The 144,179-nt window shown below is 47.5% G+C and overlaps 1 protein-coding gene across 1 annotated transcript; it reads left to right on the forward strand.

Annotated features, from left to right (window-relative positions):
* Window positions 1-17,854: 17,854 nt before the first annotated feature.
* Window positions 17,855-106,227, forward strand: LOC139275557 (uncharacterized). Its single transcript, XM_070892726.1, has 15 exons — window positions 17,855-17,925; window positions 25,402-25,525; window positions 26,795-26,976; window positions 27,078-27,241; window positions 28,497-28,641; window positions 36,381-36,538; window positions 38,847-39,113; window positions 67,977-68,163; window positions 73,961-74,084; window positions 75,712-75,759; window positions 76,879-77,054; window positions 79,655-79,818; window positions 83,364-83,499; window positions 85,553-85,710; window positions 104,129-106,227. Exons 1-15 carry the CDS (start codon window positions 17,868-17,870, stop codon window positions 104,402-104,404), a joined length of 2,367 nt encoding a protein of 788 aa, XP_070748827.1. The 5' UTR covers window positions 17,855-17,867; the 3' UTR covers window positions 104,405-106,227.
* The last annotated feature ends 37,952 nt before the right edge of the window (window positions 106,228-144,179 follow it).

Raw genomic sequence — 144,179 nt, forward strand, 5'->3', positions numbered from 1 at the left:
AGTTGCCAGTGAAAAGGATGGAGTCGATGGCTAGGGAACAGACTTTGCGGCGGGGAACTGAAGACAATGGTTTTGTTCTTCCCAATATTTAGTTGGAGGAAATTTCTGCTCATCCAGTATTGGATGTTGGACAAGCAGTCTGTCAATTTAGAGACAGTGCAGGTGTCAAGAGAAGTGGTGGTGAGGTACAGCTGGGTGTCGTCAGCGTACATGTGGAAACTGACACTGCGTTGTTGAGGGGCGGCATGTAGCAGCGCTTTAAAGGGAGACAGCAACAAGTGAGATTGCAGCAGCTAGAAAAATGAATTCTCTGATGCAGTGGTGCACATGCTGATTGCACCCAATCTGCACAGAACATTGATCCTGCTGATAAATACGTGGGGTTTGTTGTTTTTAAGCATGCCGGGAGCGTTAGGCCCCTTGAATATGTCAGTGAGATGCCTAATGGCTGTTGAGGATCCCTTTTAAAATATGTCTCCAATGAGCAAGGCTGGAGTTGGACCTTGAAGGAATCTTCATCGACTGCCAACCAAAGGTCCCCTGACTCCAGAGGAGTTGCGATCATGCACCCCACCCCCCATCTCCCCAAAGCCTGCTCCAACCGCCACCCCCCCCCCCCCCCACCCCCATCTCACGATTTGCCTGAGGGCTGCCGCCGGCAAGGCTATCCACCCAAGATTGATGTCTTCGCTCGGGCGAGCTCCCTGTGGAGGCACGACCCGTGCCGGCAGCTCGCGGCGAATATGCTGATGAACCCCGAGTACCAATTTCTATCGATCCTTAGACCTCTGGTTTCGGGTATGCACTAGTCACATCTCCCCATAATGTCTACAGGGTTAGCGTCATCCATCAACCAAGCAAATTCTAAGATTTATTAAATCTGTCAGATTTATTATATCTGTCAGACGAGCCTTATGTCCGTGACCACGACAAACCATGCTGGTCTTCAGGTATTTTGTAAATAAGCACAACAGATTATATTAAGTTGTTTGTTTCCAGTACAAAGAAATAATAATTAAGGCGATAGTCAACAGTCTGTTCCTTGAAACCTCAATGGTAGCCCACTGAGTGACCACAGCGCTTGTCTCTTGCTGTGTTCTGTTGACTGTAGTCCTCCTCCAGTCTTCTTCTGTGTTCGCACTGCCCCCAAAGTCCAGTAGCTATTACTTTATACCCTTTTCCTCCCATACAAATGCTGTGAGAATCTACAGCTGTCTCAGGCTTACAATAGATCATTCTAAGTCTGTGCCTCTGACCTTCTATGTTATCTCTAGTCCTTCTCTGAGAACTTTTACAAAGACTGTCACATAATTCATTACTGAGCTTGGCTTTACAAAATGGTACATGCTGCATATTTTTATCTTCTTGATTATTATTTGGCCTTGGCCATTCTACTTCGAAGTGAAGCTGTTTCAGCAAATTACAAAAAAAATTAACATAATAATGGCTTAATCTACCATGATGCTTTGTTTAAAATGGTTAACATAAGCTTATACACATTTTAGTTAATGTTATCATAAAGCAGTTAAACAAAAGCATTATAAAAAAACTATCCCAATATGCGGGTAAGTTTTATCTTACACAACCTCCATAAAACATTCAATCAGGTTGGTAAGACATGACTTTCTTTTCCAGAATTGCCCTTTCTCTGTCGTACAGTGTATCTCTAAATGATCTCTTCTGGCAACTTGCCTACATTGATGTCAAGCTAATGGGCTTATAATTTTCTGGAATATAAACAGATAATGCTGGAAATACTCAGCCCGTCAGGCAGCATCTGTGGAAAGAGAAGCAGAGTTACCGTTTCAGGTCGGTGAACCTTGATCAGAATTGGAAAATGTTACAGCTGCAACAGGTTTTAAGCAAGTCCAGGTGCAGGGAAAGGGGGAGGGGAGGAGGCAAGAACAAAAGGAAGGGTTACTGGGAAAGGGTAGGGAGGCGAGGAGGAAAGAACATGAGCCTATGTATCCCATGTATACATAACTTACTCATAGTTTGCTCAAAGGCACATATGTTGCCAATTAATATTATTGAAGCAAATAGTGCAAATAGGTTAAACAGACAGGGTACTGCCCACACTAAAGGGTGTGCATATTAGGCTATAGGCTTTTTACAGTTTCTAATATTACCTGAATGAGTTCTGGGACACCCTTTGTGATGTTGACTATTACATTTTATTTCACCCCTCGCTCTTTGCCTCAGAGTCTTCCAAAATCATCTTCCGCTCCAGAGTCCGCTCCATCAAGCAGGAAGAGACGTGTTCGCATTTCTTCTTCCAAAAGGTACACAGGGGGAGCTCTGTGATCACCAGCCTAAAGGAAGAAGATGGTTCTGTGACGTCTTCGCAGCCCGACATGCTGAGAATCAGCAAATCCTTCTATACCGGGCTGTATGACGTCAAGCCCATAGACCGCGCGGCCTTTACCAGTCTTTTCTGTCGTCTATCTCAGAGGTCTTAGACGACAGCGAATGGGAGAGTCTGGACCACCCGCTAACTCTGGACGAGCTGACAAAGGCCGTCTGGTCCCTCGCAACAAGTAAAACTCCCGGAAGCGACGGCTTACCAGTCGAGTTGTATTCAGCTCTGTGGGACTGGATGGGCCCAGACCTGCTGGAAGTGTACGGGGGTATGCTTCTGGCCAGCAGCATGTCAGAATCAATGAGGAAAGGCATCATCACCTTCATCTACAAGCAGAAGGGGGAGAGGGAGGAAATCAAAAACTGGCGGGCCATTTCTTTGCTCAATGTGGACTACAAGATCCTGTCAAAAGTCATCGCAAACAGGGTCAAGTCTGCTCTGGAGCTGGTGATCCACCCGAACCAGACCTGCGCTGTCCCCGGCAGGAATATCTCTGATAGCCTCGCGCTACTCAGGGATACGATCGCCTACGTGCAGATCAGGAGGGTGGACATCTGTTTAATCAGCTTGGACTAGGAGAAGGCCCTTGACAGGATATCGCACACGTACCTGATAGACGTGCTCTCCAAGATGGGGTTTGGGGAGGGTATCTGCAATTGGATCCAACTGCTCTAAACAGACATCAGTAGCGCAGTTCTAATCAACGGGTGGGAAACTGAAAGCTTTTCGATCAGGTCTGGAGTCAGGCAAGGCTGTCCCTCTCCTCTGTCTTGTTTGTGTGCTGTATCGAGCCCTTTGCCGAGTCCATCAGGAAGGATGCGAGCATTAGGTGGGTGACGATCCCAGGCAGCAGAGGCACTCAGGTTAAGACCTCCCTGTACATGGACGACGTCACCGTCTTTTGCTCGGATCCGCAGTCGATCCGCGGATTGCTCACAATCTACAACCAGTTTGAACTGGCCTCGGGGAAGAAGGTAAATCGCAGCAAAAGCGAGGCCATGTTCTTTGGAAGCTGGTCCAACCGATCCCTTATTCCCTTCACCGTGAAGTCAGATTACCTGAAGGTGTTGGGAATATGGTTCAGAGCGGATGGGACGTGTGTCAAAAACTGGAAGGAGCATATCGCTAAAGCCAAACAAAAACTGGGATGGTGGAAGCTGCACTCACTCTCCATTGCAGGAAGGAACCTGCTCATCAGAAGTGAGGTGCTCTCGGTGTTGTACATGGCGCAGGTCTGGCCCATACCCCGCTCCTGTGCCGTGGCAGTCACCCGAGCCATCTTCCATTTCGTCTGGAGATCGAAAATGGACGGTATCCGCAGAAACACGATGTACAAATCTCTGGACAAGGGGGAAAAGGACATTCCGAATGTGGCCCTCATCCTGATGGCCACCTTTGTGTGCGGCTGCATCAAGCTGTGCATAGTCCCTTCGTACGCAAGTACCAAGTGTCAGTACGTGCTGAGATTCTATCTGTCCCCGGTATTGCAAAGGATGGGTCTGGCCAGGCTGCCGCGGAACGCTCCAACCATTTGGAGCACCTGTCCTTCGTGGAAAAGTTTTTAAGAAAAACACCTTTGACCACAAGGTCATAAAGCTGTGGTCGGCACGCAAGATCCTGGACGCCCTACAAAAGGAGATGATGGATCCTGTCGGATGGTTCCCCGAGCAGAATGTCGAACTCGTCTGGCAGAATGTCTCATCGCCAGAGCTTTCACAAAAGCACCAAGACATAGCTTGGTTGGCGGTGAGGAGGGCCCTACCCGTCAGATCCTTCATGCACAGCCGGGGTTTCAGAGACACGGCACTCTGCCCCCGAGTTGGCTGTGCTGCAGACGAGACTGTCATCCATCTCTTTCGGGATTATCCCTTTGCAAGGCAGGTCTGGAAGGAGATGCAGTGGTTGCTGTCGAGGTTCATCCCAAGCAGCTCTGTAACACAGGACTCTGTGCTCTGCAGACTGTTCCCAGGGACGCACACCGAGACTGATATCATCTGCTGCTGGAGAGTCATCAACTTGGTGAAAGATGCACTTTGGTCTTCCCGAAACTTGTTGGTCTTCCAGAGCAAGGAGAAGTCCACGGCCAAGTGTTGCAGACTGGCGCAATCCAAGGTCCAGGAGTATGTGTTGAGGGACGCATTAAAGATTGGTGCAGTCGCCACAAAGGCACGATGGGGAAGAGCCACAGTTTAAGGCCCTTCCACCACGGTAAACCCAGGGGATGGAATCAGACCCCCCTCGGGCTGTACATGTTAATCTGCTTGTATACATAGAGCACCATGTACTGAAAAACACCTGTGTTATGCCATGTATAATGAAAGTCTCTGCACTGTTTAGTAACTGGTAAAGAAATATAAATGTATCCCCATCCGTTCCGTGTACTGCTTTCATCGGCATAGTGCTACATGTAATGTGATTCGTGATTGGTAATGAAATGTATCCTGGGATGTAATGTAAACCTGTTCTCATCTGCTCCATGTAATACCCTTATTTGCACAGTACTACATGTTACATGATTTACGGATTGTACTAAACTGTACCTTGAAATGAAATGTACGCTAGTGCATTGTATGGAATGGCTGTCAGCATCCAAACGAATTGTATATAATTGCTGACCGCAAGGTACTGAGCTATTTTCCAGTGTATTGTGAAAATTTTATATGAATAAAGTATATTTTTGAAAAAGAAATTACATTTTATTTCACGCATTTAACAGCAGCTTTTTCCACTATCTATGATTATTCTATGTCTAACAATGAAAATATCATTACAACCGCCGCCTGTCATTTCAGCTTCACTTCTCCAACAGGTACTTGACTACAATGTTGAAAATCCCCTAGATTTAGCTAAAAGAATAATATAGTGTGTAACAAATTCCAAGTTGATTGTGGGCTTAGTGAAAACTGTTTGTGGCTGAAAGCTATTTAAGAAATGTTTTCAAATCTCAATTTCAGTTCTCCATTTCAGAATCAAATGCTTTCAATATAACAATTTACAGAACCACATTGTCCTCCTCAAATGGGCATGATAATTAGTGACATTGCATTCATTAGTGCCGTTTACAGGGCTGGTTCCTATGCTTTGCTTTGAATAAATATTTCTAAAGTTTTGAAATAGCTTTCAGCCATGGAGTTCTGTGCAACCAATATCAATTCATTCTTGTGTTAGCAAGTCCACACATCTTAAGATAAATCTCTGGAATGATTTTCAATTTAGAAAACAAACAGCTCTGAAGATAATTGAAAGGAGCCTCACAGCAATAACAACTTACAATTCCATCATGATCCTCAGGTAAGAAAACCATCTCCAACTACTTTACAGGATGTAGACTTTTTTTAAGTGAGCAAGAAAGAAGACAAACAGAAATTCATTTGGGGGCCAAAAGCATTGTGAAAGAACAGTGTTTTTAGGAAGATTTTGAAAGCAGCGATTGAAGTAGCAAGATGGAAGGATTTACATAAGAACATAAGAATTAGGAGCAAGAGTAGGCCAATCAGCTCCTCGCGCCTGCTCCACCATTCAATAAGATCATGGCTATCTTCTATCGCAACTCCACTTCCCTCACTATCCCCATATCCTTTGATTCCCTTAATATTAAAAAAATCTATCGATCTCTGTCTATACTCAAAGACTGAGCCTCCACAGCCCTCTGGGGTAGAGAAATCTTTGGCCAAATCGAAGACAGGGAGGCCTACGATAAAACGGTAAGCGCACTAGAGAAATATTTTGGGCCAAAGAAAAGTATCATGATGGAAAGATACAAATTTTGTCAAAGGGGGCAAGGGGATGGTGAACCAATCAAACAGTATATCATTTCATTAACTGAACTGGTCACTACGTGTAACTTTGGAGCACTTACAGAGGAAATGATCAGGGATCAAATGTTTGAGTAAACAACGATCCTCCACATTTGGAAACGCTTGCTAATGGAGGGTTACAAATTGACATTGGACAAAGCAACTAATTTGGCCATCCAAATCGAATCAGCGCTTTCCAATTCAAAAGCGATCAGATCCCCTTCTCCCCCTGTGCAGTAGACTTCAGCTACAGCCTATGTGCAAGGCGTTCATCCAAAGCGGAAATCACAGCAGAGACCCAGGGCTAGTAATAAGTCACCCACTATGCATCGTGGGCCTAACTTTCACTGCTTTAACTGTGGGGACAAATCACATTCAGCAAAGAGTCCTAACTGCCCTCCATGTGGGAGGAAATGCTCTGCATGTGGTAAAATGAACCATTTTGCTACTGCCTGTTGCTCATCGCAGCATATTCGACATGTGGACAACCCCGATAGTGATGAACCCAGTATGGTTTACACCATTCGTGACATTTTGCACATTGGTTCAGACAAATTCAAGGACTGTGATGTAAATATTGACGGCATGCCCTGCTGCCTCCTCATTGATCTCGGAGCCAAAGTCTCCATATTGAGCGAGGCTGTATACAAAACGCACTTCACGCACTGTCAACTGCAGCCCGAAACTTCCACTCTATATGCGTACTCCGACCCCAAAATTGAGGTACTTGGGATCATACCTGTCCCAATATACACCAACGACATAAAATTGGAGAACTTTTCCTTTCATAGAAACATAGAAAATAGGTGCAGGAGTAGGCCATTCGGCCCTTCTAGCCTGCATCGCCATTCAATGAGTTCATGGCTGAACATGCAACTTCAGTACCCCATTCCTGCTTTCTCGCCATATCCCTTGATCCCCCTAGTAGTAAGGACTTCATCTAACTCCCTTTTGAATATATTTAGTGAATTGGCCTCAACAACTTTCTGTGGTAGAGAATTCCACAGGTTCACCACTCTCTGGGTGAAGAAGTTTCTCCTCATCTGGGTCCTAAATGGCATACCCCTTATCCTTACACTGTGACCCCTGGTTCTGGACTTCCCCAACATTGGGAACATTCTTCCTGCATCTAACCTGTCTAAACCTGTCAGAATTTTAAACGTTTCTATGAGGTCCCCTCTCATTCTTCTGAACTCCAGTGAAGACAAGCCCAGTTGATCCAGTCTTTCTTGATAGGTCAGTCCCACCATCCCGGGAATCAGTCTGGTGAACCTGCACTGCACTTCCTCAATAGCAAGAATGTCCTTCCTCAAGTTAGGAGACCAAAACTGTAGACAATACTCCAGGTGTGGCCTCACCAAGGCCCTGCACAACTGTAGCAACACCTCCCTGCCCCTGTACTCAAATCCCCTCGCTATGAAGGCCAACATACCATTTGCTTTCTTAACCGCCTGCTGTACCTGCATGCCAACCTTCAATGACTGATGTACCATGACACTCAGGTCTCGTTGCACCTCCCCTTTTCCTAATCTGTCACCATTCAGATAATAGTCTGTCTCTCTGTTTTTACCACCAAAGTGGATAACCTCACATTTATCCACATTATACTTCATCTGCCATGCATTTGCCCACTCACCTAACCTATCCAAGTCACTCTGCAGCCTCATAGCATCCTCCTCGCAGCTCACACTGCCACCCAACTTAGTGTCATCCGCAAATTTGGAGATACTACATTTAATCCCCTCGTCTAAATCATTAATGTACAATGTAAACAGCTGGAGCCCCAGCACAGAACCTTGCGGTACCCCACTAGTCACTGCCTGCCATTCTGAAAAGTACCCATTTACTCCTACTCTTTGCTTCCTGTCTGACAACCAGTTCTCAATCCACATCAGCACACTACCCCCAATCCCATGTGCTTTAACTTTGCACATTAATCTCTTGTGTGGGACCTTGTCGAAAGCCTTCTGAAAGTCCAAATATACCACATCAACTGGTTCTCCCTTGTCCACTCTACTGGAAACATCCTCAAAAAATTCCAGAAGATTTGTCAAGCATGATTTCCCTTTCACAAATCCATGCTGACTTGGACCTATCATGTCACCTCTTTCCAAATGCGCTGCTATGACATCTTTAATAATTGATTCCATCATTTTACCCACTACTGATGTCAGGCTGACCGGTCTATAACTCCCTGTTTTCATTCTCCCTCCTTTTTTAAAAAGTGGGGTTACATTGGCTACCCTCCACTCGATAGGAACTGATCCAGAGTCAATGGAATGTTGGAAAATGACTGTCAATGCATCCGCTATTTCCAAGGCCACCTCCTTAAGTACTCTGGGATGCAGTCCATCAGGCTCTGGGGATTTATCGGCCTTCAATCCCATCAATTTTCCCAACACAATTTCCCAATTAATAAAGATTTCCCTCAGTTCCTCCTCCTTACTAGACCCTCCGACCCCTTTTATATCCGGAAGGTTGTTTGTGTCCTCCTTAGTGAATACCGAACCAAAGCACTTGTTCAATTGGTCTGCCATTTCTTTGTTCTCCGTTATGACTTCCCCTGATTCTGACTGCAGGGGACCTACGTTTGTCTTTACTAACCCTTTTCTCTTTACATATCTATAGAAACTTTTGCAATCCGTCTTAATGTTCCCTGCAAGCTTCTTCTCGTACTCCATTTTCCCTGCCCTAATCAAACCCTTTGTCCTCCTCTGCTGAGTTCTAAATTTCTACCAGTCCCCGGGTTCGCTGCTATTTCTGACCAATTTGTATGCCACTTCCTTGGCTTTAATCCTATCCCTGATTTCCCTTGATAGCCACGGTTGAGCCACCTTCCCTTTTTTATTTTTACACCAGACAGCGAAGGGACAAAGCCTCTTGGGTGTTGACCTTTTTGACAAGCTTGGGTTCAAAGTTTATGACCCAACTGTACACCTGTGTACGCGGTGTGAACACTGGCACATCTACCTCTATGGCAGGATATTTACCCTCTGTGCGGATCACCAACTACGTTACTTGCTACAACTGGATCTGAGCACAGATCACTACGAATCAACCAATGGTTAGATTGCCTTCAGTATAACTTTGATGTACAGCTGACATGCTCAGCTGCTCGACACCTGCTTTGGACTCTGGTGTTGACTTGTTCATGGATGACGACACATTATATCATGTCGATCATCACTCAGTCCATCAGAAATCTTGTCTCCTGCGACGAACTCAAAACCGAATCACAGTGTGATGCTACACTTCAGCACGTGTGCCAGTTCCTCCAGACTGAATGGCCTAAGCAAATTCCGGAAGAGCTGAAAATCTTCCACAGACTTCACGATGAATTTTCTGTTTGAAATTATGGCTGCCTAGCTCGGGGTGATAGAGCAGTAATTCCCAAGTTGCTTCAACAGCACATTCTCTCATTGGCACATGATGGACACCCTGGCATTGTCCACATGAAGCAAAGATGTCACGATTCAGTATGGTGGCCTGGGATTGACACTCTCATCGAGGAGTTTGTCTCACACTGCGAAGCATGCACTCTGAGCGAAAAGGCCACAAACATCTAACCAGCGCCAATGAAGCCCATTCCATGGCCACAAAGACCATGGCAACAACTTCAGTTGGATATCTTGGGTCCAGTTGAAGCAGCTCCACAACACCTGCATTTCCTTGTTGTAGTACATAACCTGCATTCCAAATGGCCAGAAATCTCTACAAGTTCAGTGACCTCATCAACGATCGGCATTATTCTGCAACATATGTTCACAAAGTGGGGCCTCCCAGAGGTCATAATCACTGACAATGGACCACCGTTTTTGTCCGACCAGTTCGCGGATTTTCACATTCGTCATACTATCGAGCATCGCCTTACTGCTCGCTACAATCCTCAAAGCAACGGAGGTGTTGAGCAATTTAACCGCGTCATCAACGAGGGTTTGAAAGCCAACCTCACAGCAGGGCAAACATTTGACAAAGCGGTTCAAACCATTCTCTGCACATATCGTTCAACAAAGCACTCACTAACGGGGAAGGCACCCACTGAGCTCATGATTGGGCAGAATCTTCTCTTGCTACTGGACATTCTCAAACTCCTGGCCAAACCTAGCGCGAAGATAACCACCATCCCAGATTTCAGAATGCCAACGAAAAGCGAAGTTGTACACTGACACAAAACGATGTGCTCAAAAGCCCCAACTGAAGAATGAAGATTAGGTCAGAGTTAAGTGCCCAAACCGTAGTCATAAGCTCACATCTTCACTTTCGCCTCCAAAACAGATCAGCCGAAAGTTCAGCCCTCACACCTACGAGCTCAATGACGGAACTCGATGGAACGCTCGTAGACTGATCCCAACCCACAGGAAAACAGACCAGCTGGATGGAACAGAGGCATTGTTCTGTTTCCAAACCGAAAACCTCGATCAAACACCGCAAGCTCCACTCTGGTCTCACTGTATCAGAACACGGCCTGGCTATCTCATGGACTTTGACTGTTCATAGACTGTGTTTTTCAGAAGGGGGTAAATATGTAGTGTTCATACTCTATTTGTTGGTTACACGAACCCTCACTAGACAGGCATTAGGACTCTGCGGGGGCTATTCATGCCTGCTGTAAACATGCTGGTTTTGGACGCCATTTTGAGAGTTGCTATAAAGGACACAGTTAGTTACACTACTCCAGTTTCAGTTAGTCTGTTTACTTACGTACACAACAACGACCACTCGCAGGAAGCCCAGAACAGGGATTTAAGGGCCATTATTTTCTAAGTGCCTTGTTACCATGTCCTTAATAATAGATTCTAGCATTTTCCCTATGACTGATGTCAGGCTAACTGGTCTGTAGTTTCCCATTTTCTCTCTTCCTCCTTTCTTAAATAGAGGGGTTACATTAGCTATCTTACAATCTACGGGAACCATTCTAGAGTCTATGGAATTTTGGAAGATGACAACTAATGCATCCACTATCTCTATAGCCACCTCTGTCAAAACCCTAGGATGTAGGCCATCAGGTCCAGGGGATTTATCGGCATTCAGTCCCATTAATTTCTCCAATACTTTTTTTTACTAACACTCATTTCTTTCAGTTCCTCATTCTCGCTAGACCCTTGGTTCTCTACTATTTCTGGGTGTTTTTTTGTGTCTTCTTCCGTGAAGACAGACACAAAGTATTTGTTTAATTTCTCTGCCATTTCCTTATTCCCCATTAGAATTTCTCCTGTCTCAGTCTGTAAGGGACTCACATTTACCTTTGCTAATCTTTTCCTTTTTATATACCTATAGAAGCTTTTACTGTCTTTTTTATGTCTCTCGCTAGTTTACTCTCATATTCTGTTTTCCCTTTCTTTATCAATTTCTTGGTCCTCCTTTGCTGAATTCTAAAATCCTCCCAATCCTCAGGTTTACTAGTCTGTTTGGCAACATTATAAGCCTCTTCGTTTGATCTAATACTATCTTTAACTTCTCTTGTTCGCCACGGTTGGACCAATTTTCCTGTGGGGTTTTTGTGCCTTAAAGGAATGTATGTTTGTTGTAAATTATGTATTAATTCTTTAAATGCTAGCCATTGCTTGTCTACCATCATACCTTTTAATGTAGCTTCCCAATCTACCTTAACCAACTCACCCCTTATACCTACGTAGTTTGCTTTGTTTAGACTTAAGACCCGAGTTTCGGATTTAACAAAATCACTTTCAAACTCAATATAACATTCTATCATATTATGGTCACACTTCCCTAAAGGCCCCTTTACTGCAAGGTCATTAATTAATATTTTCTCATTGCACAATACTAGATCGAAAATAGCCTGTTCCCTAATTGGTTCCTCAACATACTGATCTAGAAAACCATCTTCCAAGAATTTGTCCTCTACACTATTACTGCATATTTGGTTTGTCCAGTCTATATGTAGATTAAAGTCACCCATGATTACTGTATTACCTTTGTCACATGCACCTCTAATTTCCTGAGTTATACTGTGCCCTACATTACCACTACTGTTTGGGGGCCTATAAACAACTCTCACCAATGTTTCTCTGCCTCTTGCTATTTGTTAGCTCCACCCAAGCTGATTCTACTTCTTGATTTTCCGAGCTAAGATCCTTTCTCTCTACTGTCTTTATCCCATCCTTTATTATCAGGTTACCCCTCCTCCATTTCCATTTTGCCTATCTCTTCTAAAAGTTAATTAATTTCTATCTGCGCTATTAATTCATCTATTTAGTTGCGAATGCTTCACACATTCAGATATAGTGCCTTTAGCTTTGACTTTTTTCTATTTTTCCCTGCTGTCACATTAGTCAGTGATGCGCTATTACCTTTGTTACTCCTTTCATGACCCAATCTGCTTATTTTTACCCAAAACTCTGCTCTGCTCTCGAGCTTTGACATTTCTCTTGCGATTTTAAATTTACTTATTCCTGAAACCTGCCACCACCCTCCACCCCACCCCCTTCATTAGTTTAAAGCCCTGTCAAACGCCCTAGTTATTCGATTCACCAGGATACTAGTTCCAGCCCGGTTCAAGTGAAGCGTGTCCCAATGGAACATCTCTCTTTTTTCCCAGTACTGGTGTCAGTGCCCCATGAAGCAACACCCCTGTCTCCCACACCACTCTTTGAGCCACACATTTAACTTTCTTATCTGCTTGTTCCTATACCAACTGGCGCATGGCTCAGGTAACAATCCTGAGATTATTACCTTTGAGGTTCTGATTTTTAATTTGGAGCCTAACTGCTCAAACACTTTCAGCAGAACCGCATTCCTAATTCTACCTATGTTGTTGGTTCCTACATGAACCAATACAATTGGATCCTGCTCCTCCTACTCCAAGTTCTTCTCCAGCCACGAGGAGATGCCTTTAATCCTGGTGCCGGACAGGCAACACAACCTTCGGAACTCCCAGTCACAGCTGCAGAGAACTGTATCTATCTCTCTGACTATACTGTCCCCTTCCACAACTACATTCCCTTTCACTCCCTTCACTTGAATGGCCTCCTGCACCATGGTGCCATGGTCAGCCTGCTCATCCATCCTGCAGGCGTTTCCCTCATCCACACAGGCAAAAAAAAAACCTCATACATGTTGGATAAGGGCAAAGGCTGAGGCTCCTCCAGCGCTGCACCTGGAGTTCCCTTACCTGCCTGAGTTGCAGTCACACCCACCTATCCCTAAGCATTAATCAGACCTGTACCACTACCTAACCTAAGGGGTGTGACTGCCTCCTGGATGTAAGTGTCCAGGTAACTCTCCCCCTCCCTGATGCATCACAATGTCTGCAGCTCATACTCCAGCTCAACAACTCTGAGCTGAAGTTCCTCCGGTTGCAGACACTTACTGCAGATGTGGTTGCTCAGGATTGCGATGCTCTCCGCCAACTCCCACATGCTGCAGTTACGACACACCACCTGCCCTGCCATCTCTAACCTTGTTTTATTTATTAATTAATTAAAGTTTTTGTTCAACCGATACTTTAGTTTTATTGTTTAATTATTTTAACTGTTCTAAGTTATTAATTTAATAAGCACTAGCAAGTTACAGTTTCTCGGCTCTTAATTTAAAACCTTCCCTAACTTAGAAAGCAAATAAAAGCTGTAACACTCACCAACCAATCACCTACCTGCTCTCCTGTGACATCACTCTATGAATTTTTTTTCACTGTGCTCTTTTTAAACTGCCTCTGATCTGTTCTGAGGGAGAGGATTCCAGAGGGCTGGGGTGTAGTGGCTGAAGCAACTACACTGATGGTGCACCGGGGACCAATGAATAATCCGGAGTCAAAGGAGCAAAGGGTACCGTTGGGGATACACAGCTGGAAGAGGTCACTGAGGTAAAGAGGAGGCCATGGAGGTTTTAAAACTGAAATGAGGACCTTAAAGTAAATTCAGTGGGCTACTCATGTGATCCTGGGAGTATTAAATCAGTGTTGCTGAATACTTTAGCCACTTGTTACATGTGGTGAATTGGGAATTCGAAATGTAGCTAATTGCACTTTTGACTAGTAAATAAAAAAATGAATAATAAATGCCATCATTGAGCAAATGATCTCAATACTCATAGTCGCATGGCATATGCATGTGCACTTAAACCTTTTAGTGCATTTGGTGGAAAAATGAAAATGAGGAAAACTGCCCAGGTATGTCCTGTCCACAAAAAGCAGGACAAATCCAATCTGGCCAATCAGTCTATTCTCAACCATCAGCAAAGTGATGGAAGGTGTCGTCGACAGTGCTATCAAGTGGCACTTACTCACCAATAACCTGCTCACCGATGCTCAGTTTGGGTTCCGCCAGGACCACTCGGCTCCAGACCTCATTAAAGCCTTGGTCCAAATATGGACAAATGAGCTGAGTTCCAGAGGTGAGGTGAGAGTGACCACCCTTAATATTAAGGCAGCATTTGACCGAGTGTGGCATCAAGGAGCCCTAGTACAATTGGAGTCAATGGGAATTAAGGGGAAAACTCTCCACTGGCTGGAGTCATACCGAGCACAAAGGAAGATGGTTGTTGTTGTTGGAGGTCAATCATCTCAGCCCCAGGACATCGCTGCAGGAGTTCATCAGTGCAGCGTCCTCGGCCCAAACATCTTCAGCTGCTTCATGAATGACCTTTCCTCCATCATAAGGTCAGAAGTGGGGATGTTCACTGATGGTGTTCAGTTCCATTTGCAACTCCTCAGATAATGAAGCAGTTCATGTCCACGCAGCAAGACCTGGACAACATTCAGGGTTGGGCTGATAAGTGGCAATCAACATTCGTGCCACACAAGAATCAGGCAATAATCATTTCCAACAAGGTAGAACATAATCACTTTGAAATTCAACAGTATTATCATCACCAAATCCCCCACCATTAAGAACCTGGGGGTTGCCATTGACAAGGAACTTAACAGAACCAGCCACATTAAAAACTGTGGATACAAGAGCAGGTCAGAGGCTGTGTATGCTGAGGTGACTGACTCACCTCCTGACTCCCCAAAGCCTTACCACCATCTACCAGACACAAATCAGGAGTATGATGAAATACTCTCCACTTGCCTGGATGAGTGCAGCTCCAACAGCACTCAAGAAGCTCGACACCATCCAGGACAAGGCAGCCCACTGGATTGGCAACCCATCCACCACATTAAACATTCACTCCCTCCATGCACTGCAGTAACTCACCAAGGCTTCTCCAGCAGCACCTCCCAAACCCGCGACCTCTACCGCCCAGAAGGACAAGGGCAGCAGGCGCATGGGAACACCATCACCTCCAAGTTCCCTTTCAAGTCACACACCATCTTGATTTGGAAATATATCGCCGTTCCTTGATCATCACTGGGTCAAAATTCGGGAACTCCCTCCATAACAGCACTGTGTACCTTCACCACATGGATTGCAGCAGTTCAAGAAGACGACTCACCACCACCTACCATAGGGCAATTAGAGATGGGCAATAAATGCTGGCCTTGCTAGTGATGCCCACATCCCCGTAAATGAATTAACAAAAAGAGTGTGCAAGTGTTTTTTGATCCTTGTTTGTACTTTACTTCCTTGATTACTGCTTATTGGTTATCTGCTCAAATGTTGTGTAACACAAGTGAAACACCATGGAAACACCAGCTAGATTGTACGGCGAGAGGAACTGTCATCTTTGTCAGAATAACCGCTCGAGCCAGCAAAAAAAAGCAAGCCCAGCCAATCATAAGCAGATCTCACAGGGCATGTCACTGCAAAGGGCGAGCAGTATCCAGTCACATTCTGGATGGAGAGCAGGTGTGGATGGGTCTGGCCTATCTCATTGTGCAAGTCAACATTCTCAGCAACCACTCTGATGAAGTCAAAGTACCGCTCACAACTGCTGGACAAAAATCAAGAAGATGCACTAAGATGTGTTGTGTCTAGTAAATTCCAAACTTTGGTGAAAGGAATGACTCCAAAGTTTTGCATCGAGTGGTGGTTGATGTTTGTTAAGTAAATATGCATGTGAAATACTTTTATCTGTATTGTATGTATGGTGTTTTCTACTAAAATTCATGTATGTGGCTAAAACGGTATTACTATAGCCACACCTTTGACTCATCAGCGAGTTCCACTATGTTAAAACATCATATTCACTTTACCATGGTGTCCACTAAAATCAAATCAAAAGCAGCTTGTTTTTATTTACATCAATAGCATAAATAGAACAAACAGGCAGCTGCAGAACGGGGAGAATCACCATGGGCCAGTCTCACATACCCCCGACTGACATCAAGAATGACATTGGCAAAGGTTTCAGAACAGGCCAGTTGCATGCCTTCATAGCTGAAAGATTATATATCTGTCTTGGGAGGCTTAAAGAAGGAGAAAACTTACAATAAAAGCAGGTTAAAAATGTGGAAAGTATTAAGTAGAACTTTAACCTGGATTTGTTTCTCTTTTCGGAGAAGCTCAAGGTTCTTTCTGAGGTTGGAGCCTAGACCTATGGCATTGCTCTTTAGGGCAGGGTCTGTTCCAGGAATAACAACAACAGCAATTTGTATTTATATAGCACCTTTAATGTAGTGAAACGTCCCAAGGCGCTTCATAGGAGTATTATGACAAAAAATTTGACACCGAGCCACATAAGGAGAAATTAGGGCAGGTGACCAAAAGCTTGGTCAAAGAGGTAGGTTTTAAGGAGCATCTTAATACAGTCAAACACATCCTGCTCTGAAAGCAAAATTTTGCATGCACCTTCGTGTTGATTGCATGGTAGGTTTGCACTGCATCAAATGCAATTTAAAGATGTTTTTTTTTTTAATTTAAGGCACAGATGGGAACCTGAGAGTAGATTCAGAAGGGAGAGAAGCAAAGCTGGAAACGGAAGGCAGAAAATTAGTAAGCAAGTTTGGAAGGCAGAGGAAACAAAGGAAAAAATAGACAACAGGGGAGTTTGGCAGTGCTAAATACTTCAGTATATACTTCAATGCAAGGAGACTGGGGAATAAGGCAGATGAGCTGAGAGTACAGATAGACACTTTGGAGTACGATATTATAGCTATTACTGAGATATGGCTGAAAGAAGGGCAGGAATGGCAGCTCAACATTCCTGGTTACAGGGTTTTCAGACGAGGATTTTTTTAACATGTGGTGGCAGTTGACACCAGCCACCAGACGGGCTTGACAGAGATAGGTCTTGGTCCAGTGGCAAGGATTATCCAAGACAACTGAAGACTAGCTCTGCTGCACAGACCTAGCGCGCACACATATCGCAGTGTGGGCTGGCCCGTGCACATCAAATGCACTGCCCTCATCACCCCTCCTTATTACCTTCTCAAAAAATTTAATCAAGTTAGTCAGAACGACCTTCCCTTAACAAATCCATGCTGACTGTCCTTGATTAATCCTGTCTTTCTAAATGATTCTATGAGTCAGCGATGTAATAATATTTCCGGTACACTTGTCCTTCTGTGCTGTTTCATTCTATGAACAATGATATCAGTTCTATTTAAAAACATCCAATAGATGATATGCATAGTGTTTCCTTAGCTATTTCTTTATTTAATATACCTGCAGCTTTCCTTGTTCCAACAATTACATAACAAATAGCCAAAGGGCAGGCTGTCATTGTGTAATTCTGGGAAATGCTATTGAAGACTGCACCAGGTAATCTCCGCCCAGTTTTGTTACCCTTGTTGCACGTTTAGTACCTGGTTTGGAAGAATGAGGAAACTCCGAAGTCAGTAATAAGCCGAGACAGAGCGATCAGAGGGAGACATGGCTGTGGGCAGAATCTTGCTTCATTCCGTGCTCACGGCCACTTTGATACTCACAGGTTAGTTACTAATGTATCATTTAAGAAAGTATGCACCGGTAAGAGTCTTAAGCAGTCTGGCGGTTTGTCAAACATCACCTTAGAACTGAGCGGAGTAACGAAATCAACAAAGTTGCGAAATTAGTTTCATTTTTTCCCCCCAGTCCTCGTTTCAAATTGGATAATTTGTTTTACTGATTTGTGGTGGAAAGGTGGAATCAACAATCAGAGTTACTAAACGCTGTTTCCGAGTAATACTTTTCAATCCGATCCACAATCCTATAAAACGGCCTGTTAGAATTTTTTTTTAAACTTATTTAAAAATCGCACAATTATATGGCAGACAATCTACCCAGGAGTGCTCTGACTTGATGATGGTTGGCGGAGAGACTGCAAATATGGGGCTGAAGTTGACTCTGAGGGCCCAAAATTCCTATTTTAACCAAAATAGTGGATACCTGCTTTTCTCCTTATGTGACCCGCCAGCTAAATCGTGGGAGAGCCAGCTTTAGAATGTCCACATTAATGTGATATTTCCTTAGCGGGTGGTTATTACACAAAAAAAGAGTCATCCTCCCGTTTCGATTTAAAATAACACTTTCTATTCTTCGATAATCATTGACGTTATTTTGATAATTCCCCGAAGCATGGCCTCTGATGACCTCTTCGGTTTTACACTCTCTTGCATGCAACAATGCCCCCAGATCCTGGGGAGATACAGCAGACCACGTTACTTGGCCTATTTCACTAATGAGGAGGAATATTTTACTCTAGGCCTGTAGCATTCAGAATTCACCTTGAGGACAGTGATCACCCCCGTGTTACACCACCACTCTTTTAATTAAAGACACAAGAAAAGTATAAGATAATACACCCAGACAATTTAAATTTGTCACTTTAGTACTAGTAATTTTCCCAAGCTAGCATCCAGCTGTATTTTGAAAGTTTGTGTCTTTACTACCCTGACTAGAAGATTATTCCACAAATTTGTCATTCTTTATGTAAAAAGTTTTTCCTAATATAAATTCTGTACCTTTTATAAACTTATGCTTAAAATGGTCTCTGCTCCAATCACTGCTCCATTAAAATTAACAATAACCATTACTGAATCCTAAATAGAGTCATCATCATAGGCAGTCCCTCGAAATCGAGGAAGACTTGCTTCCACTCTAAACGTGAGTTCTTTGGTGACTGAATTGGATTGTTCAGTAATTCTAATACTGGAATTACAGTCTCTGTCACAGGTGGGACAGACAGTTGTTGAAGGAAAGGGTGGGCGGGACAGGTTTGCTGCATGCTTCTTCCGCTGCCTGTGCTTGTTTTCAGCAAGCTCTCGGCGACGATACTCGAGGTGCTCAGCGCTCTCCCGGATGCTCTTCCTTCACTTAGGGCCAGGGATTCCCAGGTGCCGAGGGGACGTTGCACTTTATCAAGGAGGATTTGAGGGTGTCCTTGAAATGTTTCCTCTGCCCATCTGGGGCTCGCTTGCCGTGCAGGAGTTCCGAGTAGAGCGCTTGCTTTGGGAGTCTTGTGTCAGGCATGCTAACAATGTGACCTGCCCAGTGGAGCTGGTCGAGTATGGTCAGTGCTTCGATGATGGGGATGTTGGCCTGATCAAGGACGCTAACGTTGGTGCATCTGTCCTGAGTAGCTAATGTAACACCACTTTTTAAAAAGGGAGGGAGAGAGAAAGCAGGTAATTATAGACCGGTTAGCCTGACATCAATAGTGGAGGAAATGTTGGAATCAATTATTAAGGATGAAATAGCAGCGCATTTGGAAAGCAGTGACAGGATCGGTCCAAGTCAGCATGGATTTATGAAGGGGAAGTCATGCTTGACAAATCTTCTGGAATTTTTTGAGGATGTAACTAGTAGAGTGGACAAGGGAGAACCAGTGGATGTGGTGTATTTGGACTTTCAAAAGGCTTTTGACAAGGTCCCACGCAAGAGATTGGTGTGCAAAATCAAAGCACATGGTATAGGGGGTAATATACTGACATGGATAGAGAACAGGTTGGTAGACAGGATGCAGAGAGTTGGGATAAATGGATCCTTTTCAGAATGGCAGGCAGTGACTAGTGGAGTGCCGCAGGGCTCAGTGCTGGGACCCCAGCTCTTTACAATATACATCAATAATTTGGATGAAGGAATTGAGTGTAATATCTCCAAGTTTGCAGATGACACTAAACTGGGTGGCGGTGTGAGCTGTGAAGGGGACGCTAGGAGGCTGCAGGTTGACTTGGACAGGTTAGGTGATTGGGCAAATGCATGGCAGATGCAGTATAATGTGGATAAATGTGAGGTTATCCACTTTGGGGGAAAAAACGCGAAGACAGAATATTATCTGAATGGTGGCAGATTAGGAAAACGGGAGGTGCAACGAGACCTGGGTGTCATGGTTCATCAGTCATTGAAAGTTGGCATACAGGTACAACAGGTGGTGAAGAAGACAAATGGTATGTTGGCCTTCATAGCTAGGGGATTTGAGTATAGGAGCAGGGAGGTCTCACTGCAGTTGTACAGGGCCTTGGTGAGGCCACACCTGTAATATTGTGTTCAGTTTTTGTCTCTTAATCTGAGGAAGGACATTCTTGTTATTGAGGGAATGCAGCGAAGGTTCACCAGACTGATTCCCGGGATGGCTGGACTGACTCTCAGTTAAGAAGATCTTTGAAGTGCTTGTTCCAGCGGGTCCTGACTGCCTCGGTGTCCTTGATGAGTGTCTCTCCGTTCTTGGCCAGCAGAGGGGTGGAGCCTTGGGTGCTTGGGCCGTAGGTGGCCTTTACTGCGGTGAAGAATCTTCGCACATCATGGCTGTTGGCCAGCTGATGAATCTCCTGTGCTTTCTCCACTCACCATCTATTCTTTAGGTTGCGGGTTTTTTGTTGGACCTCGGCCTTAAGCCATCTGCTTTGCTGCTCCCGAGTTGGGTTGTTGTTTTAGGTTCAGAAATGCTCTGCGCTTGCGATTTATTAGCTCTTGGATCTCCTGGTCATTCTCATCAATCCAGTCCTGGTGTTTCCTGGTTGAGTGGCCGAGTGTCTCTTCCCAGGCACTGGTTATGGTGGCCTGGAGGGCAGACTTAGCACTGTGGGCATTCTGCGTCTCGGGGTCATCAAGGGTCGTCAGATTAGCAGTGAGATGCTGGTTGTATAGGGCTCTCTTAACTAGGTCTTTGAGTGCCCCGGCATTGATTTTTTTGCGGCACTGCTTCTGCTGCCATCGCCACTTTGGGGGCTATATTGATGTTGATGATGGAACGGAATAGGCGGTGGTCCATTCAGCAGTCGTCAGCTCTAGTCATAGCGTGGGTGATGCACACATCCTTGCGATCCCTGGCTCAAACGATGACGTAGTCGAGCAGGTGCCAGTGTATGGAGCGAGGATGTTGCCACGATGCCTTGTATTTGTCCCTCTGGCAGAACAAGGTTTTAGTGATGACCAGGTCATGTTCTAGACATTTTGTCAGGAGCAGGGACCCTACCCCCTCTCTGCCGATCACGCCTCCCAAGAGGGCTGTGTCCTTGCCATCCCTGGCCGACCCTAGATAGAGTATAAGGGTTGTGAATCCTAATATAAGGTAATATATTTATCACAAAATTGGATTTAAATCAGTACATGATTTAAATCTATAACCATCAGGCTCACACATGTCTTTGTGATTGCTTTATCTGCTTAATATTGCAGGCAATACTTGCTGCTTTGTGTACAGTTACTGAATAAAATTGTCTAGAAAACAAACTGCATAGTCTCGTCTAACTGATAGACACATCACATTTGAGAATGATGGGGAAGTGCACATAAAGTAAATACCTGCAGTATTCAAATGCTGTATGAAATTTGACTTCGAAATATAGAACAAATTTATTGGATTTTGCAAATTAGCTTAGCTTTGTATTCATTAACTCTGTTTTCATTGTTATCTGGCTTATTGGATGTTAAATACTTCCTCTTTATAAATATCCTTTCTATTTTCTCTTTTTTTTGAGCACATCCATAAACAGGATATTCCAGTCTGGTTGACTGTTAATTGATTTTGACTTTAAATTCAGTTATCCTTTCACTGTTACAATTCGGCCTTCCTCCCAATGCTTTGTGAAAAGGCGGATTCTATAAAGCTGAGTCTCCTATCAGCCAAAACCTGCACCCTTATGCATTATGTGAATGGGATAACATGCCATGTGACTAATCATTACCTCATTACCTTGCTTTAATACACCAGAGACCATATGGTATGCTCACCAAGTAGGCAGTAAATACAGAATGTCAGAACAATAGGCCTAGAAATTCATGTGGTTTGAAGCTCCTGTTACCGCCCCCGGGGCCACTAATAATTCCCGCTAAATTCCGCGGAAAGTTTAGTGCCGGCTGTAACCCGTGGCGCCCTGCTCCGCTGCACCGGCGATGACAATGTCATCACCGTGCACAGCGCCCCATTAGCACCCTAGACCCTAAATTGGGTATTGCCCCCTGAAGCTGCGCCAGGCGATGGCAGCGACAGCCTCAGGGGGCGCATACTGGGCAACCAGCCACTCGCGGGGCGCAAGTTAAAAGAGAGGCATGGGCCATTGCAAACATTCCACCAATTTTTCCGAGCACCCCATTGGAGCTTTGAACGCGGGGTTCCTGTCGCAATCGGTCAGCCCGGCACTCTACTTGACTGCCAGGCTGTTGGCATGACACCCCCCTCCCCAGAAATTTTTGTTCCTTCCACCAGTTTTCTTCCTTCCAATCCTCTTCTCTTAAAGGCAGTAATTCCATCTTGGGGTACAGTTCATTAGATGTCTGTCAGCTTCTGGTACCTCGCCCAAGTAGACATCCTTCATATGTGAGCCTAGATAATGAGTGACAGAAGTCCTTTTTACTATGGGCACATCACAGTCAAACCCAATCCTGTCATCATCTGAGATCCATAAGTGTCCACTATTGGCATGAATTATTGGAAAGTGCTCAGGAGTGGGAACGCTCCACAATTTTTTTTAAAATTCATTCTCAGACATTGCTGACCAGGACTGCATTTTTTGCTGATCCATAGTTGCCCTGAGATGGTGGTGGTGGACCTTCTTCCTGTAATAGTGTAGTCCATATGGTTAAAGTGCTCCCACAACGCTGTAGCAGTTTGATACAATTGCATGGCTTCTTATTCTCAAACTATCATGGTGGGATTCTCAACATTCTCAGACTGCAGGGTGGGATTTGAAACCACATTCTGTGGATTATTAATCCAGGCCTCTGGATTACTAGTCCAGTAACAGAACCCCTATGCTACCATACCCCTTAATTGTCCCCTTCCTAACTCAGAGATGCTGAGGTTAATTGTATTGCCACAGCTGTGGTCCCAGCTGAGATGGAGTATAAAAGCAGAGAAGTCTTGCTATAGGTATTGGTGAGGCCACACCTGGAATATTGCGTGCAGTTTTGGTTTCCATATTTATGAAAGGATATACTTGCTTTGGAGGCAGTTCAGAGAAGGTTCACTAGGTTGATTCCGGGGATGAGGGGGTTGACTTATGAGGATAGGTAGAGTAGGTTGGGCCTCTACTCATTGGAATTCAGATGAATGAGAGGTGATCTTATCGAAACGTATAAGATTATGAGGGGGCTTGACAAGGTGGATGCAGTGAGGATATTTCCATTGATGGGGAAGACTAGAACTAGAGGGCATGATCTAAGAATAAGGGACCGCCCATTTAAAACAGTGATGAGGAGAAATTTCTTCTCTCAGATCTGTGGAATTCGCTGCCTCAGTGAGCTGTGGAAGCTGGGGCATTGAATAAATTTAAGACAGAAATGGACAGTTTCTTAAACAATAAGGGGATAAGGGGTTATGGGGAGCGGGCAAAGAAGTGGAGCTGAGTCCATGATCAGATCAGCCATGATCCTATTGAATGGCGGAGCAGGCTCAAGGGACCATATGGCCTACTCCTGTTCCTATTTCTTATGTTTTTATGTTCTTATTAGTGAGTCAGCACAGGCCTGTGATTGAACCCGAGACTGCCCTCACCTATATGACTCAGCTACTCACTTCCTGAACCAGCTGAGTTTTCTCTCATGATGGAATGTAATACAGACATTAACAGTCAGAAACTGTTTTTACTCACTGATTGAACTTCATATTCATGAAATCTCAGAATTAAGAAATGGAGCTTTGCAATCGATTTCACCAGTATACAATGAGAAATGTTCACTGTCAATCAATTTTTTTTAGTGAAGAGCTAGAAGAATAGTTGGCTTTTTGCCATCATTAAAAATTTAAAAATTAAGTTCAAAACAGTATCTAGAACATTTTCAAACATCACTTTGCACTTAGTGCAGCTATACTGGAGCAAAGCCAAAGTAGTCTGGGCATACTTCCTTGAGGCACTCTCACACTGCCTCCCTAAGTTCAATTTGGGCAACTTTATATTAGACAAACAATACAGTATGCCTCAGCACAAAGCTGCAACCACTACACCTTGACACAAATAACAGCCCATTACAAAAACCAAAAACAAGGAGGTGGTTTGTGGGTGAATACTTATCATTGATAGCATTATATTCCATCATCTCTATCTTTAAGTGTGAGCTGCTCAGGAACTGGGGTGTCTTTTGAGTCTTTTAGCATTAAAAGACTGGGTTATTGTTGCTTTTATGCCAATTTACAGAAGATCACAAAATAAAGAGGAAAATTGGTTGGGGAGCATTGTATATCCATAACGGAGCCCATCCAATTTTCCATCCATTAATGTAAATGGGTGAAAGATCCCAGCAGGGGCCTGCTATGGGCATGTAATCCTTTCTGCCTGATTTTCCTTTCTGCGCTCCAGGAAATCCTTTTGTACCAAACACAGTAACAGAAAAACCTGCCCTGTAATGTCCATGTCACGTTCTGTGCATCACGTGCATGCAAAACTAATATACGCTTTCAGTTTTATTGCCAAGTTCACGTTGGCTATTTTCTCTCAATGAGTCCTTCCGCTGATGGTACATCAGGCTGAATCTGAGAAATACTCCTCAGGACATCATCTGGTGGAAGAATTCATAGGGAAGCAGGAGAACATCATTTTGGCCATAAAAGTTCCAATTGAGAATTTTGAATTGGTGAATGTGATGCGACGTTGAGTATTAGGAGGTCATGAATTTATACTAATTATTCCACAGGATGAGTTCTTGATTTCAGCCAGTCACCAGGGAGGCAATGAGTGGAAGCAAAGCAATTCCTCACAGGGAGGAAATAGAAACAAGAGACGCCCAGTTGCTGATTTCAGAGTTGAACGGTCAGAAATTTGGATGCGGGTCACTTATATTCCCTTTCAGCTGGACAGTAGTCCAGACTTGGAAAAAGACTGAGGAAATATAAAGCATTTCCTGTAGTGAAATTTTAAAAAGATAATGTTTGACCTCATGCCCGTTGACCGAAAACATAACTATAGAAGAGTCTTGTTTGACATGAAATCGAAAACAATATTCGCTTTAGGAAATATGCATATGAACCTTTGTTTTATCATCAATACAGTTTTTGGAAAGCTACCTGCACCACAGAATGTGAAAATGCATTCCATCAACTTTAAGAGTTTACTTCAATGGAACCCAGTCACTTACCACAAAGGCAATGTCCATTATTCAGTTGAATATCAAAGGTGAGTGATATAACATAACAACTGCATTTTCTAATTATAGTATTAATTGGCTACTCGCTCCAAATCCTAAACCTATGGCTATGAGGATCTCACAAGTGAGAAATGGGCAGATGGAACAAATACAAAAGATGTTTCAGGAATGCTTGCTGTTTATTCTGTTTATATTAAAACTACAATGAGGCCATCCAGCTGTTAATATTAAATGAAAGCATGCAAACTGGTGTTAATCAACTATTGTCTCTGTATAAGTGTCAGCCTTGGCTCAGTGGTAGCACTCTCGCCTCTGAGTTAGAAGGTTGTGTGTTCAGTGACTTAATATTAAAATTTAGGCTGACGCTTCAGTGCAGTACTGTGTGGGTGCTCCGCTGTTGGAGGTGCCGTCTTTCGGATGAGGCGTGAAACCGAGGCCCAGTCTGCCCTCTCAGGTGGACGTAAAAGCTCCCATTGCACTATAGGAAGAAGAGCAGGGGTGTTCTCCCTGGTGTCTTGGCCAATATTTGTCCCTCAACCAACATCACTAATTCAGATTATCTGGTCATTAGTTCATTGCTGTTTGTGGGAGCTTGCTGTACACAAATTGGGCCGCTGTGTTTCCCTACATTACAACAATGACTACACTTCAAATTCAACAACAACAATAACAAGTTGCATTTATGTAGCGCCATTAGTAGTAAAGCATCCAAAAGCATTTCACAGGCGTGTTATCAAACAAAATATGACACCGAGCCATATAAGGAGATATTAGGACAGGCAATCAAAGGCTTGTTCACAGAGGTAGGTTTCAAGAAGCACCTTAAAGGAGCATAGAAAGGACAAAAGGTTTAGGGAGGGAATTCCAGAGCTTAGGTCCTAGGCAGCTGAAGGCACAGCCGCCAATGGTAAAGCAGTGAAAATCGGTGTGGCGCAAGAGGCCAGAATTGGAAGAGCACAGAGATCTCGGAGCGTGTAGAACTGTTGGAGTACCTTCACTACATAGACTACAGCAGTTCAAGAAAAAGTCTCACCCCACCACCACCTTCTCAAGGGCAACTGATGATGGGAAATAAATGCTGAGCTTGCTAGCAAAGCCCACATCCTGAGAATGATTTAAAAATATATATAGCTAGAGGTATGCTTGTTTATACCCAACAAGTACTATATTATTGGCATATTGAGGATCATGATTGCTTTGTCATTCTCTCCATAATGAACAGAAAAGTGTTGCATGTATAATAGTACCTAACATTACATGTGATGAGAAAATAACTTTATTATCCATTTTCTTTTTAGTTACTATGACAATCAACAGAAGGAGCCTTTTGAGAAAGGCTGCACAAAAATCAGCGTAACAGAATGTGACTTGTCAAATGAACTGGCCAACATGGTTGGTTATTACCTCCGTGTAAGGACTGAATATGAGGACAAGACATCTGAGTGGGCCGATCTCAAGGAGTTTGAACCTTTTGCAGAAAGTAGGATTGATCATTTTTTTTCACTTAATCTGTCTTGAAATTAAGTAAATGTCAACAATTTTCTAAACACAGTACCAATGCAATGTGTCTTTGTGATACAGCTGAAATCGGACCTCCTTTAGCAGTGGTTGTGAAGCCAAGGTTGGATATGCTCGATATCACCATCTCTGAGCCTGTAAATGAGAATGATAATAAATCTATGCGTGAATATTTTATGGACTTGGCATATAAAGTGTCCTACTGGAAAGTTGCAGGGGAAATAAAGGTAAATTTTGCAGGATTGGAAAAAAAAGAGATAAATATATTTTTTCGTTAGTTTACCTTACACGGAGGTAATAACCAACCATGTTTTAAAGCTTCCTTGTAATTGTAAATTCTGGTGAGCTGGAAAGCCATTAAACTAGTCTGGTCAGTTTGTATTAGGGTCCAGCTCAGCTGAAGTGTTGATACTGGCAAGTGTGCACAATCTGTCCAATGTTCCAAATATAATTTTGCAGTCAATGACTATTGTGTAAGAGGTAATTTATAAGTAATCCATTGGCAAAAATTCTTAATATAATATTAAACCTGCAGGTTTTATATCATTTTTAGCCATTTTCACCGATATCATGCCACCCTTACTAAGGACAATTTCCCTGTAAGAAATAAAATGTCTATATTACAGTCTACAATACTTATCTAAATTTAAGGCTGTAATTAAAGCCTGGTTCTACTAATGATTGTGAACTGCTCATAGTCCATTTTCACAATTTACAATCTCATTACAATAACTTGATTGGATTACCTGTAATTTATTGCTCTTTTATGTGGCTATAGTTTCACTGTTCACAGTAATGATAATTCACATGTGCAAAATAACACTCAGTGAAGACCAATAGCACATATGTTCCAGAATGTTTAATGCACCCTTGTTTACTGCAGAAGTGGAATGTATCAGCAGTAATAAGAACATGAGAAAAAATGGGACAAGAAATTGAAATTTGATCCATCAAGGCAGCTCTTTTCAATAAATCATAAACAATTTGCACTTATTTCACCTTTTGAGGATGGTCAATATTCACAGCTACAATTTTGAATACAGGAAATTCCCAAAATTTTTTCCCCCTGGGCCTGTAAGGGTAATTGAGCAAAAACTCCAAAATTCCTATAATCTGGATATTAAAATCATCAATGCAAAATGTATAATTATCCAATGGGTCAGTTCTTATACCACCTTTGTGAAGCAGTTTCAAATGCACACCAACACAAAACTGGAGTATAACAGAAAATTGAATTCAGTTGTGGTCATCGAGGCACTGAGGTATTATTAATGAAACAGAGTTTCCCTGAATTCATCAGTTGTGTTAGGGAAGCACATTGAGAAGAATTATGTCTACTGTGTGAGTCTACAATTAGCCTCATGGAAATATTGGCAGTGCTCCCCTTCATAATACTTCCATTTAAGATGCTTGGTTTTATCTGTCTTGCTCCTGCTATTTCATTCCTGTAACTATTTAATAGACCTTTTGAATTCCACACAGATTGAAAGTGTTAACATACAGCAGACGATGACAACCCTCACTAATCTTAAACCTTGGACCACCTACTGCCTGAAAGTTGAACCTGTCGTGCCTAACAGAAAGACTCATCCTAGTTCGATTGTCTGTGAAACTACAATGGATAACGGTATTTCTATTTCCTGCTACAAATACAGTCAGCTCTTCTTAAAGTAATACTGTGGGATAAAATCGTACAACATTCGGGTACTTTTTTTTTGTTCAGAGGCTGGGTCTGCCAGACACTGATGTTATATTGCGAAGTCACATATTCCCAGCCCCTCCCACCGCTGGACAGTGTGAGGTAGAAACCCCATTTCGATGGTATTGACCGCAGCTGCGGTTCAGGTCGCCTCATAAGTGACATTCGGCCCTTTGTTGTTTTTCTCTACGATCTGGAACTCAATCATATTGGGGGCGGTGACTGCACCTGAGCGGCAGATACGCGGTGGTGACAGAAACTGAGGCAGAAGTTGGGGGCAGTGCAAAGTCACCGTGGCAATGACGTCATCAGGGCACCACATCACTACGGCTCTCGCCTTCACTTAAAGGGCAGAGCGACCGCAATTATAAAACTTCGGTCCACTGGGCCACCAGGGTGGGTTTTGGCCGGGCCAGTGGCCTGCTACCCAAGAGGGGGTGCCAGGCCGAACCCAAGGGCATAGTTATTGGGCCGAAAAAAAAAACATGGTGGCCATGGCAGTGCGCCCTCCCCTTTAAGGGAAGCCGCACCACCATTGCAGAAAGCCACAGCCTCGCGGGAACACCGTGAAAAAGCTTGTTTTGGCACCGTCTGGCGGGCCAAAAATTTTCCGAGGGGAATGTCGCTGTCGGGGGGTTAGATCGGCAGTGCATACAGTGATGACGTACTTAAGACGGATCGGCAGCAGTGGAGCGGTAGGGGAGGGATCGGGGCACCACCGGAAAAACTCAGGAGGGCAATTGGGCTTTCAGCAGCTATTCCACCAAAAGTCGGCGGCCACTCCAGTCCGCAGCGTGGCCGCCGATTTGCGGTGATAACAGGCCTCAAGGAGAGGGGCAATTTTGGCCCTTATGTGTTTTGGTAGTTTAGGTGGACTCCTGGCACTATTCAAAAAATGTAGGATACTATCGCCAAGATCTATCCCTGAACCAACACCACCATAAACAGATTAACCAGAACTTGATTCCATTTGCTGATTGTGGGACTTTGCAGAATGCAAATTGGATAAGAACATAAGAAATAGGAGCAGGAGTAGGCCATACGACCCCTTGAGCCTTCTCCACCATTCAATAAGATAGATTGTGGCTGATCTTCTACATCAACTCCACTTTCCCGCCCTGTCCCTATATCCCTTGATTCACTTGCTGCCCAATAATCTATTGATCTCAGTCTTGAATATACTCAATGACTGAGCATCCACAGCCCTATGGGGCAGAGAATTCCAAAGGTTAGCAGCCCTCTGAGTGAAAAAATGTTTCCTCATCTCAGTCCTATGACCCCTACTTCTGGACTCTCTAGCCAAGGGAAACTACGGCCAGAATTTTGCTGCCATTCAGAAGACATGTTACACGACTCCCTCCATAAGCATATGGAGAGAGTCATGGTTGAGCCTGGGTGCAGTTCTTGTCACTGTTTGCAGCACCTCAATGCTGTCGAACACTGATAGCGCAACTGTCACTTTAAGAAAACCGACAGATGACGCGTCATCAAATGATGTCATCAGACCCGTTTCCTTCAATTGGCAGGGAAACGCGCTGGGCGGGCTTAACAAGCCCGATCTTTGTAAAATCATTTCCATACATCGGCGAGAGCCATCAGCGGGTTCGGGGCCTGCCACCGACCCCGGCTACACCAAACCTGCCAAGTTAGGTGAAATCGTGGCCAGCATCTCAACATCTACCCTGTCAAGCCCTCTAAGAATTTTAAAGGCTTCAATGAGATCACCTCTCATTCTTCTATACTCCAGAGAATATAGGCCCATTCCACTCAATCTCTCTTCATAGGACAGCGCTCTTATCCCAGGAATCAATCATCATTGCACTAAGGCAAATATATCCTTCCTTAGGTAAGGAGACAACAACTGTGCACTGTAGTCCAGTTGTGGTCGCACCAAAGCCCTATATAATTGTTGCAAGACTTCCTTCCTCTCATACTCCAACCCACTTGCAATAAAGGACAACATACCATTTGCCTTCCTCATTGCTTGCTGGAGCTGCATGTTAACTTTGTGTGATTTGTGTACAAGGACCCCAAATCCCTCCTAGCTTTGTTTTGTCAGCAAACTTGGTTATATTACACAATCTCCTCAGCCAAGTCATTGATATAGATTATAAATAGTTGAGGCCCAAGAACCCCACTAGTTGCAACCTGTCAACCCAAAAATGATCTGTTTATTCCTACTGTCTGTTTTCTGTCCATTAACCAATCCTCAATCCATGCTAATATCTTAATAAGAACATAAGAAATGGAAGCAGGAGTAGGCCATATGGCCCCTCAAGCATGCTCTGTCATTTAATACGATCATGGCTGATCCAATCATGGACTTGGGTCCACTTCCCTGCCCGCTTCCCATAATCCCTTATTCCCTTATCAGTTAAGAAACTATCTATCTCTGTCTTAAATTTATTCAATATCCCAGCTTCCACAGTTCTCTGAGGCAACAAATTCCACAGATTTACAACCCTCTGAGAGAAGAAATTCCTCTTCATCTCAGTTTTAAATCGGTGGCCCCTTATTCTAAGATTATGCCCTCTAGTTCTAGTTTCCTCTATCAGTGGAAACATCCTCTCTGCATCCACCTTGTCAAGCCCCCTTATAATCTTATATATTTCAGAGAAACATAGAAACATAGAAAATAGGTGCAGGAGCAGGCCATTCAGCCCCTCGAGCCTGCACCCCCATTCAATGAGTTCATGGCTGAACATGCAACTTCAGTACCCCATTCCTGCTTTCTCGCCATACCCCTTGATCCCTCTAGTAGTAAGGACTACATCTAACTCCTTTTTGAATATATTTAGTGAACTGGCCTGAACAACTTTCTGTGGTAGAGAATTCCACAGGGTTCACCACTCTCTGGGTGAAGAAGTTTCTCCTCATCTCGGTCCTAAATGGCTTACCCCTTATCCTTAGACTTTGACCCCTGGTTCTGGACTTCCCCAACAATGGGAACATTCTTCCTGCATCTAACCTGGCTAAACCCGTCAGAATTTTAAATGTTTCTATGAGATCCCCTCTCATTCTTCTGAACTCCAATGAATACAAGCCCAGTTGATCCAGTCTTTCTGTTGATATGTCAGTCCCGTCATCCCAGGAAACAGTCTGGTGAATCTTCGCTGCACTCCCTCAATAGCAAGAATGTTCTTCCTCAAGTTAGGAGACAAAACTGTACACAATACTCCAGGTGTGCCCTCACCAAGGCCCTGTACAACTGTAGTAACACCTCCCTGCTCGATAAGATCACCTCTCATTCTCTGAATTCCAATGAATAGAAGCCCAACCTACTCAACCTTTCCTCATAGGTCAACACCCTCAACTCTGGAATCAACCTAGTGAACCTTCTCTGAAATGCCTCCAAAGCAAGTATTTATTTTCTTAAATATGGAAACCAAAACTGTACGCAGTATTCTAGGTGTGGCCTCACCAATACCCTGTATAACTGTAGAAAGACTTCCTGCTTTTATACTCCATCCCCTTTGCCATAAAGGTCATGATTCCATTGGCCTTCCTGATCACTTGCTGTATCTGCATATTAACCTTTTGTGTTTCATGCACAAGTACCCCCAGGTCCCAATGTACTGCAGCACTTTGCAATTTTTCTCCATTTAAATAATAACTTGTTCCTTGATTTTTTTCTGCTAAAGTGCATAACCTCACACTTTGCAACATTATACTCCATCTGCCAAATGTTGCCCACTTACCTAGCCTGTCTAAGTCCTTTTGCAGGTTTTTTGTGTCCTCCTCACACATTGCTTTTCCTCCCATCTTTGTATCGTCAGCAAACTTGGCTACGTTACACTAGGTCCCTTCATCCAAGTCGTTATTATAGCAATAATAATATTGCTCCCAATACCATGAGCCCTAATCTTGTGTGACAATCTATTGTGTGGCATCTTATCGAATGCCTTCTGAAAATCCAAATATACTACATCCACTGATTCCCCCTTATCTATCCTATCAGTTACACCCTCAAAAAACTCTAATAGATTTGTCAAATACCATTTCCCTTTCATAAAACCATGTTGACTCTGCCTAATCATATTATAATTTTCTAAGTGACCTGTTACCACATTTCTAGTAATAGATTCTAGCATTTTCCCTACTACTGATGTCTGCCTAACTGGCTTCGAATTCTCTGTTTTCTCTCTCCTTTCTTGAACAGTGGGGTTATATTTGCAGTTTTCCAATCCACGGGGATGATTCTAGACTCTAGGGAATTCTGGAAGATCAAAATCAATGCATCCATTTTGTCTGCAACCACTTCTTTTAAAACCCTTGTGTCCATCAGGTCCAGGGTATATGTCACCTTTTAATTCCATTAAGTTCTCCAGTACTTTTTCTTTACTAATATTAATTATTTTAAGTTCCTCACTCTCATTAGATCCTTGATTCCCCGCTATTTCCGGTATGTTTTTTGTGTCTTCTACTGTGACGACAGAGATACAAAATATTTGTTTAACATCTCTGCTATTTCTTTATGCCCCATTATAATTTCTCCTCTCTCTGCCTCTAATGGACCCATGTTTTCTTCTGCTAATTTCTTCCTTTTTACATACTTCTAGAAGCTCTTACAATCTGTTTTTTATATTTCACAATAGCTTACTCTCTTTTTATTTTCTCCCTCTTTATCAATTTCTTGGTCATCCTTTCCTGATTTTTAAAACCCTCCCAATCCTCAGGTTTACTATTCTTTTTGAGAATACTGTAAGCCCCTTCTTTTAATCTTAATATTGATGGTGCAATTGGTTATAATTCAGTGACTACATTTCAAAAGGATTTAATTGGTTGTTAAGCACACCGCTATGATCCGAGAATGTCATAAAGTGCTATACAAATGCAAATTATTTTTCTTGTTGTACACCATGAGCATGCCTTAATTATAACATCAAAAGGGCATTCTGCAGTGCAGGTGGACATAACAATAACAACTTGCATTTATATAGCGCAATTAACGTAAATAAAAAGTCTCCAGTTGCTTAACAGAGGCATAATCAAACAAAAATAGATGTCGAAGCAATGAAGCAAATATTGGAGGAGGTGGGCGGGTGGGGTGGCCAATAGCTGGGTCAAAGAGATGGGTTTTAAAGAGAGTCTTAAAGGAGGAGAAGCAGGTGGAAAGGTATCGGGAGGTAATTATAGTGTGAGGCCTAGGCGGCTGAAAAGATGGCCATCAATGGTGGGGTATAGGGAGAGGGATGTGCAAGAGGCCAGAGTTAGAGGAATGCAAGGATCTTGTGGGAGGTAGTAGGGCTGGATTAGGTTTCAGAGATAGCGAGGGGTGATGCTATGAAGGGATTTAAACACAAAATTATCATTTTAAATTGTATGCTTTGGGGGACTGCAAGTCAGTGTAAGTCAGCAGAGACAGGGGTGTTGGGTGAGCAGGGCTAGGTACAGGACAGGATATGGGCAACAATTTTTAGCAACAGGAAATGGTCATAGGCTCCAAAAAAACATTCCTTTTTGATTGATCTCAAGCTCACCTACTGGCCTTCTACTCAATTAAAAGTATGTATTTGTATCCACTCAAGCATTGCAGCATACAGGGTAGCTGTAAAGGAGCTGAGGCAGTATTATTGGGGGTGATTTTAAACCTACTTACTCAGCAGAAACCTGTTGACGGGACAGTTAAAATCATCCTGGCTCTTACTTATCAGAAATACAGCATGATTGCAACATCTGCGTTCTTGAGCAGGCAACAAGGACATGTGCAATGAGGCAAAAGGGTCCTTCTTTACATATGCTTGTTGCGGCCCGATGGCATAATTGAGACCTGACTGTAATTTTAATTCGGGCCTGAGCGGAGAATCCACTTGGAGTTAAAATCGATGTAATTTTAGTGATTTTAATAGATGCATCAATCTCTGTCCCATGTTACATAGAAACATAGAAACATAGAAAATAGGTGCAGGAGTAGGCCATTCGGCCCTTCTAGCCTGCACCGCCATTCAATGAGTTCATGGCCGAACATGTAACTTCAGTACCCCATTCCTGCTTTCTCACCATACCCCTTGATCTACCTAGTAGTAAGGACTTCATCTAACTCCTTTTTGAATATATTTAGTGAATTGGCCTCAACAACTTTCTGTGGTAGAGAATTCCACAGGTTCACCACTCTCTGGGTGAAGAAGTTTCTCCTCATCTCGGTCCTAAATGGCTTACCCCTTATCCTTAGACTGTGACCCCTGGTTCTGGACTTCCCCAACATTGGGAACATTCTTCCTGCATCTAACCTGTCTAAACCCATCAGAATTTTAAACGTTTCTATGAGGTCCCCTCTCATTCTTCTGAACTCCAGTGAATACAAGCCCAGTTGATCCAGTCTTTCTTGATAGGTCAGTCCCGCTATCCCGGGAATCAGTCTGGTGAACCTTCGCTGCACTCCCTCAATAGCAAGAATGTCCTTCCTGAGGTTAGGAGACCAAAACTGTACACAATACTCCAGGTGTGGCCTCACCAAGGCCCTGTACAACTGTAGCAATACCTCCCTGCCCCTGTACTCAAATTCCCTCGCTATGAAGGCCAACATGCCATTTGCTTTTTTAACCGCCTGCTGTACCTGCATGCCAACCTTCAATGACTGATGTACCATGACACCCAGGTCTCGTTGCACCTCCCCTTTTCCTAATCAGTCACCATTCAGATAATAGTCTGTCTCTCTGTTTTTACCACCAAAGTGGATAACCTCACATTTATCCACATTATACTTCATCTGCCAATCATTTGCCCACTCACCTAACCTATCCAAGTCGCTCTGCAGCCTCATAGCATCCTCCTCGCAGCTCACACTGCCACCCAACATAGTGTCATCCGCAAATTTGGAGATACTACATTTAATCCCCTCGTCTAAATCATTAATGTACAATGTTAACAGCTGGGGCCCCAGCACAGAACCTTGCGGTACCCCACTAGTCACTGCCTGCCATTCTGAAAAGTACCCATTTACTCCTACTCTTTGCTTCCTGTCTGACAACCAGTTCTCAATCCATGTCAGCACACTACCCCCAATCCCATGTGCTTTAACTTTGCACATTAATCTCTTGTGTGGGACCGTGTCGAAAGCCTTCTGAAAGTCCAAATATACCACATCAACTGGTTCTCCCTTGTCCACTCTATTGGAAACATCCTCAAAAAATTCCAGAAGATTTGTCAAGCATGATTTCCCTTTCACAAATCCATGCTGACTTGGACCTATCATGTCACCTCTTTCCAAATGCACTGCTATGACATCCTTAATAGTTACCCATGTCATCACAGCAGCACTATCTAGCAACTAGATAAGTTCCTTCTCTTTTTTTAAATTATCAAAAAAGTCGTTCTTTTCCACTTGCTTTCATATTGTGCAATGCATTTTCATTTAGTTTTCTGATTAGATTCACCATTTGAAGTCATCCACCTCTCCTTCCCCTGCCCTCCCCTCAGCACAGGTGGAAACCTGAAACAGAAACACTTACAAATGATGCTGTGACATTGGTTAATCAGTGCAAAGCAACACCTTGTGCCAACTAACAGAATCCATTCTTGCAACACAATTTGTACAATATGGTTTTGGCCTCATAGGTTTTATCTTTATTACTGTAGTTTCAGTTTCCATCTGAAGCGTGTTTCAAGTTGTGTGGCCAAATGATACTTTCTACTTATAAATGTTCTACCCCGGTTTGTGCTTGCAGGTAGAGTTCCAGTGTGGCAGATTATTGTGCTTCTTCTCATATCAATTCTCGGTGTCTTCATTGTGACGATGGGAATTTTCTATGCATCACTTCATGGTTACAGAACTGTCAGATATACTTTATTTCCTTCCTACAACCTCCCCGACCACATAAAAGAGGTATGTGTTACTCCAATCATCTATCTCCATTCCTGATTTACAGGCCATGCAACTTGGCAAATGTAAGCAAATGCCAGCTATCTGTTTCAAGGCATGACATATTGAGGTTCACACAGAGAGGTAAACATGGGAGTACAAGAATGTGACTTGGTGACACAGTGATATAGGCTGGGAATTTTCTCCGAGGTACTCCCACTTCACCGAAGCCCCATTTATACATTGCACAAAGTTATGGCAGCAGCTCCATGGAAATTCCCATCCAAAATTCTTTTGGTAATACACTATAGTAATTTTGATAGTAATTTTTGACTCTATTTTAATAATTTTAGTATTTTATTAAAATTCAAGTCAATGGGAATGAGGGGGAAAATTCTCCACCTAGCACAAAGGAAGATAGTTTCGGTTGTCGGAGATAAATCATCTAAGCCCCAGGACATCGCTGCAGGAGTTCCGCAGGACAGTGTCCTAGTCCCAGCAATCTTCAGCTGCCTCATCAATGACCTTCTCTCCATCATAAGGTCAGAAGTGGGGATGTTCGCGGATGATTGTACAATGTTCAGTTCCATTTGCAACTCCTCAGAAAATGAAGCAGTCCATGCCCACATGCAGCAAAACCTGGACGACATTCAGGCTTCAGCTGATAAAGGGCAAGTAACATTCACGCCACACAAGTGGCAGGCAATTTAACTTAATGCAACTTGGCAAATGTAAGCAAATTCCTTGTTGGACTATCTCCAACAAGCGAGAGTCTAACCACCAGCCCTTGACACTCAATGGTATTACCATCGCCGAATCCCCCACCATTAATATCCTGGGAGTCACCTTTGACCAGAAACTTAACTGGACCAGCCACATAAGTACTGTGACCAGAAGAGTAGGTCAAAGGCTGGGTATTCTGTGACAAGTGTATCACCTCCTGACTCCCCAAACCCTTTCCACCATCTACAAGGCACAAGTCAGGAGTGTGATGAAATACTTGCCACATGTTTGGATGAGTGCAGCTTCAACAATACTCAAGAAGTTTGACACCACCAGAAAAGAGCAACCCACTTGATTGGCATCCCATCCACTATCTTAAACAATCACTCCCTTCACCACCGGCACACCATGGCTGCAGTGTGTACCATCTACACAATGCACTGCAGCAACTCGCTAAGGCTTCTTCGGCAGCACCTCCCAAACCCGCGATCTCTACCACCTAGAAGGACAAGGGCAGCAGGTGCATGAGAACACCATCACCTGCAAATTCCCCTCAAGTTACACACCATCCGGATTTGGAAATATATCACTGTTCCTTCATCATCGCCGGGTCAAAATCCTGGAACTCCCCCAGAACTGTGGGAGTGCCTTCACCACACGGACTGCAGCGGTTCAAGAAGGCGGCTCACCACCACCTTCTCATGGGAATTAGGGATGGGCAATAAATACTGTCCTTGGCAGCGACGCCCACATCCTAGGAACTAATAAAAAAAAGATTGAAAGTTTAAAAATAATATGGCTGCAATGTAAAAGTTGATAAACAGCGCTGTGGTGCAACAGTAGAGAATTTCAGACTGTGGGTGGTGGAGGGGCAGGGACCTGACTGTCACGGGACTATTCCCCCTGAAATTTCCAGATAATACTATCTCTTCCTCACCAGACTGCTCTGGCAACAACTCATAGTTGTTAACTGGTGCTTTCTAAGCAAGCCGTCCACTTTTCAGCCCTCAGTTTGTGGTACTTGGACGGTAGCCTCTATATTTGTTATTCAGGGGAGTTTAAATTCCTCCCATGACTTTGTGCGTTATCTCTTCTGTGAATGCTTGATGTTTCAGCGCTTACACAGCAGAGATAGTGAACAATACATTGTGGGGCATTAATTGGTACTTGGAGTTCCTTCATGAAGGTAGATAAGAAGGTAAGTGTATCAGCCATTCTGTACCAGCAATATTCTGCAAACAGCAATGGATCCCTGACTCCGACTTCAATTAACTCATCCACTTCAAATGGAGCTCTGTCAAAGTGATTAAGATAAATGAGTAGAGAAAAATTAAATAACTGCCCTGGAAATATGTCTCTTAAGTATTTACCATCCTATAATATTTGAATACTAGTCTTCACTTATGTGGCCATATGATTGCTTTCTAGACTCCCACCTCCCAATTTATTGGCATGGCTTCACTTTTTTTTTTAATCGCAGCAAAAAAACTCTGCACCCCAGTAAATCATTGCAAAAAACAGGTGACCCACTGGGTATATTTTATGGGAGATTCGCATTTACACTGAATTGATAATGATTCATCTTAAATATTTGATTTGTTTTGTACAGTATCTGAAACAACCTTCGTTGAATTCTCAATTCCCGCTGCTCCAGACTAAGAACCTGTATGAAGAATCATTTGACAAGCTAAGTATTATTTCAGACATCCAAGAAAGTTTTGACACGACAAATATGGAGGTGAATCCAAATATGGAAATGCTTGAGAAGCAGCCCACGGAGGAGGAAAATAAGGCAATACAGAAGGAAGAGGAAGGGCTGCAAAATAATAATAACAACAATCTTTATGGAAGAATGCAGACACTACCAGATACTGCTGCTTGAGTGAGTCGAAGCTGGAGAGACGCTTGAAGGAAATGCCATCCACACATCTTCCTCTCTATTTCCTGGAATTTTTATGGCACTTGCAGAATTTAGGTCTGTGCGTCTCTTTTGGCTGTACATGGAGATAGCATCTGATGTGATCTGCACTATTTTCTCCCATTTTCTCTTCAGCACACCATTAAGGATTATCTCCGATCTGAATAAAACTAGAAAATTTTGTAATTTATTATATTTTAGCAGTAAACTGTTGATGTGAATGATTGTGAAAAGATTTTAGCTGAGTTTTTTTGTTGCAACTTTTACATTTTCACTATATGTTTTGTCACGAATATTCATTTGGATTTAACCTCCTTAAAAAAAATGGAATAATTCCCAATAGTTAAAATAAATAATAAGCAAAGCACCTCAATGTATCTACTAATATATTATAATTCTTATATTTGTGCACACTTCCTTTTAACTTTTTCATTATAAATTCCTTTGTCCACATTTATAACGCACTCTGCCTATGTAAACTTGTATCACTCTAAATATACCCATCCCTCACAAGTGGAGGCGCTGGAGTGTCACAACGAGCTGGAGTGTGCAATTACAGTGTGACAATGTATATGATGCACTGCAGCAACTCGCCATGGCTTCTTCGGCAGCACCTCCCAAACCCACGATCTCTACCACCTAGAAGGACAAGGGCAGCAAGCGCATGGGAACACTATCATCTGCAAGTGCCCTTCCAAGTTACACACCATCCTGACTTGGAAATATATCGCCGTTCCTTCATTGTCGCTGGGTCAAGTTCCTGGAATGCCCTTCCTAACAGCACTGTGGGAGTACCTTCACCACAAGGACTGCAGCGGTTCAAGAAGGCGGCTCACCACCACCTTCTCAAGGGCAATTAGGGATGGGCAATAAATGCTGGCCTTGCCAGTGATGCCCACATCCCAGGAACGAATTAAAAAAAACAAGCTTACATAGCCTGTTTCTAATATAGATGTAGACACAGGAATTTATAATGGAAATAAAAATAAGAACAGTACGTATGGTTTTAAAATGTGGACTGAATTATATAGAAGTAACAACACAGAATCAGGCAATTCAGCCCAACCAGTCCATGTTGGTGTTTACCCTCCATGCAAGCAAATAGTCCTGATGACATTTACCCACCCTGTTCCTATGTCCCTTCATCTCCCTTTTCCTTCATCCAACTTTCCAATCTAATCTAGAGCACTGACATAGTTTCTGCCTCAATAAGCAATCCTGGAAGTGAATGCCACAACTGTGTAACTCTTGCACTCTGTTCTAAATTCCTTATGTTATGTATGCATGCTTACAATGTTATGATGTACTGTAACACTGAATGTACCTTTATCGTGTACACACCTTATGTGCTGCTGCTGGAGACCTAAGAGTCACCTGCACACTGCAGGTAACCCAGTATAAAAGGGAGCTCTCCTCTTGGTGTACTCACTCTAGGAGCTGCAATAACGGACTACAGTCTTCACAGTTTAAGTATCATACCTTTGCCTCGTGGAGTCATTAACTGAGTGCCAACATACACAATACCTTACATTTAATCTTGTATTATATGTTGTTTGCTCTAGACCCCTCAACTGCTGGAAGCTATCTGCTTTTATCAGCCCTGTCCCAACTTTTTGTAAATATAAACAGTGCGTTGTTCTAATAAAAAATAAACGTATATATATATCTGGTCCAATTATCCTTCGGCCTCTAAAGCCACTTCACCTGAAGGCTGCACTTGCTCTTGACTTGCTCTAGTATTAAATCCAAGGAAGAGGCATATAAATTGGCCAGAAAAAGCAGCAAACCTGAGGACTGAGAGAAATTTAGAATTCAGAGGAGGACAAAGGGTTTAATTAGGAGGGGGAAATAAAGTATGAGAGGAAGCTTGCTGGGAACATAAAAACTGACTGCAAAAGCTTCTATAGATATGTGAAGAGAAAAAGATTAGTGAAGACCAATGTTGGTCCCTTGCACTCAGAATCAGGTGAATTTATAATGGGGAACAAAGAAATGGCAGACCAATTGAACAAATACTTTGGATCTGTCTTCACTAAGGAAGACACAAATAACCTTCTGGAAATACTAGGGGTTCGAGGGTCTAGTGAAAAGGAGGAACTGAAGGAAATCCTTATTTTTCAGGAAATTGTGTTAGGGAAATTGATGGGTTTGAAGGCCGATAAATCCCCAGGGCCTGAGAGCCTGCATCCCAGAGTACTGAAGGAAGTGGCCCGAGAAATAGTGGATGCATTGGTAATCATTTTCCAACTTTCTATTGACTCTGGATCAGTTCCTATGGACTGGAGGGTAGCTAATGTAACACCACTTTTTAAAAAACGAGGGAGAGAGAAAACATGGAATTATAGGGGCCAAGTTTTGGCCTGAGTTGCTCTTGTTTTTTTGGAGCAACTGGTTTAGAATGGAGTATCTTAGAAATTTGAATTCTCGGCCTTTAGTTTGCTCCAGTTCTAGTCAGTTAGAACAGTTTCACTTTAGAACAGAATTTTTTTTTCAAAAGGGGGCGTGTCCGGCCACTTACACCTGTTTTCAAAGTTTAGGCAGTGAAAACTTACTCCAAACTAACTTAGAATGGAGTAAGTGAAGATTTTTGTACGTTCGAAAAACCTTGTCTACATTTTAGAAAATCAGGCGTAGGTTACAAATCAGGCGTAGGGAATGGGGTGGGGGGTTTAAAGGGAAGTTTACAAACATTAAACACTTCAGTTTTACAAATAAAGAGCCATCATCAATAATAAATGATAAATACATCAATAAATCAACCAATAAATCAATCAAAAAAAATTAATACAAAATTTTAAAAAATTAAAAAATCAATAAATAAAACATTTTCTACTTACCGACTGCAGCACCGGGAGTCCTCCAACAGTGTGCTGGGATGGCCTCCCCAGTGTGTCTCTGTCAGTGTTTCTATCTCTCTGTCTGACTCTGTGTGTGTCTCTCACTCTCTGTCTGTCACTGTCTGTGTTTCTGACAGCGAGGGGAGGGGAGAAGGGGGGTGGGAGGGGGAGGGGGGTGGGGGGAGGGGGAGAAGTGGGGGGGAGGGAGAGAAGGGGGTGGGGGGAGGGGGAGAAGGGGTGCGGGGGGAGGGGAGAAGGGGGTGGGGGGAGGGGAGAAAGGGGGTGCGGGGGAGGGGGAGAAGGGAGTGGGGGGAGGGGGAGAAGGGGGTGGGGGGAGGGGTAGAAGTGGGGTAGGGGGAGAAGGGGTGTGGGAGGGGGGTGGGGGGGAGGAGGAGGGTGGAGGGAGGGAAGGAGAGAGGAGGGAGGGAAGGAGAGAGGAGGGAAGAAGAGGGGAGGGAGGGAGGGGAGGGAGAGAGGAGGGAGGGGAGAGAGAAGAGAGGGGAGGGAGGGAGGGGAGGGGAGGGGAGGGAGAGAAGGAGGCTGAACGGCCGGGCCCAAGACTTCGGGCTGGATTTACAGGTAGGTGGCGTCGGGTCTCGAGGGTCGGGGGTCGTGGGGGGTGGGGGAGGAGAGCGCCGCAGAAGTCCAGGGCCGGGGGGGGAAGAGTCGCGGAGGTCGGGGGCGGGGGGGGGAAGAGTCGCGGAGGTCGCGGGCGGAGGGGGGGGAAAGAGTCGCGGAGGTCCCGGGGGGGGGATAGAGTCGCGGAGGTCCAGTGGGGGGAGTCGTGGAGCGGGGGGGCGCGGAGGTCGGGTCGGGTCGGGGGGGGGGGAGCGGAGGTTGGGTCGCCGGGGGGGGGGGATGGTGGGGGGCGGGCGGAAGCGGAGGTCGTGTCGCCGGGGGGCGGTGGGGGGAGTTCGGGGATCGGTTTGGGTCCAGTCGGGTGGGAGGTGAGCCTTATCCACGCAGCCCCAGTGAGGCCATTCGGCCAGGACTAGGGGCTGCGTGCTTCGGGTCCCTCCCACAGTTTTGGGCGCCTGGAGCTACTGCACATGCGTGCCCACTGTAGCGCGCATGTGCAGAGGTCCCCGCACTGTTTTCAGCACAGGGACCTGGCTCCGCCCCCCACAGCTCATGCTGCGCCGCGCCCAGCTCCAGAGGACCTGCAGGGAGCCGGAGAATAGGTGAGTTTTTTTTAGGCGCACTTTGCGGCGTGAAAAACGGGCATCCAGGTCCGGGCTGCGCCGTTTTAGTCGCGGCCCGAAACTTGGGCCCATAGACCGGTTAGCCTGACATCGGTGGTGGGGAAAATGTTGGAATCAATTATTAAAGATGAAATAGCAGCACATTTGAAAAGCAGTGACGGGATCGGCCCAAGTCAGCATGGATTTATGAAAGGGAAATCATGCTTGACAAATCTTCTACAATTTTTTGAGGTTGTGACTGGTAGAGTGGACAAGGGAAAACCAGTGGATGTGGTGTATTTGGAAAGTTTTTGACAAGGTCCCACACAAGAGATTGGTGTGCAAAATTAAAGCACATAGTATTGGGGGTAATGTATTGATGTGGATAGAGAACTGGTTGGCAGACAGGAAGCAGAGAGTTGGAATAAACGGGTCCTTTTCAGAATGGCAGGCAGTGACCAGTGGGGTGCCGCAGGGTTCACTGCTGGGATCCCGGCTATTTACAATATACATCAATTATTTAGATGAAGGAAGTGAATGTATTATCTCCAAGTTTGCAGATGACACTAAGCTGGGTGGCGGTGTGAGCTGTGAGGAGAATGCTAAGAGGCTGCAGGGAGACTTGGACAGGTTAGGTGAGTGGACAAATGCATGGCAGGTGCATTGTAATGTGGATAAATGTGAGGTTATCCATTTTGGTGGCAAAAACCGGAAGACAGAATATTATCTGAATGGTGATAGATTAGGAAAAGGGGAGGTGCAACGAGACCTGGGTGTCATGGTACATCAGTCTTTAAAGTTTGGCATGCAGGTACAGCAGGCGGTGAAGAAGGCAAATGGCATGTTGGCCTTCATAGCTAGAGGATTTGAGTATAGGAGCAGGGAGGTCTTACTGCAGTTGTACAGAGCCTTGATGAGGCCTCACCTGGAATATTGTGTTCAGTTTTAGTCTCCTAATCTGAGGAAGGATGTTCTTGCTATTGAGGGAGTAGAGCGAAGGTTCACCAGACTGATTCCCGGGATGGTAGGACTGACATATGAGGAGAGACTGGATCAACTGGGCTTGTATCCACTGGAGTTTAGAAGAATGAGAGGGGATCTCATAGAAACATATAAAATTCTGACGGGATTGGACAGGTTAGAGGCAGGAAGAATGTTCCCGTTGCTGGAGAGTTCCAGAACCAGGGGTCACAGTCTAAAAATAAGGGATAAGCCATTTAGGACCAAGATAAGGAGAAACTTCTTCACTCAGCGAGTGGTTAACCTCTGGAATTCTCTACCGCAGAAAGTTGTTGAGGCCAGTTCGTTAGATATATTTAAAAGGGAGTTAGATATGGCCCTTACGGCCAAAGGGATCAAGGGGTATGGAGAGAAAGCAGGAAAGGGCTACTGAGATTGATTGATTAGTCATAATCATATTGAATGGCAGTGCAGGCTTGAAGGGCTGAATGGCCTGCTCCTGCACCTAATTTCTATGTTTCTATGGGCCCAAGTTTCGGGCCGCACCTAAAACGGCGCAGCCGGGACCTGGACGCCCTTTTTTCGCGCCACAAAGTGCGCCTAAAAAAAACTCACCTATTCTCCGGCTCCCTGCAGGCCCTCTGGAGCTGGGCGCGGCACAGCATGAGCTGTGGGGGGTGGAGCCAGGTCCCTGTGCTGAAAACAGTGCCGGGACCTCTGCACATGCGCGCTACAGTGGGCGCGCATGTGCAGTAGCTCCAGGCGCCCAAAACTGTGGGAGGGGCCCGAAGCACGCAGCCCCTAGCTCTCGCCGAATGGCCTCACTGGGGCTGTGTGGATAAGGCTCACCTCCCACCAGACCGGACCCGACCCGACCTCCACTCCCCCTCCCCTCCCGCCCCCCTGGCGACCCGACCTCCGCTCTCCCCGCCCCGGCAAACCGACCTCCGCTTCCCCCACCCCGGCGACACGACTTCCGCTCCCCTTCCCCCCCGCCCGCCGGCGACCCGACCTCCACTCCGCCCCCCCGACCCGACCCGACCTCCGATCCCCACCCGCCCCCAGTGACCCGACCGCCGCTCCCCCCCCCAGTCGGACCCGACCTCCACTCCCCCACGCCCCGGCAACCCGACTACCGCTCCCCCCCGCCAGCAACCAGACCTCCGCGAACCCCCGACCTCCGCGACTCTCCCCCCCGACCTCCACGACTCTCCCTTCCACCCCGACCTCTGCGACTCTCCCCCACAACCTCCGCGATCCCCCCTACCTCCGCGACCCCCCGACCTCCGCGACACCCCCCGTCCTCCGCGAACCCCGACCTCCGCGACCCCCCGACCTCCGCGACCCCCGACCTCCGTGACTCTGCCCCCTGACCTCTGCTACCCCCCGACCTCCGCATCCCCCCCCCCGCGACCCACCCCCCCGACCTCCCCCCCTGACCTCCGCGACCCCCCACGACCTCTGCGACCCCCCCCGGGACCCGAGACCCGAGACCTGACGCCACCTACCTGTAAATCCAGCCCGAAGTCTTGGGCCCGGCCGTTCAGTCTCCTTCTCTCCCTCCCTCACCTCTCCTCTCCTTCCCTCTCTCCCTCCCTTGCCTCTCCTCTCCTTCCCTCCCTCCCTCCCCTCCCCTCTCCTTCCCTCCCTCCCTCCCCTCTCCTTCCCTCCCTCCCTCCTCTCTCCTTCCCTCCTTCCCTCCTCTCTCATTCCCTCCCTCCCTCCCCTCCCTCCCCTCCCCTCTCCTTCCCTCCCTCCCTCCCCTCTCCTTCCCTCCCTCCCTCCCCTCTTCTTCCCTCCCTCCCCTCTCCCTCCTCACTCCTTCCCTCCCTCCCTCCTCTCCTTCCCTCCCTCCCTCCTCTCTCCTTCCCTCCCTCCCTCTCTCCCTCCTCTCTCCTTCCCTCCTTCCCTCTCTCCTCTCTCCTTCCCTCCCTCCCTCCCTCCCACCTCTCTCCTTCCCTCCCTCCCCCCTCCTCCGCCTCTCCCCTCCCATCTCCTCCCCCCTCCTCCTCCTCCTCCTCCTCCTCCTCCCTCGACCTTCCTCCTCCTTCCTCCCCCTCTCTCCCCCCCGCCCCCCTTCTCCCCCTCCCCCACCCCTTCCCCTCGCTGTCAGAAACACAGACACTGACAGACAGAGAGTGAGAGACACACACACAGACAGACAGAGAAATAGAGACACTGACAGAGACACACTGCGGGCGGGGCGTCCCAGCACGCTGTTGGAGGACTCCTGGTGCTGCAGTCGGTAAGTGGAAAATGTTTTATTTATTGATTTTTAATTTTTTTTATTTTTTATTAATTTTTTTTGATTGATTTATTGTTTGATTTATTGATGTATTTATCATTTATTATTGATGATGGCTCTTTATTTATAAAACTGAAGTGTTTAATGTTTGTAAACTTCCCTTTAAACAGCCCCCCCCCCCCCATTCCCTACGCCTGATTTGTAACCTACGCCTGATTTTCTAAGTGTAGACAAGGTTTTTCTGAGCATACAAAAATCTTCACTTACTCCATTCTAAGTTAGCTTGGAGTATGTTTTCACGGCCTAAACTTTCAAAATGGGAGTAAGTGGCCGGACACGCCCCCTTTTGAAAAAAAAAATCTGTTCCAAACTGTCGAGGAAATTTTAGCTTAAATTAACTCAGGCGGAGGCTTTCAGAGCCGTGCTTCGAGAGAATTTTATTTCCTAACAAGATATCTCGGAGAGTCCGCTCAGCCCGCACTGAGGCAAAACTCTGACTTTTACAGGAAAACTCGCTCTATCTTTATACAGTTGAAACAGTTAAAACACATCACACAAGTACATTAATCATACATTCTTGTAAATGCAATCAAAGGAAGAACTTTATCTAAAACATCTCATATGAGCATTAATCATACATCCTGTAAATAAATACAAAGGTCATTTCAGGAGGCAGATTTTTATCTTGTCCTTCCATAGTTTCTCCCGGTCCGTTTTCTGATAAGCAGGGTATCTGGAAACTCATGTAAACACTAGACAGTCATGTATTTACAACATTCTTTGTTCCAAGATCTGAGAGGTTTGGGTGTTTTCTTTTCTAGTTCCACTAATTTAATTAACTCAGCAAGAAGTGAACTTAACCCTTTCCTTAAAAATAGGGCTTAGATCATTTTCTTCCACAATTCCCTCCTTGTTGATCTTTTACTAGATCAACACAGTTTCTTATATATTCTTTTCTTGTTCAAAAGGGGGTTCATACCCCTCAGGGTAGGGTTGCATTTTAAGACATTCCTCTTCATTGTAATCATCTACTTTTCCCTCTATGCGATTTAACCTTCCTTTTATGGACACACTTTTCCTTTCTACTTGGGATACCAGGCTCATTACTTGACTAATTAATTTTTTCAACTTTATCCATATTCCACAAATGATTATTAATAATGTAAGCATCACTACACCCATGATTATTATGGGATGTACAGCTAGCTTCAGTACTGCGGAAGCTTTTGGGGACCATCCGAAAAACACATCCCACCAGTGGTGTACCGTCAAAAAGGTAACTTCATCTGCAATTCTTACTAGCTGCCCCTTCTTGTAACTCATTTCGACTCTAAATTGGTGGATGTTTCTGCCTCTTTTTGACAGAGCTTCCTCAATTTGCTTGACATTACGTATCAAATTGTGCAGTCTGGTCAAATTAATTACAGGGGGTAAGGGTTCAATCTTGTGCTCAGACAGATATTTTTCTACATTTTGCCATTGCCCAAAGGTATAAGTTCTTTTTTCTTCAGGGTCATACAATGTTCCATTGGTCTCCCGACTCTCACCCTGGTCCGTGCTGGTCAGGCAAGTCATATCCCCCTTCCAGTTCAGGGATATATTAAATCCTTCCTCACTGGTCACTTTCACTTCTCCTGATCGCTGATCTATTCCTACTCCGCAAGCTTTACACATCACTGTGAAATTCCCTATCTTACAATTTTTTCCCTCTGGGCATGTAAAGTTACCTTGCTGCGTTGCCTTATCAATTTTCTCCCACTTTACATCTCCCTTCATACTTTTCCTTCTTCAAGTAATTCTTCCTCCTGTCTGACTCTCCTTACTGCTAAAATGATCAGAACGCCCAATGTCCATTTATAGTTTTTCCAAAAGTCCCACCTCATCTTCTCTTTTCTGCTTATTTCTATAACACTCTTGAACTAATTCGTTACAATACCAACACGCAAGCGCGATAGTAACCGTAACCAAAATAATAAATGCCCAGGCTGGCGCACAAATGAGTTCTGACATTCGTCCCTGGATTTTTGAGTAACTATAGATACTTTTAAGTCCACAATACACAATTGGGAGTGAACACAAAATAAGGGCAGGTACAGTTCTTTAGTGAGAAGATGGCTGTTTTCTTAGTCGGGCGACCGTAGCTCGTCCTAGTTCAATGCCTTTTCTTTCGGCTGTGATTCGTCGGGGAAATAATATTTACAACGGGTTGCATGCACCCAATTCGGGTGTTTTTCCAACTTCAAAGCGGTTCGTGTTGTGAGAATTATCTGATGCGGTCCTTTCCACCTAGGAGAAAAGGATTCTTTATTTAATGTTTTTACTAACACTTGATCTCCAGGCCTGAAAGGGTGCATATTTCCTTCTGACGGGGGCACCTGTGTCTGCTTTATTTGTTCGTGCAGACTCCTCGCTATTTCACACATGGCTTGAGCATACTTTAGTGATTTTTCGTCATTCCAAATTAATGCTATTTCTTCAGCCACCAATGGTGGTTTTACGCCGGTAGGCATTGGTCTTCCCAACAAGGCTTCATGTGGTGTCAAACCAGTGTTTCGGTTTTTTTTTTTGGTTTCTCATTGTATACAGTACCAATGGTAAGGCATCTGGCCATTTTAGTCCTGTCTCCTGACATACCTTGGTGAGGGTAGATTTTATTATCCCATTTACTCTCTCTACAATTCCCGAGGACTGTGGTTGATATGGTATATGTAACTTCCACTGGAATCCTAATGCTTCTGCAAGATTTTTCACTATTTTTCCTGTGAAGTGTGTTCCCATGTCACTGTTGATTCCCATAGGTATCCCATATCTTGGTACTATTTCTTTAAATAGAATTTTTACTACTGTTCGGGCATCGTCTCTCCTAGTGGCGTACGCTTCTACCCACCTTGTGAACATATCTACTATGACTAATAGATACTTGAGACCTGATACTGGAAGCATGTGAACAAAATCAATTTGCAAATTTTCAAAGGGCATACTTGGCTGGGGTAGATGATCATATTCAGCAGGTGTTTTACCTCTGTTATTTTGTTGACAAATTTGGCATGTTCTAGCAACTTTTTCAATTAATACTGTTATTCCTGGTGCATACCACTGTGCATTAATAGCATGTATCATCCCTCCTTTGCCCATGTGAGCCTGACCGTGTGCTAGGCGAGACAGGGGCAAAAATAGAGACCTAGGGCAAACAGTTCGCCCATCAGGGTGACACCAAATGTCGTTTTTGAGAAAACAACCTCGGTGTTCCCAAGTCCTTCTTTCTTGTATAGTAACTTGTTGTTGGGCTGTTTTAAGTTGTTGGATGTCAAGCATCTGTGGAGGGGAGACTGAGACTGCTTGAAGGCAGTCTGCCTGTGCCGAAGCGGCCTGTTTGGCTGCTTTGTCAGCCCTCCTATTTCCTACTGATACTTCATCCTCACCGGTTGTGTGAGCTGCACATTTGATAACGGCTACCTTACTTGGCAACTGAATGGCGTCTAATAGATTAAGCACCAGTTGAGAGTGCTTAATATGCTTTCCACCAGAGGTGATAAAGCCTCTGTTTTTCCACAGTTGTCCAAAATCATGGACCACCCCGAATGCATATCTAGAATCAGTATAGATATTAGCAGTTTGATCTTTAGCTATTATACAAGCTCTAGTGAGGGCAAACAATTCAGCAGCCTGAGCCGAGGTTCCGGGAGGCAGGGCAAATGCTTCAAAAGTTTCGTGGGGGTTTACAATAGCATAGCCTGCCAAAAGCAAATCATCCGACGGCCTGTACAATGATCCATCCGTATAGAGAATAAGATCAGGATTGTCCATGGGCTCTGTGAGCAAATCTGGTCTTGGTAAGGTGGCTATTTCCACCGTTAACAGACAATCATGCTGGTCTGGATCCTCTACTTCTCTAGTAGGAAGAAAGGTGGCTGGGTTCACTACCGGTGCGCGTCGAAAGGTATAGTTAGGGTGTGACAGCAGTAATACTTCATAACCTGTTCTTCTAGACGCTGTAAAGTGTTGTGTGGTGGCTGAATTCAAAAGTAATAACACAGCATGGGCTGTAATGACAGTACATGGATAGTCCAAAACAATAGATACCAACTTCTCCACCATGACCGCAGTAGCAGCTACAGCACGTAGACATGCTAGCATTCCCCTTACTACTGGAGGCAGCAAAACCGAATAATAAGCAACTGGTCTATTTCCCCTACCATGTTCTTGGGTTAGTACTGCTGTTGCAAATCCTTCTTTCTCATTCACATACATCTGAAAAGGTTTTCCATAATTCGGAAGTCCCAACAAAGAAAGACTTGCATTTATATTGAGCCTTTCACGACCTCAGGAAGTGCCAAAGTGCTTTACAGCCAATGAAGTATTTTTAAAATGCAGTCACTGTTGTAATGTAGGAAACATGACAGCCAAGTTGTGCACAGCAAGCTCCCACAAATAGCAATGTGATAATGGCCCGATAATCTGTTCTATTCAGTGATGTTGATTGAGGGAAAAATTTTGGTCAGAATACTGATAACTCCCCTGCTTTTCTTCAAAATAGTGCCATGGGATCTTTTACGTCCACCAGAGCGAGCCTTGGTTTAACATCTCATCCAAAAGATGGCACCTCTGACAGTGCAGCACTCCCTCAGTGCTGCATTGGGAGTGTCAGTTTAGATTTTTGTGCTTAAGTCTCTTGACTTAGTGGGATTTGACCACAACCTTCTGACACAGAGGCAAAAGTGCTACCAACTGAGCCACAACTGATACTATTGTTCCGTAACTACATAGCCATTCTTCATGTGTTAGTTTCGGCATTGTGCTTGACCATAGGGACATAACAGCCAAGTCCAACCCTGCCCTTGCACAAAAGTCACACACAAGCACTTTCAGCAAAAGTTACACAAATTATGGGCTGGATTTTGCGAGGGAGGGTCAAGGTGCGTGATCGATGGTGGGTCAGATGGGAAAGTGTTTTTTTCCCCAGCGGGTCAGAACATCGCTGTGAACCCGCCACCACATGCCTTTCCCCGATGTCGGATCTGTCAGTGTTGAGCAGACCCGACATGCAGCAGCAGGGGAGTCAATTAAAATCATTAGTGGCTTGTTTACAGCCACTTATCAATGTTTTTCCCCAGCTTTTTGGATTTGACAGGTCACCCACTGGTTACCCGCTGTGCCTAGACTTCGACTGTGAAGCTGAGGTGGGAGATCAGTGGCCTTTGAATCAGCTGATGAGTTAACAGCTTTAAATGTCGTCAAAACTCCCAGCTGATTGAAATATGTTCCCTTAGTCACTAGCTTCTTTAAACTGCATTTCCACTACAGATTCAGGATGCTGCAAGTCTTTACACAAGTCTCCATCCAGTCTGACCTCATTACCTCTCCCACCATTGACAGATCGTTTCTATCATCTCAACTTCCCCTGCCATCTATTCCATCAGCATGGGTGCCCTTGCAACTCTGTCAGCTTGGTCCCCAGAATCCCACCATGATCATCCCCAACACCAGCATCACCAGGCACACCAGCAGCACCAACCACAACACTGACCTCCGCTATCAACTAATGCTGCACAGGGCACAGGACATCAGCACCCGACCACATTGCTACCCGGGAGGCCAGGGCTGGCCTCACCATGACCAGATTTACTTCACTTGATGCTGTACACTCTGGCTGCTACATGATGCGCCAGGTTAGCACCACCGCACATCAACACCATAAAGCATCCCTGCAATGCCCAAGCCATTCTTTTCACACTCATCACCATTGCGGGGGCTACTGTTATGTCTCACCATTCACTGCGACTCACCAAGCCACAAAACTGTCCAAAAATGCAAAGTGTTGAAAATAAAGGTTTCAATGTTTGAAAACGCATTAACAGAAACTTTACATGACCATTGCATAAAACACCCAAGTTCCTACCATTGTGTGTTGATGGTATGATTGCACTAGGGTGAGAGTGAGTGTGAGTAGTGGCTAGTGAGATGGGGAAGTGATAATGAAGATAGTGAGGAGGTGCAAGTTAAGTTGGTGTGAGTAAGGATGTGCAGGAATACGGTAGGGAAGGCAGAGTGATAGGGATGTGATGAGAGGCACAGCAGGATGAGATTGAGTGTGGCTTTGACCTACTGAAATCATTGAAACATTTGTGGCACTGCACCCACATCCTCCTAACCACACCCCTGCTTGTGCCCTCCACTGCAATGTGCAACCAGGCTCTGTTGATCCCCAAGGGAGTTCTCTTCTGCCCATGGGAAGGGAAGTGGATCTCCCTGTGTGCTGTGACTCCCTCAATAAGCATATGGAGGGAATCATGGGAGAGCCTGGGTGCAGCCCTGCACCTCTGTGCAGTGATTGTCAGTGTTTGCAGCAGCTCAATGCTCAAAAACACTGACAGCACAAATGCCAAAATAAATTTGGCCATGATCCCTTTAAGGAAACCGACTGGTGACGTGTCCCGTGACCCACCACTGGCATTGCCCGCCATGGACCCGCCGAGGTTCGTAAAATTGCGGCCAGTGGCGAAGCAAAGTGGTTTGCTGTTTGGCCCCGAAATAAGCTTTGCACAAAGATCTCATGAACTCTATGTCGAGAAGTTCGAGTTTTCCGACGAGTAATTTAAATCAACGGATTATAGTGGAAATCTCATACTGTGAGCTGCTGTGACATCAACAAGCTGTCTAAGCAGCCAATCAAAGCATACAATTCTCACAGACAGCGAACGTGGAATCATAGAATCATAGAAATTTACAGCATGGAAGGAGGTCATTTCGGCCCATCATGTCCACGCCAGCCACGCAAGAGCTATCCAACCTAATCCCACTTTCCAGCTCTTCATCCGTAGCCCTGTAGGTTACCAGTGTTTTATACAATTCAAGCATAAGCTCCTTGCTCTTGTATTCCATGCCTCAACTAATAAAGGCAAGTATTCAATACCTTATATACCTGGCCTGCTATCTTCAGGGGGATCTGTGGACCTGCACTCCAAGGTCCCTTTGTTCCTCTACACTTTTCAGTGTCGTACCATTTAATGTGTTTTTCCTTGCCTTGTTAGACCTCCCCAAATGCATTACCTCACACTTATCTGGATTGAATTCCATTTGCCACTGTTCTGCCCACCTGACCAGTACATTGATATCTTCCTGCAGTCCGCAGCTTTCTTTTTCATTATCAACCACACAGCCTATTTTAGTATCATCTGCAAACTTCTTAATCATACCTCCAACATTTAAGTCCAAGTCATTGATATATACCACAAAAAGCAAGGGACCCAGCACTGAGCCCTGTCACAAAAACACTCATCAACCATTAACCTTTGCTTCCTGCCTCTGAACCAATGGGCTTTTACTTTTGTGACCAGTCTGCCATGTGGGACCTTATCAAAAGCTTTGCTAAAATCCATATACACTGCATCATACACACTGCCCTCATTGACCCTCCTTGTTACCTACTCGAAAAATTCAATCAAGTTAGTCAGACACGACCTTCCCTTAACAAATCCATGTTGACTGTCGATTAATCCATGTCTTTCCAAATGAAGATTTATTCTGGCCCTCGGGACTTTTTCCAATAATTTCCCCCCCCCCCCCCCACTGAGGTTAGACTGACTGGCCTGTAATTAATCGGTCTATCCCTTTCTCCCTTTTAAATCAAAGGTACAACATTAGCAGTCCTCCAATCCTCCGGCACCACATCTGTAGTCAGAGAGGACTGGCAAATGATAGTTAGAGCCACTGCTATTTCCTCTTTTGCTTCTCTTAACAGCCTGTGATACATTTCATCCAGGCCTGGAGATTTATCCACTTTTAAAGGTGCTAAGCCCCTTAATACTTCCTCTCTCACTATGCTTATTTCATCTATTATTTCACATTCTTCCTCCCTCATTGCAAAGTCCCTCTCTTTTGTGAAAACAGATGCAAAATATTCATTAAGAATCCATCATCATCATAGGCAGTCCCTCGGAATCGAGCAGTACTTGCTTCCACTCCCTAAGTGAGTTCTTTGATGGCTGAATAGTCCAATACGGGAGCCACAGACCCTGTTACAGGTGGGACAGGCATTCGTTGGGGGAAGAGGTCAGTGGGGCTGGTTTGCCGCGAGCTCCTTCCGCTGCCTGTGCCTGACCTCTTCATGCTCCTTGCGTTGAGAATCAAAGAGCTCAACGTCCTCCCGGATGGACTTTCTCCACCTCGGGCGGTCTGCAGCCAGGGTCTCCCAGGTGTCAGTGGTGATGTTGCACTTTACCAGGGAGGCTTTGAGGATGTCCTTATAACGTTTCCACTGTCCTCCTTTGGCTCGTTTACCATGAAGGAGCTCCGCATAAAGCATTTGCTTAGTCTTGTATCTGGCATGCGTACTATGTGGCCTGCCCAGCAAAGCTGATCGAGTGTGGTCAGTGCTTCAATACTGGGGATGTTAGCCTGGTCGAGGACACTGATGATGGTGCGCCTGTCCTCCCAGGAGATTTGCAGGATCTTGCGCAGACATCGTTGGTGATATATCTCCAGTGACTTGAGGTGCCTTCTGTACATCATCCATGCCTCAGACGCATACAGGAGGGTCTCAAGGCCTCACCCCACTCCTAGCCAAGAACAGGGAAACACTCATCAAGGACACCGAGGCTGTCAGGGCCTGATGGAAGGAGCGCTTTGAAGACCTCCTCAATCAAGACTCTGCCTTTGACTCAAGTGTTCTCGATTCCATCCCGCAACATGCCACCCACCACCAACTCAGTGAAACTCCAACGTTGCACGAGGTTGGCAAAGCCATAAAGCAGTTTAAGAATAGCATGGCTACGGATGTGGATGGAATCCCTGCTGAGGCGCTAAAATATGGTGGAGAGGCACTGTTGGCGCGGATACATGACTCCATCTCTCTCATTTGGAGGGAGGAGAGCATGCCGGGAGGTCTCAGAGATGCAATTATTGTGACCATTTTTAAAAAGGGGGATAAGTCTGACTGCGGCAGCTACAGGGGCATCTCCCTGCTTTCAGGGAAAGTTGTCGCTCAAATTCTCCTCAATCGTCTTCTTCCTGTGGCCGAGGAGCTCCTCCCGGAATCACAATGCGGATTTCGTCCCCTACGGAGCACAACAGACATGATCTTTGCAGCACGCCATTTGCAGGAAAAATGCAGGGAGCCGCGCCAGCCCTTATACATGGTCTTTTTCGATCTTACAAAGGCCTTTGACACTGTCAACCGTGAGGGTCTATGGAGCGTCCTTCTCCGTTTTGGATGCCCCCAAAAGTTTGTCAACATCCTTCGCCTGCTTCACGATGACATGCAGGCCGTGATCCTTACCAACGGATCCATTACAGACCCAATCCATGTCCGGACCGGGGTCAAATAGGGCTGCGTCATCGCCCCAACCCCCTTCTCAATCTTCCTCACCGCCATACTCCACCTCACAATTAACAAGCTCCCCGCTGGAGTGGAATTAAACTACAGAACCAGTGAGAAGCTGTTTAACCTACGCCGCCTCCAGGCCAGGTCCAAGATCACCCAACCTCTGTTGTTAAGCTGCAGTATGTGGACGATGCCTTCGTCTGTGCACTTTCAGAGGCTGAACTCCAGGATATAGTCAATGTATTAAGAATCATACCACATCTTCTGCCTCCACACAGATTTCCTTTATGGTCTCTAATAGGCCCCACTCTTTCTCTAGTTATCCTCTTGCTCTTAATGTATTTATAAAACATCTTTAGGTTTTCCCTGATTTTACTTGCCAACATTCTTTCGTGTTCTCTCTTTGCTTTCCCGATATCTATTTTAATTGCACCCCTGCACTTCTTATACTTCTCGGTATCTGTCATAAGTTTCCCTTTTTTTTCTTTATGTTACACTGTATGTCCCTTGACATCCAGGGGGCTCCAGATTTGTAAGCCCCACTTTTTTTTTAAGGGAACATACTTGCTCTGTACCCTCAGGATCTCCTCCTTGAATTCTTCCCACTGCTCTGACACTGATTTACCATCAAGTAGCCATTTCCAGTCCACTTTGGCCAAGTCCCATCTCAACTCAGCAAAATTGGCTTTAACCAATTGAGAACTTTTATTTCTGGTCCACCTTTGTCCTTTTCCATAACTACCCTAAATCTAACTGAATTATGATCACTAGCACCAAAATGCTCTCCCTCTTTCGCCTGCCCCTCTTCATTCCCCAAAACCAAGTCCAGAACCCTCTCCTCCCTGGTTGAGCTTGTTACATACTGGCTAAAGAAGTTCTCCTGAATGCATTTTAGGAATTTTACACCCTCTGTACTTTTATCGCAGTTAATATTAGGGTAGTTGAAATCCCCCACTATTGCAGCTGTATAGTTTTTGCACTTCGCAACAATTTGCCCACATATTTGTTCTTCTATCTCCCTCTGACTATTTGGGGGTCTATAGTACATACCCAGTATTCAACCCATATGGCCTCGTTTGATGACCCCTTTAACATATAATTTCTTCTCAGAGCTGTAATTGTTTCTTTAATCAATACTGCGACCACCTTCCTCCTTTTTTATCCCCCTCTCTATCCCAGCTGAAAACCCTGTAATCAGAAATGTTGAGCTGCCGTACCTGGAAGTGCGTAATCGCTTAAAATCCTAACATTAGAAAATGTTAGAGTAAAACAAAGATTGGGGCTCACACATGGGGTAAAGATGAACAAAGATGAACAAACTTCAAAAAATAAAACATTAAAAAAAAATTGTTAAATATTTTATTTGTTATTGAAGTTGATAAATTTGACACTTCACAAAATTAGAATTCATTTTTCAGGGCCATAAACTTTTTGTAGCAGTGAATACACTCTTAAAACCCTAGTTACACCTAATCCCTTTGGATCTAAGTTATAGCGGGGAATCTAACAGCTGCAGTACGGCAGAAGAGCCAAAGTTTTTGTCAGTTTCTCTGATTTGACAGATTTCACAGATTGCTGTCTCTGGGGGGAGGGAACCGGGGATGGTGGGGGAGCTGTCCATAGTGCAGCCTGTGGAGCAGCAGTGAATGACTGACTGCAGCTTCAGGATTTCCGCGTTAGGCTGCGCATGCACTAAATCCTGAAGTTGCGGTCAGTTTCAAAGTCAAAATGATGGCTATCATTGCCAGTTTGCCGTCATCAGGACCGCAAATTCTGGGCCATTGTGGCTGTGTGTGTAAGTGGCGCAATGTCTCCTCCGCACACTAGGAGCAGTGTGGCTGTGAGTGTAGGTGGTGCAATGTCGCCTCCATGTCACTAGAGGCAGTGTTGCTGTGAGTATTGATGGCACAGTGTCTCCTCCACGTCACGAGGGGACGTGTGGCTGTGAGCATTGCTTGTAGTTTTCCCATTGTGTCGTTACCCACAGTGTGGCTCTAAGCATTGGTGGTGCAGTGTCTCCTCCGCATCGCTAGGCGCAGTGTGGCTGCGTGTGTTGGCGGTGTAGTTGCCCCATTGCCTCACCTGGGGCAATCCAAGGGTGAATGTTGTTGTCGCAGTGTCTCCATTGTGTCACTAGGGGCAGTGTGGCGGTGAGTGTTGGTGTCACAGTTTTTCATCCCCGTCACTAGGGGCAGTGTGGGGGTGAGTGTTGGTGGAGCAGTTTTCCCATTGATTCACTAGGGGTAGTGTGGGGTGGTGGTATAGTTTCCCCATCACTCGGGGCAGTGTGGGGTCATGGTGTAGTTTCTCCATTGTGTCACTTGGGGCAGTGTGGGAGTGAATGTTGATGGCGCAGTTTCTCCTCTCTACTAGGGCAGTGTGGGGGTGAATGATGGTACCGCAGTGTCTCCTCTGTGTCACTAGGGCCGCCCTCTTCTCCCAGTCATCATGATCCACGGTGTGGTCCTGGACAACGTGGACCACTTTCCATACCTCATGAGCCTATTATCAGCAAGGGCAGACATCGAAAACGAGATTCAACATCGCCTCCAGCGCGCCAGCGCAGCCTTCGGCTGCCTGAGGAAGAGAATGTTTGAAGATCAGGCCCTCAAATCTGGCAGCAAGCTTATGGTCTACAGGGCTGTAGTGATACCCGCCCTCCTGTATGGCTCAGAGATGTGGACCATATACAGTAGACACCTCAAATCGCTGGAGAAATACCATCAACGATGCCTCTGCAAGATCCTGCAAATCCCCTGGGAGAACAGACACACCAACGTCAGTGTTCTCGATCAGGCCAACATCCCCAGCATCGAAGCACTGACCACACTCGACCAGCTCCGTTGGGCGGGCCACAATGTCCGCATGCCCAACACAAGACTCCCAAAGCAAGCGCTCTACTCGGAGCGCAGGCAGCGGAAGGAACGTGCAGCAAATCAGACTCCCCACCCACCCTTTTCTCCAATGACTGTCTGTCTCACCTGTGACAGAGACTGTAATTCCCGAATTGGACTGTTCAGTCACCTGAGAATTCACTTTTGGAGTGGAAGCAAGTCTTCCTCGATTTGGAGGGACTGCCTATGAGGGGATGAGTGCTGGTGGTGCAGTTTCTCCATTACCACTCGAGGGGCAGTGTGCGTTGCTGGCGCAGTGCTCCTCCACTGCACTCGGGGCAGTGTGACTGTGAGTGTTGGCGGTACAGTATTCCCATTGTGTCGCTGGGGTAGTGTGGCTGTGAGTATTGGGGGAGCAGTTTCTCCATTGCCTCGCTAGGGGCAGTGTTGCGGGGAGTGTTGGTGCCATAGTGTCGCCTCCCTGTCACTAGGGGCAGTGTGTGGTGGTGGTGCAGTTTCTCAGTGTCGGTGGCACAGTGCCTGCTCCCTGTCATTAGGGGCAGAGTGTGGTGGTGGCGCAGTTTCTCCATTGCATCACCAGGGTCAGTGTGGGGGTGAGTGCTGGTGGTGCAGTGACTCCTCCCTGTCACTAGGAGCAGTGTGAGGTGAGTGCTGGTGGTGCAGTGTCTCCTCCCCGTCACTAGGAGCAGTGTGGGGGTGAGTGCTGGCGGTGCAGTGTCTCCTCCCCGTCACTAGGAGCAGTTTGTGGGTGAGTGCTGTTGGTGCAGTGTCTCCTCCCCATTACTAGGAGCAGTGTGGGGGTGAGTGCTGGTGGTTCAGTGTCTCACCCTGTCACCAAGGGCAGTGTGGGGGTGAGTGCTGGTGGTGCAGTGTCTCCACCCTGTCACCAAGGCAGTGTGGGGTGAGTGCTGGTGGTGCAGTGTCTCCTCCCCATCACTAGGAGCAGTGTGGGGGTGAGTGCTGGTGGTGCACTGTCTCGTCCCCATCACTAGGGGCAGTGTGGGGGTGAGTGCTGGTGGTGCAGTGTCTCCTCCCGTCACCAAGGTCAGTGTGGGGGTGAGTGCTGGTGGTGCAGTGTCTTCTCCCCATCACCAAGGTCAGTGTGGGGGTGAGTGCTGGTGGTGCAGTGCCTTCTCCCTATCACCAAGGGCAGTGTGGGGGTGAGTGCTGGTGGTGCAGTGCCTTCTCCCTATCACCAAGGGCAGTGTGGGGGTGAGTGCTGGTGGTGCAGTGTCTCCTCCCCGTCACTAGGAGCAGGGAAGGGAGGACCTTGAGACAATCACTATCACTAGGGGGGTAGTGCTGGACAGGCTAATGGGACTCAAGGTAGACAAGTCCCCTATCCTGATGAAATGCATCCCAGGGTATTAAAAGAGATGGCGGAAGTTATAGCAGATGCATTCGTTATAATCTACCAAAATTCTCTGGACTCTGGGGAGGTACCAGCGGATTGAAAAGCAGCTAATGTAACGCCTCTGTTTAAAAAAGGGGGCAGACAAAAGGCAGGTAACTATAGGCCGGTTAGTTTAACATCTGTAGTGGGGAAAATGCTTGAAACTATCATTAAGGAAGAAATAGCGGGACATCTAGATAGGAATAGTGCAATCAAGCAGACGCAGCATGGATTCATGAAGGGGAAATCATGTTTAACTAATTTACTGGAATTCTTTGAGCAGATAACAAGCATGGTGGATAGAGGTGTACCGATGGATGTGGCGTATTTAGATTTCCAAAAGGCATTCAATAAGGTGCCACACAAAAGGTTACTGCAGAAGATAAAGGTACGCGGAGTCAGAGGAAATGTATTAGCATGGATAGAGAATTGGCTGGCTAACAGAAAGCAGAGAGTCAGGATAAATGGGTCCTTTTCGGGTTGGAAATCGGTGGTTAGTGGTGTGCCACAGGGATCGGTGCTGGGACCACAACTGTTTACAATATACATAGATGACCTGGAAGAGTGGACAGAGTGTAGTGTAACAAAATTTGCAGATGACACGAAGATTAGTGGGAAAGCGGGTTGTGTAGAGGACACAGAGAGGCTGCAAAGAGATTTGGATAGGTTAAGCGAATGGGCTAAGGTTTGGCAGATGGAATACAATGTCAGAAAGTGTGAGGTCATCCACCTTGGGAAAAAAAACAGTAAAAGGGAATATTATTTGAATGGGGAGAAATTACAACATGCTGAGGTGCAGAGGGACCTGGGGGTCCTTGTGCATGAAACTCTTCCCAAAAAGCTAGTTTGCAGGTGCAGCAGGTAATCAGGAAGGCAAATGGAATGTTGGCCTTCATTGCGAGAGGGATGGAGTACAAAAGCAGGGAGGTCCTGCTGCAACTGTATAGGGTATTGGTGAGGCTGCACCTGGAGTACTGCGTGCAGTTTTGGTCACCTTACTTAAGGAAGGATATACTAGCTTTGGAGGGGGTACAGAGACGATTCACTAGGCTGATTCCGGAGATGAGGGGCTTACCTTATGAAGATAGATTGAGTAGACTGGGTCTTTACTCGTTGGAGTTCAGAAGGATGAGGGGTGATCTTATAGAAACATTTAAAATAATGAAAAGGATAGACAAGATAGAGGCAGAGAGGTTGTTTCCACTGGTAGGGGAGACTGGAACTAGGGGGCACAGCCTCAAAATGCTTGGGAGCCAATTTAAAACCGAGTTGAGAAGGAATTTCTTCTCCCAGAGGGTTGTGAATCTGTAGAATTCTCTGCCCAAGGAAGCAATTGAGGCTAGCTCATTGAATGTATTCAAGTCACAGATAGATAGATTTTTAAACAATAAGGGAATTAAGGGTTACGGGGAGCGGGCGGGTAAGTGGAGCTGAGTCCACGGCCAGATCAGCCATGATCTTGTTGAATGGCGGAGCAGGCTCGAGGGGCTAGATGGCCTACTCCTGTTCCTAATTCTTATGTTCTTATGTTCTTATGTTATGTTCTTATGTTCTTATGTTCTTATGTGATTGTGGTTGTTATTTTTGCAGTTTCTCCATTGCCTCACTAGGGGCAGTGTGGAGTGGTGAGTGTTGGTGGCACAGTGTCTGCTCCCCATCACGAGGTGCAGTTTGTGGTGCAGACACAGTTTCTCCATTGCCTCACTGGGGGCAGTGTGTGGTGGTGGCGCAGTTTCTCCTCCCCGCCATTAGGGGCAGTGTGGGGGTGAGTGTCGGTGGCGCAGTGCCTGTTCCCCGTCACATTTTTTTTTTTATTAATGCGTCGCCAATCGTTCCAATTCTTTGTCAAATCACAAACGCCAGAGGTCACCTTGCACATGCCAAGGATCACTCTGCGCCAATGCTCTTAGCCAAAAGGCCTAGAGCCACTGCACCGTTCCTGGAAGTACTGCAATACCAGGTTCTTGCCATGGAGGTGGATGGGTCAAGCCACCCCACACACCTCTGTGGAGGTGGATGGGTCAAGCCACCCCACCCACCTCCTGTTTCCAAAAAAGCAAGCATATACCTTCCTGACCAGGGAGAAACCACCCGGAGGTCATGGTGGCTGGTCAGGTCAGTTACGCATGATCTTAGCCAAAAGGCCTGTTCCCCGTCACATTTTTATTTTTATTTTTTTTTTAATTCGTAGCCAATCGTTCCAATTCTTTGTCAAATCACAAACGCCAGAGGTCACCTTGCACATGCCAAGGATCACTCTGCGCCAATGCTCTTAGCCAAAATTTTTTTTTTTTTTTTTTAAATTAAATTCATGTCCAATCGTTATCCAATCGTTACAATTCTTTGTCAAACGCCAGAGGTCACCCTGCACCAGTCAAGGATCACTCTGCGCCAATGCTCTTAGCCAAAAGGCCTAGAGCCACTGCACCGTTCCTGGAAGTACTGCAATACCAGGTTCGTGCCATGGAGGTGGATGGGTCAGGTCCCCCACACACCTCCGTGGAGGTGGATGGGTCAACCCTCCCCACCTGTTCCCCGTCACATGGGACAGTGTGGAGTGGTGGTGCAATTTCTCCATTAACTCACAAGGTGCAGTGTGGGGGTAAGTGCTGGTGGTGCAGTGTCTCCTTCCCGTCACCAGGGGCAGTGTAGGGGTGAGTGCTGGTGGCACAATTTCTCCATTGCCTCACTCGTTGCAGTGTGTGTTGCTGCCGCAGTGCCGCTCAAATCCTCCTTGATAAAGTGCTCCATCCCCACTGGCAGCTGGGAATCCCTGGCCCAGGACCGCCCTAAGTGGAGGAAGAACTTCCAGGAGAGCACTGAGCTTCTCGAGTCTTGTCGCCGAGAGCATGCAAAAACCAAGTGCAGACAGCAGAAGAAGCGTGCGGCAAACCAGGCTCCCCACACACCCTTTCCTTCAACCACTGTCTGTCTCATCTGTGACAGAGACTGTAATCCCCGTATTGGACTGTACAGTTACCTGAGAACTCACTTTTAGAGTGGAAGCAAGTCTTCCTCGATTTCGAAGGACTGCCTATCATGATGATGGTATGATGATGATGCTCCTTCCCTTCACTCAGGGCAGTGTGGCTGTGAGTGTTTGTGGCGCATTTTCTCCATTGCCTCACTAGGGCAGTGTGGGGAAGTGGCGCAGTGTTTCCTCCCCGTCACTCGGGGCTGTGTGGGGCAGTTGGTGCAGTGTCCCTCCCTGTCACTAGGGGCAGTGTGGGGCAGTGGTGCAGTGTTTCTTCCCCGTCACTAGGGGCTGTGTGGGGCAGTGTCCCTCCCTGTCACTAGGGCAGTGTGGGGCAGTGGCGACCGTTGCACACGGGGAACCAAACGAGCTTAGCAGGGCAAGGTCTTGGTCCAGCCGCAATGGGGTCCAAGACGACTGGAGACCAGGCTCTACTGTATGGGCCTAGTTGGCTACTCGGCACTGAGCAGCGCCCTTCGCTGAGATGTTGAGAGTTCCGAGGTATGGAAGGTGGGGATGCAATGCTCCATCTCACTCTCAACAAGCTCCTCGCAGCAATGGAACTAAACTATCCATCATCATAGGCAGTCCCTCGGAATCGAGGAAGACTTGCTTCCACTCCTAAAGTGAGTTCTTTGGTGGCTGAACAGTCCAATAAGGGAGCCACAGACCCTGTCACAGGTGGGACAGACATTCATCGGGGGAAGGGGGGTGGCACTGATTTACCACATGCTCCTTCCGCTGCCTGCATCTGACCTCTTCACGCTCGCAGCGTTGAGATTCGAAGAGCTCAACGCCCTCCCGGATGCACTTTCTCCACCTAGGGCGGTCTTCGGCCAGGGACTCCCAGGTGTCAGTGGTGATGTCACACTTCACCAGGGAGGCTTTGAGGGTGTCCTTGTAACTTTTCCGCTCTTTGGCTCTTTCGCCGTGGAGGAACTCCGCTTAGAGCAATTGCTTAGGGAGTCTCATATCTGGCATGCGAACTATGTGGCCTGCCCAGCGAAGCTGATCGAGTGTGGTCGGTGCTTCAATGCTGGGGATGTTAGCCTGGTCGAGGAGACTGATGTTGGTGCGCCTGTCCTCCCAAGGGATTTGCAGGATCTTGCGGCGACATCATTGGTGATATATCTCTAGCGACTTGAGGTGTCTTCTGTACATCGTCCATGACTCTGATCCATACAGGAGGGCGGGCATTACTACAACCCTGTAGACCATGAGCTTGGTGGTAGATTTGAGGGCCTGGTCTTCGAACACTCTTTTCCTTAGGCAACCGAAGGCTGCACTGGCGCACTGGAGGTGGTGTTGGACCTCGTCGTCGATGTCTGCCCCTGCTGATAGTCGGCCCCCGAGGTATGGGCCACGCCGTGAATCTTGATGACTGGGGGACAGTGCTGTGTGGCGAGGACAGGCTGGTGGAGGACCTTTGTCTTACAGATGTTAAGCGTAAGGCCCATGCTTTCATATGCCTCGGTGAATAAACTAAACTATAGAACCAATGGGAACATGTTCAACCTTTGTCGCCTCCAGGCTAGATACAAAGTTGTCCCATCCTTTGTCATCGAACTATAGTACACGGATGACATTTGCGTCTGCACACATTCAGGGACTGAACTCCAAGCCATTGTCAACACCTTCACCGAGGCGTATGAGAGCATGGGCCTTACACTAAACATCCGTAAGACAAAGGTCCTCCACCAACCTGACCCCGCCTCACAGCACAGAGCAGTAATACCCAGTAGTGGGCCGACCTGACCTGCGAGAGGACACCACCACAGGTCGGGCGTATAAGAACTGGAGCATGCCACTACAGCTTCCAGCGCGAGCCGACACAAATGTGCGATGGCTTTGAGGTGGGTGACGTCATCAGGACCCAGGCCGCCGTTTGGAGCGTGAGCAGAAGCATCGGCGGGGCCCTGGTACAGCAGAGAAGCGGGAAGGTCATGGCGAACTTGTGACGAGTGATCGGGGCGGAGGAGCGATGAGGGATCGAGGCTGAGATTTGGTGGATGATTGTGGCGGAGGTGCGGCGAATATTGGTGGCGGAGGAGCGGCGAGAGGTTGTTGCGGAAAAGCGGCGAGAGTTTGTGGCGGAGGTGCAGCGAGAGTTTGTGACGGAGGAGCGGCGAGACATCATGGCGGAGGTGCGGCGAATGAGGGTACGGGGCCCAGAAGAGCCGAGGGCCCAGGGGCAGCACGGGCCAGTCCACACTGCGATATGTGTGTGCACTAGGTCCGTGCAGCAGAGCAGATCTCCAGTCATCCTGGTTAACCCTTGCCACTGGATAAAGGCCTAGTTCTGTCAAGCCCATGTGGTAGCTAATGTGCAACGGTCACCGCATGTTAAAAAAATCCACGCACAGGCATCTTCCACCCTTCAGTTGGAGTTCAGGACTGGAACATCGGGTCCTTCATTGAAACATCTGTGAACTCATGTGGAAGAGTATGAGAGGAAGCTTGCTGGGAACATAAAAACTGACTGCAAAAGCTTCTATATATATGTGAAGAGAAAAAGATTAGTGAAAATTAGTGAAAGTAGGTCCCTTGCAGTCAGATTCAGGTGAATTTATAATGGGGAACAAAGAAATGGCGGACCAGTTAAACAAATACTTTGGTTCTGTTTTCACGAAGGAAGACACAAATAACCTTCCGTAAATACTAGAGAACCGAGGGTTTAGTGAGAAGGAGGAACTGAAGGAAATCCTTATTAGGCGGGAAATTGTGTTAGGGAAATTGATGGGTTTGAAGGCCGATAAATCCCTGGAGCCTGATAGTCTGCATCCCAGAGTACTTAAGGAAGTAGCCCTAGAAACAGAGGATGCATTGATGATCATTTTCCAACAGTCTATCAACTCTGGATCGGTACCTATGGACTGGAGGGTAGCTAATGTAACACCACTTTTTAAGAAAGGAGGGAGAGAGAAAGCGGGTAATTATAGACCAGTTAGCCTGACATCAGTGGTGGGGGAAATGTTGGAATCAATTATTAAAGATGAAATAGCAGCACATTTGGAAAGCAGTGACAGGATCAGTCCAAGTCAGCATGGATTTATGAAAGGGAAATCCTGCATGACAAATCTTCTAGAATTTTTTGAGGATGTAACTAGTAGACTGGACATGGGAGAACCAGTGGATGTGGTGTATTTGGACTTTCAAAAGGCTTTTAGATGACACGAAACTGGGTTGCGGTGTGAGCTGCGAGGAAGACGCTAAGAGGCTGCAGGGTGACTTGGACAGGTTAGATGAGTGGGCAAACGCGTGGCAGATGCAGTATAATGTGGATAAATGTGAGGTTATCCACTTTGGTGGCAAAAACACGAAGGCAAAATATTATCTGAATGGTGGTAGATTAGGAAAAGGGGAGGTGCAATGAGACCTGGATGTCATGGTACATCAGTCATTGAAAGTTGGCATGCAGGTACAGCAGGCGGTGAAGAAGGTTAGTGGTATGTTGGCCTTCATAGCTAGAGGATTTGAGTATAGGAGCGTGAGGCCTTACTGCAGTTGTACAGGGCCTTAGTGAGGCCTCACCTGGAATATTGTGTTCAGTTTTGGTCTTCTAATCTGAGGAGGGACGTTCTTGCTATTGAGGGAGTGCAGTGAAGGTTCACCAGACTAATTCCCGGGATGGCAGAACTGACATATGAGGAGAGACTGGATCGACTTGGCCTGTATTCAATGGAGTTTAGAAGGATGAGAGGGGATCTCATAGAAACATATAAAATTCTGACGGGACTGGACAGGTTAGATGCAGGAAGAATGTTCCTGATGTTGGAGAAGTCCAGAACCAGGGAACATAGTCTAAGGATAAGGGGTAAGCCATTTAGGATTGAGATGAGGAGAAACTTCTTCAATCAAAGAGTTGTTAACCTGTGGAATTCCCTACCACAGAGAGTTGTTGATGCCAGTTCATTGGATATATTCAAGAGGGAGTTAGATATGGCCCTTACGGCTAAAGAGATCAAGGGGTATGGAGAGAAAGCAGGAAAGGGGTACTGAGGTGAATGATCAGCCATGATTTTATTGAATGGTGGTGCAGGCTCGAAGGGCCGAATGGCCTACTCCTGCACCTATATTCTATGTTTCTATGTTTCTATGAAGCAACTCATCCTCGCTCGAGGGACCACCTATGATGAGTACCCGCCCTCCTGTACGGCCCAGAGACATGGACCATGTACAGTAGACAACTCATAGCGCTGGAGAAGTACCACCGGTGCTGCCTCCGCAAGGTCCTGCATATCCACTGGGAGGATAGACACACCAACATCAGTGTTCTCAATCATGCCAACATCCCCAGCATCGAAGCACTGACCACACTCAACCAGCTCCATTGGGCAGGCCACATTGTCCGCATGCCCGACACGAGACTCCCAAAGCAAGTGCTCTGCTCAGAACTCCTGCACGGCAAGTGAGCCCCAGGTGGGCAGAGGAAACGTTTCAAGGACACTCTCAAAGCTTCCTTGATAAAGTTCAACATCCCCACCGACACCTGGCCAAAGACCGCTCTAAGTGGAGGAAGAGCATCCGGGAAGGCGCTGAGCACCTCGAGTCTCGTCGCCGAGAGCATGCCGAAACCAAACGCAGACAGCGGTTGGAGCATGTGGAAAACTAGACTCCCCACCCACCCTTCCCTTCAACCACTGTCTGCCCCACCTGTGTCAGAGACTTTTAGAGTGGAAGCAAGTGTTCCTCGATTTTGAGGAACTGCTTATGATGATGGGGCGCTGGCGCAGTTTCTCCATTGTCTCACCAGAGGCAGTGTCTCCTCCTCGTCACTAGGGGCAGTGGCGCAGTTTCTCCATTGTCTCACCAGAGGCAGTGTCTCCTCCTCGTCACTAGGGGCAGTGGCGCAGTTTCTCCATTGTCTCACCAGAGGCAGTGTCTCCTCCCCGTCACTAGGGGCAGTGGCGCAGTTTCTCCATTGTCTCAACAGAGGCAGTGTCTCCTCCCCGTCACTAGGGGCGCTGGCGCAGTTTCTCCATTGTCTCACCAGAGGCAGTGTCTCCTCCCCGTCACTAGGGGCAGTGGCGCAATTTCTCCATTGCCTCACCCAGGGCAGCGATGGAGTGAAGCCTTGTTGGAGGTGTTTGCGCAACATCCTCCGCAATGTTTCCTGTAAATCACATGGAAGCTGCAGAGAAGCTGCTTGTCGGAGCCGGGGGAGCGAGCGAGGGCAGGAAGAGGCGAGAAGCATGGCGGCGCGACTCTGGGCCTTTCTAAGGGCAGCGTTGACCCTTCAAGGTAAGGCCCGGGGTTTTGGACCCTAACATTCATCCTGTGCCGGGCCTTGGCTTCGGACACTGGCCGCCACTCCCCCAGCTCAGGTGGTACTCCAGCCCTACTCTCCCCATCCTGCCAAGCAAGTGTGCGGCGGCGGCCCGTTTGTTTCAATTTTACATTTTTATTCCATGTATTGTATAACTTTTAAATAGTCTTACAACAGTGATGTCACTTCAAACGTACATCATTGGCTATAAAGCGCTTTGGGACGTCCAACGGTCGTGAAAGTTTAATCTGCTTTTATTCCCCTCTTGGACTAAAACTAAAAATAGAAAATACAAGTCTCTACACTCCCCACCACCATGTCATTAAATATGGATTTGGAGTACAGACCCTGAGGCTTTTTTTGTGTTTCCAACTTTTCAGATTTCCAGTACTTGCAGGGTTCCTTTTTATTGTATACTTGTCATATTTGCTTTAGATGATGGTGTAGAGCTGTTTGGAAATGTTTTCAAGTCGATTGCTCAGCAGACGTTTCTATTTTCTCGCCTCCAATTTTTCCTTCTGCCCTGAAAGTGCTGTTTCATGTTTGATTATGATGCTGTCAGTCATCTGGTGCCTCATTGAACTGTCACAGTTTCCTATATTACCACAGTGACTGCATGTTAAAAAGTACTAAATTGGCTGTCAAGTGCTTTGGGACGTCCAGTGGTTGTGAAAAGTGCTATATAAATGCAAGCCTTTCTTTGTCTTTTCTTTAACTGATCATTCTTCAGGTGTGAGGCTCAATGCATGGTGGAGAGCATGATATAAAACTATGACAGGACTCGACAGGTTAGATGCAGGAAGAATATTCCCGATGTTGGGGAAGTTCAGAACCAGGGGTCACAGTCTAAGGATAAGGGGTAAACCATATAGGACTGAGATGAGGAGAAACTTTTTCACCCAGAGTGGTGAACCTGTGGAATTCTCTACTGCAGAAAGTTGTTGAGTCCAGTTTGTTGGATATATTCAAGAGGGAATTAGATGTGGCCCTTACGGCTAAGGGGATCAGGGGGTATGGAGAGAAGACGGGAGTGGGGTACTGAAGTTGCATGATTAGACATTATCATATTGAATAGCGGTGCAGGCTCGAAGGGCCGAATGGCCTGCTCCTGCACCTATTTGCTATGTTTCTATAAGCGCGGCAAATTTGATCCATGCTTAATAGCCCAGATTTTGCTGGAGCGAGGAATCTCGCGGTGTGTGCCATTAGACTTTTTCTTACACCCTTCAGCGCAGAATGTTTTTGCTTGGAAGTTCAAGCGAGGGCAGTGGGGCATCTGGGACCTTGGTGGACAATGGTTAAGGAAATATGATTGAGAAAGAAAAAAAGTAACAGAGGAGGAGTGTAAATCAGGTACAGAAAGTGCAATAAAGAGAGGGAAAGAAAGATTGTACTAAGAGAAACAAGAGACAGGAAAAATAAGGAACAAATTTAATTTTTTTTAAATCTCGAAGAAGAATTTACTACATGGAGGGATGAGATGCAACAGTTAAAATAGTTCACTGTCTGGGCCGGAGAGGTTGATTGGCATGGCATTAACAATTATCATGTTAAAAGGGTACTTACGCTGTTCAGTACCAGCTCTAACTTTCTGCGGCGAGTTTAATTCGAGTTTGATGTGCAAATCCAGCAAGTTCTTAAAAATAACAAAGGTTGAAGGGAAGCTACCATTTGTGCCTAGTAAGTTATGACGATTCGCTGCTCGGGGGGTATCTTTTCTTCGCCTGAACTTTCTGGCTGATTTGTGCATTAATAACGGCGTGCATCGTGAACTTGTTATTTTTTCAGCAAAATTTGGACAATGTCTACAAACGTGCACTTTTCAGCGATAGTCGATGGACGGTGATCAAGAATGAGAGCCTGCACTTACTTTTATTTCAGTTCCTTGCCCAGAGGCACAAATTTAATTATAGTGTCTACTATAACAACAATAACTTGCATTTATATAGCACCTTTTAATGTAAAATGTCCCAAGGCACTTTATGGGAGAGGCCAAGGATAGATTTTTGGGGGACTCCAAAGGTCTATACTGTTGGTGACCTAAGGAATGGGTGCATTACAGAAAATAAACTAACAAGGGTGCACTTTGACTTCCAAAAAGTATTTGGCAAACTTGTATGTAAAAAGATATTAAAATTAAAGTAGTGGGAATTCACACTAAACCTTAAATACATAAAGAACTGTCTTCAGAGTAGAAAGACGTATCGTATCTGCAGGATTGTAGGCCCCAGTTTTTTTTGTGGGTCTAACATTCTACTGCTAGGAAAATGGAGTTGGATTTAGTAGTGCAAACAAAGAGCTCTCGTTCACAGATTCCAATCCCCCCCCCCACCCCGCCCAGTATCTGAACTCAAGCGCCAGTGTAAATGCAGCTGCAAATTGGTCATATTTGCAGATAAAACTAGGAAGGGAAGTTGAAGTGAAAAGAGATAATACAGGTACCTATACTAGAAACATAACAGGTTGATCTGAAAATTAGAGATTGTGAACTGAACTGATTTGATGGACCTAAATACATGAAATTAGTCATATGGTACATTCTGACTTTGGATCCTATGTGCAATTCTGTTTACACTAGTAAGGTCATAGTGTATGGTATAGGCAGCATGTGGCTAATAAGTGATAGGTTTTTTAAAAAAGAATTAAACGAATATACAATATAAAAAGACTTTAAGATGCTGATAATGAAGTTAAGGCAGTATTGCAAGCTTGAGTTTCTACTGATGTATGTACATCACTTCAATTTTCTGGTCGTGGTATCAGAACGACTCCAATTGCTGCTCATTGAGTGTTCTGGGTGAAGAAATTTGTTCTGTGTGGCAGCTGTCAAGAACGAGAAGCATATGTTGAACCTGCTTGTAATGCTGAGTTCAACATTTTGTCGTGGTTCCTGACACTGAGGTCTGGGATAGGGGGTTCCACATAGAATTTTTTTTTAAGAAGCACTTGGTAAAAATGAAACTCTTATTTCTCTTAGCAGTGAAATTACAAGTTTCTCCTCGACCTGCACTCCAGTTATTTGCCTTCTCAATCATCTACCAGAATCTTTGCAAAGCAAAGCCTTGCATGAGAGATTTCATTCCACCGCCCACTAATCTCTGGTCTGACGTAAATCAGCCCAAGAAGATTACTTTCGTTATTTGTATCGTACTTGTCTTCACTCCTCTGCCTAAAGTACTAATTTACAGTTCGTGTAAAGACTAATACATGGGAACTCCGATTGTAAAAGAAAAGACTTGCATTTATATAGCGCCTTTCACAACCAATGAAGTACTTTTGGAGTGTAGTCACTGTTGTAATGTGGGAAACGCGACAGACAATTTGCGCGCAGCAAACTCCCACAAACGGCAATGTGATGTTTTTTGTTATGTTGATTGAGGGATAAGCATTAGCCAGGGCACCAGGGATAGCTCCCCTAATCTTCTTCAAAATAGTACCATGGGATCTTTTACGTCCACCTGAGAGGTTTACCGTCCCATCCGAAAGACAGCAGCTTCACCAGTGCAGCAATCCCTCAGCAATGCACTAGCGTGCCAGCCTAGTTTTGTTTTTAATATGCTCAAGTTCCTGGAGTGGAACTTGAACTCTCAGCCTTCTGACAGAGACGAGTGTGCTACCCACTGAGCCACGGCTGACATGACTACACCAATTTCCATTCCATCAGCAAGGTGTCCTCTGTCATGATAATGGAGGCTTCACTATAAATTAGTCTTTTCTTTCCCTCACTTTCTCCATTATTATTGCGATATTTCACATGCGGTAAATCCCGAACTTGCTGTCTGTCAACATGAGCGTTGACAGGCCATCCACACTGCCACCGAAAACCTAATTGCTGGCGCAGAATTGGGCTAGTTTCCCACCATTTATTAGTTCACGGGATGTGGGTGTTGTTGATGAGGCCGGCATTTATTGCCTATCTCTAATTATCGCCACCTTGAACCTCTGCAGTCCTTGTGATGAAGGTACTCCCATAGTGTTGACTTTATCGTAGCAGTTTGTCACAACTGAGCGGACAGTTAAGAGTCAACCTCAGACATTGCTGTGGGTCTGGAGTCCTCCTACATTCTACCCTACGTAAGCTCGTCGGCCTGTGTCCTAACTCGCACCAAGTCCTACTCACCCATCACCCCTGTGCTCGCTGACCTACATTTGCTCCCGGTTAAGCAATGCCTTGATTTCAAAATTCTCATCCTTGTTTGCAAATCCCTCCATGGCCTCGCCCCTCCCTATCTCTCTAATCTCCTTCAGCCTCAACACCCGAGATGTTTGCGCTCCTCAAATTCTGCCCTCTTGAGGATCCCTGATTATAATTGCTCAACCAATGATGGCCATAACTTCAGATGCCTGGGCCCCAAGCTCTGGAACTCCCTGCCTAAACCTCTCTGCCTTCCTACCTCTCTTTCCTCCTTTAAGACGCTCCTTAAAACCTACCGCTTTGACCGAGCTTTTGGTCGTCTACCGTAATTTCCTCTTTTGTGGCTCGGTGTCAAATTTATTTGTTTTGTCTTATAACACTCTTGTGAAGTGCCTTGGGACGTTTTACTACATTAAAGGTGCTATATAAATACAAGTTGTTGTTGTTGGAGTCACATATAGGCCAGACTGGGTAAGAGCGGCAGATTTCCTTCCCTAAAGGACAGTAGTGAACTAGGTGTTTTTTTTTTACAACAATCCAGTAGTTTCATGCTCAGCATTACTGATACTAGCTATTCCAAATTTATTTAATTAACTGAATTTAAATTCCTCAGCTGCCATGGTGGGATTTGAACTCATTAGTCCAGGGCCTCTGGTCCAGTTACATAACCACTATGCTATCGTACCCCTAATTACATACAGGGCTGGTGGAAGCAGGGGCAGGGCCTGTTTCCACAGCATAAGGGCGATACCCAAAATGTGAAAAGATGCTTTTAAAAAAAATTAAATGACATCCAGGAACATTAAGTCTTTAATGAGAAGCAATCCCAGTGTATGATAAAGCTGCAGGTTTTTTTAAACTAACGTTTACATTTCATAACTTTCTGCACTGTGCACAAAATTTGTTTAGAAGTGAGAATTATGAGTAATGAATTGGATTCCCATGATAAAAGCTAAATCTGTAATGTATTTTAAAGGCTGTAGTAATGAAGTAATGTAGTAATTTAAATGAATGAAAAGCAGCCTGTTTTCTGATGGGAGGACGGGGCCCACGTGAATCCCAGCTACACCTCTGCACAGGCTGCATCCCTGGTATCCGTGGGCCATTATGCTGCCCTTCTACTCGCAGCGTCAGAGTGCAAGTTTACGCAGCAGGGCCGCCATCAGGGAGGTGGGTATTTTTACAGGTTGGCGGCGTACTCCTGAGGTATGCCGCCGACTGCAATATTTGGCCCATGATCTACTCTCAGACTTCTGCCAATGCTGCTGTAAATGTGTATGAGGTTAACCCAAGATGACGCCCCCTCATTTGCACCCATCTTGTATGAGAAAGTGCCTGGCCTCCACTTGATACCTGTCTGTAAATTGAGGTTAGCGGCTCAGTACTGGAGAGGGAGCAAGCCTTCAGTTTATCAGTGCATAATGTTATTGCTTTTAATCTTGGTTTTAATTTATTGCTTTTTTTGAAAAATGGAAGAAAGGGAATGTTTATTTTTATATGAAAAGCTTGTTAATCAAATCAGTTTCTCCTAGCTGTAATAATGAAGTAATGTAGTAAAAAGCATTGAAGTTGTTTAGTGTTTATGACTTTGAGGTGGATACAACATTCAGTGCCTTGTATTGTTTATTTTTGGACAGTTTTTGGAGAAATAGAGAAACCAACAAATATACAGATTCATGCTTTTAATCTAAAGTATCTGCTTAAATGGGACGATGTACAGAGAAGCAATTACAGTGTGAACTACACAGTACAGTACAGAAGGTAAGCGAATATTATTGACATTTTGAAGTTGAATGTTTTTGATATCTTGCATTTCTCATCATCATAATAGGCAGTCCCTTGAAATTGCTTCCACTCTAAAAGTGAGCTCAACAAGCTCCCCACTCAATTGGAACTAAACTACAGAACTAGTGGGAACCTGTTCAACCTTCGTTGCCTCCAAGCCAGATCCAAGATCGCCCCATCCTCTGTCGTCGAGCTACAGTATGCGGACGACGCTTGTGTCTGCGCACATTGGGGTTAAACTCTTAAGTCATCGTCAACATCTTCACCGAGGCGTACGAAAGCATGGGCCTTACACTAAACATGCGTAAGACAAAGGTCCTCCACCAACTTGACCCCGCCACACAGCACTGCCCCCCAGTCATCAAGATCCACGACGCGGCCCTGGACAACATGGACCACTTTCCATACCTCGGGAGCCTGTTATCAGCAAGGGCAGACATCGACGACGAGGTTCAACACCGCCTCCAGAGCGCCAGCGCAGTCTTCAGCCGCCTGAGGAAAAGAGTGTTCGAAGATCAGGCCCTCAAATCTGGCACCAAGCTTTTAGTCTACAGGGCTGTAGTGATACCCGCCCTCCTATATGGCTCGGAGACATGACCATGTACAGTAGACACCTCAAGTCGCTGGAGAAATACCACCAATGATGTCTCCACAAGATCCTGCAAATCCCCTGGGAGGACAGACGCACCAACATTAGTGTTCTCGATCAGCCAATATCCCCAGCATCGAAGCACTGACCACACTCGACCAGCTCTGTTGGGCAGGCCACATCGTCCGCATGCCCGACACGAGACTCCCTAAGCAAGTGCTCTACTCTGAACTCCTACACAGCAAGCGAGCCCCAGGTGTGCAGAGGCAATGTTTCAATTGCCACCAACACTGCCTCCGCAAAATTCTGCAAATCCATTGGCAGAATAGGCGTACCAATGTCTGTGTTCTCTCTCAGGCCAACATCCCCAGCATTGAGCGTGGTGAATGCATCAATCAGCTCCGGTGGGCGGGCCACGTAGTCCGCTTGCCTGGTAGAAGACTCCTGAAACAGGCACTTTACTCCGAGCTCCATCACTGCAAGCCAGCACCAGGAAGGCAGAGAAAATGCTTCAAGGGCACCCTCAAAGCCTCCTTGAAAAAAATGTAACTTCCCACCGACTCTTGGGAATCCCTGGCCCAAGATCACTCAAAGTGAAGAAGAAGCATTTGGGAAGGCACCGAACACTTTGAATTTCTTCGTCGGGAGCATGCAGAAGTCAAGTATGAACAGCGGAAGGAGCATACGACAAACCAATCACTTCAACTGCCACCTACCCCACCTGTGACAGAGTCTGTAGACCCCGTATTGGACTCATCAGTCACCTTCGAACTCGTTAGTGAAGAAGCAAGTCATCCTCGACTCCGAGGGACTGCCTAAGATAGGACAAGAAAAGATCAATCTGCCCACAAGGGTGCTGTAACTCTGCCAGGCTAGCATCCTGATGCATTTTAATTCTTCTACATTTTTGTATTTATGAACCTGCCTGCCAGTTTATTCATTTGTATAAAAAAGATTTTTCTAATTTAAAAAAAATTTCAATTAATTTAAATTTGTGTCCTCTGGTCCTACTAGCCTGTTCCACTCTGAAGCACAACAGGTAAACCACACAATGAACAATGCGTAAGTATCAAAACTTTGTGAAAACGGTAGAATCTACCTTTAGTGGTGATGTGGACATAGTGTGAATTTGCATGAAATCTGCTTTTTCTATCATTTGTACTATTCAGTACAAATTGGTAATGCTAATCAGTTTGGAAAGCTTCCTTTTGTTCACGTCTCTTACTGCATAATTATACTAATCATAATTTAACTTTTCTCCGATTGCAATTCATACTCACTTGTTGCATAGCTGATATACTGGTTCAGAGCTGATAGATCTGTGTACACAAGACAAGTCTCAGCCAATAAAGCAGCTATTATTCTGCTACTGTTTCAGTTTGGATCCTGGAAGATCGGCCCCTGTCGTGTGACTCCAGATGATTACACTGCCCAAATGCAGCTTGCCTAATTGCAGCAGACTCGAATCATGAAAAACTGGCACTGAGTGCAGTGCTGCTCGGTTATTTTGAGTGGAAGAGCAATGTTATTGAATGGCTGAGCAGTGCCGATGGGCAATTTCAACTGTATAAAATCTTCCATTTTGAAATCAGCTAACTGGTTCAAGATATCTGTCACCTTCAGTATTTTAGGAGTTTAATCAGTATCGGGCATTTATGCAGTTTACTAATCAGCTGTTAAAGTGACACTCAGCTCTGCCCAGCTATTTGACATTGCTACTTACCAGGACTTAAAATAGGTGAGCAGCAGTCAGCTCCAAGTGCCAGTTTTGAACAAATTGTGATAATGTTGCACTTCGAGCAAAAATATATTTTTATTATCTCCCATTTGAACAACAACAATAATAATAATCAACAATAACCACAAAACAAACCAATCAAATTGTAAGCATATTTCCTATCTCACTCTGCCCCACCAAAGTGTTCCCAGTCCAATCCAGTTCCGCCTCGTCTTTAAGGCTGACTTATTCTGGCTCTGCTCCTGACCAGCGCCTGTATTCATGGATGAATGCCATGAGATCGTCTTGTTACTTCGTAATGGTGGCATGGCTATTTTGCATGTTATTTACTGAAGCAGTATTAGTTTAATGTTTCTTCAACTTGCCTAAAAGGAAAGCCAGTCTTTGTCTACTAAATGCAGTCAAGTTTATCATTTACATAATTGTTGCTTGTTTCTTCTTAGTATTATTGGAAATTGGAAAGATGTGAAGGGATGCAAAAACATCAGCCGTACAGAGTGCGATTTCACTTCGACAAACATTCTCTTTGGAGGTCGATATATCCTGCGTCTACAAGCACACCGAGGGAATCAAACATCGACCTGGTGGCAAACAAAATCATTTGTTCCCTACAAACAGAGTGAGAAACCTTTTAAAGATAACACTCAAATGATATTTGGGGCCACAGTGGCTTTTCACCTCCAGGATCTGAGTTCAAGCCTAGCCTAGCCTAGACTGATGGGTTACAAAGCTGTCCGCTAGCTTTAAGGATCCTACGTCAAATTTATATTCCGTACAAGTCACTTTTTTTTGCCTTTGCATCAACAAAGCCTTTTGTGATACTTCAGCAAAGATGCTTCAATATCAAAAAATATGGAATATATATTCTATTTTGCAGTATAAGGCATATTTTTATATGCTTCATGGGTGTACACTTAATCTGAGCACATAAGTAAATTATTCAATTTACAGTTCGTTAGCTTGTGATGTAAGGATCCAATGTCACTGCCTTGGCATGCCGTATGCTGCTTTTTAAAATTAATTCTGCTCGTCAAGGTTGAGAGATGCTAATGTTTTTACAATAGAATACATTATTTAGGACTCCGTGTCTGTACTATGTACTCTCAGCTTAGATAAAGTATGATTAGATGCAAAGAAAAGCTTGCCTTACTCTGCACGAACCTCTGCAATAGTATGACCTGTCTGAGTGAAATTGCCACATTAGGAGTGCTTTGGGTCTATAATTACCAGGAACTGGTTTAGATTGTTCAAACTCTTTTTCATTAGAACCCTTGAAGCCATCAGACTGGCTGTGGAGGGTTCTTCCCTACACCATGTGTCACTCAGCCCCCTCTGTCAATACCAAATTTTCATTCCTTCTGTCTGACCTAGGTTGGATCCTAGTTCCAGAAGTAAAGGTTCTCTGCACTAGGGGTCTAGACATTCATCACCCGTTCCCCGAGATGCTGTTTTCATGAATTTAACGACAAATCATCCAGCAACCTGTGGCAATTCACAATTCGTGGGTTATCTCTTCCTCGCCACAAGTTGCTGGACGATTTCTTCATTAATAATGGCGACTGCTATGAAACTTTCTAGGGGTATAGAATTCAAAAGTGGTGAAGTTATGTTATGAACTTGTATAGGAACCTGGTCAGTCCGCACTTGGAGTACTGTGCGTAGTCCATACCGCAAAAAGGTGAAGAAGCATTGGAGAAAATGCAAAAAAGTTTTATAAGGATGGTACCAGAACTGCTATTGGGAAAGATTGAACAAGTTGGGGCTTTTTTCTTTAGAAAAGACTTGGAGGTGACCTGATAGAGATCTTTAAAATTATGAATGGGTTGGACAGGGTAGATGTGGAGAGAATATTTCCAATTGTGGAAGAATCCAAAACTAGGGGCCAAAAAATAAAAGATAGTTACTAATAAATCTAAAAGGGAAATTAGGATAAATTTCTTTACTCAAGAGAGTGGTTAGAATGTGGAACTCACTACCACAGGAGATGCTTGAAGCAAATAACTTGGATGCTTTCAAAAGGAATCTAGATGAGTATATGAGAGAAAAGGGAATAGAAAGATATGCTGAAAAGTTGCGATTAGACAGGTGGAATGGGACGAGACTTGTGTGGAGTACAAACACCAGCACAGACTAGTTGGGCCAAATGGCCTGTTTCTGTGTTGTATATTCTGTGAAATGAAATTGTACAACCTCATTGCAAACTCATGGAAATCTGTGAAGTAATTCTGATCTAAAAACAGAAAATGATGGAAATACTTAGCAGGTCAGGCAGCATCTGTGGAGAGAGAAAAACTGAGTTAGCGGTTCAGGTCGATGACCTTTCATCAGAAAGTAATTCTGATTGCGGGTAGATTTAGTTTTGAAATCCTGACTAAAATGGGTAATCAGGTTGTAAATAGGAGGCTTGTAATAGTGTTGAAATGAGATTCAACTTTATAGAATACCTGAATTGTTCAAGTTTTCTGAAATAAGTCAAGTAAATTTTTTATTTACAGAAAATGCTGGAAATCTCCGGGTCAGGCAGCATCTGTGGAGAGAAAAACAGAGTTAACGTTTTAGGTCGATGACCCTTCATCAGAACTGAGGAGCACTGAAAGGGGATGGGGAAGAACGAACAACAGGGAAGGTCTGTGATAGGGTGGAAGGCATGAGAGATTAGAGACACAAAAGGGATGATGGGCTGAATTGAAATGGTAATGGCAGAAGTTAGAAAAAGCCCATTTTTGGCTCTTTTCCCCTCCCCCTCCCCTCCCCCACCCCGATCTTATCTTTTTTAAATCTTTGTCTCCAATGGCAGCTGATCATTATTCTGCCATTCACACCCTATCAAGACAAACCTTATTTGAACTTCTGCCATTACCAATTCAATTCAACCCATCATCCCTTTTGTCTCTCTCATCTCTTCTGCCTTCTACTCTATCACAAGCCTTCCCTTTTGTTCTTTCTTCCTCTCCCCCTTTCAGTGTTCCTTAAGATCTGTTCTTTTCGAACATTCACCAGTTCTGACGAAGGGTCGTCGACCTGAAGCGTTAATTTTGTTTTTCTCTCCACAGATGCTGCCTGACCCGCTGAGATTTCCAGCATTTTCTGTTTTTATTTTGGATTTCAGCATCCGCAGTATTTTGCTTTAGTAATTTTTTATTTACCTGTTTTATATGTACTAATTTATTGTAAATCTGCGATTGATCATTGAATTGTAACTTTTTTTTTAAATTACAGATGTAATTGGTCCTCCATCAGTACATGTGGAATCAAAAGGACGTTGGCTTAATGTCAACATTTTCGACCCCCAAATGGAAAATAATATATCCATACAGAAGACTTATACTGATATTGCATACAATATATCTTTCTGGAAAGAAAATTCTAACAAAACTGGAAATGTATGTTCTGTGAAGCAGAGTTGTAGTATAACATGTTAACCTCACAAAAGAATAATGAACAGTTCTGTTTCCCACACCCATTTCTGGATTATGGTGCTAGAGCACAAACTAACTTTATTTATAATAAATATATATAAATACATATTTAGTAGGTATTTTGTTTGGGGAAGAAGTGCCAAGCAACAACAACAACTTGCTGCATTTATATAGCACCTTTAACATAGTAAAACGTCCCAAGGCGCTTCACAAGGAGCATTATCAAACAGAATTTGACACCGAGCCACATGAGATATTAGTATACTGTTCAATTTAGTATACAGTATTCGCTGTTCACGATGTGGTGGTCTCTACATTGGGGAGACCAAGCGTAGATTGGGTGACCGCTTTGCGGAACACCTCCGTTCAATCCGCAAGTGTGACCCTGAGCTTCCAGTCGCCTATCACTAATTCTCCACTGCATTCCCACTCTGACCTCTTGTCCTTGGTCTCCTACAGTGTTCCAACAAAGCTCAACACAAGCTCGAGGAACAGTACCTCATCGTTCGTTTAGGCACTTTACAGCCTTCTGGACTCAAGATAGAATTCAAAAATTTCAGAGCGTAACCGCTGGCAATCTTTGGCTCCCTTGCCCCCCCCCCCATCCCCATCCGCATTTGAATTTGTGTCTCTAATTCTCTCATTTTCCAACCTATCACAGACCTTCCCTTTTGTTCTTTCTTCCCCTCCTCTTTCAGTGCTTGTTAAGAATCTGTTCTCTTCGAACACACTTCAGTTCTGACGAAGGGTTATCGACCCGAAACGTTAACTCTGCTTCCTCTTCACAGATGCTGCCTGACCTGAGATTTCCAGCATTTTCTGTTTTTATTCCAGATTCCAGCATCTGCAGTATTTTGCTTTTGTAAGGCGATATTAAGGCAGATGAAGAGGTAGGTTTTAAGGAGGGTCTTCGAGGAAGAAAGAGAAGCAGAAAGGTTTAGGAAGGGAATTCCAGAGCTTAGGGCCTTGGTCGCTGAAGGCGTGGCCGCCAATGATGGAGTGATTTAAATTGGGCATGCAAGAGGCCAGAGTTGGAGGTGTGCAGAGATTTTAGAGGACTTTAGGACTGGAGGAGGTTAGAAATAGGGAGGGGCGAAGCCATGAAGGAAATTTGAAAACAAGAATGCGAATTTTAAAATCGTTGCTCAACCGAGATCCAATGTAGTCAGCAAGCACAGGAGTGACGGGTGAACAGGGCTTGGTATGAGTTAGGATATGGGCAGCAGAATTTTGTATGAGCTTCATTTTATTGAGGGTGGAAGAAGAAGGGAAGGTTCGGCTAATTGTTATCCTAGACTAGAATTGTTTATGTTTGCGATTCACTGAGCTAAATGAATTTGATGGTGTCAGAAATAAATATATCTATTGGACTCCATCAGGAAAAATGTTTAATTGATTTTAACTAAGGAAGGACAGTCAAGCCTCATCCATCCAGCTGACCGTGCAACTTTGCAAATCCCAACAACGCTATCTCCTGATTTGCCAATTTAGAAAAAACTCTGGGAAATTCCTTGCTGATTCCCTAAGACAATTAAGCAAACTCTAGGAGACTGGTTGCCCATAACTAATTACAATTACAGCTAACTCGCAACAGGGTAATTCTCCCTGGCCACTATCTGAGGCTAAACCAGACCGTTTGCAAACCTAGCCTCCCATTTGACCCTTAGATGAACTGCCAACCCCATATCAGCTCCATCACCAGGGCCGCCTACGTCCACCTCCCCCATCACCCATCTCTGCCGTTGCCTCAGCTCATCTGCTGCTGAAATCATCATCCATGCCTTTGTTATCTCTAGACTTGATTTCATTTAAAACTTTGCAGCTCTTATTCTAACTTGCACCAAGTCACGCTCACCCATCACCCCTGTGCTCACTTACTTACATTGGCTCCTGGTCCTGCAGTGCCTCGATTTTAAAATGATCATCTGTGTTCAAATCCTTATACTCCCTATCTCTCTAATCTCCTCCAGCCCTACAATCCTCCCGAGTTAATGTAACAGTAAGAAATGAAGATGTTTAACCTAAAATAGAAACAGAAAATGCTGGAAAAACTCAGCAGGACAGGCAGTATATGTGGGGAGAGAAACAGTTAATGCTTCAGCTTGATGACCTTTCATCACATGTAACCTATCAAACCTGACTCTTCAATCCCATAATTTTTAAAACTTCAATCAACCTAACATTTTGGAGCCAATCCACGTAACGAAGAGATTTGAATCATCTTGGTATATCCCTCCTGTTTAACCTCTCGAGAATCTCAATGTCCTTCACTATGTCTGGGGACCAAAGCTGGACATAGTAGTCCCAAATGCAAACATACCAGAGCCTTATATAGCTTAAGTATATACTTTTTTTTATTACTGTTTCTAGCAATACAAACTAAGCACAATTTGCTTTCCCTCTTGCCAGCTCTCACTGCTTTGATACCTTTAAAGAGCAGTCAACTAATAACCCTTGATTACTTTCTTGATCTGTTTAACAAGTATCACTTTTTTTCAGTGTAGTCACTGCAACATTACAACAATGACTACACTTCAAAGAAAGTACTTCATTGGCTGTAAAGCGCTCTGGGACGTCCTGAGGTTGTGAAAAGTGCTATAGAAATGCAGGTCTTTATGATATGGACATATCTAATGTTTCCTAACTTCAAGTACATGGCACTGAACTTGCATGGCACTGAACTTGTCCGCATGAATTGATAAACATCATAAAAATGCTTTCAAGAACATTTAATTTCCACCAAGACCGCTTGCTTCTAGCTCTGCTGAAAAGCAGGTGTGCGTTGACAGGATAGGACAATGCTTGAGGTTTATTCTCATAGTCTTGAGGAAAATGTTAATATTCACTTCGTAGTTCCGGCACTTTATAGTTTTTGGTGGAAAATTTTGTTTCTGTTTGACATATTTTCATATAATTTTACTCAGTGACTGTATTCCTCCTCATTTTAGTCACCGAAAACATTGGTAGGACTGGGTTGGGACAGTGCAAACTAATTTCACTTGGAAACCTTCTGGCTGTCAGGACATTATCCATCTGTATGTCACAGCTTTGTGATTCATCACCAAAATGCCCTTCTATTTTTCCATGAAATAAACTTGATAATTCCCTTTTCTTTCCTAGCCATGAATGCTTTGGATTACTAAAATGTTTTTTTTTCTGCTCTCTGGACATACCAAACTAGGAGAATACATAGTATTTCTGTTACTGTTTCACTTTAGGCACTTTTAAATTGATACATTTTTATCTCTTGCTATGCGCACCATAATGGTGACTGGTTGGAATGCAACAGTATATCACTATGTTTCTATGTTTCTACTCCAAATGCATTCTGTGCTAAACTGCTTTATTCACAGAAAAATTGATTTAAATACACTTTGTAGAGTCAAATATTTTTAACTTGAATAATGTATTAAACTGAATCAATTAATCCCTTTTTATAGGAAAAATAGATCATAGCAAAAATGAGAAAAGTGTTAAATTATGTATTAAATTACTCATTTAAATTACAGATGACAACCCGCACTGGTAAATTGGTGTCACTCAAACTTGAACCTTGGACCACATACTGTCTGCAAGTTCAGCTTTTCAGCTCTACATTTAATAGGAATGGGCAGTTTAGTCCGGTTGTATGTGAAAAGACCAAAGGTATGTTTTTAATCATTTCTCTTTTAAATAGTTGTTTCTAGTTCGGCTATCCATTCGATGGCCTCCTGTGATGCCGAGTGGAGAAATGCGGTGCCTCCCGCAACAGATCTTAGTGGACATGTTGATGTGTTCCATGGTCTGGGACTCATGGCCACAGTCGCACTGCGGGTCGTCCCTCATCTTCCACTATAAAATAGTTGTGGTAGGTGACATTCTCCAATGGAAATTCCCTCCCCCTTTACCATTTGGTATATTTCATTCCCTTGCCTCTCGTGCAGCTGCATCACATACAGTTCCCTGGCCAAGTAAGTAAACAAGCCACTGTTGCGCTTGCACAATAATTTCATTGTGCAACTTGTTTGCGCTCCCATTCAGGCCAGATTCATGGAAGAACATACTACTTTTGTTATGACAGTGGAACGTTCTTTCTGACTAAAATGTATAGGCCTGAAATTTGCGGTCAGCGGCGAAGCAAAGGCGTTCGCTGCTGGCCCTAAAGAAAGCTGCTCACAAATATCTCGCAATCTCTCTGGCGAGAAGTTCGGCTTTCTTGATGTGCAATTGAGATCAGTGCAGTTTAGTGGGAATTCCATAGCGCAAGGTACTGTGACGTCAACAAGCTGTGTAAGCAGCCAATCACAATGCAAAATTCTAACAGATAGGGTACCAGGAAGTGAACAAGTTGCTTTTATTTTGACATTCTAAAAATGTTCTAGAGAGCAAAACAAAGATTTGGGCTTTCGCATGGAGATAAATATGAACAAACTTTTAAAAAGAAATATAATTTTTTTTCAACTTTCTTTCACAAAATTAAAATTAGTTTTTCTGGGCCACAGCGTTTGTTTAGCAGTCAGTAAGCTGTTAAAACCCCAGTTACACCTATCCAACAAGGTCAAAATTTTAATGGGGTATTTAATAGCGATATTACAGTGGAAAAGCCCAAGTTTTCATCAGTTTTACTGGTTTCCCTGATAACACTGAATGCCAGCTATGGGGGGAGGGCCACAGTGCAGCCAGTGTTGGAGCAGTGAATGACAGACCGCAACTTCAGGATTTCCACTTTGGGATGTACATGCACTTGATCCTGAAGTTGTGGTCAGTTTCAGTGGGGTAATAACAGAACGCTGTTCGTTCGCTGCGTTCGCTGTTATTACCCACTGCAAATTCTGGGCCATTGTCTTCCCAGTTGAAGGGAGGCAGCCATGGGGGCTGTTAAAAGGTGGTCTGGTAGTTCAAGCATTTGTGTTTCAGAGGATTGCCACTCTACTCAATTTAGTCAGTCTTGATCAGGTTGTCAGCTGGAGTATTAAAGAGAAACCTAATAGGAAAGGAGACAAAAACTGTTTTGTTTCGGCCTCCTCGAATCATCCTACCTGTTGGCAGATTACTTTGCAACCATTCATACCAATATTGCTACATCTACAGCTTAGACTCTTCCCCCTCCATTCTGAAGGAAAATCTGTCGAGATGAACAAACCATCCAATGGCAGTAGAGTGTTTTGTTATAATAAAATCATCAAATTATGTTGCATTATTTATTGCTGTAAAATTATTCTCATGTAATAGTCACCATAAGCAAGTGAAAAGGTCAGACTGGATCAACTGGGCTTGTATTCACTGGAGTTCAGAAGAATGAGAGGGGACCTCATAGAAACGTTTAAAATTCTGACTGGGTTAGACAGGTTAGATGCAGGAAGAATGTTCCCAATGTTGGGGAAGTCCAGAACCAGGGGACACAGTCTAAGGATAAGGGGGAAGCCATTTAGGACCGAGATGAGGAGGAATTTCTTTACCCAGAGAGTGGTGAACCTGTGGAATTATCTACCACAGAAAGTTGTTGAGGCCAATTCACTAAATATATTCAAAAAGGAGTTAGATGAAGTCCTTACTACTAGGGGAATCAAGGGGTATGGTGAGAAAGCAGGAATGGGGTACTGAAGTTGCATGTTCAGCCATGAACTCATTGAATGGCGGTGCAGGCTAGAAGGGCCGAATGGCCTACTCCTGCAACTATTTTCTATGTTTCTATGATCATGTTTCTAATTTTCTCTAGGTACTATTCCATTGTGGCAGATTGGTCTAGTCTTTGTCGTTTCACTGGTGGTTGTTGTTGTGGCGGTGGTGGGATGCTCATTCTGTATATATTGCATTTACAAATGCATAAAGTATGCTTTCTTTCCTCCACACACTTTGCCAGAACATATGCAAGAGGTAAGTGTTCTGTTTCACATCTGGATGTTGAACTTTCTTTTCAGATTAAAACATTTCAAAGGAGAGGGAGTAACACCTGAAGTCATGGTGTAAAATGTTTAGAAATTTAATACAGGTTTATGCAAACTACAGTAAATGTACTCTTTTATTGGTTTCACAAATATGGCATGTCATTCGCACTAGGGGATTAGTTGGAAGTGTATTGCCATGTTTTCAAAGAGGTGAAAAATGGCATTAAGGAAAGTTAACAAATGTAGACAAAAGATTAGAAAGATGATGTACAGATGTTTTTGTATTTAAAAAAAAAAGTACTCTGGCTTCCAAAAGATTTTTTCACCAACTCCCTAGAGTTTTGTGCTTTTAAAATACAAAGTGATTATCTGCACGAACATCTTTGTGTCCTGCGCATGCGCGCGTTCGGCCCAACAAGGAATTGAATATAATATCTCCAAGTTTGCAGATGACAATAAGCTGGGTGGCGGTTTGAGCTGTGAAGAACATGCTAATAGGCTACAGGGTGACTTGGATAGGTTAGGTAAGTGGGCAAATGCATGGCAGATGCAGTATAATGTGGATAAATGTGAGGTTATCCATTTTGGTGGCAAAAACAGGAAGACAGAATATTATCTGAATGGTGACAGATTAGGAAAAGGGGAGGTGCAACGAGACCTGGGTGTCATGGTACATCAGTCATTGAAGTTTGACATGCAGGTACAGCAGGCGGTGAAGAAGGCAAATGGCATGTTGGCCTTCATAGCTAGAGGATTTGAGTATAGGAGCAGGGAGGTCTTACTGCAGTTGTACAGAGCCTTGGTGAGGCCACACCTGGAATATTATGTTCATTTTTGGTCCCCTAATCTGAGGAAGCACATTGTTGCTATTGAGGGTGTAAAGCAAAGATTCACCAGATTGATTCCCGGGATGGCAGGACTGACATATAAGGAGAGACTGGATCAACTGGGCTTGTATCCACTGGAGTTTAGAAGAATGAGAGGGGATCTCATAGAAACATATAAAATTCTGACAGGATTGGACAGGTTAGAAGCAGGAAGAATGTTCCCGTCGCTGGGGAGTTCCAGAACCAGAGGTCACAGTCTAAGAATAAGGGGTAAGCCATTTAAGACCGAGATGAGGAGAAACTTCACTCAGAGAGTGGTTAACCTGTGGAATCCTCTATCGCAGAAAGTTGTTGAGGCTAGTTCTTTAGATATATTCAAAAGGGAGTTAGATATGGCCCTTACGGCCAATGGGATCAAGGATTATGGAGAGAAAGCAGGAAAGGAGTACGGAGGTTGAATGATTAGCCATGATCTTATTGAATGGCGGTGCAGGCTCGAAGGGCCGAATGGCCTGCTCCTGCACCTAATTTCTATGTTTCAACCTCTTTTTACGCATACACACCTGATCTCCTTCTGCGCATGCGCAGTAACCCACAGTTACAGTGCAGCGTGGACCATGCTTTGTTCAACTCTATGGGACAAGGCCTATCACTCGCCTGTGGGGAGAAGAGAAGATCGAAAGAGTAGAGAGAGAGAGAGGAGGGGGGGGAGGAATTGGAGGGAGGGGGAGGGAGGGAGGGAGAGGGAGAGAAGAGAGGGGGGTGGAGGGGGGGAATTGGAGGGATTGGAGTGAGGGGGGGATTGGAGGGAAAGAGAGGGGGGGGATTGGAGGGAGGGAGAGGGGGGATTGGAGGGAGGGAGAGGGGGGGGATTGGAGGGAGGGAGAGGGGGGGGATTGGAGGGAGGGAGAGGGGGGGGATTGGAGGGAGGGAGAGGGGGGGGATTGGAGGGAGGGAGAGGGGGGGATTGGAGGGAGGGAGAGGGGGGGGATTGGAGGGAGGGAGAGGGGGGGGATTGGAGGGAGGGAGAGGGGGGGGGATTGGAGGGAGGGAGAGGGGGGGGATTGGAGGGAGGGAGAGGGGGGGGATTGGAGGGAGGGAGAGGGGGGGGATTGGAGGGAGGGAGAGGGGGGGGATTGGAGGGAGGGAGAGGGGGGGGATTGGAGGGAGGGAGAGGGGGGGGATTGGAGGGAGGGAGAGGGGGGGGATTGGAGGGAGGGAGAGGGGGGGGATTGGAGGGAGGGAGAGGGGGGGGATTGGAGGGAGGGAGAGGGGGGGGATTGGAGGGAGGGAGAGGGGGGGGATTGGAGGGAGGGAGAGGGGGGGGATTGGAGGGAGGGAGAGGGGGGGGATTGGAGGGAGGGAGAGGGGGGGATTGGAGGGAGGGAGAGGGGGGGGATTGGAGGGAGGGAGAGGGCGGGGATTGGAGGGAGGGAGAGGGGGGGGATTGGAGGGAGGGAGAGGGGGGGGATTGGAGGGAGGGAGAGGGGGGGATTGGAGGGAGGGAGAGGGGGGGGATTGGAGGGAGGGAGAGGGGGGGGATTGGAGGGAGGGAGAGGGGGGGGATTGGAGGGAGGGAGAGGGGGGGGATTGGAGGGAGGGAGAGGGGGGGGATTGGAGGGAGGGAGAGGGGGGGATTGGAGGGAGGGAGAGGGGGGGGATTGGAGGGAGGGAGAGGGGGGGGATTGGAGGGAGGGAGAGGGGGGGGGATGGAGGGGAGAGGGGGGGGATTGGAGGGAGGGAGAGGGGGGGGATGGGTGGAGGGAGAGGGGGGGGATTGGAGGGAGGGAGAGGGGGGGGGGATTGGAGGGAGGGAGAGGGGGGATTGGAGGGAGGGAGAGGGGGGGATTGGAGGGAGGGAGAGGGGGGGGATGGAGGAGGAGAGGGGGGGGATTGGAGGGAGGGAGAGTGGGGGGATTGGAGGGAGGGAGGGGGGGGGATTGGAGGGAGGGAGGGGGGGGATTGGAGGGAGGGGGGGGGGGATTGGAGGGGAGGAGGGGGGGATTGGAGGGAGGGAGAGGGGGGGGGATGGAGGGAGGGAGAGGGGGGGGATTGGAGGGAGGGAGAGGGGGGGGGGGAATGGAGGGGAGGGAGAGGGGGGGGATTGGAGGGAGGGAGAGGGGGGGATTGGAGGGAGGGAGAGGGGGGGGATTGGAGGGAGGGAGAGGGGGGGGATTGGAGGGAGGGAGAGGGGGGTGATTGGAGGAGGGAGAGGGGGGGGAATTGGAGGGAGGGAGAGGGGGGGGATTGGGGAGGGAGGAGAGGGGGGGATTGGAGGGGGGAGAGGGGGGGATTGGAGGGAGGGAGAGGGGGGATTGGAGGGAGGGAGAGGGGGGATTGGAGGGAGGGAGAGGAGGGGATTGGAGGGAGGAGGGGGGGGATTGGAGGGGGAAAGAGAGAGGGGGGGATTGGAGGGAGGAGAGGGGGGGATTGGAGGGAGGGAGAGGGGGGGGGATTGGAGGGAGGGAGAGGGGGCGGGGATTGGAGGGAGGGAGAGGGGGGGGATTGGAGGGAGGGAGAGGGGGGGGATTGGAGGGAGGGGAGGGGGGGGATTGGAGGGAGGGAGAGGGGGGGATTGGAGGGAGGGAGAGGGGGGGGGATTGGAGGGAGGGAGGGGGGGGGTTGGAAGGGGGAGAGGGGGGGATTGGAGGGGGAGAGAGGGGGGGGGATTGGAGGGGGAGAGGGGGGGAGATTGGAGGGGAGAGGGAGAGGGGGGGGATGGAGGGGGAGAGAGGGGGGGGATTGGAGGGGGAGAGAGGGGGGAGAGGGGGGGGATGGAGGGGGAAAGGGGGGTGGATTGGAGGGGGAGAGGGGGGGATTGGAGGGGGAGAGAGGGGGGGGGATTGGAGGGGGAGAGAGGGGGGGGGGGATTGGAGGGGGAGAGAGGGGGGGGGGATTGGAGGGGGAGGAGGGGGGGGGGATTGGGGGAGAGAGGGGGGGGGGATTGGAGGGGGAGAGGGGGGGGATTGGAGGGGGAGAGAGGGGGGGGGATTGGAGGGGGAGAGAGGGGGGGGATTGGAGGGGGAAAGGGGGGGGATTGGAGGGGAAAGGGGGGGGATTGGAGGGGGAGAGGGGGGGGGATTGGAGGGGGAGAGAGGGAGGGGGATTGGAGGGAGGGAGAGGGGGGGGGATTGGAGGGAGGGAGAGGGGGGGATTGGAGGGAGGGAGAGGGGGGGATTGGAGGGGAGGGAGAGGGGGGGGGATTGGAGGGAGGGGAGAGGGGGGGGGATTGGAGGGAGGGAGAGGGGGGGGATTGGAGGGAGGGAGAGGGGGGGATTGGAGGGAGGGAGAGGGGGGGGATTGGAGGGAGGGAGGGGGGGGGGATTGGAGGGAGGGAGAGGGGGGGGATTGGAGGGAGGGAGAGGGGGGTGATTGGAGGGAGGAGAGGGGGGTGATTGGAGGGAGGGAGAGGGGGGGGATAGGAGGGAGGGGAGGGGGGGATTGGAGGGAGGGGAGGGGGGGATTGGAGGGAGGGAGAGGGGGGGATTGGAGGGGGAGAGGGGGGGGGATTGGAGGGAGGGAGGGGGGGGATTGGAGGGAGGGGGGGGGGGATTGGAGGGGGAAGAGAGGGGGGGATTGGAGGGGGAAGAGAGGGGGGATTGGAGGGAGGGAGAGGGGGGGGGATTGGAGGGAGGGAGAGGGGGGGGATTGGAGGGAGGGAGAGGGGGGGGGATTGGAGGGAGGGAGAGGGGGGGATTGGAGGGAGGGAGAGGGGGGGATTGGAGGGAGGGAGAGGGGGGGGATTGGAGGGAGGGAGAGGGGGGGGGATTGGAGGGGAGGGAGGGGGGGTGATTGGAGGGAGGGAGAGGGGGGTGATTGGAGGGAGGGAGAAGGGGAGGGGGGGATTGGAGGGAGGGAGAGGGGGGGATTGGAGGGAGGAGAGGGGGGATGGAGGGGGGAGAGGGGGATTGGAGGGAGGGAGAGGGGGGGATTGGAGGGAGGGAGAGGAGGGGATTGGAGGGAGGGAGGGGGGGGATTGGAGGGGGAAGAGAGGGGGGGATTGGAGGGAGGAGAGGGGGGATTGGAGGGGAGGGAGAGGGGGGGGATGGAGGGAGGGAGAGGGGGGGGATTGGAGGGAGGGAGAGGGGGGGGATTGGAGGGAGGGAGAGGGGGGGGATTGGGAGGGAGGAGAGGGGGGGGATTGGAGGGAGGGAGGGGGGGGGGATTGGAGGGGAAGAGAGGGGGGGATGAGAGGGGGGATTGGAGGGAGGAGAGGGGGGGGATTGGAGGGAGGGAGAGGGGGGGGATTGGAGGGAGGGAGAGGGGGGGGATTGGAGGGAGGGAGAGGGGGGGGATTGGAGGGAGGGAGAGGGGGGGATTGGAGGGAGGGAGAGGGGGGGGATTGGAGGGAGGGAGGGGGGGGATTGGAAGGGGAGAGGGGGGGATTGGAGGGGGAGAGAGGGGGGGATTGGAGGGGGAGAGGGGGGGAGATTGGAGGGGGAGAGAGGGGGGGGGATTGGAGGGGGAAAGGGGGGGGATTGGAGGGGGAAAGGGGGGGGATTGGAGGGGGAGAGGGGGGGGATTGGAGGGGGAGAGAGGGGGGGGGATTGGAGGGGGAGAGAGGGGGGGGGATTGGAGGGGGAGAGAGGGGGGGGGGATTGGAGGGAGAGAGGGGGGGGGATTGGAGGGGGAGAGGGGGGGGATTGGAGGGGGAGAGAGGGGGGGGGATTGGAGGGGGAAAGGGGGGGGATTGGAGGGGGAAAGGGGGGGGGATTGGAGGGGGAGAGGGGGGGGGATTGGAGGGGGAGAGAGGGGGGGGGATTGGAGGGGGAGAGGGGGAGGGATTGGAGGGGGAGAGAGGGGGGGATTGGAGGGGGAGAGAGGGGGGGGGATTGGAGGGGGAGAGAGAGAGGGGGGGATTGGAGAGGGGGAGGGGGGATTGGAAAGGGGGAGGGGGGGAGAGGAGGGGGAGAGAGAGAGGGGGGGGAATGAGAGGGGGGGATTGGAGGGAGAGAGGGGGGGATTGGAGGGGATGGGGGGAGAGAAGAGAGCAGGTCAGGAACTGAATGGGGGAGGGGTGGGAAAGAGGTCAGGAACTCTTGTGGGAGTGGTGGGGAGAGGGGGGCATGAACTTGTTTGGCGGGGGTGGTGGGAGAAGGTCAACCTGTGAGGTTGAGCCTGTCTTTCCTGTTCTGTCTAGAGTAGGCAGTCAGAATGGCTTGAAGTAAATAATTTTGTCGGCAGAGAGGATCTAATTACACATTCAAAAAAAAATGCTGGGTGTGTCTTGTCCTCCTTGGAGACCAATCAGAAATCGGGACTTTTCATCCAAGGGGACCAGTCAGCTTTAGGTGTTGCAAATTAACACATCCTTTAAAAGATTGCCCATTTATTTTGACCGTCTCCCTCGCAGCTGTTTGGCATTGTGCTTTCCAAAGATAAAGTTGCAAAATAGTCAGAAGCCTGAGTGCTGGTTGCCCTCCCAGCTTCTGATCCGTAACTTGGTAACTTCTATCGAGCAGAAAGGGGTGAAAGAAGAAAGGCAGGTGATAGTTTAGGTTGGAATCCTTACTTATTTGTAAGGTGTTGGTCTTGGATTAGTGGTAGCACGCTCGTCTCTGAATCAGAAGTTTGCAGATTCGTTCCCCTCTCCAGAGACTTGGCACATAATGCAGGCTAACACTCCGGTGCATCACTGAGGAACTACTGCACTGTTGGAGCTGCAGTCTTTCAAATGGGATGTTAAACCGAAGCACCGTCTAACCTTGCAGGTGTACATAAAAGATCCCAAGGTACTTGTAATATATTTGCTTCATGGATTCTTTGCTTAAAAAGTCATAGCAACACATTGCTATTAAGAACTAGTTGGTTTATTTACAAAGGTAAATCAAACCACACATTCATCCAGTAGGCTCACAACTGCATACCTCATCATGGATAACCTATACTCAATTGGGGTTTTAATGGGTCTTGTGAACATCAAGTGACTGGCTAAGATACTCGCAATGCAACAGCTCTACAACTCTTTTGGGGAAAACATAATAAATTAATCCAAGTGCCCCCCGATCTGGGGAACACTCCAAACACTTTTCGACTGCCCTTTTTTCCTTTTTTTTGTTCTTTGATTTATTTTTTTTTGTGGTTTTTTTGGGCTTTAAAAGCATAAATTATTACAAGTGCCCCCTATAAAAGGGGAGGGGGACATTAAAAACCTGGCAATTAAAACAAATTAAACTTTAAAACATATAAAATCAAATTAAAATTTGGTTCCCGGGGGTGACGATACACTCCAGTCCCTCCGGCGCCCACCTCTCGCCAACAGCTCTACAACTCTTTGGGGGAACAAAATAAACATTAGATCAAGTGCCCCCCAAATCTTGGGGACACTCCAGACACTTTTAACTGCCCTCTTTTTTTATTTTTTTTTAATTTTTTTTTTTGGGGCATTAAAATTATATATTTTACAAGTGCCCCCTATAAAAGAGGAGGGGGACACTAAAAACCCAGCAATTAAAACAAATTAAACTTTAAAACATGTAAAATCAAATTAAAATTTGGTTGCCGGGGGTGATAATGCACTCCAGTCCCTCTGGCGCCCACCTCTCGCGGAATGCCGCGAGCGTACCGGTGGACACCGCGTGCTCCATATCTAGGGACATCCTGGCCCGGATGTAAGCATGGAAGAGAGGCAGGCAGTCAGGCTGAACGACCCCCTCGACCGCCCGCTGCCTGGACCGGCTGATGGCCCCCTTGGCCGTGCCCAGGAGCAGTCCTACGAGGAAGCCCTCGGACCTACCCGCTCCCCTCCGCACAGGGTGCCCAAAGATCAGGAGTGTGGGACTGAAGTGCAAACAGAAATTGAGGAGCAGCCCCTTCAAATAATAAAACAGGGGCTGCAACCTCGCGCATTCAATACAAACATGGCACACGGACTCTTCCAGGCTGCAGAAATTGCAGGCGGCTTGGGAGCCCGTGAACCGGCTTAAAAATTTATTGCACCGGACTGCGCGTGCACCACCCTCCAGGCCAAGTCCCCGATAAATAATGGGAGGACTCCTGCGTAGAATGCACTCCATCGGGGACCCCTGCCTCCTCTGGACGGCAAGATGGTACGCCATGGCGTGTTCGGACGGCAGACGAGGATGGCAAGGTTGAGAGTGCAGGAGCAGCCCGTGCAGGAAATCCCTCCGCGCGGAACTGAAAGGCACGGAGGGGATTTCTCCGAGGCGGATCAAGTTGTGAGGCGCCGGCTCCCGAGGGAGGTTCCAGGGTTTGGCGCCGATGAGGAATTACGTCCGGACGGGGGTCAGTTCGGACGGGATCTCCCCACGTGCTTGAGCCTCCTCGACACACCTAACGGAGCCAGGGCCCAGAGCTGTTTTTAGCGACTCGATGGCATCGGCTGCGCGGCGGACATCGGTCGAATTTAGACGCTGTGCCAGCATGTCTGGTGCCATCCAGCCCGCTCCGGTGCCATCCAGCCCGCTCCTCCGCCATCGAGCAAGTCCCTGACCCTGGTCACCTCGCCAGCCACAGCCCTCTCGTCCGACTGCCACCTGAAACCTCGGTCGTGGAGATACGGATTCCCGAGCAGCGGCTCCTGCAGGACAGCCGCCACTCCAGCTGGTGGATAGCAGCGCTTGGTGAAGACTTTGTTCCAGACCCTGGTGAGTTCCTTGTAAAAGACAGGCAGCCCCTGGACGGCGATCCTGATGACTCCAAGCTCACAAACAGGAGCTGCATGTCGTAATTGAGGCTGTGCTGTTGGCGGAAGAGATACGTCGCCAGCGCACGCCACCTAGGAGGGGGCTCGACGTAAAGGTATCTCTGCAGGGTCTGAAGACAGAAAGTCGCTAGCTGGGTGCTGACGCACACCAATGACTTACCGCCCTCCCTAAGCGGGAGACTCAAGACCGCGGCAGAGACCCAGTGCTTCCTGTTGTTCCAGAAGTCCACCAGCTTCTTCTGTATCTTGGCGACAAACGCAGGGGGAGGGGTCAAAGTGACCAGCCGGTACCACAGCATAGCGGCCACCAACTGGTTTATGACTAGCGCTCGACCCCTGTAGGACAGCACTCGGAGCAATCCTGTCCAGCGCCCTCGTCGAGCGGCGACCTTGGCCTCCAGCTCCTGCCAGTTCGCCGGCCAGGCTTCCTCGTCGCGGCTAAGGTAGACTCCCAGATAGAGGAGATGGGTCATGCTCCAGGCAAAGGGCCTGAGCTCCTCCGGCAGGGAGTCCACCCGCCACTGACCCACCAGGAGTCCGGAACATTTCTTCCAGTTGATCCTGGCGGAGGATACGGCCGAGTAAATCTCCTGGCACTCACGCATCCACCGCAGGTCAACGGGATCCTCTACCGTGAGGAGCACATCATCGGCGTAAGCCGAGAGGATGACCTCCATGCCCGGCCCTTGCAGAGCCAGTCCCATCAACCTCGTCCACAGGAGGCGCAGGAAAGGCTCTACGCAGATGGCATATAACTGGCTGGACATGGGGCATCCCTGGTGCACCCCTCTCAAGCGAAGGGGCGCCGTCAAGGACCCATTAACCTTAATCAGACGCTCTGCGGCAGCATACAAAAGTTGGATCCGGGCGACGAAATGCGTCCCGAACCCGAAAGCGCGCAGAGTTCTGAACAGATAATCGTGATCGTGTCGAATGCCTTCTCTTGGTCGAGGTATAGGAAGACGACTGACAGACCAGCCTCCTGGGAGTGATGGATGAGGTCCCGGACCAGATGGATGTTATCGTGGATTGTCCGGCCCGGGACCGTGGAGGACTGGTCGGGGTGGATCACGTGGTCCAGCACGGCGCCAAGGCGAGCAGACATCACCCTGGTGAAGATTTTGTAGTCGTTGCTGAGGAGGGAGACTGGGCGCCAGTTCTTAAGTAGGCGGAGATCACCCTTAGGCGCCTCTCCCCAGCCGCCAGACTTTCCCCCAGGACCCGCATGTAGTCGCCCCCCAGGACGTCCCAAAACGCCCTGTGGAACTCCACGGTCAGCCCGTCCAGCCCCGGGGCTTTTCCCCTCGAGAGCCAGTCGAGGGCACCGGTCAGCTCCGCCAGGCTTAGCGGAGCTTCCAGATTTTCGCCGCCCTCCGGGCTGACCTTCGGCAGGTCCTCCCACAAAACTCTACGCTCTTCCTCGCTGGACGGATACGGAGAGAACAGAGCCCCATAATATTCACGGGCCCTGTTGTTGACGCCCTCCGGATCCGAGACGAGAGCCGTCGTCGGCCAGCAGCGTCAAGAGCTGCTTACGGACACTCTGCCTTTTTTCCAGCGAGTTGAAGGGGAAGCCGCGGTCCAGATCCCGCAGGAACCGGATCCGCGACCTCACGAACGCGCCTCGGGACCCGACGAGCTGCAGGTCCTTCAGCGCGGCCGCCTTCGCTTCGTACACCCTCCGCAGGGCCGGGTCCTCGACGAATTGACCGAGACAGGACTCCAGGTCGAGCACCTCTTTTTCTAGGCGCCCGACTCCAGCCGCCCGCCTCTTGGTCGACCCCCTCGCATACTCTTGACAGAAGACGCGACGTGAGCCTTGCCCACGACCCACCATAACCTCAAGGAGGGGAAGCCCCCCTGCTTCCTTCTCCAGTCGGACCAGAATCGACGGAATGAGTCCTGGAACCGCTCGTCCTCCAGCAGCCGGTTGTTAAAGTGCCAGTACGCGGACCCCGTCCTCGCGCGGAGCGAAGCGAGCTCCGCCCACACCAGGTGGTGGTCCGAACACGGCACCGGCCGCATGGAGGCCGCCGGGACGCAGGAAACGTACGCCCGAGACACGTAAAGGCGTTCAATTCTGGACCATCCTACTCCAGGCCTCACCCAAGTAAAGGCGCTGGAGTTGGGATGGAGATTTCGGCAGACGTCCACCAAGTCGAACGACCCGACCAGGTCCCTCAACTTCTCCATCGCCGTCATGCTCTGTGGGGCACCGGAGTGGTCCCTCGCCTAGAGGGTGCAGTTGAAATCCCCCCCCCTCCCCAGTTCAATGCAGTCGCCGACGTCGACGGAGCGGACACTTCTTCGAAGAATTACGTTTGCTGCGGGCCGGGCTGAGGGGCGTACACGTTCACGAGATGGAGCGGCACGTTCCCCAGGCGAACCGTGACGTGCAGCAAGCGACCTGGCACGGGCTCCTCGACCCCCACGATCTCCGGCTGAAAATGCGGGGCCAGCAAGATGGCCACCCCACAAGAAGTGGCATTGAGGTGGCTCAAGCGGACCTCCTTGCCATTCCAGGAGCCACGTGGCTTCCGGAACAGTGTGGGTTTCTTGCAGGAAGCACACCGCATATTTCCCCTCCTTCAGGAGCGAAAAATGATTAAATCTACGGCGTGCCTCTCTGCCGCCGTTGATGTTGAGGCTGGCTATGGTTATCTTCATGGCAAAAGCATAGTGCAACCTCTACTTAACCTATTGTGGGGGGGGGAGTGGAATCGTTTGTTTACCTCCACTCCCTCAGCCACCCAGTGAGGTTTTGAGCCGGCGCAGCTCAAGGCTTTGCACCTTTGATAAGGGCCCGCTCGCGGCCATGGTTTTAGCGGCAGCGCGGACGGACCTGATGAGCTGCGCCGGCTCGGACCATTTTTCCAGGGCCAGAGGGGCTCGGTTGCGGCGACCCTGGCTCTGGACCATAAAGTCCCGGAGCTCCTTTGCAGGAATGAGTGGGGACTCCGCAGCGGGCACAAGGAGATCCACTGCCTCACTGGCGATGGACTCCAGATCTTCTCCCGCGCCCTCCACCGAGTCCCCGTCCCCCTCCGGGAGGTCGCCACCAGCAGCCGGTCCGTCGACCACACGAGGTACGTCAAACGGCCCAGCCGCTCCATCTGGCCCTGGCTCTGCCCCGATCCCACCCCCAGGATCGTCGGCAGAGGACCCCACTGGGCTCTTTTAATTGTGCTGCCAGGTCAGGAAGCGGCAGCGGAAGGGGTTCCCCCTCCGCCCCAGGCACCGGGGAACATGGAGAAACCTGCTCGAAAAACTGCTCCAGGTCCTCTAAGTCCCCCAGCTCCAAAGTTGGGGGCGAGTGTTGGTGTTCTTCCCCTCCCCGCCGCCACCCCCCGGCCCAGCGTGTGTCGGTTCTTTAAAAAATGTTAAATTTTATATTTCTGCCGGATCGAGCAAGTCCCGGGGGAAGTTGGATAATGGCTGGGTGGGCTCAGGTTCGGTCTTTTCAGCCCCGCCCGCCTCAGTCCCCAGGACGCTCGACCCGGCGGCGGCAACGCATTCCTCCGCCGGCCGCACGACAGGCAGATCCTCCTCGCCATCCCCGGGAGGCAGAGGCTGGGCAGCCTTGACTGTCTGACCCTCCCCGGGGACAGATTCCCCCCGCCTACGGCGCGGTTTGGGGGCGCTGGTGGGGGACGTGGGACACGCGGCAGGCACCGACTCCTCCGCGGAGGGATGTTGTTCCCCCTCAGCCTCATTTTAGCGGCGCCTCCTTTTTTCTCTGGGGGAGCACGGAGGCAGGGAGACCTCCATGTCTGCCGAGGCCTCCCGTTCCGCTCCCCCCTTTTGTTTTTCTTACCCGCGCCCGAGCCCCTCTGTGGTATTGGCCGAGGGCTTGGGCACGGGCTCAGGGCACCCCGCGCTCGCTGGTGACAGGGCTGGGCCGAGCGCAGTGATGGGGCTGTCCGGCGCACTGAGGGGACCCGTCTTGAGGTGCTTCGCCTTCCTCCGCGCCTTCCTTCCGCCCGGACGCTCTCCCTCCCCCCCCCCACCCCCCTGCCAGAGGCCGTGAAGACAAAGGCCTCTGACGATGTCCACGCACCTATGGCTCCCGGTACGCGGAAGCTACTAGGGGGAGGGGTGGCGGCGGCGCCAGCCTTGGCCGCCTTTGGTGTTTTGCTGACCTTGGAGGCAGGGCAGTTCTTACGAACGTGCCCCACCTCCCTGCAGGCATGGCACCACACGTTTGGACGTCGGTCGGCAGTCCCCTCATGCACCACGTTGAAGGTGCCCTCCGTCGCCTCCTCCCGCGCCAGCCGGACAAAGAGCTGGCGGCGGAAGGAGAATACGTGACGCAGGCTGGTCTCCCTGAGGCCAAGCGGTGTGGGGTTAATCCCCGACCTTGCCTCCCCCAGTTGATGTAGGTGAGGGAGCAAGAGCTCAGCGGGAACAAAGGGCGGGACGTTGGAAAGAATGACCCTCTGCGCGGTGGCCTTGAGAGGGTCCACCGGCAGGAACGTCCCGCCCACCGTGAGCCCCTTTTCAAGGGCCAGGGTCACCGCCCGCTCCGACCCCAGGAAGAACACAGCCTTCCCAGACATCTTGGAGGCCACGACAATGGCCGAGGGGCCGACTACCCCAGCCATCGCCTGCACGCACTCTTCGATGCTCATAGTGGGGTGAGTGTAGCTCTTGACCCCGTTTTTTTTTGGTAATCAGTCTGAACGGTGGCAGGGCAGCAGAAGGCGCTGTGGCTGCGGACGCCGCCTGCGCGTATGTTTTTGCTGGCCCTGCCACCGACATGGATGGGGTCGCCATCACGGGGTCCCTTTTAAGGGCTACACTCACCCTAAAGTCAGAGGCCTTAATGGTCTTAATAGACCCAATGTGTGAGCAGAGGGAGCTCTGAAAGAGGCGCACCTCTCCCCTAGTTAACAATTTGGGGAGTGGCCTTGCTCCCTCTGCTCAGTTGTCTTATTAAATATAATTGTCTTGAATTAGGAGGAAAGGGCTCTCAGAGAGGGGAGAGACAGAGAGAGGTGGGGGGTGGGAAAGAGGGAAGCTGTGAGGGCACGTCTCCCCTCACAGTGCTGGGTGGGTGTTGCTGGGGTGCGCCCCCTGGATGGTAAATACAAAGTCTCTGTGGATGGTCTTCGGGTGGGGGGAGAAGATGTCTCCACCTGGGGAAACTGGAGCTACCCAGGCACAGCACTCCCAACGATGTTAAATAGGTTCTCAACGAGTCTTCAGCTGGGTAGCTCCAGCTATCCCAGGCGAGGCAATGGGGGAGGGGTGCATCAGTGGTGTGTGGGGCCTAGTTGTGGGCAAGACCCCCACATACACTTCCACACAAACACACCCCACCCCCCCCCCTCCCCCGCGATGTTCCGACCCTCAAGCAAATCTTCTTTCCTCCCCCCACCGATAAAACAAAGTCTTTAGGGAATACACCAGTTCACCCACCTGTAGAATGTTATTGACTCTCCCTCCTTCCACACTGGATGTTTTTCCTCGGGTTGTTATTCCCCCTCTCTCCAACTCTCTGTAGCAGTGAAGTTGTTGTAATTCTGCTCTGCTCTCCTCCTCTCCCTCTGGATGAATTGAAATGTAGTATGCCCCTTCCTCCTCATCCTGGGGTGAGTTTCAGGGTTTTCCAGGCCTCAGGCAGGAGCTAAAGCAGAGCTCCTTCCCTCACTGCACCGGCTTCAAATGATTAGGCCAGGCCTCCAACAGCTCTACAACTCTTTTTTGGAGGTGGGGGGTGGGGGAACAAAATACACGTTAGATCAAGTGCCCCCCGATCTGGGGGACACTCCAGACACTTAACTGCCCCTTTTTTAAAAAAGTTTTTTTGTTTCGTTTTCTTTGTTTTTTTGTGGGTTTTTTTGTGATTTTTTTTTTTGGGGGGCATTAAAACCATATATTTTACAAGTGACCCTCATAAAAGAGAAGGGGGACACTAAAACCCAGCAATTAAAACAAATTAAACTTTAAAATATATAAAATCAAATTAAAATTTGGTTGCCGGGGGTGACGATGCACTCCAGTCTCTCCGGCGCCCACCTCTCACGGAAGGCCGCGAGCGTACCGGTGGACACCGCGTGCTCCATCTCTAGGGACACCCTGGCTCAGATGTAAGCGCGGAAGAAAGTCAGGCTGAACGACCGCCCGCTGCCTGGACCAGCTGTGATGGCGCCCTTGGCCGTGCCCAGGAGCAGTCCTACGAGGAATCCCTCGGACCTACCCGCTCCCCTCCGCACAGGCTGCCCAAAGATCAGGAGTGTGGGACTGAAGTGCAACCAGAAATTGAGGAGCAGCCCCTTCAAATAATGGAACAGGGGCTGCAACCTCGTGCATTCGATAAAAACATGGAACACGGACTCTTCCAGACCGCAGAAATTGCAGGCGGCCTGGGAGCCCGTGAACCGGCTTAAAAATTTATTGCACGGGACTGCTCCGTGCACCACCTTCCAGGCCAAGTCTCCGATAAATAATGAGAGGACTCCTGCGTCGAGTGCACTCCATCGGGGACCCCTGCCTCCTCGGGATGGCAAGATAGTAGGCCATGGCGTGTCCGGACGACAGACAAGGATGGCAAGGTTGAGAGTGCAGGAGCAGCCCGTGCAGGAAACCCTCCGCGCAGAACTGAAAGGCACAGAGGGGAATTTCCCCAAGGCGGCTCAAGTTGTGAGGCGCCGGCTCCCGAGGGAGGTTCCGGGGTTTGGCGCCGATGAGGAATTCCGTCCGGATGGGGGTCAGTTCGGACGGGATCTCCCCACGTGCTTGAGCCTCCTCGATGCACCTAACGGACTCGGGGCCCAGAGCTGTTTTTAGCGACTCAATGGCATCGGCCGCGCGGCGGTCGGCGGCCGAATTTAGGCACCGCGCCAGCGTATCTGGCGCCATCCAGCCCACTCCTCCGCCATCGAGCAGGTCCCTGACCCTGGTCACCTCACCAGCCACAGCCCTCTCGTCCAACTGCCACCTGAAACCTCGGTCGTGGAGGTACGGATTCCCGAGCAGCGGCTCCTGCAGGACAGCCGCCACTCCAGACGGTGGAGTGTTGCGCTTGGTGGAGACTTTGTTCCAGACCCTGGTGAGTTCCTTGTAACAGACAGGCAGCCCCTGGACGGTGGTCCTGACGACCCCAAGCTCACAAGCAGGAGCTGTGTGTCGTAGTTGAGGCTGTGCTACTGGCGGAAGAAATACGTCGCCAGCGCACGCCACCTAGTAAGGGGGCTCAACGTAAAGGTATGTCTGCAGGGTCTGAAGACAGAAAGTCGCTAGCTGGGTGCTGACACACACCAACGACTGACCTCCCTCCCTAAGCGGGAGACTCAAGACCGCGGCAGAGACCCAGTGCTTCCTGTTGTTCCAGAAGAAGTCCACCAGCTTCTTCTGTATCTTGGCGACAAACGCAGGGGGAGGGGTCAAAGTGACCAGCCGGTACCACAGCATAGTGGCCACCAACTGGTTTATGACTAGCGCTCGACCCCTGTAGGACAGCACTCGGAGCAGTCCTGTCCAGCACCCTCGGCGAGCAGCGACCTTGGCCTCCAGCTCTTGCCAGTTCGCCGGCCAGGCTTCCTCGTCGGGGCTAAGGTAGACTCCCAGATAGAGGAAATGGGTCATGCTCCAGACAAAAGGCCTGAGCTCCTCCGGCAGGGAGTCCACCCGCCACTGACCCACCAGGAGTCCGGAACATTTCTCCCAGTTGATCCTGGCGGAGGATGCGGCCGAGTAAATCTCCTGGCACTCATGCATCCTCCGCAGGTCAACGGGATCCTCTACCGTGAGGAGCACATCATCGGCGTAAGCCGAGAAGACGACTTCCAAGCCCGGCCCTTGCAGAGCCAGTCTCGTCAACCTCGTCCACAGGAGGCGCAGGAAAGGCTCCACGCAGATGGCATATAACTGGCCGGACATGGGGCATCCCTGGCGCACCCCTCTCCTAAAGCAAAGGCGCGCCGTCAAGGACCCGTTAACCTTAATCAGACACTCCGCGGCAGCATACAAAAGTCGGATTCGGGCGACGAAATGCGTCCCGAACCCGAAAGCGTGCAGAGTTCTGAACAGTCGTGATCCACCCTGTCGAATGCCTTCTCTTGGTCGAGGGATAGGAAGGCGACTGACAGACCAGCCTCCGGGAATGATGGATGAGGTCCCGGACCAGATGGATGTTATCGTGGATTGTCCGGCCCGGGACCGTGTAGAACTGGTCGGGGTGGATCATGTGGTCCAGCACGGTGCCAAGGCGAGCAGACATCGCCCTGGTGAAGATTCTGTAATCGGTGCTGAGGAGGGAGACTGGGCACCAGTTCTTAAGTAGGCGGAGATCGCCCTTCTTAGGCAGCAGGACGATGACTGCCCTGCGCCAAGAGAGGGGCATCTCCCCGGTCGCCAGACTTTCCCCCAGGACCCGCGCGTAGTCGCCCCCCAGGACGTCCCAGAACGCCCTGTGGAACTCCACGATCAGCCCGTCCAGCCCCGGAGCTTTTCCCCTCGAGAGCCGGTCGAGGGCACCGGTCAGCCCTGCCAGGCTTAGCGGAGCTTCTTGATTTTCGGCGCCCTCCAGGCCGACCTTCAGCAGGTCCTCCCGCAAAACTCTACGCGCTTCCTCACTGGACGGCTCTGGAGAGAACAGAACCCCGTAATATTCTCGGGCCCTGTTGCTGACGCCCTCCGGATCCGAGACGAGAGAGCCGTCGTCGGCCAGCAGCGTCAAGAGCTGCTTACGGACACCCTGTCTTTTTTCCAGCGAGTTGAAGAAGAGGGAGCCGCGGTCCAGATCCCGCAGGAACCGGATCCGCGACCTCACGAACATGCCTCGGGACCCGACGAACTACAGGTCTTTCATCGCGGCCTTCTTCGCTTCGTACGCTGTCTGCAGGGCCGGGTCCTCGACGACTTGACCGAGACGGGACTCCAGGTCGAGCACCTCTTTTTCTAGGTGCTCGACCCTGGCCGCCCGCCTCTTGGTCGACCCCCTCGCATACTCTTGACAGAATACGCGGACGTGAGCCTTGCCCACGTCCCACCATAACCTCAAGGAGGGGAAGCCCCCCTGCTTCCTTCTCCAGTCGGCCCAGAAACGACGGAACGAGTCCTGGAACCGCTCATCCTGCAGCAGCTGGTTGTTAAAATGCCAGTAGGCGGACCCCGTCCTCGCGCGGAACGAATCGAGCTCCGCCCACACCAGGTGGTGGTCCGAACACGGCGCCGGCCGCAACAGCTCTACAACTCTTTTGGGGGGGGGGGGAACAAAATACATGTTAGATCAAGTGCCCCCCAAATCTGGGGGACATTTCAGACACTTAACTGCCCCTTTTTTTTAAAAAAAGTTTTTTGTTCCTTTTTTTTTGTTTTTTTTCGTGGGATTTTTTTGTGATTATTTTTTCGGGCATTAAAACCATATATTTTACAAGTGCCCCCCATAAAAGGGGAGGGGGACACTAAAACCCGGCAATTAAAACAAATTAAATTTTAAAACTTATAAAATCAAATTAAAATTTGGTTGCCGGGAGTGATGATGCACTCCAGTCCCTCCAGCGCCCACCTCTCGCCAATGGCTCTGCAAACCTGTGAGGATACTCTCAGGTGCATATATTACTACACTATTCACCGAAGTGCAGGAGAGTTCTCCCAGTGTCCTGGCCAATATATATCAACAAAAATCACTAAAACAGATTATCTGGTCGTGTATCGCATTGCTGTTTGTGGGGCCATGCCCTATGCAAATTGGCTGCCATAGTGCGCCACATTATAACATTAAGCACGCTTCAGAATGCACTTCACTGGCTGTAAAGCCCTTTGAGATGTTCTGGGGATGAGAAAGGCACTATATAAATGTAAGTCCTTTTCTTTTAAAAAAAAGACATGATCTTAGCTCTGCACAAAATGTTATAGCCAGGCGTTACAATTCTATTTACCACCCTCTCTCCTTTGTTTTACTGTTGCAGCCTTTCAGTGAACTATCCCAGAATGCTCCTTTCCTTGTGTTGGTATCAGAAGAAGATGCTGAGGAGTGCTGTGACCAGCTCAAAGTCATTACTGAAACAGAGAGCTTGAGTTCATATTCTGGTTCCTCTGTACCAAATACTGAAATTGAGAAAGATGATCGAAGTGGTCAAACCAGTACAGATTCTGGCCGATTTTCTAATGAAGAAAGTTCCAAGAGTGGTGGTATTGAAGAATCGGAGGAACGAACGTTACCAGAACTAGATCTACATACATAGATTTTGTGATTAAAACTAAAACATTTTTCATTGTGTCCCTACTTTGTTTTTCAGGTAACTTTGCTCAAGCTGCCATATGCAAATACGGAGGGGTGTGTGTGTGAGAGGGAGAGATAATTGATTTTGGTGCTCATACCCTTTTAATATGTAATGTCCTTAGTTCATTGTAACAAATTGCTTCTACCACTCAGTGACAGGCTTGTAACCACTACTACTTTGCCCTAGTGTTATACAGACCGAAATGCCTACTTTAGGTATAAATCAAGTTTGGATGGACAACATTTCTAATTGTACAAATGGATCTTTTTTACAGTTCAGATAGACATGGCACAAAAATCTAATGCTACATATTTTTTATTACAAAAAACAATGCAGCTGCGTGAAAATTTCACACAGCCACCATTATACTTGCCTGAATCCTAGTGACAACACTGGTAGTGGAGGCCGCAGCACAAGATATGCCAAGATATTTTACAATGTAATTATGCCACTGTTAATATAATTAAGATTTGTTTTAAATCGTGTATCTTAATTTTGCTATTGTTGATGATGGAATCCATAAGGAAATTCTTCTGACTTTGTTGTGATCTGGAATGCACTGCCTAAAAGGTGGCGGAAACAGATTCAATAGAATCATAGAATGATTACAGCACAGGAGGCCGCCATTTGGCCCATCAACCCGTGTATTCAAAAAGGAATTGGATAAATTTTTGAAGGGAAAAGATTTGTAGGGATGTGGGAAATGAGCACTTGAATGGGATTAATTGGATAGCTCTACCAAAGAGCTGACACAGGCACGATGGGCCCAATGACTCTGACTTCCTCAGTTGCATGTTGTGGTACTGAGCCATAGGGAGTGGCAGAATTGTAGGTTCAGTGCCTGGTTATTTTATACAAACTTACCTCAGCCAGGTTACCATTGAAATGATACAATAACGTGTGCCTGAGATAGGAAGGTAAAAGACAGCCTTGTTCCCGCTCATGATTGCTATTCCTGGGACATCTGTTGGATGTTGTGTGTGGAAGGACAGGATCAGACAATAGCCCTCCATGGGCTCATCTCATCACAGGCTAATGTACATGGCTTGGAGAGACTTCGAAAAGGAAAAATTACATTTTTTAAAAAAGCTTTAAAACAAACACTTGAATTGGGTTGAAAACAGAAAATGCTGGAAATACTCAGCAAGTCAGGCAGCATCTATGGAGAGAGAAACAGTTACCGTATAAGGTCGATGATCCTTCGTCTGAACTGGATTGGGTTGTTAGGGAGTGTAAACAGTCATTATGCATGCCTCCGTGTAATGGATCAAGAGGATCCTTTCATAAGGCGTGTAAGAATGTCATCTGTGGAATTTCCACTATGCAATTTCAAGCCACTGATTGAGATCATATGTAGATTTAAACATTTGAGATTCATCTCTTCATCCCGCCTTCTCCTCAACCAAGTCTTTTTCCAAGGGGATTAAAAAAAAGTTCTCCAGACTTGGATTATAATTAGTCAGATGTTTTTTCCATATTACTGATCTGTTTGAAAACACATTTAGGGTCCAGATCTAATGTTACTAAGTGTACTAGATCTTTATGCATGTGCTTTCTCTTCAGCATTCCTGACCATTTCAAATCATCCTCACTGCCATTCCTACATAAAGTGGATGCAAGCATGCAGAATATTGTGGGTTTTTTCTCTGCCTTGTACTGAGTTTTCTCTTTCATTTGCCACATTTGTCTTTGTTGTTTTGCACTATGTATTTGCACAAATATTTTGTATTTTGTATTTTGTTTCCATTTGCTTACTTATCACTAAATATTTTATTTTTACTTAAGTCAGGCTGAGTCATCTGCGTGGATTATTGTTCTATTCCATGTGCATGAGTTCTACGAAAAGTAGTGATATTGCCAAGTAAAACATTAGTGTCAGATTAGACCTTAAATAGTGTTCACTGCAGTTCAGGGCTTTTTTTCTTGTCTGTTTCCTTCTGCCCTTTTTACCGAGCTGTTGACTTCTTGCTGAGGTGTCGGTCACCCTTCAGTACCATGCTCAAGTGGATATTTCTTCATGCTTGAACTTACAATGACTCTCCGTGAACTGAGACATCACAACTAATCCTGTCCTCGCCTAACATTACAAGCGCAATTGCAACCCTCAGCGATGTCTGTGCTCCTCTAATTCTGCCCTCTTGAGCATCCCTGATTATAATCGCATAACCATTGGTGGCCGTGCCTTCTGTTGCCTAGGCCTTAAGCTCTGGAATGCCATGCCCAAAAACCCTCTACCTCTCTTTCCTCCTTCAAGCCGCTCCTTAAGACCTACCTCTTTAGCCAAGCTTTTGGTTACCTGCCCTAATTTCTCCTTATGTGGCTCAGTGTCAAATGTTTTACCTCATAATACTCCTGTGAAGTATCTTGGGACGTTTCACTACGTTAAAGGTAGTTGTTTGATTGAGAGCGGGAGTCTGGGAGATTTTCCTTTACTAACCCAGCGACTTTGAGACCAGTTGTGGTGCCCCAAGATTGGTTAACACAACAGTCGAGGATCAAATTGTGGCATCTATCCTGTTCTTTATAGCTCAGTTGTTGCTTTAACCAGATGAATAATATGGGGAGTTTTAGTAATTTAATTCCAATGAATGGACTCAGCATCAACAGGTTTGTCTGTAACAGCATTGGATAGCAAAAGCAATTTTGCAAATTAAGACGTGTCCAACATGTATTTCTGAAAGTTGCTGCTTATGGGTGAATGTTTGATTGTAGTCTGTAAATTACAATTCAGATTTTTCAAGTGCTGCTTTCACTTTATAAAGTTTTGATAACAATTGCTGTAGGTAGACCTTGTCCCTTTGCAATAAGGAAGGTGTACATTTTATTTAATCTCTTGCCATGGTGAAATGACCTGAGATAAGTTACCTCAATCGCAGTGAACTGCATGCTGGAATTTACGAGAGCCACAGTCCCTGTCACAGGTGGGACAGATAGTCGTGGAAAAGGGTGGATGAGACTGGTTTGCCACACGCTCTCCGCTGCCTGCGCTTGATTTCTGCATCCTCTCGACGATGAGACTCGAGATGATCAGCGCCCTCCTGGAAGCACTTCCTCCATTTAGGGCCATCTTTGGCCAGGGACTCCCAGGTGTCAGTGGGGATGTTGTAATTTATCAGGGAGGTTTTGAGGCTGTCCTTGTAATGGTTCCTCTGCCCACTTTGGTTCATTTGCTGTGAAGGAGTTCTGAGTAGAGCGCTTGCTTTGGGAGTCTTGTGTCTGGTATGCGAACAATGTGGCCTGCCCAGCGGAGCTGATCAAGTGTGGTCAGTGCTTCAATGCTGGGGATGCTGGCCTGGTCAAGGACACTAACATCAGTGCATCTGTCCTCCCAGGGGATGTGGCAGATTTGAGGGCCTGGTCTTCAAACACTTTTTTCCTCAGGCAGCCGAAGGCTGCACTGGAGGCGGTGTTGAATCTCGTCGTCAATGTCTGCTCTTGTTGATAAGAGGCTCCTGAGGTATGGGAAATGGTCCACGTTGTCCAGGGCCATGCCGTGGATCTTGATGACTGGGGGTCTGCTGTGTGGCGGGGACAGGTTGCTGGAGGACCTTTGTCTTACAGATGTTTAGTGTAAGGCCCATGCTTTCATATGCCTCAGTAAACACGATGACCAAGATTTGGAGTTCAGACTCTGTGTGCAAACGCAGGCGTCGTCCGCGTACTGTAGCTCGATGACAGAGGTTGGGGGTGGTCTTAGGACTTGGCCTGGAGATGACAAAGGTTGACCAGGTTCCTACTGGTTCTGTAGTTTAGTTCCACTCCAACGGGGAGCTTGACTGAGGTGGAGCATGGCAGGGAGGAAGACTGAGAAGAGGATTGGGGAGATGACTCAGCCCTGTTTGACCCCAGTCTGGACGTGGATTGGGTCTGTAACCGATCCGTTGCTAAGGATCACGGCCTGCATGTTGTGAGCAGGCGGAGGATGGTGACGAACTTTTGGGGGCATCCGAAACGGAGGAGGATGCTCCAATAGCCCCTTGCAGTTGACAGTATCAAAGGCCTTTGTAAGGTCGAAGAAGGCCATGTATAAGGGCTGGTGCTGTTCTGCACTGTGACTCTTTAAGAAAGGATAGACTTGCATTGGAGACTGTTCAAAGAAGGTTGATTCCGGAGACGAGGGGTTTGACTTATGAAGATAGGTTGAGTAGGAAGGACCTATACTCATTGGAGTTCAGAAGAATGAGAGGTGATCTCATCGAAACATATAAGATAATGAGGGGGCTTGACAAGGTGGATGCAGAGAGGATATTTCCACTTATAGGGGAAACTAAAACTAGGGGACTTAGGGCGCGAAATTGGTGGCCTTCACGCCCACTGCTGCCGAGTTTTTTTGGCAGTCTCCCCTGGGTGACCGATTCCTCCAAGTTTGTAGCTGGCGGGAGGGGAGTACCGACTGGAACCACCCATTGGCGGCCAAGTCGCATAATTGTCCTCCCGCCCGCCCGCCGAGCTGACAGATTCCTCCAGCGGGAATCTTCCTGACAAAGTACTGCCCAGTCTCTCCGCAGTCCTTTGGGTGGGCCTTGGCTTTGACCGAATTCGGGCCCAAAATCTCAGAATAAGGGGCCGCCCATTTAAAACTGAGATGCGAAGGAATTTCTTCTCTGAGGGTTGTAAATCTATGGAATTCTCTTCCCCAGAGAGCTGTAGAGGCTGGATCATTGAATATATTTAAGGCGGTGATAGACAAATTTTTGAGCGACAAGGGAATAAAGGGTTATGGGGAGCGGGCAGCGAAGTGAAACTGAGTCCACGATCAGATAAAGTAATAGGTTTAGAGGGGATTTGAGGTCAAATTTCTTCACCCAGAGGGTTTTGGGAGTTTGGAACTCACTGCCTGAAAGGTTGGTAGAGGCAGAAACCCCCCACCACATTTAAAAAGTACTTGGATGTGCACTTTAGGTGCCATAACATACAAGAACATAAGAATTAGGAATAGGAGTAGGCCATCTAGCCCCTCGAGCCTGCTCCGCAAGGCTACAGTCCAAGAGCTAGAAAGTGTGATTAGGCTGGATAGCTCTTTGTCATCCGGCGCAGGCACAATGGGCCGAAATGGCCGCCTTCCATGCTGTAAATTTCTATGATCTGATTCTATGAATGAAATGATTGATCGATTGATTACATTGTCTTACTGAAAGTTTATCTGGCTCATGCCTGTGGGGCCGCCAACGCTAGAGGGGTTCTCTGTTTTGTGGGCTGAGTATGGGAGCCTGAGGCTTCGCAAGGCCTGAACTACAAAATCACGTTACCTGGAGTCTTTGTGCTCCACATGGCTCGGAATGTGGGGTGAGTTCAGGGCTCAGAGCAGAGGGTGAGTTCAGGATACAGAGTGTAGGGTGAGTTCATGGCTCAGAGTGTGGGGTGGGTTCTTAAAAACATCATAAATAGGGGCAAGAATAGGGCATTCGGCCCCTTGAGCCTGTTCCTCCATTCAATAAGATCATGGCTGATCTTCTACCTCAACTCCACTTTCCTGCACTATCCCCATATCCCTTGATTCCCATAATATTTAAAAAGTTATCAATCTATCTTGAATATACTTAACGACTGAGCATCCACAGCCTGCTGGGGTAGAGAATTCTAAAGATTCATCACTCTCTGAACGAAGAACTTACTTCTCATCTCAGTCATAAATGGCCGTCCCTTATTCTGAGACTGAGATACCAGTTTCTAGACTCCGTCAGAGGAAACAGCCTCCCTGTATCTATCCTGTTAATGTGGGGTGAGATTGGAGTTCGGGGGGGTTAAGGTGAGTTCGTAAAGTGTGGGGTGATTCGGGGGGTGAGGGGTGAGTTCGGGGCTCAGAGTGGGAGGAGTTCCGGGAGAGAGATGACACAGCGCCGGTCACTTCGGTAAAACTAAGAGTTGTTGACATGAGCAGCCATGACTCGACAGAGGAGGTGCATCCAGTACACTAACCAACAGGTACCCCCACCAGCCAGCGATGAGCAGAGAATTTTTTTTGAGTGGTTCACGGAGCCAGAGCAGGAGAGAGCCGTAGACAGATGTTACACAGGTCCTGAGACATGAGAGGGAAGCGGATCTCCATCAGACATATAACTAGTCCCTGCAGCATTTTTTTTTTATTGCCCCAGTACAGGGTTGCAGCCTATTCCCAGGCTGCAATAACCCTGAGCGAGTTCTCCTCGACGGCCCAGCAACCCCACGCACCCCCCCTCGCAAGACTGAGAAGACTGCAGCTCCACCGGATTGCATAGAATCAACTGGGCCTTATTTTGCCCACCACTGCTTTTAATTCTAATTAATTTAATTAAGCTCACTCACCTCCTAAAGCGCTCTGTTCCCCCCTGCAAGCTCTCTCTCCCCCCGCAAAGCTCTCTGTCCCCCCCACCTCCAAGCCCTCCCCCCCCACCAAGCTCTCTTCCCCCCCCCCCACCCCACCACCAAGCTCTCTCTTCACCTCCCCCCCCCCTCCACAAGCTCTCTCTTCACCTCCCCCCCCCTCCACAAGCTCTCTCTTCACCTCCCCCCCCCCCCTCCACAAGCTCTCTGTTTCCCTCCCCCCCTCCAAGCTCTCTCCCTCTGCCAGCTCTTCCCCCATCCTCAGCTCTATCTCACCCCCTCATCTCTTCTCCCCCCCAAAACTCTTTCCTCCCGAACTCTCTCTCCCCACAACCCCTGCAAGCTCTTTCCCTCCCCCCCCCCCACCACCAAGCTCTCTCTCTCTCTCCACCCCCCCCCCCAGATCTCTTGACGCCGCCCCCCCCTCCCCAGCTCTCTCTTCATCACCACCACCCCCGCAAGCTCTACCTCCCCCTCCCCCCCCCCCCGTCACCTCCGCAAGCTCTCTCTCTCTCTCTCCTCTCTCTCTCTCTCTCCCCGCTTCTCGCTCTCCCCGCCTCCCTGGCACTGCAGGAGGTTTGCGGTCCACTCGGGACTCGGCGCTCTGCGAGGGTCGGCAGATGCGTTCGGTTGCTCGTGCCTCGAGGCTACTGCTGGATAGATCAGAGACGTGTTATTGGAGGTATGCGCAGAAAAGGGTTAGTAGGAATGTGCTGGGGGGAGGGGGGGGGCGGAGTCGGTGATATTTGTCCTAACACTCGCTTCTGCACAGGCGTCAGACGCCTGCGTATAAGGGAGACTTGGTACAAATAGTTACTATGTTTATTGTTATTCAGAGCACAATGAACCTGGGTCATCATCATAGGCAGTCCCTTGAAATCGAGAAAGACTTGCTTCTACTCTATAAGTGAGTTCTCAGGTGACTGAACAGTCCAATACTGGAATTACTTTCCCTGTCGCAGGTGGGACAGGAAAGGGTGGGTGGGGAGTCTGGTTTTCCGCACACTCCTGTTGCCTGCGCTTGCTTTATGCATGCTCTCGGCGACGAGACTCGAGGTGCTCAGCGCTCTCCCAGATGCTCTTCCTCCACTTAGGGCGGGCTTTGGCCAGGAACTCCCAGGTGTTGGTGGGGATGTTGCATTTATCAAGGAGGTTTTGAGGGTGTCCTTGAAACGTTTCTTCTGCCCACCTGGGACTTGCTTGCCGTGTAGGAGTTCCAAGTAGAGCGCTTGTTTTGGGCTTGTGTCGGGCATGCGGACATTGTGGCCCGCCCAACGGAGCTGGTCAAGTGAGGTCAGTGCTTCGATGCTGGGGATATTGGCCTGATCGAGAACACTGACGTTAGTGCGTCTATCCTCCCAGGGGATTTGCAGGATCTTGCGGAGATATTGTTGGTGTTATTTCTCCAGTGATTCTGAGCCATACAGGAGGGCGGGTATCGCTTCAGCCCTGTAGACCATAAGCTTGGTGTTAGATTTGAGCGCCTGATCCTTGAACATTCTCTTCCTCAGGCGACCGAAGGCTGCGCTGGCGCACAGGAGGCAATGTTGGACCTCGTCTTCGATGTCTATCCTTGCTGATAGTAGGCTCCCGAGGTATGGAAAATGGTCCACATTGTCCATGGTCACGCTGTGGATTTTGATGACCGGGGGGCAGTGCTGTGTGGCGGGATCAGGTTGGTGGAGGACCTTTGTCTTACGGAAGTTTAATGTAAGGCCCATACTTTCGTATGCCCCGTTGAAAATGTTGACCTGAGTGGCAAGGTTAATGACCCCTCCCCATTGTTGCATCTAGTTAAGGATAATGGCTTCAATAGTTGAAATAAAAAACAAAAATGCTGGGAATACCCATCTGTGGAGAAAGAGAGTTAATGTTTCTGGTTGTTGACCTGTTGTGTGAACTGGGAGAAGATAGAGATTTAACAATTTATAAGCAAGTACAGAGACTGGGTAAAGTGGGGAGGGAGGGAGAACAGAATAAAGAGAAGTTCTGTGATGCAGTGGAGAGCAGGGGTGATTAAATGATAAAATGGATGATGGTGCAAGGCAAAAGGGGAAAGTAATGGGACAATTAAATAAACAAAAGGTGGGTCTAGAGGAGTTGTAAATAGCAACAGTAGGCAGTTTAAAAAGAGTGGGAGCCGTAGCCACAGCCGGCAGTTTAAAAAGGGATCGGCAAAAAAAAATCAGTGGCATCACGGGAGAACAGATAGGTGATTGGCTGGTGAGTATTACAGCTTTTAATTGCTTTCTAAGTTAGGGAAAGGGTTTAATTTAAGAGCTGAGAAACTCTAACTTGCTAGTATTATTAAATTAATAATTTAGATACAGATAAAATAATTAAACAATAAAACTAAAATATTGAATTAATTAATAAATAAAACAATGTTAGAGATGGCAGGGCAGGTGGTGTGTCATAACTGCAGTATGTGGGAGTTGGCGGAGAGCATCGCGATCCCGAGCAACCACATCTGTAGTAAGTGTCTGCAACTCGAGGAACTTCGGCTCAGAGTTGTTGAGCTCGAGTACAAGATGCAGACATTGTGATGCATCATGGAGGGAGAGTTTACCTGTGACCTTTCATCCAGGAGGAAATCACACCCCTTAGGTTAGGTAGTGGTACAGGTCTGGTTAGTGATCAGGGACAGGGGGGTGTGACTGCAACTCAGGCAGGTAAGGGGACTCCAGGTGCAGTGCTGGAGTAGCCTCAGCCTTTGCCCTTATCCAACAGGTATGAGGTTTTTTGCTACCTGTGTGGATGAGGGATATGCCTGAAGGATAGATGAGCAGGCTGACCATGGCACCATGGTGCAGGAGGCTATTCAAGTGGGGGGAGTGAAAGAGAATGTAGTTGTGGTAGGGGACAGGATACTCAGAGGGATTGATACTGTTCTCTGCAGCCACGACCAGGAGTTCCGAAGGTTGTGTTGTCAGCTTGGTGCCAGGGTTAAAGACATCTCCTCGCGGCTGGAGAAGTGATAGGGAGAGGATCCAGTTATCGTGGTTCACATAGGAACCAACGACATAGGTAGAACTAGGAATCAAGTTCTGTTGAAAGAGTTTGAGGAATTAGGGTCCAAATTAAAGAGCAGAACCTCAAAGGTAATAACTTCTGGATTGTTACCTGAGCCACGCACCGATAGGTATAGGGATAAGCAGATTAGAAAGTTAACTGCGTGGCTCAAAGAGTGGTGTGGGAGGCAGGGGTTTTGCTTCATGAGGCACTAGCACCAGAACTGGGGAAAGAGGGAGCTGTTCCGTTGGGTTGGGCTCCACTTGAACCGGCTGGAACCAGTGTCCTGGCAAATTGGATAACTAGGATAGTAGCCAGGACTTTATACTAATGAAGGAGTGGGAGGATTCAGGAAGGAGTAAATTTAAAGCAGCAAGAGAGCAGAGAAGAGTTTTGGGTAAAAATAAGCAGAGTGGGCCAGGAAGGCATAGAGGGAGTAACAAAGGTGACATCAGGGAAAAATAGAAAAAAGTCAAAGCTAAAGCCAGTATATCTGACTGTGTGAAGTATTCGCAACAAAATAGATGAATTAGTAACGCAGATAGAAATGAATGGGCCTGAAATCCCGGCCTCGCTGGGTCCGTACGGAATACGTACAGACCCGGCGAGGCCTCGCAAAAGCCAGTTATTGGGGCACGATGCGTATGTGCTGAAAACCATCTTCTCTGATCTTTCAAGATATCTCTTGACAGATCTTCTGCATCCCCTGGAGAACGACATAAGCGCGTACGAGATTGGGCTATTTGCCCATCTCTTCCCCAGCGAATATCCTTCAAACTCTTCGCCTACTTTTACCAGCATAAGAGTTTTAAAATATATAAAAATTAAATTTAAATACACATTTTTATAGTAACTATCCTGTCCACTAAGATAAGTTTATTTAAACCCTATTAAAACACATAAAAAAAAATCTAAAATTATATATTTTTTTCTAAAACATTTAATTAACTTTAATTTCAATTAATATTGTACTTGAGCTGTTGTGACCTTAGTCCCATTTATTGTAACTCAAGTGAGGCACAAGCATGGTGGGCAACCTTTTATACTAGACCCTGCACACCTATGCAGGTGACCCTCAGGTCTCCCACCGCAGTGCCCTCTGGTGGCACACCTGATGTGACTATACAGTTAGTATACATGGTCTACATACATGACAGAAGGCACAAGAAGCCTTGCACTGTGCAGCAACTTCAAAAGAAGCCTGGGGGTGGGGGGGAAGAGGGAGGGAGGGAGGGAGGGGGAGCGGCATTTGCTGAGCCCCTGTGTTCGAGCGAGGGAACAATTATGTCAGCCGACCCTCGAGCCCGGTGAGGAGACATTCGGTCGGTGGTGGGGAGGTACTTTGAAAAAAATCTAAAATGAAAGAATTGCAATTAGACTTCATTGCCTAGCTTCGCGTTCTAAGCAAGCCTATTGCGGATGCACAGACCAGTTTGTGGTCCAAATTGGGCGTCGACCTTGGGGAGAGAGAGAGAGGAGAGAAGCTTTAACTTTTTCCTGCTGTTTTGAGCTTCTTGCAAATGTACAATTTAATTATGGGACAATATTGACAATGCTATATCTCATGCAAGCCTTCTCCATGATAGTGTTGCGGAGGAGATGATTGATTTGACGGCATCGCATGAGGAACCTCAGAGCACGTAGGATGATGGGCAGGAGGCCTTACCCACATCGGATATATCGAGACAGGCATTCATACCTTTACCCGAGTGATGCAGACTGTGTGAGAAGGCTGCGTTTCCACAAAGAAGTTGTAACCAAGATCTATGAGTTAGTAAAAGCAGACTTGCAACGTAGGAGCATCAGGAGGACTGCTTTGTCAGTTGAAGTGAAGGTTACAGCTGCACTTTCATTCTATGCATCTGGATCATTCCAGGCCACAACTGGGGATGTGTGCGCCATTTCTCAACATGCAACACGTATCTGCATTCGGCAGGTGACTGCTGCACTATATGCCCGGGGGAATGACGACATAAAGTTCCCCATGAGCGTCCAGGCAATGCGTGAAAGGGCTGTGGGCTTCTCCAGGATTGCTGGCTTCCCAAAGGTACAGGGCTGCATTGATTGTACCCACATCATCTTGTGAGCACCTTTGGAGGATTCTGAGATGTACAGAAACAGAAAAGGCTTCCACTCCGTTAATGTGCAGCTCGTGTGTGATGACATGCATCGCATCATGTAAGTTGATGCAAGATACCCTGAGAGCACCCATGATGCATTCATCCTACGCGAGAGCATTATATCTGCCATGTTTCAGCAGCAGCCAGAAGGGCAGAGCTGGCTACTGGGAGACAAAGTGTACGGCCTCACCACCTGGCTCATGATGCACCTACGCGTAACCCGGACGAAAGCTGACTGGGAATACAACATGTCGCACTTTGCGATGTGCAGCTTCATAGAGAGGACCATTTGCATCTTGAAACAGCTTTTCCGTTGCCTGGACCATTCCGGAGGCTGAGATTGTCAGTCAGTTCACTGTTGTGTGCTGCATGGTGCATAACTTAGCCATCATGAGGCAGCAGCAGCTGGTAGTAGAAGGTGAAAGTGGCTGATGATGAGGAAGATGCAGATGATGATGAGGACGAGGAAACCATGCAACTACTTGAACCCGGAGCACGACGGCGGAGGAGGGTGAACGCTTTTCTGCCTGAAGGCTCAGCGGCAACTATTCCAAATGGATCATGTTTACTGTTTGGACCTGTTCCGTAATGTTATGTTGTGCTAATGGAATAAATCATGGAAATGATTCTTCCTTAGTTCAAAAAGTTATGTTAATAATGGAACAAATAATGGAAATGATTCAGTTATAATTTAAAATATATTTTATTCAAAAGTTTAACACTTATTTGTACTTAACTTTAATAAAAATATTCTTGTATCAAACTTTAAAGTTTTCAGTTAAGATCACTTACAAACTTTTAAACTTGTAAATTTACATAACTTACAAAAAACTTTTAATTTGAAAACAGTTACAACAGTAACAACAATAATAACAACTACAACAACAACAGCAAAAGCAGCAAAGAAATGCTGCACCCATCTCTCCTCCACCTTATTCTATGACCGCCCACTGCACTTGGTCTTGTTGACTCCACCCCTGCCCGCAGGCGGTGGTGCAGCATTTCTCGGCTTGGTACCAAGCTTATTCTTTTGAACATCTCGTGTATTGTGCACTTCTTGATGGGGATGTGGGCAGGCAGTAATGTGGAATTTCTGGCTTGGGCCTCTTCAGAGGCTGGTCTGGGGATTGGAGTGTGAGTGGCAGTTGATTCTGTCAATGGCCGCTGGGTCTGGACGTGTTCCCTTACTGCAGCAGCAAACTCCAACATTCCCTCCCTCGTGCCCTGACAATGTCTCAACTACCTGCAACATTCCCTCCCTCATGTTCATCGACAGTGTATCAGCTACCTGCGACATTCCCTCCCTCATGTGCCCAGACAGTGTTATTTCGCGTGAGAGTGTTGTTACTTCTCCCGACAGTCCCGATACCTGATCACCCACCCCACTGATGGTGTCCAGGAGTAATCGTGTAAGGTCAATGCTCTCTGCACTCATTGCCATCATCTGAATCACATCTGTTACATCCTGCACCTCAGGAGAGCGCTGTCGAGCTCTCCTTCCCTTCCTCATCCTGGGTGCGGCTTGCTGCACCCCACTGGGACCCGCAGCCTTGGACGGTGGGGCACTGGGTATGCCTCGCTGCATCCCACTGGGACCCGCAGCCTCAGATGATGGGGCACTGGGTGTGCCTCGCTGCATCCCTCTGGGACCCGCAGCCTCAGACAGTGGGGCCCTGGATGTGCCTTGCTGCATCCTGCTGGGACCCGCAATCTCGGATGGTGGAGCCCTGAGTGTGGCTCGCTGCACCCCACTGGAATCCCCAGCCTCGGACTGTGAGAAACCATGGAATGTCCCAACACTCAGGAGGGCACCTGCACCTCCTCCAGAGTGAGTACAAGATTGGGCACTTCATCCATCCGCTCTACCTGCCCCTCCCCCTCCCCCTCACCCCCATGCTCTTGGTCTGGAAGGTGGGATTGGAAGATATTCTCTTCATGCTTGTCCACATCTGAATCTTCTGCATCTGCTGTAGCCTTGTTAGGGTTGGCCTCAAGTTCTGCAAAATATAACAGAACAGACAAATGGTTAGCAGTAGAGGAGGGGGCAGGGTGGCATGAATAGGCTCTCACAGCGCAGGCAGCAGGCTCATTTAAAGGACCAGGATGAATGATAGCACATTGCATCAACCGATGCGCAGCTGATGGAGACATCCCCATGAACCGAAGCATGGCTAGCCTGTGCAGTACTTAACATTTAGCAAAGCCAGACTGTGGAATTTGCAAGAGTTACCCTCTCTCTCAAGTGTGGGCCCAGCTTGTGCAGTGGTGGTTGCTTTTCTCCAGGCAGGACCCATCAATGCAGCGAACCTGTCTTCCAAGGGTGTCAGTGGGTGCAGATTTTCTGGACCTCCTCCAATTCGAGTTCTTTCCCTTTTGTTGTATGCTACCTGTTATATATGTAAACCTGTAAATACCTTGTTTAACCACCAGAGGTCTCATCCCCTGGAGTCCCAACGGATCCCACAATCCCTTGGGAGCAGCAGTACTTGAGGAGGCCTCACAGGCTGGAGAGGCACTCTGGAAACCTGCAATAAAAGACTACAGTCACACTTTACTTTGAGCTAAGAGTATCTGGTCAGACTCTTTATTCATACACTACAACTGGCGACGAGATACAGATGACTAACCCCACCGCAACGATGCAGTGAACAGTGGGCATTCTGGAGAAATTTTCGGAGGGAGATGATTAGGAAACCTTCGTGGAGCGACTCGACCAATACTTCATGGCCAACGAGCTGGAAGGAGAAGCAAACACCGCCAAACGAAGGGCGATTCTCCTCATCGTTTGCGGGGCACCAACATATGGCCTCATGAAAAATCTGCTTGCTCCAGCGACACCCACAGAGAAATCATATGATGATTTGTGCACACTGGTCCGGGAGCATCTTAACCCGAAGGAAAGCGTTTTGATGGCGAGGTTACGGTTCTACGTCTGAAGGACAGGAAGAGGTCTGAAGGCCAGGAAGTGGTGAGCTATGTCGCCGAGCTAAGACACCTGCAGGACATTGCGAATTTGAAGGACATTTGGAGCACATGCTCAAGGACATCTTTGTACTTGGAATTGGCCATGAAGTAATACTTCGCAAACTTTTGACTGTAGAGACCCCAACCTTGAGTAAAGCCATAGCGATAGCCCAGGTGTTCATCGCCACCAGTGACAATGCCAAGCAAATTTCTCAGCACACAAGTGTTGCTACAATTACTGTGACCAAAGTAATGTTGTTTTCGAATCATAATGTACAGGGCAGGCCTCACATGCCTGCAGCTGCACGTCCGCAGATGTCTCAAGAGTCCACCATCAAGGGTGATGAATGCTAAGCCATTAACACCATGTTGGGGATGATCATTGTTTCCATTCATGCTGTTTCAAAGGATACATTTGCAAGGGCTGTGAACAATGGGACATCTCCAGCGTATGTGCAGGCGAGCTGCAAATCCTGTTAATCCTGCAAACCACCATGTTGCAGAGGAGGACAGATCCACGGTGGATCACGTCGAACTAGAACCTCAGACCGAGGAGGCAGAGGTATATGGGGTGCACACATTTATCTCAAATGTCCCCTGATAATACTGAAGGTTGAATTAAATGGACTCCCGGTGTCAAATGAGCTGGACATGGGCAGGAGCCAGTCCATTATGAGCAAAAAGACTTTCGATAAATTGTGGTGCAGCAAAGCCTCAAGGCCAGTCCTGACTCCCATTCGCACTAAACTAAGAACTTACACAAAGGAACTGATTCCCGTGATTGGCAGTGCTACCATAAAGGTCTCCTACGATGGAACAGTGCACAAGTTACCACTCTGGGTGGTACCAGGCGATGGCCCCACGCTGCTCGGCAGGAGCTGGCTGGGGAAGATATGCTGGAACTGGGACGGCGTGCAAGTGCTCTCGCCAGTCGATGACACTTTGTGTGCCCAGGTCCTAAACAAGTCAAGTTCCCCTCGCTGTTTGAACCAGGCATCGGGAAGTTCCAAAGAGCAAAAGTGCAGATCAACCAAATTCCGGGGGCGTGACCCATTCATCACAAGGCGAGAGTAGCACTGTACATGATGAGAGAGAGGGTGGAGATCGAGCTGGACCGGCTGCAACGAGAGGGCATCATTTCGTTGATCGAATTCAACGAGTGGGTCAGTCCGATTGTTCCAGTCCTCAAGGGAGACGGCACCATCAGAATCTGTGGTGATTACAAAGTAACTATCAATCGCTTTTTCCTGCAGGATCAATACCCACTACCAAAGACAGACGACCTATTTGCGATGCTGACGGGAGGAAAGACGTTCAAGAAGCTGGACTTGAGCTTGGCCTAAATGACGCAGGAGCTGGAGGAATCATCAAATGGCCTCACCTGCATCAACACGCACAAGGGTCTGTTCATTTACAACAGATGCCCATTTGGGATTCGATCAGCCACGGCAATATTCCAGAGAAACATGGAAAGTTTACTGAAGTCAGTCCCGTGCATCGTGGTCTTCCAGGACGACAAATTGGTTTCAGGTCGGAACACAGTCGAGCATCTGCAGAACCTGGAGGAGGTTCTTAGTCGGCTCAATCGCGTGGGGCTGAGGTTAAAATGCTCGAAGTGCGTTTTCCTGGTGCCTGAAGTGGAGTTCCTGGGGAGAAAAATTGCGGCAGACGCCATCAAGCCCACCGATTCGAAGACGGAGGCAATCGAGAACGCACCGAGGCCACAGAACGTTTCTAGGACTCCTGAACTACTTTGATAACTTCTTACTGGGTCTCAGCAAACTGTTAGAACCACTGCACGCTTTACTGCATAAAGGAGTCAAATGGGTTTGGGGTAAAAGCCAAGAAAATGCCTTTGTAAAAGCTAGAAAACTGTTATGCTCAAACAAATTGCTTGTGTTGTATGATCCGTGTAAACGTTTGGTACTAGCATGTGATGTGTCATCATATGGTGTCGGGTGTGAATTGCAACAAGCTAATTGATCTGGGAAATTGCAACCGGTTGCTTATGCATCCAGAATTCTGTTTAAGGCTGAGAGGGCCTATAGCATGATTGAAAAAGAAGCATTAGCGTGTGTTTATCGGGTAAAGAAAATGCATCAATATCTGTTTGGGCTCAAATTTGAATTGGAAACTGACCATAAGCCACTGATATCCCTCTTTTCTGAAAGTAAGGGGATAAATACGAATGCATCGGCCCGCATCCAGAGATGGGCGCTCATGTTGTCCGCATACAACTATGCCATGCGCCACAGGCCAGACAGAGAAAACTGTGCCAATGCTCTCAATAGGCTGCCATTTCCCACCACGGGGGTGGAAATGACACAGCCCGCAGATTTAGTTATGGTAATGGAAGCATTCGAGAGTGAGCAATCACCCGTTACCGCCCGACAGATTAGAACCTGGATGAGCCAGGACCCCTTACTGTCCTTAGTAAAAAAACTGTGTGCTCCACGAGAGCTGATCCAATGTCCCATTAGAAATGCAGAAAGAAATAAAGCCGTACCAGCGGCCCAAAGATGAAATGTCTATACAGGCAGACTGCCTTCTGTGGGCCAATCGGGTAGTAGTACCAAAAAAGGGCAGGGACACTTTCATTAGTGATCTCCACAGTACCCACCCAGGCATTGTAATGATGAAAGCGATAGCCAGATCCCACATGTAGTGGCCCGGTATCGATGCAGACTTAGAGTCCTGTGTGCATAAATGTAATACATGTTTACAGTTAAGCAATACACCCAGGGAGGCGCCACTAATTTTATGGTCTTGGCCCTCCAAACCGTGGTCTAGGGTCCATGTCGACTATGCAGGCCCGTTCTTGGGAAAAATGTTCCTAGTGATTGTAGATGTGTATTTCAAATGGATTGAATGTGAAATAATGTCGGCAACCATGTCCGCTGCCACCACTGAAAGCCTGCGGGCCATGTTTGCCACGCACGGCCTGCCTGATGTCCTTGTGAGTGACAAAGGGCCGGGTTTTACCAGTGCCGAGTTCAAAGAGTTCATGACCTGCAATGGGATCAAACATGTCACATCTGCCCCGTTCAAACCAGCATCCAATGGTCAGGCAGATAGAGCAGTGCAAACAATCAAGCAGAGCTTGAAGAGGGTAACTGAAGGCTCACTGCAGACTCGCCTATCCCGAGTCCTGCTTAGTTACCGCTCGAGATCCCATTCGCTCACTGGGATTCCACCCGCTGAGCTGCTCATGAAAAGGGCACTTAAGACAAGGCCCTCGTGAGTCCACCCTGATCGACACGAACAGGTAGAGAACAGGCGGCTTCAACAAAGTACATATCATGATAGCGCAAATGTGTCACGTGAAATTGAGATTAATGATCCTGTATTTGTGTTGAACTATGGACAAGGTTCCAAGTGGCTTCCCGGCACTGTTATGGCCAAAGAGGGGAGTAGGGTGTTTCGGGTCAAACTTTCAAATGGACTCATCTACAGGAAACACTTGGACCAAACCAAACTCAGATTCTCGGACTATCCCGAGCAACCCACATTGGACCCTATCTTTTTTGACCCTCCAACACACACACCAGTGGCAACTGACACAGCGGTTGACCACAAAGCAGAACCCATCACCCACAGCAGCCCAGCAGGACTCAGCACACCAGGCAGCCCAGCAAGGCCAGCTGCACAGCAGCCCAGCGAGGGCCCAACAAAGGACTCACCAAAACTAGCATTTGCACTGAGACAACTCACCTTGTAAATAGTTACACTACTGACTTTGGCGGGGGGGGGGGGGAGTGTTGTTATATATGTAAACCTGTAAATACCTTGTTTAATCACCAGAGAGCTCGTCCCCTGGAGTGCTAAGGGGTCACACAGTCCCTTGGGAGCACCGGTACTTAAGGAGGCCTCACAGGCTGGAGAGGCACTCTGGAGACCTGCAATAAAAGACTAAGGTCACACTTTACTTTGAGCTCACAGTATCTGGTCAGACTCTTTATTCATACACTGCATTACCTTCCTCTGCAAAGATGAAAATCTAAGTTTTTAGAGAGGGCTGCTTTCTGCTGGGTAAGACATTATACAGATGGTCACATTTACAATTGCAATTCCAGTGAATAAATGAAAATATTACTTGCACTAACTACTTGACCAAAGTCTTGCCATTTCTGTTTGCACTGGCCTCCAGACCTTGGGGTGGTCACCATTGCACAGTAATCTTCTGCAAGTTACAGCGTTGCTTCATTTCTTTTGGTGAAACATTTACGTGACCTCTGCTGGTGTCCAGCTCGTGCCATCTGGCATCAGTTACAGTAACCAGTGCCTCCACTTCATCCTGTAAGAAATTCTTGGTCCTTGAGCTGCATTGCATATTGTATTGCAGCTCTGATTTTTCCAATGAGAATTAAAGTTCTCACACACAACTGGCTCTTTAAAAATGGCCGAATGCAGACCGGGAGCTGTATTGGGCATGCACGCCCATAGTTGTCACGTCAAAAACGTCATTTTCTTTTCACGCATGCGCAGAAGGGGGGGACAGCGTTTTATCGGCACAGACATTAGGCTCCACCCCCAAAGCTAAAGGACAGGCTACGCGGTGCCAATTTCAAAAAATAGAGCGGGGAAACTTGCTAGTTATTTTTTTGGAATAGTCGGGGCCCAAAAAATGGGGAATATCTCTTGCAATACACCAAAAAACAGCATTGGGGACAATTGAACCCTATGAAAGGTTAAGAAGTTACAGTATTCGTTTTGTCTGAAAGTCTGAATTTAAAAGAAAGTAGGGCCGAAATTCAGGGTCCCGCCAAAGCCCAACAACGCCAGTTTGCAGCGGAATCCAATAGCCGCCACTTTGCCGTCAACTGACCGCCGTGATAGACATTTACCTCGGGAGTTTTTGTGACGCTGTGAACTTCCGCCCCGATCGGCCAATTTCCGTGGCGGTGTGGGGCTTGCGGCAGTGATGACGCAATCAAAGTGCGCACCGCTGCTGTGCCGTCCCCGAACTTATTTTCACCTATAAAAAGGCTGGCTGGTTACTGACAGTGGCCCCACCAGCTTTTCTGGGTTAGTGCACTGCTGGAGACTGCCAGATTGCGATCGGGTTGTTGTTGACCAAGGTGTTGGTGTATTTCTGTGAAACACTGAAAAAACGGCCGACGCCTTGTGGGAACTTTTGCTGAGCAAACCTGTTTCCCTCCCTCTTATTAGTCCTCACCGGTGGGTGTAATTCTGAACTCCACACAGGCAACCAAGTGAGGGTGGAGCCTACAGCCATAATGGGATCAGTTTTGGCAGGGGAACGGCAGTTGCACTGTCAGAGGCAGGGAGGCCCGCAGGAGGAGGTGTCGCCGTCACCAATGGGCCTTCAGGCAGCGGACAAGGGAGGCAGCAGCCATGGCTGCCCAGCATGTAGAAGGGCCTGCAGAAGGCCGCAGGCCTCAACGTGCAGAGGCTGGACAGCAGGATGATGGCGTGAGGAGGAGGGTCAGGTACGCTGACCCCCCCCCCCCCTCACCAGGTAGTGGGTGAGGTACCTTGCCACCAGCAGCCTGCAGAGGCTCCGGACCATCAGCAGCAAGAGGGAGAAGGCGCTCAGCCAGCTGGTATGGGAGGGGCCCAGCACGTACCTTTGGCAAGGAGGTCCTACCGTCCAAGGGTCTACAGGCGTCAGTTCTCCTTCCTGCAGCTCGGCCGCGAGCAGTGTGTGAGCAGGCTGCGATTCTCGAAGGACATTCTGACTGAGCTGTGCAATGTCCTGCGGCCAGATCTGGAGTCTCACACAAGACTGAAGACAACTCTCAGCGTAGAGACAAAATTCCCAATTGCTCCGAACTTTTACGCTACAGGCTCATTCCAATCTGCAAGTGCAGACATCTCTAATATCTCCAAATTCTCCACGCATCACTCCATCCGGCAGGTCACCAATGCACTCTACAAGCAAAGAATCCAATATATCTGCTTCCCAATGACCAGGGAGAAACAGTTGGAGTGCCAGGCCGGATTTGTTTGGATTGCAGGGTTCCCCGGGGTGCATCATCATCATAGGCGGTCCCTCGAAACGAGGATGACTTGCTTCCACACCAAAAAAAGGACGAGTTCACAGGTGTTTCAATGAAGGACACCTGGAAGATGCCTGTGCGTGCATTTTTTTAAACGTGGGGTGGTCGTTGCACACCAGCCACCACATGGGCTTGACAGGGCTTGGTTTTGGTCCAGTGACAAGGATTACCCAAGACAACTGGAGACCAGTTCTGCTGCACGGACCTAGTGCACACATGTATCGCAGTGTGGGTTGACCTGTGCTGCCCCTGGGCCCCTGGCCCCGAACTCGCGCCTCCCCTGGGCCCCGATCACATCCCTCCACAGTCTCTCGCAGCTCCTTCGCCCCGATCTCGCTGCTCCTGCTATATCTGCCCACGCTCCAATCATCGACCTGGATCTTGATGACGTCACTTTTCATAGCCGTCACCCTCCAGCACCAACATGTGCTGCTCCCTGAAGTGACATGCCTCCGCTCTGCCCATGGCCGCCACTCACCGCTCCTTTTATGGCCCCGACCTGCCGCTGAGTCATATACACCTGTAAGGTTCAATCCCTGGTCTGTACCAAGTTAACTGATTCCAGCAGGCATGGTGTTTAAGACTCTATAATTGGCTTCAGTGTTCCTGGCTAGGGATAAGGAAAAACTCAGAAGGTTTACCATTCCTAATTATTATTTAGCCATCTTCAACTTGCAAGGTTGCAGTGCTGAGGTCAGGGTCGGGCTTGGCTACGAAATCCTACATAATCAAATTGCCTGCCAACTCTAGAGCTGAATTTCCTTCAACTCAACCCAGGAAACTGGGCCAGATTAGGGCAGTGGGCAGAAGTTCTGCCCCAACCTAGAGTGAGCCTGCCACTGCCTCTCAGGAAAATGAAGACGAAGTGACAGGAGCTGTTTTAAAGGGCAGAAAAGTCCAGAAGATTGGCCTCCTAATTGTGTTTTAGGTTTCAGACAGGACTGAAGCCTAAAACCATGTAGGTTTTTGGGGCATAAGGCGAGGGAGAGGTGCCCAGAACTAGTCCCTCTCCCTTCAAAGGGAGTTCAGAGGGACTTCCACTGCGGCTCCACGGACTACCATCACCTCCCCACATTCAGCGGTAGTAGTTGAGGAAGGCAGCGAGGCTGCTAGCCGGGCCCTGCTTACCTGTCACCATTGACAAATGGCCAGACAGTGAAGTAGCAGCCAGTGGCCTTTCCTGCCGGAGTGGGGTGGGGGGTGGGGAGAATACAATAGTAGGCCTCCCAATCCAAAGGTTCTCCTAAATCTTGCCGCTATTCCATCTGATTTGAGGTGTTATCGTGTAGGAAAACACAGGTCTAACTGTTCAGGCTCACACACAAATAATGGCTTGTTAAGTGGGATATGCAGGAGTCTGCCACCACTTGTGGAACCCTAGTCCAGCAGGAGTCCCCACCTCTTGGAATGGAAGAGAGAACATTCCCAGAAAACCCACAGAACCAAACGAATATTTATAACATTCTTGGAACATGCATTACAAATAATAACATAACAAAAAAGTTGCAGGAAATGCTATGGAATCCTCAATGGGTTAAAACTGTAGTTTCAGAATTCGGATTGAACTCTGCAAGCTAATCTTTTCAAAAGGCCATTCGCTGAAAGTGTCATCACTCATCAGTGTAAATACAATTATGCTTTTGGCTCTATCCAGTACTGTATGTTAAAAGCCTGGATCTTTATGACAAGGCTTTGATATTGTAAATATGAATACTCAATAAAGTACTTAAACTTTAACAACAGGGTTCCAATTCAATTTATCCATGAGTGGAAAATGTTTGTTAAAGGTTATGGTTATAAAAAGTTCTAGCATTTTTATTTTTGTGTAGCAATACCTCTTTGAATATTGTGTTTTTATGAGACATCTGAGCTACGAAGCACTTACTCTTTTACTCTTTGTGTACAAAGTTCATAGTTTTCTTAACTCATCCAAACACAATGCTAAAATAATGACTGGTAAAAAGTTTGCTAACTCTGATACCACACAGAAAAACATACAGAAGGAAAGATCACTTCGAAGACATTCTGCCAGTCATCTAGTGTTAAAAGGTGAACTACTTTCCTTTTGGGGAGGGATGTGAGGGGGCCATTGACTGAACACATGTTGGACTGAGGGTGCCACAGCACCATCCGGAACTATTCATCAACAGAAAGGGATACCACTCCCTCAATGTGCAGCTGGTGTGCGACCACCAGCGTAAGACCCTGGCAGTTGATGCAAAGTATCCACGCAGCAGCCATGATGCCTTCATCCAGCGCCAGAACAGTGTGCCCGCCCTCTTCACCGGGCCTAACCAGGATTGTGGATGGCTGCTTGGGCATAAGGGATATTCCCTGTCTACTTGGCTCCTCACTCCACTTCGCAACTCCAGGACTGCGGACTGGCATCAGGTGCATCATTGAGCACTGCATTGGCATACTGAAACAAAGGTTCCATTGCCAGGACCGCTCTGGTGGCGCATTGCAGTACTCGCCTGAACGGGTCTCCATCTTTGTAATCTTCTGCTGCATGCTGTATAACCTGGTTGTCATGAGGGGACAGCAGCTGGAGGTCGATCCAGCAGTACCACCACAGGAGGAGGCAGAGCAGCAGGAGGAGGAGGAAGACCAGGATGCACGTGGCAAGGCACACAGGAGGTGTCGTCACCATCCCAATCCTGCAAGGGAAGTGCAGACATGTATGATTGCTGCTAGATTCAGATAACTTCATCCCCACATGAGCCTTCAGCTTTTACTTTCCATGGCCATCCCAATGAGTGCCTTCATACATAATTGCCCATCGTCACATTACACACCTGCCCAGATATAGGTGCCAAAAATAAAGATTTATGACTGTCATGTATTCAACCAGCATTGTAACCCATGTATAATCTGACCTAAGTTGTACACCGTGAGAACACTGACCACTAGGTGGGAGACACTCCTAACCTGGACCTTCAGGTTTCAAAGGGGAAGCTCCACCCACCTTCATCACTTCAGTGCTAAGGAATAAAGGACAGGTCACAGACTGACCTTCTCTCAAGCATGGACCTCGTGTGCATTTATACTGTATAGTAAGGACGTATCAATGACATCATCCAAATCAGTCCAAACATCTCAGACAACAAAAAACTGCACAAAAGTATCAGCTATACATCATTTCTCACCCTTGTGCATATCCCTATAACCCCTCTTACACGTGCCTAACCTGCTAGTCTGTCTCAGTGTCTCCCTTGTGGCTGCTTAATGGGTCTGGGAAGGCTGCTGTCTTCCCTGTGTGGAAGCTGCAGATGCCCTCAAACAGCTTTGGAAGGGCCGGCTGGAGACTGGTCAGCACCCTCCTGGGAGGGTTCAGCCTGGCTTGCGTCTGGCGAGGCCATGAGTGGAGGTACTGGCAGAGTGACAGGTCTGTGGCCAGGAATGCTGTGATCCTGAGGGAGCGCATCATCCGTATCCTGGTCTGAGGAGCCTGAGTCACTCACTGAAAGCGGCACATTACCACCACCACCCAATCTGAGGGAGGGCCCCTGTGGCCCGTCGTGGACCCAGCCATGAAGGCAACACTGAGGTCTCGGGTGGCATCAAGATTGCATGAGAGCAGCCAGAGTGTCAAACCAGCCAAAGTGTCAAACCCACCAGATATGACAGCACTTAGACGCTCCGTTGACTCTTGCAGAGTCGCGGTCATCCTCTCCAAACCAGCACCGGTGCACTCGTTCCCTCGTGCCCGTGCTGCAATGGCAGCTGCCACATCACCTACAGGTTGTGGCATCACAGCAGGATCCACACAGACAATCTGGGAGTCCACCGTTGCCTGCACACTGGCAATAATGGGCTCCATGGAGTGCGCAGAACTGCCGACAATGCGGGAGGCAGACTCCTCCACATTCCTGGCCACTTCCAACAGGCTCTCAGGCACCCTTGCCAATGCCCCCAACATCTGGGAATGCATGGCCTCCACCCTGGTCTCATAAACCCCAACATCGATGGGCTCGTCTGAGTTCTCCTCAGCAGAACTCCGGTGCAGACTCGCCCCCTCCCCGGGAGAGGTGACACCTGAGGTCGCCTAGCCCCGTCACCATGCTGCAGCCCACTATGTCCCGGTGCAATGCCCAGTGCAGATCCCTGTACTATATTAACTACATCGGACCGCGTACTCCCAGTATCTGAGCTGGCGCGTGTGAGTGGAAACAGTGACATGCTGCTGTCAGCACTGTCCTCTTCTTCCTCATGGGAGAGGTCCCCAAAGGATGGAGTTAGATCCATGGTGTCAACAGTGCTGGATCCCTCAGTCTCATCAATGCTGCCAGTATATAGATTTATATCAGGGCCAGCTTTTTCCTCCAGGCCTTGCAACGGTCTTTCCTGACCATTGTCTCCATCGCCTCAGCTGCCACTGCTCTCAAGGGTCTCCTTCAGGCCCTGCGAAGGTCTTTCAGGAGCATCTTGTCCCTGGCCTCGGCTGCCATTGCTCACTGGGGTCCCCTCCAAGCCCTGCGACCACCCTACTGGAGGCTCCTCTCCCTTGCCTTGGCTGTCACTTGGCCTCTGATCTGCAAACATCAATAGGAAAAGGGCTGCCGTGAGGGGGAGTTAGGGGATTTACGCATGGAGCCTGCAACTAGACTTACAGAAGGAAAAACACAGTGTGTGCTGTCGTTTTCAGGGAGACATTAACATTAAAGGAAGGTCTCACTTACCCATGCTGCCCACATCGGCAGCTCCAGCCCACGGGGGGGTCTCATCTGCAAGGATAAATGGGAGAAAGGCTGCCATGAGGGGGAGGGGGGAATTTACGCATGAAGGCTGCAACTACCACACTTTCAGAGGGGAAGACACAGTAGGAGTTGGAGCATTCAGGGAGAGATAGCATTAAAGAAGGGCCTTCACTTACCCTCATCGGCATGGCCAGTGCTATGGGCCACAGGGAAGGCAGTATGTCGGCCGACGAGCACCTCCAATCTCGCCTCCAACGGTGTGAGGATTGAATGTGGGCCTTGCCACCACCTGTCCTCCTTAGCTCGATGCGATTATGCACTAGTTTGGCCTGCAAGACAAAGAATAGTTGGCTAGTAGCACCGTGATGACGCTTCACAAATGAGAGCACAAGTGCGTGTCCCTGACATGCAGCTGTCAATGTGAGATGAGAGATCATCCATTGCGAGCAGACACACACACATAGAGTGAAGGTGGGAAATAAGAGAAGGATGAAGGAGAGGCTCGCAGATGGAAGGTAAACAGTTGGTGCAACAGATACTCACTTTCATCGAACGAATGATGTAATTCACCCTCTTCCAGCATTGGGGTGCCGTCCGATTGTATATGGAGGTCCCCGACACCTCGACTGCAATCTCCCTCCAGGCATTGCTGAACACTTGTCGAGTTGGTCTCCCTGAGTCCAGATAAAGGATTCACCTTCTTCCCTCAACACCCTGAATGAGGGTCTCCAGCTCTGTATCAGAGAATTGCCTTGCCCTCCTTTCCACACCAGCACCAGGACCACCGCCGTGACCTTTATTGAAACGCCTTTCCCCCTCAGGGCCTAGCTGCAAACCCTGGCCTTTAAGAAGGCCGGGGAGCAGCTGGTTCGTTGGCTACATATCATCATATTCCCCATGTCAAAAGCGTCCCAATCAACCCCACACCGCTGCAAAGTAGCAATTCGGAAGGGCAATTAGCGCTGGAGGACAATTTTTCAAAAAAAAGCTGAATATGGCTCCATTGGGCACCACAACCATAGTGGCAGTAATCATGGGGAAAAGGCACGCAGTGTGCCGCCTTTCTGGCGGCACTGAATTTCAGCCCCATTGTATATTATGTTTGTTTTAGCTCCTCCCACATTGGATTTTGGAAGTTTTAGGAATGTGTGAATATGTTGAGTGTATTCATTTCATTTTAAGATTGAGCAACTAGGGGAAAAAAATCTTTGAACTACAATTTAAGTTAAGCTGGTGTGGAAAAACAGAAAAACAAAAAAAGTTTGTTTAAGAAAAGATTAAGGGGGAGAAATTCGAGAGCGCCCCATTTGGGAGCGGTAACAGCGCGAAGCTGTTAACTCAGTTATGAAGAAGAGAAAGGCGAGGGAAAAGTCGGTGAGAGGTGCGTGGAGAGGCAGTCGGGTGTTTGTTGGAGAGGCCTATAAAAGGCACAGCAGGGAGTCCGGGGCCCAGAGTCGGCGAGAGGTGCGTGGAGAGGCAGTCGGGAGTTCGTTGGAGAGGCCTATAAAAGGCACAGCAGGGAGTCCGGGGCCCAGCGTCGAGGAGGTGCGTGGAGAGGCTTGTACAGCTACAGGGAGAAGGCAAAAAGAAGTAGAAAGAAATAGAAAGGTGACGTCACAGCCAAGGGGGTAAGTGATTGGCTGGTGATTGGTGAGTAGTTTTTCTTTTCTTTTTTCTCTTCTATAACAGTGAGTAACTTTTAACATTGTTGTTGCCAATTTAAGGCTATCTAAGGGTTAAGTCATGGCAGGAGGACTACATCTACGGGAAGTGTATCCGCCTCCAGCTCCTGACGGACCACGTTGTGGAATTGAAGCTGAGGGTGGATTCAGTCTGGAGCATCCACGATGCTGGGAATGACGTGAGTAGCACGTGTAACGAGTTGGTTTTACCGCAGGAGAAGGGTCCACAGCCAGCTAGGGAATGGAAGACCAGCAGGAAGAGTAGTGCAAGGAAGGTAGTGCAGGGGTCCCCTGTGGTCATCCCCCTGCAAAACAGATACACTGCTTTGAGTACTGTTGAGGGGGATGACTCATCAGGGGAGGGCAGCAGCAGCCAAGTTCATGGCACCGTGGCTAGCTCTGCTACACAGGAGGGCAGGAAAAAGAGTGGGAGAGCGATAGTGATAGGGGATTCAATTGTGAGGGGAATAGATAGGCGTTTCTGCGGCTGCAACCGAGACTCCAGGATGGTATGTTGCCTCCCTGGTTCAAGGGTCAAGGATATCTCGGAGCGGGTGCAGGACATTGTAAAAAGGGAGGGAGATCAGCCAGTTGTCGTGGTGCACATTGGTACCAACGACATAGGTTAAAAAAAGGGATGAGGTCCTACGAAACGAATTTAAGGAGCTAGGAGCTAAATTCAAAAGTAGGACCTCAAAAGTAGTAATCTCAGGATTGCTACCAGTGCCATGTGCTAGTCAGAGTAGGAATCGCAGGATAGCGCAGATGAATACGTGGCTTGAGCAGTGGTGCAGCAGGTAGGGATTCAAATTGCTGAGGCATTGGAACCGGTTCTGGGGGAGGTGGGACCAGTACAAACCGGGTGGTCTGCACCTGGGCAGGACCGGAACCAATGTCTTAGGGGGAGTGTTTGCTAGTGCTGTTGGGGAGGAGTTAAACTAATATGGCAGGGGGATGGGAACCAATGCAGGGAGACAGAGGGAAACAAAAAGGAGACAAAAGCAAAAGACAGAAAGGAGATGAGGAAAAGTGAAGGGCAGAGAAACCCAAGGCAAAGAAAAAAAGGGCCACTGTACAGCAAAATTCTAAAAGGACAAAGGGTGTTAAAAAAACAAGCCTGAAGGCTTTGTGTCTTAATGCAAGGAGTATCCGTAATAAGATGTGATTGGGATTACAGAGACGTGGCTCCAGGATGATCAGGGCTAGGAACTCAACATCCAGGGGTATTCAACATTCAGGAAGGATAGAACAAAAGGAAAAGGAGGTGGGGTAGCATTGCTGGTTAAAGAGGAGATTAATGCAATAGTTAGGAAGGACATTAGCTTGGATGATGTGGAATCGATATGGGTAGAGCTGCAGAACACCAAAGGGCAAAAAACGTTAGTGGGAGTTGTGTACAGACCTCCAAACAGTAGTAGTGATGTTGGTGAGGGCATCAAAAAGGAAATTAGGGGTGCATGCAATAAAGGTGCAGCAGTTACAATGGGTGACTTTAATATGCACATAGATTGGGCTAGCCAAACTGGAAGCAATACGGTGGAGGAGGATTTCCTGGAGTGCATAAGGGATGGTTTTCTCGACCAATATGTCGAGGAATCAACTAGGGGGGAGGCCATCTTAGACTGGGTGTTGTGTAATGAGAGAGGAGTAATTAGCAATCTCGTTGTGCGAGGCCCCTTGGGGAAGAGTGACCATAATATGGTGGAATTCTGCATTAGGATGGAGAATGAAACAGTTAATTCAGAGACTATGGTCCAGAACTTAAAGAAGGGTAACTTTGAAGGTATGAGGCGTGAATTGGCTAGGATAGATTGGCGAATAATACTTAAGGGGTTGACTGTGGATGGGCAATGGCAGACATTTAGAGACCGCATGGATGAACTACAACAATTGTACATTCCTGTCTGGCGTAAAAATAAAAAAGGGAAGGTGGCTCAACCGTGGCTATCAAGGGAAATCAGGGATAGTATTAAAGCCAAGGAAGTGGCATACAAATTGGCCAGAAATAGCAGCGAACCCGGGGACTGGGAGAAATTTAGAACTCAGCAGAGGAGGACAAAGGATTTGATTAGGGCAGGGAAAATGGAGTACGAGAAGGGAACATTAAGACGGATTGCAAAAGTTTCTATAGATATGTAAAGAGAAAAAGGTTAGTAAAGACAAACGTAGGTCCCCTGCAGTTAGAATCAGGGGAAGTCATAACAGGGAACAAAGAAATGGCCGACCAATTGAACAAGTACTTTGGTTTGGTATTCACTAAGGAGGACACAAACAACCTTCCGGATATAAAAGGGATCAGAGGGTCTAGTAAGGAGGAGGAACTGAGGGAAATCATTATTAGTCGGGAAATTGTGTTGGGGAAATTGATGGGATTGAAGGCCGATAAATCCCCAGGGCCTGATGGACTGCATCCCAGAGTACTTAAGGAGGTGGTCTTGGAAATAGCGGATGCATTGACAGTCATTTTCCAACATTCCATTGACTCTGGATTAGTTCCTATCGAGTGGAGGGTAGCCAATGTAACCCCACTTTTTAAAAAAGGAGGGAGAGAGAAAACAGGGAATTATAGACCGGTCAGCCTGACCTCAGTAGTGGGTAAAATGACGGAATCAATTATTAAGGATGTCATAGCAGCGCATTTGGAAAGAGGTGACATGATAGGTCCAAGTCAGCATGGATTTGTGAAAGGGAAATCATGCTTGACAAATCTTCTGGAATTTTTTGAGGATGTTTCCAGTAGAGTGGACAAGGGAGAACCAGTTGATGTGGTATATTTGGACTTTCAGAAGGCTTTCAACAAGGTCCCACACAAGAGATTAATGTGCAAAGTTAAAGCACATGGGATTGGGGGTCGTGTGCTGACATGGATTGAGATCTGGTTGTCAGACAGGAAGCAAAGAGTAGGAGTAAATGGGTACTTTTCAGAATGGCAGGCAGTGACTAGTGGGGTACCACAAGGTTCTGTGCTGGGGCCCCAGCTGTTTACACTGTACATTAATGATTTAGACGAGGGGATTAAATGTAGTATCTCCAAATTTGCGGATGACACTAAGTTGGGTGGCAATGTGAGCTGCGAGGAGGATGCTATGAGGCTGCAGAGTGACTTGGATAGGTTAGGTGAGTGGGCAAATGCATGGCAGATGAAGTATAATGTGGATAAATGTGAGGTTATCCACTTTGGTGGTAAAAACAGAGAGACAGACTATTATCTGAATGGTGACAGATTAGGAAAAGGAGAGGTGCAACGAGACCTGGGTGTCATGGTACATCAGTCATTGAAGGTTGGCATGCAGGTACAGCAGGCGGTTAAGAAAGCAAATGGCATGTTGGCCTTCATAGCGAGGGGATTTGAGTACAGGGGCAGGGAGGTGTTGCTACAGTTGTACACGGCCTTGGTGAGGCCACACCTGGAGTATTGTCTACAGTTTTGGTCTCCTAACTTGAGGAAGGACATTCTTGCTATTGAGGGAGTGCAGCGAAGGTTCACCAGACTGATTCCCGGGATGGCGGGACTGACCTATCAAGAAAGACTGGATCAACTGGGCTTGTATTCACTGGAGTTCAGAAGAATGAGAGGGGACCTCATAGAAACATTTAAAATTCTGATGGGTTCAGACAGGTTAAATGCAGAAAGAATGTTCCCAATGTTGGGGAAGTCCAGAACCAGGGGTCACAGTCTAAGGATAAGGGGTAAGCCATTTAGGACCGAGATGAGGAGGAATTTCTTCACCCAGAGAGTGGTGAACCTGTGGAATTCTCTACCACAGAAAGTTGTTGAGGCCAATTCACTAAATATATTCAAAAAGGAGTTAGATGAAGTCCTTACTACTAGGGGGATCAAGGGGTATGGCGAGAAAGCAGGAATGGGGTACTGAAGTTGCATGTTCAGCCATGAACTCATTGAATGGCGGTGCAGGCTAGAAGGTCCGAATGGCCTACTCCTGCACCTATTTTCTATGTTTCTATGTTTCTAAAATGTATTAGGTCAGGAAACTGAAATGAAAGTAATCGCATGCCAGATCCTTTCGGACTGGCCATATCCCGATTCCGGTTTGCCTCGTGCCCTCCACTGCCACTGGCCATTCAGAACGGAGAATGTACCCTCAAGCTTCAGTGCCGATAATTTAGGCAGCATCAGCTTTAGGACCGAGCAATTGGATGGGGCTCCAAGTCAATCACGCACCCCGAGTAGATCCAGTAATAGGACAGTTATGAAATTAGAATGGCTGATCCCTGATCATTTATTCAACTATTTTTATATTACGTTTAGGAAAAAACATAGGAGCAGGAGTAGGTCATTCAGCCCCTTGAGCCTGTTCCACCAATCAATTAGATCATGGCTAATCTGTTTATCAACTTGATCAACCCTCTTTGGTTCCGTAACTCTTAATTTCCTTGCCCACAAAATCTATCAATCTTAGTTTTGAAATATTCATTTGACACCCAACTTCAGCAGATTTTTGGGTGAGAGAGTCCCCCAAAATCGATCTCCTGCACCTCATAAATGCTCTTTGTTTCCTCATTTTTAATCCAATTCCTTTTTTCTTGCTGACTTCTAACCTGAATTCTAATGGATATTGCTTTAATTAGGGCTCATTTTATATGAACCTTCCATTACTGTACCCGCTACCCTGTACACCTCCTCTCTGGTTACGTTCAACAATGTCTTATTGATGCCCTCTGACACATGAGCATTAAGCGGCTGATCCTCCCAGGCTGCTAATGATCGGAAGTAAGAAGGAAGATGATTAACACTGGGCCAATGACCTATTTGCATCACTCCAGGGTAACTTGGGCCTTCCCCAAAGGGGCAGACCTGAGCCTGGACATCGCCCTGCAAGCGTTCCCATGGAAATGAGGCAAGAGGGAGGCAGTCCTGGCTCATCAGTCCCATTTCCCTTTCTTTGTTTTACTTGCTGTGACTATTCCTGTTCAATCTGAAGGGAAATCTCACTGTTAAACCATTTAAATTCTTGGGGTAACTCTCAACTAACGATTCCTTTGTTTGTTTACTCACAGCCTGAAGTCACTCTTTGTTTCCTCGATGACTTTTCCCTGATATCATGAAGAATTATCTCCTCGGTTATAATTTGACGAGTTCTGTAAACAAACAGTTTTTGATCTCCACAGATTCGGATCAAAGTACAAACTGAATTCTGGAAACAAATGGTTTTGAGCATCACAAATCCTGCTGAGTTTCAAAGCTGAGTTGCGTGAACAAAAGATTTTGATCTCCACAGATTCTGAAGACTTTGATAAGCTTTCACAAACTTGCACTTCAGCTACTGGTGAAATCCACTTCTCTCTGTGTTGCCATGGTTTCCAGTGTGATGTCATGTGACATAACCTCCTCGGTTAAACTGTGGAGGGGTGATGCAGTCCCTAGGTTGCGAGCCCATATAAGGTCTGCAAGCTGTTTGAGGCTGGTTGGGGTTAAGCAGAGACCTGAGATAGAATGTGGGCAATTTGAATCTAAGCCGCCCATTGGGAAACTGATGGGATCTGTTGCAATGCTGGTTTCGTTGCCTGCCCGATCTCACTCTAGATTGAAGTCATCATGTGGAGCATAAAACACCGGCATAGACTTGATAGGCTAAATAACCTATACTGTGCTGTAAATTCTATGAAAACCTGTGTAAATGTTGATTCATTTCATAAGAATATAAGAACATAAAAAATAGGAGCAGGAGTCGGCCATACAGCCCCTTATCCATTTTCAGATAATTACCATAAGATCCTGACATCGTTTTGTGTTTGTAACAATAGCTGGTGTTATGCGGAATGTGAGAAAATTGGCTTCAGGGGATATTTTTTAAATGACAAGGAACTATTAAATGCCAGTGTTCAGAGAGATTTATGTGTCCCCGTACAGGAAACACAGAAAGTTAGCATGCAGGTGCAGTAAGCAATTAAGAAGGCAAATGGCATGTCGGCCTTTATTGCAAGGGGGTTAGAGTAAAAGTGTAAGGAAGTCTTGCTAAAACTGTACGGGTCTTAGAGGCATGTGTAACAAATGTGCACTAGATTGATCCCAGGGATGAGAAGGTTATTGTTTGAGGAAAAATCAAGTAGATTGGGCCTGTACTCTCTGCTTAGAAGAATGAGAGTTGTTCCCATTGAAACAAACGAGATTCTGTGGGGAATTGACAGGGTAGATGCTGAGAGGTTGTTTCCGCTGGCTGGAGAGTCTAGAATTAGGGACACAGTCTCAGGATAAGGGTTCGGCCATTTAAGACTGAGATGAGGAGGAATTTCTTTACTCAGAGGGTTGTGAATCTTTGGAATTCTCTACCCCAAAGGGCCATGGATGTTGAGTCGTTGAGTATATTCAAGGCTGAGATAGATAGCTTTTTGGACTCTAGGGGAATCAAGGGATATGGAGATCGGGCGGAAAAATGGAGTTGAGGTCAAAGTTCAGCCATGATCTTATTGAATGGCATCTTATTGAATGGCAGAGCAGGCTCGAAGGGCTCGAAAGTTGACTCCTGCTCCTAATTCTTATGTTATGTTCTTATGTTCTTATGGATCCATATCTTTAATGGCAGGTGATCTTTATGGGAAGAGAGGGTAATTTTAACCTCACACTACCAGCGGAAACTGATGTGATTCGATTTACCACTAAAGATGGTGAGTGGGGAAGGGGTGATACTGATTGAGGAAGGTGTTCTGTTGAGTGTGAAAAGAATTGTGGCGGTGAGTACATGGTGAAAACTCGGTGAAGTGTTGAGAAGTCTCAGAACTAAAAGGTTGTGTCGTGGAGTGGGGTGTCTGACCTTGGGGAGCGTGGACAAGGCTATTGTAATGAGCACTGAGGAAGTAGAGAGGGACCTAAGGCTGTTACGAAGAATAGAATGGTGAGGGAAAAGATAGTGGGTCAGGAAATTTAAATGAAACTCATCGCATGGCAGATCCCGTCAGACTGGCCACCTCCCGGTTCCCGTTTGCCCGATGCCCTTCACTTCTGCTGGCCATCCATCCAGAATGGAAAATGTAATCTTAAGGTTTAGTGCAGGAAATTTAGGCAGCATTGGCTTGAGGACCGAGCAATTGGATCGGTCTCTGATCCAATCACAGATTCCAGGTAATCCAGTAATAGGACTGTTGTGTATGTATAATGTATGTAGTTATGTTAAACCACTGAATGTATCTTCACACTGTGTACACTATACCTGTACCACCAGAGGATGCTACTGGTGGAGACCAAAGGGTCACCAGCACACTGCAGGTAACCAAGTATAAAAGGGAGCTCACCTCACTGTATCCTCATTCAGGAGCTGCAATAAATGGACTAAGGTCACCACAGTTCAAGTACAATACCTTACCTCGTGGAGTCATTACTAGAGTGCTTACAGACATAACAAGGACAGTTATGAAATGGAAATTGCTGATCCCTGCTTATTTAGTGAGCCATTTTTATATTATGTATTAGAGTATTGAATTAATTAGGGCTCATTTTATATGAACCTTCCATTACTGTACTCGCTGCCCAGTACACCTCCTCTCTGGTTACATTCAACAATGTCTTATAGACTCATGGACATTACGGGGCTAAGAACATAAGGAATAAGAAATAGAAGCAGGAAAGGGTATTTGGCCCCTCGAGCCTGCTCCACCATTCATTAAGATCATGGATCATCTTCAACCTCAACTCCACTTTCCTGCACTATCCCCATATTGCTTGATTCCCGTAATATCCAAAAATCTATCATTCTCTGTCTTGAATATCTTGAACGATTGAGATTCCACAGCCCTCCGGGGTAGAGAATTCCAAAGGTTCACCAAACTCTGAGTGAAGAACTTTCTCCACGTCTCAGTCCTAAATGGACTGTGACCTCTGGTTCTAGACTCCCCAACATCCTTCCTGTCAAGCCTTGTAAGAATTTTGTATTTTTGAATGAGATCACCTCTCATTCTTCTAAACTTTAGAGAATATAGGCCTAGTCTACTCAATCCTCATAGGACAATCCCTCCATCCCAGGAATCAGTCTGGTGAATCTTCGTTGCACTCCCTCTATGGTAAGTATATCCTTCCTTAGGTAAGGAGACCAAAACTGTACACAATACTCCAGGTGCGGTCTCACCAGGGCCCTATATAATTGCAGTAAGACGTCTTTACTCTTATACTCAAATCTTCTTCTAATAAAGGCCAACATACCATGTGCTTTCTTAACTACTTGCTGTACCTGCATGTTAACTTTCAGTGATTCATGACAAGGACACCCAGGTCCCTCTGAACACCAACGTTTCCCAATCGCCCAATGTAAAAAATAATCAGCTTTTCTATCTTTCCTACCAAAGTGGATAACTTCACATTTCTCCACATTATATTCTATTTGCCATGCTCTTGTCCATTCACTTGGTCTGTCTATATCCCCTTGAAGCCTCTTTGCATCATCCTCACAACTTACAATCCCATCTAGTTTTGTATCATCAGCAAATTTGGATATATTACCTTTGGTCCCCTCATCCAAATGATTGATATAGATTGTGAATAGCTGAGGCCCAACTAGTTATCGTCTGTCAACTCGAAAATTATTCGTTTATTCCTACTCTCTGTTTTCTGTCCATTACCAATCCTCAATCCATGCTAGTATACTACCCACAATCTCATGAGCCCTAATTTTGTTCAATAACCTCTTGTATGGCACCTTATCGAATGCCTTCTGAAAATCCAAATACACCACATCCACCGGTTCCCCTTTATTTATTTTGCTGGATACAACCTCAAAAAACTCTAACAGATTCGTCAAACATGAATTCCCTTTCATAAATCCATGTTGACTCTGCCCAATCGTTTTATTATTTTCCAAGTGCCCTGTTAGCACATCCTTAATAATGGATTCTAGCATTTTCCCTACTACTGATGACAGGCTAACTGGTAAGTAGCTCCCCGTTTTCTCTCTTCCTCCTTTCTTAAATAGTGGGCTTTCATTTGCTACCTTCTAATCCACGAGAACCCATTAATTTCTCCAGTAATTTATTTTTACAAATACTAATTTCTTTCAGTTCCTCATTCTCGCTAGACCCTTGGTTTTTTGCATCTTCTTCCATGACGACAGATGCATAGGGGCTGAAATTGCCCCTTTTTTGTGTCTCGTTTGGGGCGCAATGACCTTTTTGCGGTAGCGCCTTGGGCAAAATTGGCCCAGAGATTTAGGGGGTGATTTGCCGTCGTGCCGCGCCCAGCGGTTAGCGCCCTAGTTGGTGCATAACAGGTAATGCCGTAATGGGCTTGCACCGTGACCCCTTACCGCCCCGCATTGGAAACTGGGCACAAGCCACGAGGCTGGCAGGGCGAATATCAGCTTCGCAAGGCGCTGACATACAACTGGGCGCCACTTAAAGAGGCGGTCGTGTAGGCCGCGGGCAGTCATTTTATTTGATAGCCAACTCTTCGGTCGGCCCGACAATGGCAGCCCTCGCCTCGACCAGGCCACCATCATACAGCCTGGCACTCCCATTTTGGGTGCCGGGCCACTGGCTCAGTCGAACCCAGTCCAGCCCAGTGGCAGCCACCAGAGTGTGCAGCATCCCTCCCCTTTAACTTACGCCCCGGGAACACCTCTCCAATGAGGCAGAATGCCCGAGACAGTGCTCTGCCTCGTTTGAGGCACGCAAAGCCCAATTGAATGCTTGGGGGCGGGACCTCCGGCCTGGGCGATAGAAGTCCCATGCCTGGAAAATTACCGCCCCCAAATGGGGCACGGGGCAATTTTGGTCCCATAGTATTTCTTTAATTTTTCTGCCATTTCCTTTTTCCCCATTATAATTTCTCCTGTCTCAGCTTGTAAGGGACCCACATTTACTTTCACTAATCTTTTCCTTTTTACATACCTATAGAAGCTTTTACAGTCTGTTTTCATAGAGCTATAATTCAGCCCCGCCTGAAACGGGTCGCACCTATCGTTTTGAAAGTGTTTTTATCCGCAGCTTCCGATGAAGTGGCCACTTTTGCAAAATTCAGCTCTTTGTCGTTTTTTCGGGTGGACCGGAAGTCAGTCATAATGGGGGCGGAAATGCAGCGATAAGTATTCTGGATGGGCGGAAGTGGAGGCGGGATGAAATCTCTACTGCTGTCAATCAGCAGCGGAGCGATGATCACGTCAGTGCGCATCACCACGTATCTCCCCTCATTTAAAGGGGAGAGAAGCAGCGATTGTTTAGGTTCAGCCCATTGGGCCACCAGAGAGGGTTCCGGACGGGCCAGCGGCAAGAGGGGGTGCCAGTCTGCCTGTTGGCGGCTCGGCTGAACCCGGGGCCATAATTGTCCAGCTGATTGGGAAGACGGCTGGCAAAAGAAAACATGGTAACTGCAGCAGTGCGCCCTGGGCCTCCCCTTGAAGCCATGGCTCACAGGGTGAAAGGAAGGTGCACCGACAGAAAAATCTGTCAGGGGCACCGCGCGGCACATTTATGATTTTTGCAGCTAAATTTCGCGGGGGGTTCGGGAGATTGGTAATGCGTCATTTGGTGATGCACTTAGGAAGGTCGGCAACAGCGGGGCAGAAGTGGCAACCGCCAGAAAAACCCCAAGCTGGCGGCCATTGGAGTGGAAGTCGGCAGCTGCTCGACTCTGCCGCTTGGCCGCCGCTTTCTGGTGGTAAGTGGCCTTTTTGGGGAGCTGAATTTTGGCCCACATGTCTCTTGTTAGTTTACTCTCATATTCTATTTTCCCTTTCTTTATCAATTTCTTGGTCCTACTTTGCTTAATTCTAGAATCTTCTCAATCCTCGGCTTACTACTCTTTTTTGGCAACATTATAAGCCTTTTCCTTTGATATAATACTATCTTTAACCTCGTTAGCCACAGATGGACCAGCTTTCCTGTGGGTTTTTTGTGCCTTAAAGGAATGTATATTTGATGTAAATTATGTATTCATTCTTTAAATGCTAGCCATTGCTTGTCTACCGTCATATCTTTTAATGTAGTTTCCCAATCTACCATAGCCAACTCGCATCTATGTAGTTTGCTTTGTTTAGATTTAAGACCCTAGTTTCGGATTTAACTAAATCACTTTCAAATTTGAAACCTTATTTACTCCTTTATTAATGAACTATAATAAATATTTTATTAGTCTCTCTCAACCCCCAGTCGACCCGTCCCCACAGCGATCTCTCTCTCCCCTCCCCCCACCGCCCCCCCCCCCCCCCCACACAACGATTTCAAGATTTCAGGTCAGCAGTCTCTGGCCTCCCATCGCTGCTTCTCGGGGGGCGGAGCTTGACAGCCACACGCACAACTCGGGAGCCAATGATTCCCGAGTCGAAAGGTCTCCTCTGCCCGCTGCACTCCGCTCCCGCCGAGAAAAGCAGGATGAATTTCCCGTCCACTCGGCTCCAGCGGTACCGGGTGGTAAAAAAGCAAGCATCGCCCAGGCACCGTCGAAAAAAGGGCGGAACTTAGCTTTCATCAATTTTGGCCCCTTTTGGCCTATTTTGATAACTAAAATGCTATAGACTTGGAATTAATCCCGTGGCCTTCTGCACTCTCTCCAGAGCCTCAATATCACCCACCATGTGAGGAGACCACAACTGGACACAGTATTCCAAGTACGGCCTGCCTAAGGTCTTGTACAAGGACAAAACAGTACACCTTGCCTTATGCTCAATTGTCCTATGGATACAACCCAACACCCTATTTGCTCCAGCTATCACTGCACTGCATTGCTCATATACCTTTAAGGATGTATGCACTAGAATGCCCAAATCTCTTTCTATCTCCACAATGTTTAATCCCTTTCCTTGGAAGGTGTATGAATGTTGCGCATTTGTCCTGCCCACATGCATAACACTGCACTTATCTAAATTATACATCATTTTCCAGTCTTAAGCCCAATCTCGCAATACATTAAAATCTGCCTGAAGCAGACGAGCATCTTCTACAGTTCTAACAGTCACACAGATATTGGTATTATCTGCAAAGTTGCAAATTGTGCCCCCAAACCCAAAATTCAGGTTCATTAATAAAAATAGTAAAAAGCAACGGCCCCAACACTGATCTGTGCGGGGCACCATTGGTGACCGGTCTCCTAACAGATCTAAATCCATCTATAACTACTCTTTGCCTGCCCTGCCAGCCAATTCTGAATCCAACTCAATATATTTCTGTTTTGTTCAGAATAACTCCAAAAGACTGTATATCTTAAGCTCAAACAGTTGTGACCTTAGTCTCTTTATTGTAACTCCAGAAGGTGGACTGCCTTTATACCTGCTTGCCCAGGGTGTGCAGGTGACCCTTGGGTCTCCCACAGGCGCGTCCCCTGTTGGCAAGTCTTATACATTGGTAATGTTTACATACATAACAATTTCCACTATTGCACCAGATTTTTAGGATAGTTCTGCTTGCATCTGCACTTCAGCTACTGCTGAAACCCTCGGTGTTGCCATGGTTTTCACTATGTCATAACCTCCTCAGCTATAACGGGAAGAGGTGATGCAGGCCCAAGACTGAGAGCCCATATAAGGACTGCAAGCTGTTTGAGGCTGGCTGGGGTTAAGCACAGACATGAGCTAAATTGTGGGCAATTTTAATCTGAACCGCCCATCGGGAAACTGACGGGATCTGGTGCAATGCTGGTTTCATTCCCCGCCCGATCTCACTCGAGACTGAAGTCATCATGTGGAGCATAAAACACCCACATAGACTTGATGGGCTGAATAGACTATTACTGTGCTATAAATTCAATGTAATTCTGTGTAAATGTTGATTCAATTCCCCATAACCTGGACTCTGGGAGTGGCCCATTACGTAAAAATTGCTGAAGTGGAGGAGAAATTGGGAGAGCTGTCCCACAGACTAGTCAAGCAACAGAGTGACATAGTCATACTCACAGAATCATAACTTTCAGCCAATGTCCCAGACTCTTCCATCACCATCCCTGGATATATCCTGTCCCACCAGCAGGACAGACCCGCCTGAGATTGCGGCACAGTGGTATA

The sequence above is a fragment of the Pristiophorus japonicus genome, chromosome 11, assembly GCF_044704955.1.
Source record: "Pristiophorus japonicus isolate sPriJap1 chromosome 11, sPriJap1.hap1, whole genome shotgun sequence".
NCBI lineage: Eukaryota > Metazoa > Chordata > Chondrichthyes > Pristiophoridae > Pristiophorus > Pristiophorus japonicus.

Bases quoted from the DNA above. Each gene is read 5' to 3' on its own strand.
- LOC139275557 (XM_070892726.1), top strand. From the start codon at position 17,868: ATGGCTGTGGGCAGAATCTTGCTTCATTCCGTGCTCACGGCCACTTTG. The intron at 28,642-36,380 runs GTATTTCTATTT...TTGTGCTTGCAG, and splicing joins TGAAACTACAATGGATAACG to GTAGAGTTCCAGTGTGGCAG. The intron at 39,114-67,976 runs GCTTGAGTGAGT...TGCCTCACCCAG, and splicing joins AGACACTACCAGATACTGCT to GGCAGCGATGGAGTGAAGCC.